The sequence below is a fragment of the Pseudorca crassidens genome, chromosome 7, assembly GCF_039906515.1.
Source record: "Pseudorca crassidens isolate mPseCra1 chromosome 7, mPseCra1.hap1, whole genome shotgun sequence".
Lineage (NCBI taxonomy): Eukaryota > Metazoa > Chordata > Mammalia > Artiodactyla > Delphinidae > Pseudorca > Pseudorca crassidens.
Genome location: NC_090302.1, coordinates 90,482,081 through 90,626,259, shown reverse-complemented (window position 1 = coordinate 90,626,259; position 144,179 = coordinate 90,482,081). Strand labels below are relative to the sequence as shown.

Sequence of the window (144,179 nt, the reverse complement as noted above, 5' to 3'; positions counted from 1 at the left end):
AGTGTTAACTAGCCTGTCAGGCACCACCTTTGAAAGTCTCTTTGCTAATGCAAAGGGGTGGAGGCTCAGCTCACCACTGCACCATACTGTAACAGCCCTGGTGGCGAATCAGAGCGCTGCCTCTTCTGGAGGGCAGGAGTGGGGTGGTGTGGAAGATCAAATCCTAGCTTGGCCCAACTGAAACCACAGGACATAGGGGATGGGTGCAATATTCCACTGGCACTTGGCTCGAGTAGTGTGTATATTATTGCCCAAACGTTTTTCTGTCTTTGGCAACCCCTCTCCTCACACCTTGGCTAGGGGGAATGGGGGTTTTGTGTTTTCTTTTTTGAAGCTTTTTCGTCTGTTGTTCTGTTGGTGGTTATTGATTGGGGGTTCCTGTAATACCCTCTCCAGGATGTATGGGAAGCAACAGGAAACACAGGGGACTCATCACCATGTTATTCCTCAAGTCCCAAAGTCCCTACTTAAGTCTGCCTTCTCATTTCCACCTTTCAGTGTCTTCCTATGTTTGTCTGTTGTTATGTTCAGGGTTTTAGTTTTAAGTGGAAGAACCTGGGAGAAATGGGCTACTTCATCTTCTTGGAAGCAGAGGTCTGGAGGCCTATGGATGTTACAAAGTACTGCTGACTGTAAATTAAAATTTGATGATATACACCATGCCCTTTAAGAATTATTCTCCTAGATGATCTGGCTTCCCAAGGTAGCTACAATTTGATTTTCATACTTCTAAAAGTCAAGTGTTTTGCCGGAGTTGAAATTTAAAGATAAGCAAGAGATGAGGCTAAGATGATCTATGTGGTAACAGATTAAAGTTGGAAACATCAATATACATTCATGTTTAGCTTAATATTGCTTCATATTACCTTAATACACATGGTTATGTAGAGAGATACTTATAGACGTGTGCATATACATGGGTAATGTACACACATGTTATCTCTTTGCTCTGTCAGCTGAGAAGATCTAGAAGCAATGACATCCGGGCAGCAATCAGCACACCCCACACCCAGATCCTGCTGTCTAATACTGTGCTCCACTAAAAAGACCTAGTTATCCTTGAAGAAATAGCTGATTCTAGGACTGGGGCAGTAAATATACAAGGTTTATATACAAGACCATCTTATAGTGTCAGAAAGTAAGGAAGTTCCAAAAAAATATATAGGATGGGGATACCTCAGAGTGGCACACGAGCCACTGAACTGAAAAGAGTTCACAAGGGTCAGGACTAGAGCAATTTGAGGAACAAAGTAACTAACGTAGAATTAGATTATAACCCAAAGTATAAAATAAAAATCCATGAGTTCTTCTGATATAAATAAATGATTGGATACGTAAATAAATGCGGGAGAATGGATAAATCTCCAGTGCAAAAGAATTCCAAATAGTTTATGTAGTACTCCATCTTAAGCATAACTCTCCATTCCTTAGTTGTGGGCTGAGCATATTGACTTCCTTCCAAAAAGTACAATATGGAGAAGGGAAAACAGTAATTTTACAATGGAGAAACCTGAAAAACACTACCTCAGCCTGGTGATCAAGGTCGACCTCAGCATTCATAATGCATATTGATACTTTGTACACTTGATGTGATCTGACAAAATAACCCTTCTACTCTTGTGCTCTTCCTCCCCAAAACACATAATCCCAATATTATCATGAAAAATGCATCAAACAAATTCTAGTAGTGGGCATCCTACGCAAACCTAACTACTCAAAATTGCCAAGGTCATGCAAGGAAAATCTGAGAAGCTATCAAACCCAAGAGGAGCCTAAGGAAACATGGCAACTAAATGTAATGTGATGTTTTGGATGAAATCCTGGAATAGAAAAAGGACATTAGGTAAAAACTAAGGAACTGGACTAATGTATGGACTATAGTAAACAATAATGTATCAATATTTGTTCACTGATTGTAACAATGGAACATACTAATATAAGTTGATCATCATAGAGGGAAATGGGTATAGTGTATATGGAAACACTTTATACTATCTTCTCAATTTTTCTGTAAAATTAAAACACTTCTAAAAAATAAAGTCTATAAAAACGTTGTGTCTTCTTGTTTTATGATTATGTGCCTGTATTTCCTAATAAATATGCAAATTTGCTTTGCCTTCCTTGATACTGATATTAAAGAAAATACTAAGTAACTCTGAAAGAATTTCTAACTCCAATTTAACAAGCAATAATTCTTGGTATTAACTTTTTAGGAGAACCCACTGAATAAATCAAAGCAAATTGTCTTTAAAGGCTGAATTTCTTTTCAGTGTTTCATCTTTTATATGATTAATGCATACCACAAGCATGGTTCTGTTTCAAAGGGCAGAAAACATTGATTGTAGGCCATGTCTAAACTACAGTGAAATATTAATGGATGATGCTATAACAACTTTAATGTATTTTATGTTTTCAAAATGATGAATTGTTATTTCAGTCAATAAAGTATTCACTTTTATATATTTCCTACCCACCTTTCCCCAGAACACCCACAAGGAAATGATACTATCATCTGATATTAGGTTCATCAATTTAAATGGGAGTTTTTGGTAGCTGTGGTTGCCAACGGTACTGGAACGTGTGATACTTTTACAAATCCTCTCCATGGCAAAATCTGATCTTCACAAGGTAAATCACAGTAGGTGCCTAAAGCCAAATGACAGAGAGTTTTGTAGCTAGATTACCAAGCATTTTACTTAGAGGCACAATAGAATGCAGAAAAGGCCATTTCTCCGTCTTTTTCTGCTCAAAGGTCACTCACCATCTCAGAAGTTTTCCATAAATTTAGACTATATAATGTCACTTAATGTGAATGTAGCTCAACATTCTGTTTTAGTACAGCTAATCTCACATTATTTTATTGGTCCTAAATCATCAGCAAATTTTTGTACTTAACTTTTTTTTTTTTGATGTGGATCACTTTTTAAAGTCTTTATTGAATTTGTTACAATACTGCTTCTGTTTTATGTTCTGGTTTTTTAGCTGCGAGGCATGTGGGACCATAGCTCCCCGACTAGGGATTGAACCCACACCCCCCTGCATTGGAACGCGAAGTCTTAACCACTGGACCGCCAGGGAAGTCCCTGTACTTAACTTCTAAAAATAATTAAAATAAGCTATTCAACACATTTTTCCTAAAAAAAAAAAAAAAAAAAGCAATTCTTCTTAGGCTGGCCCTGGGCACATACATGACTTTGCCATTTTTTCCATGGATTATTTTCTTATGTGTTCTACTGTGTCACATTTGTTCTACCTTCTCAAAAAGAAGCATTTAAAAATTCATCTACGCGTTCAAGCATTCATACATTTATTAAATAAATCTACTGAACACCTACATACGGCACAGAAAAAGAGGCAGAAAACTAATCTGGGTTGCACAGAAAGTAATGAACTCAGTTAAAATTTTTGGTGAAAACAGGTGTTACTCAATCTACTGGAAATTACATTTCATTATGGGGACTCACAGACTCAAGGAAAACCAAGACCGAAATAATAATAAAGTAATAAAAGCACTAGCCATTTACTGAGTGCCTGCTTTTACCTGACTCTGAAACTCTAAAATCATTACGGATGTTTTGAGGATTGTCTGATATAATTATAATTTCTATTTTACAGATGAAAACAACAAGGTTCAGAGACATTAGGTTACTTGCCTAAAGTGAAGTGGCCCAGAAACTACAGAACTGGAAATTGAATCTTAGATTTCATAATGCCATATCTGTGCTTTTAATCACCAAGTGTGTGTGTGTGTGTGTGTGTGTGTGTGTGTGTGTGTGTGAGAGAGAGAGAGAGAGAGACAGAGACAGAGAGACAGAGAGAGACAGAGAGAGACAGAGAGAGAATGTGTTTAATAGAGAACTTCCGAGAAATGGCAAGAAAACTGCCAGGTATCCATAAAAGAATAAATTAGGAGCTTCTTACTATACAAGTAATTGTTAATCATATGGCTGAACTAAGGATCTCTCACTTTTGAACTAAGAAATCAAAGCTTCCAGAAGTTGAGTCTAAATTTTACACTTACATAAGATACTTCATACAGAATGCTAAAGTATACTAACTAAAGAGCTCTGAAAATACTGGAAGCATTCATACTAGTATGATTTCATAATGTGGATAATAGAGGATTTAAGAAATTGGCAGATGCAACTGCAGACTCATTTGTTATCATTTCTGTGAAGGACAAGATAAATCAATAAAATGAGAAAAATGAAAAAAGAACGGCTAGCAATTTTAGGTAGTTTGCTTCATCTCCATACCAGGAAAGACTAAGCAAAAAAAAAAAAAAATTCTCGAAAATTTATTTTGAAAGCACCTACAAGTGTATATGGTCTTTTTATACCAAATAACTTGGAATTACGAACTGTCAAATAAGTCTAATCTTCTCTGATGATAAAATTGCTGACTTTATTTGAAACTATGAAATGAAAAATGAGGTAAGAGTCAGAAATTCTTAAGAAAAAGAGTAGACAAAACAAAATTATAAGAGGTATGTTAAAAAATATTTTGAAACAAACATAAAATCCCCATTACTGGTACAGAGCTTTTAAAACTTTATTTTGGTTTTAAGTTTTAATAAATATTGGTATGTTTACATAATTACTGTCACAAGGAAGACACAATTTTAGGTCAGCTTTCTTCATTCTTTCTTTATTAAGCATTATTTTATTTTGCTCCATCATCGTGTAATTATAATATAGTAACTGTGTCACTTTCTACTAAGTGGATATAATTTCCTAAACTGTTTTCCTATTGTTAACAATTAAAGGTGTTTCCAATTTTTTGTTATTACAAATGGCATGACAATGAGCATCTTTATATAATAATTTTCTGGATTATAAATTATTTATCGGCATAAGCTTCCAGAATTAGAGTTAACGTGTAAAAAGCTATTAACGTTTTTATCTTGCTAGACATTGCCAAATTACTTGTCAAAAGACGGAACCAAATTATATTGCAAAAATCTCTGCCAACAGAAAACATTATACACAATTTTTGATTTTGCTAAATTAATAAGTTGGAAACCTATGTTCCATTTCTTTGAATTCTTTGATAACAGAGTGCTGCTGGAGGCTGGGAGGGCAGCCATGTCCATGAAGGCTCCCCAGAGTTGGAGCGGGGAAGTGGAAAACGGTAAACAAAACTACTAATTGTATTTTCCCTCGATTGTTATCTCTCATTCTTTTCTGCCTCTGTGTAATTTATATCCAGGTAGCCGGAGAAAACTCATGTGGCAGGGCAAATTGGTATTCCAATAAATTAATAATCACCAACTCCAAATGGATTTTCGAGACTGGAAATATTGCTCTGACTTACAGTAAGTTCTTTCTAATTCTCCTTAAGGACTATTTTCTTAGAAGCTTTCCCTACCCTCCTCAAATTTTCCTCCATCCTCTCTACTTCCTTCACTCTGAGCTGGTGAGGCGCTTCCTAACTCATTAGGAACACAGAAGTCAGTAAATAGTCCACTGCCAAATCCGTTAATTCATTAGCATTTGCATTGATCTTTGTATTCCCTTTCACTACAGGAGTTCAAGTTCAAAGGCCACGTGCACTACAGACAGCATTTCATTTTCTCTCATCTTCTCAAGTACTTCACAGCACTGCATTTTCTACAACCCATTCTACTCCTTATGCATGATTCTTGCCAAAATTCAACCTCATTCTAGACTAGTAACTCCAACTTAAAATGTTGAAAACTGTACGTGTAACACGAAAGCCTCCCTCCTCCTCTAATCCCTGCATATCTTCTTTAGCCAATTCATGTCTGAACTTTTCAAAATTGTTATCATCATATATTGTTTCCATTTCCTCACGTCCCACTTACTCTATAATTTACATCCACCTGACTTCTCTCACCGTAATCTCTCTGCCCACTGTCCTGAAATTTTACTTATGAAGGTCACCAGCGATCTCCATGTCAGTATAGCCAATGAATAGTTTTTGTCCTATTTCTAGGCTCTTTCCTTCTTTAAAAAAGAAAAAGAAATACAAAAACCATTTTTCTCCTCCTCTATGTTTTCACACTCTCATCATCTTCTCTCCTGGTATATTTTACTGGCTTTCTGTGTTTAATCTGATTTCTAATATTCTATGAGTTTCCTTTATCTTCAGTGGAATAAACCACTATATGAAGGATTATTCTCAACAGTTAGTTCTCATAATAACAGTACTAGTAGCAGCAGTCAATACTTCTATAATGCTTATCATGTGCCAGACACTATTCTAAGACACTGTTTAAATACATATATATAGACACACACACACACACACACACACACACACACACATATATGTAAAGTTCTCCTCCTCATAGGCGTATGAAATAAGCCGATTATTATACCCATGTTACAAATGAGAAAACTGAGGCAATGAGAGGCCAAGGTCACATGGTCAGTACTTGGTGAAGCCCCGCCTGAGTTAACGCTGGAACTTTAGAGTAGACAAGTTAAATAATGTCTCACAGACTGGCCTTAAAAGTGAGCAACATTTAATCAATGACTTGTGAAAGTATCAGAAAAAAAGGGAACATTTTAAATTGAATGGGATCTACTAAGTCACGTATCAGTAACTAAGAATGACTCTTATTGAATGAAATTATTTTTCATTATTCTTTTGAAAGAAGAATATTCTTGTGTTAGTGTTTCACAGTTTTTTCTTATTCACGTATTTATTCTTTATTAGACACACATTTCCTACACACCTATGTGCCAGTGTGTGCTGCAAGCCTTGGAAGATTCAGTGGTGAGCAAAAAATTACAAAGTCCCTGCTCTTAAGCAAATGTCCAGTGGTGGAGGAAGACAGAGTAAACATGTAAATAAATGTTGTACGGTGACAGAAATACGACTGGACAAAGGGATGGAGAGGCACTGAGGAGGCAGGTCTCTTTGGTCAAGATAGCAGTGGTGGCGTTTGAACCGAGACCTTAACGATAAGAGGGAAATTGGTCTGGGTACATGGATTAGCCAATCTAAAGCTGGGAGAGCAAGAAGTAGAGCTTGTTGCATCTGAGGGACTGAAAAAGACAACTGTGCCTCGAACCCCATGAAGGTCAGGGAAAGATGTAGTAAGTGACCAGAGCACATGGTCTCTGTGAGCCTGGCTAAGTAGTTGAAAATTTAATCTCTTTACAATAGATAGCCTTTAGAGGTTAGAAGCAGTGCAATAATAGCGTCTGATTTGTGCTTTTTAAAAGACGACTTTGACTGTTGAGCGTCCTACAAAAGCAAAATACTTGTGTCTCTATGAAGCGCAGATAGTAAATTTTAAAAAGCCCAATGAGCTCATAAGCAGTTGGTTTACTAACTGTAATCATTTATCTTAACTAGACTTCATTAATATAAGCTTGGTGACCTTGGGGTCCTGGGACATATTAGATCTGGGCAACCCAACTATTTTCAAATAGTGTGATTTGAAAAATTCTTGAAATTGTTGGGGTTCAGGAAGATTATTTTATTGCTGGGGCTGGATGGGAAGTTTAGAATAAGAAAAGAAAGTATGATGGCTGGCTTCCATCTATTCTCCCTTTCTCTGGGAGAAATGATGGTGGGGTGACTACTTTGCTGTTGACCCAATGCTTAAATTTCAGAGCTGGTTCAATCCAGTAAATATGTGCTGAACAACTATTATATGTTAGGCACCTAGCTGGAACTGGGAATATAAAGAGAATAATTAATAATAAAAGCAGGTACTACTAACAAGAGACAGGCACTGTGCTAATGCTTAACACGCACCATCTCAAGTTACATTAATTTACACACTAACCATATGAGGTAGATGCATTTATTATACCATTTTCCGGGTGAGAAATCTAATCCCTTTAAGGGGCTTAAGTTACTTCTCCAAGGTTACACAGCTAGTTAGGGGCATAGGCAGTATTTGGACTCAGGTCTGGTATCAGCACCAATTCTCTTAGCCATTATGCTCTCTAAGGACCTTACTTGAGAAGTTCAGGATTATACATATAGGGGTACAACCAACCCTAAGACCATCTGGCAAAACTGGCTGCTTGAGAAGTCCTGGATTTATGTAAGATGCTCTTGGAATGCAGAAGATCGTGAAGGAGGGTCCCCAAAACACACTCTCTATACTAAGGGGCGACAGAAGAGAGAAAGAATTAGCCTACAGCAGCATGATATTGAGGACCAAGAAACAGTGTTTCTCTCTTTTGTGAACAGTTATTAAATTATTTCTACTTCAGAATATCAGAAAGGAATCACAGGACTATGGACAGTTTGCTGAGCCACCCTATCTATCTTAGCGTGAATCCTGGCAGGTGTAGAGCTCATAGTATGACCCTGGCACCTAAGTGTAGTTAAGTAAGCTTTCATTTTTCTTCAGCCTTAAAGCAAAGCAGCTTTCTGATAGGTATAATTTAGGAAAGTCTTCCAAGAAAATAGTTAAAGTCCACTTTAAATATCTCAGAGAAAAGCAATTTTGCAAAAGATCAATCAACAAAAGCAAGGCCAAACACACCAATTATTTCGTGAGACTTGTATTGTTATGTCATTGCTCATGTTGTTTCTTTATGCATTTAACTGGAAGAAGGCTTTTAATGTTCAACAATTCTCAAAGAGATAAAGACCCACACTGATGTGTCAGAAAGAGCTTTGCCCTGGAATTAGATCAGTTTAGGTTTGGCTGCTTACTAGAATTAGGTAACATTCTTAATCTTTCTGAGCCTGTTTCCTATCTGCAAATAGGGATAACACTATCTATTACAGAGGGATGTGGTTAAATTAAATGACACATGTCAGTGAAATATATCCTTCCAGACTGAGAACATACCTAGTAAATGTTAAGTGATCTGCAAATATTCTGCTTTCTTGAAATGGATGAAACCTGTTATCATGATTTTAACCAATGGTCTAAATATCAAGACAATATTTAGTTAAAAGTTATATTTGTTCTTTCACTGTCCATCTGCATTTTAACATATTCTAACATATTCTCCTTGATAAATTGTGTCAATATTAGTAACATTTGTCATTTCAGCTATTACTGTTCATATGTTTAAAATATTTCAATGTGATATAAGCCATTACGCAAAGGGATGCCTAGCTGGCTTTGTCAAAGATTTATTTTAAGTAAAAATGAAAGACTCATTTTCACCAAGTTTTATTGAACAGTGTATTCATTAACTGTATGAACTTTCTGGCCAACCCAATACAGGAGCCAAGACATGGAAACAACCTCAGTGTTCTTTTGTGGATGAATGGATGAAGAAAATGGGATGCATACAACCTACTATTATTCAGCCGTGATAAAGAAGGAAATCTGCCTATTTGTGACCACATGGGTGGATTTGGGGGGCATTATGCTAAATGAAATGTCAGACAGAGAAAGATAAATACTTTATGATCTCATATGTGAAATCTAAAATACTGAACTCATGATAGAATGGAATGACGGTTGCCAGAGCTGGGGGTTGGAGGTGAGGAAAATGAGGGAAGACGATCAAAAGGTAGAAACTTCTAGTTATAAGACAAGGGAGTAATGGTGATGTAATGTACAGCTCGGTCACTACAGTTAACAATACCGTATTTTATGTTTGAAAGTTGCTAAGAGAGTACCTCTTGAAAGTTCTCATCACAAAGATAACATTTGTAATTATGTGAATTAAGGTTAACTAAACTTATTGTGGTAATCATTTCACACACTATATATATACCAATCATCACATTGTACACCTTGGACAGATACAATATTATATATCAATTAAGTTAAATTTCCGTCTGGCCTGTCATTTTCCAAAGGCCACTCAAGGTCAGGGGACAGAACGCCTCCTCTCCAAGTGTCCTGCCAGCCCACCCACTCAAGATCAGAGGAACAAAATGCCTAACTAAAACAAAACAAAACAGAAACACAATAAAACTGGAGAGAGGGAGGAAAGGGTGCCCTGAAAAAAAAAAAAAAACTAAGCACGTTGACAGCGCTAAGAATAAACTACCAGGAAAAAGAAACCCTACATGTCAGATCCTAAAGTACAGAAGGGCAAGCCCGCCGACATTCCAGGCCCGGGGGGACCGGGGTCCCCAGCCCTGCAGAGCCAACCGCAGACCGGCTCGGGCGCCCCGCAGAAGCGCGGGGTCCCCGCGGCCGAGTCGACGCCCCCGGCCGGCGCCGGCTCCCCTCTGCCCACTCTGCGCGCGGGGGCTGGAAACTGCCGCGGAGAACCACGGCGGGGCGGGAAGGGGGGCTCCAAAGAGGGTCTGGCGACTCGAGTCGCTCCGTTTCTCGGTGGGCTCAGCGCGCGCCCGTGGGGGAAGAGGGGCGGGGGTCCGGGAGGAGGGGACGGGCGGCACTTACCTAGACCGGCAGCGGCCACGGGTAGACGGCGGGCTCGGTCCCCAAGAGCGACTCCAGCCTCAGCTCCAGCTTCTCCCCCATGTCTTCGCGCGCGGTCCCCGCACCGCGCTAGTCTGGCGCTTGGGGGAGGGGCGCGGCGCCGCCGGCGGGGGCGGGGCAGACGGGCAGGCGGGCGGCTGAAGGGACGGGGCCTGGCCTGGGCCTCAGCTGCCGCCGCCGCGCTCCCGTCCGGGCCCCGGCTCCCTCTTTGTGGTCACAGGCCCGGGGCCCCCAGCGCTGCTGCGAACTCGGGCCGGCGTGAAGCGAGCACAGTGAGCCGGGGGCCGCACTGAAACACTCACGGCCCGCGCGGCCCGCCTCCTGGACTCGCACGCTCCCACGCACGCACGCACGCACGCACGCACGCACGTACGCACGTCATCGGCTGCCCCTGGCCACACCCACCGGCCCGAAGTGGGGACCCGGCCAAACCTCTCAGGGCCAGTGGTGGCGGGTTCGACTCCTGACCTCGACATACCGTCACACACACACACACACACACACACACACACACACACACACACACACACACACACACACACACACACACACACACACACACACACACACACACACACACACACACACACACTAATAAGACTATAATTCCTATTAAATATGACAGCTGGAATCCCGGCTTCTGTTCACAAAAATGCCGTGTATTTAGCCTATGCTAGGCACCAGACCGCGGACGCTCAGTACTGGCAAAAAAGGAAATGCCCTGCCCTCATAGCGCTGCCATTTTAATTGGAATAGTAGTGACAATGGTCAAGGGAGAAAATAAAGTGTCATCATCGCCACGGGGATGGTTAATCTCATGTGCGCACTGCGTGGGGCCCCGGCAACCACAAACATTATTCCAGATGTGGCCAGGAAGGTATTCTTCAGAAGAGATTAACACTGAAATTGGTCCACTTTGCGTAAAGGAGATTGTCAATGCCGCGGCGTGGGTGGGCCTCGTCCATCAGTTGAAGGACTGGAGAGAAAAATGAGGTGCCCTAGAAAGAGGGAAGTGTTCCTCCAATGGACTTGGCACATCAGCTCTTCCCTGTGTCTCCAGCCCAGAGTCCTGCCCTGACTTGCCTGCCTCACGGTCACAAGAGTCAACTCCTTAAAACGAAACTATATATGTAAAAATATTGAATATATACAAGCCTATTAATTTGTATATGTGTGTATAGATATGATATATATATGTATACACATATGTTTATATGTGCATGCGTTTGTAGTCTATGTGTAAGTACTATATACAGTATACATACAAGCCTATATATTTGTGTGTATATATTGTATACATGTATGTATGTGTATATATACAGTATACATATTATGAAGGTGAACATGCTGTATATATACACACACCCATGTATTGATATATGGGTGTGTATGTGTACAGTATATGTACACTGTATGTATGTATGTATACAGTGTATATTGATATATAGGTGTGTATATATGTTGTATACCTGTATGTGTATAGGTATTATATGTATATATGTATGTACTCTCTCTATATACACACTTGCGTGTGTACTTATATGTGTATGTACATGCACATATTTACATATAGGTGTGTGTGTATACATTGTATATATGTATGTGTATGTATCCTATATATGATATGTGTATGTATATATACGACGAATTTATAGATGCAGTACATATATTTTTATTCTACATGCTTTTATATGTAGGTGTATATGTGTGTCTATATGTATGTACGTGTATGTATTGCATATATTATATGTGTATGTATGTATACTGTATATATACACACCTAAATATCTTTGTATGTGTGTATATATGTATGATATAGACGAACCTAGGTGTGTATATTGCATCTTATACGAATGTGTACATACTGTATATATATATACAAACTATGCATTTCATATGTGTGTATGTATAGTGTATGTGTCTATTGTATATATTATGTGTATATGTGTGTAGACATACTGTATATATACAAACTATGCATTATATATATGTGTGTATATATGTATTTGCGTATTGCATATACTATATGTGTATATGTCTGTATGCGTACTGCATATATACACAGCTGTATATTTTTGTATGCGTGTACATGTGTACGTGTGTGTGTATATACACACAGAGGCTATGGATTCTGTTTGTCTGGAGAACCCTCACTGATACGGACACTTATGACAATTGAGCACCTGCTCTTTGCCAGCCAGGGAGCCAAACGCTTGTCCTTTCTGTGTCTCCCTTAAGTGTCACAAGTCCCGGGAGGGAAGGTGATGCCGCTCCTACCAGTTGAGGTGCCTCAGGGTCAGAGAGGTGCACAGGGCGGGGGGCTGGAGCCTGGTGGAGCCCAGGTGGAGTTCTAGCAGCAGTACAGCCTAGCAGTCCCACTTCCCCGGGTGCCTCTCACAAAGACGCCGAGGGAGAGACGGGGTCTGAAGGAGGGGATGAGGAAGTTTCCGTGGGTCTGCAAGCCCAGACCAAGGCTGACTCGTCAAGGGTGTTAGAGGTCAGGACTCTGGTTACCTTGGGGATGGGGTTACACAGAGCCATTCCCATTCTGAAAAAGTATCCATTCTGCTCTTGTTTGTATGTTTACCCCCCTCCCCCAAATCTTTTAAAAACAGATTATCTTGGTTGCTGGGAGCACACAAGGGGAAGTTGTGTGTGAGGGGGTGTGATCCAGGGGACAGGGAGGATAAGCCCCCCACTCGTAGGGCCAGGAGTGGCTCAGCTTTGTGAGCTAAGGATGGCCCGCGAGGTCCCAGAGAGAAGGGTCCCTGCTCCGTCCCTGCTCCGTGCACCCCATTCCCAGCCTGAGAAGTCCGGAGCCCACCCCCCTCCACCCCCCCCCCCACACACACACCAGGGAGGAGAGCCAGTCACCCTGGCTCCCAGGCTCCGGCTCCAAGGCTCCCGGCACTAGGAGCTATTTTCAGCTTTCATGCCCTAGGACACGGCCAGAGCTAGTGTCTCCGGAAACTCTCTGTCTGTCTCTCGCCCGCCCGCCATCCCTCCCTCCCTCCTCCGCCTCTTCCCCTCCCGCTCCAGCTGTCCTGCCCTCCACCCTGCATTTCTACACAGGATGGCTCACAGACAGCTGCTCCCCGTGCCCACCCGCCACCATTCGATGGATGTCAAAGCAAGCCCTGGGGACTTCCCTGGAGGTCCAGCGATTAAGACTCTGAGCTTCCACTGCAAGGGGTGCGGGTTCGATCCCTGGTCAGGGAAATAAGATCCCACATGCCGCCCGGCACGGCCAAAGAAATAAATGAATAAAAAATAAAGTTATAGTGATGAAACAGCCCTAGTGGTGCAAGGATGGGACGTATACCTCTATGGTAGAGAATAAAGGTCCAGAAACAGATAGATGAGAACTTGATATGACAGAAAGTGGGGAAATTAAGGAGTTTTCAATAAATGGCATTAGGACAATTGCATATCCATGTGGGAAAATGTAAATTAGAAAAAAAGAAAAAAAGCAAGCCCTGGTCAGGTGTGACCTTGGGCCCAGGGCCATTGGCACACGTTGTCGTGTGGGATGTTCTTCCTTAGACTCCTCCCTCCCTCCTGTGTCACTGTCACTTCCTCCAGAACCTTCCTGGACTCCCCTACACAAGCTCGGGGTGTGCCCTCACCCGCCCACCCTGGATCACCGGAATTCCAATCCCGGCCCACCCTTCCCCGCCAGGTAAAGAACTGGGCCTGGTCAATAAGACCGTAGAGGTCCTCGGCCATTGCTATTGCAGTTGCAATTGTTACTGTGTTTACACAGGGTGACCAACACCCGCCCCCAGTTTGCCCAGGACCGCTCAGGTTTGAGCGCTGGAACTGTGGGGAAACCCTCATTTCCGGGGAACCCCAGAAGGCTGGTCAGCCTGTTTAGGATGGATCTTTCACTTGATATCCCAACCCCCGAGAGTCAGAAAGGGAATCTCCCCCCTCCTTCCATGGTAACCTTCATTCATTCATCCACTCATCCCTTTATTCAACTCCTTTATTCAGCAAGTATTTAGGAAGCATCTACTACATAGCAGACACTCTTCTAGGTGCTGGGGACAGTAAACTGAGAAGGTGTGATTTGTTACACGGGGATGATGTCTCGGAGACCACTGCAGGGCATGGGAGGTGGGAGAGGGAAGGGGCAGTTGTAAATGCAGGCTCTGACGGGACTGGGGCGGACCCTGCCCTAAGCCAGGCTGGTTGCTTCAACACAGCTGTCCTCACCCAGGGCCATCCTGCTTCCGCCTCACCCAGTTCTTCGGTGATGTCTGGGGAAAATCTGTGGTTGTCACAACTGGGGGGGAAGGGGCCCCTGGAATCAAATGGGTGGGGACAGGGATGCTGCTGAACCCCACACAGTGCCCAGGAGGGGCCCCCAGCAGAGAATGACCCGCCCCAAATAACCCCAGTGCCATGGGGGAGACCCTGCACTAATATTATTCAGACCCGCTGGTGCCCCTAGATTCCTGCACAGGCTGGGACTCTAACCGGGTCACCTCTGTATCCCGAGGTGACCTAGAGTGGGGCAGCCAGGAGGGCTGAGTATCAGGGATGAAATGACAAATCTCCGTGCCCACTCTCCCCGCCGCACCCCAGGGTCGATGGCCTCTATCTCCTCCCTGTGCAGGTAGCTTTTCCCTGAGCCATTTCTTCTTGTCAAGGTCCCTGTCGCAGGTTGTGTTCCCCGAAGATGACGTTGAGAGCAAGCAGTGGAGTGCAGGTGGTTGATGTGAGACGTGCAGAGAACAGATACAGCTGCCATAGGGTCCCGCAATTCCACTCCTGGGCATAGATCTGGAGAAAACTCTAATTCAAAAATATACATACACCCCTGGGATTTCCCTGGTGGTCTAGTGGTTAAGACTCTGTGCTTCCGGTGCAGGGAGCATGGGTTCCATCTCTGGCCAGGGAACTAAGATCCCACATACTGTGTGACAAAAAAATAAAGAAAGAGAGAAAGAAAGAAAAAGAAAGAAAGAAAAGAAAGAAAGAAAAGATACATGCACCCCAATGTTCATTGCATCACTATTTATAATAGGCAAGATGTGGAAGCTACCTAAATGTCCACTGATGGATGAATGGATAAAGAAGATGTGGTACATATATACAATGGAATATATTCAGCCATAAAAAGAATGAAATAATGCTATTTGCAGCAACGTCGTGGATGGACCTAGAGATCATCATACTAAGTGAAGTAAGTCAGCAGGGAAAGACACATATATGATCTCTCTTATATGTGAAATCCAAAATACGACACAAATGAACTTGTCTACGAAACAAAAACAGACTCACAGACATAGAGAACAGACTTGTGGTTGCCAAGGGGGAGAAAGAGGGAGGGAGGGTTGGATTGGGAGTTTGGGGTTAGCAGAGGCAAACTATTAAATATAGGATGGATAAGCTACAAGGTCCTACTGTCTAGCACAGGGAACTATATTCAATATCCTGTGATAAGCCATAATGGAAAAGAAAAAGAGTTTTATTTATAGGTTCCATCCCTAACTGAGCTGGCCCATCCCCTCCCATGGTTCTAAGTGCAGCCCGAGGCTGCAGACTTCCCACCGTGGTCTTCAGCTCCAGAGCAAGCCACCTGCAAACCAGCCGCATCTTCCCAGGGGCTGGCAACTCTCCTTTGCTACTGATTCCAAGACACATCCAGATAGCACAAATGTGACCATGAAAACAAACTCAGGCATGTTCAAATCAGGGAAATAACATTCTTATCTCTGTTTAGTAGTTGCTTAATTTTAGAATAGCTTAGAGTTACAAAAAAGTTGCAAAGATCTGTACAGAGTGTACAGAGTGCTGTGGACCCCCGACCCAGTACCCCTATTTCCAACACGTTAGTACTTTAGTACGTTAGTACGACATGCTTATCCAACTAAGGAACCGAGATGGATACGTTATTATTAACTAAAGTCCACACTTTACTAGAATTTCCCTAGCTTTCCCCTAACATCCTTTTTCTGTCCCAGTCTCCTCTGGGCTGTGACATTTCTCAGACATCCCTGGGTTTTAATACCTTGAAAGTTTTGAGGAGGACTGGTCAGGTATTTTGTCCCTCAATTTGTTTGTCTGTTGGTTTTCTGATGTTTTTCTTATGGTTGGGCTGGAGTTACGGGGTTTGGGGCTGAAGATCCAGACACAGATAAAAATGTCATTCTCCTCAGGTCACATCATCAAGGATACACACCATCAAGGATACACACATCAAGGATACACCCCATCAACGGGACTTGTGACAAACAATTTTACCCTTGATCACCTGGCCGGTATCGTCTTTTTTTTTTTTTTTTTTTGCTGCGTTGGGTCTTCATTGCTGCACACGGGCTTTCTCTAGTTGCGGCGAGCAGGGGCTCCTCTTTGTTGCGGGCACGTGCTTCTCATTACAGTGGCTTCTTTTGTTTCGGAGCACGGGCTCTAGCTGTGCGGGCTTCTGTAGTTGTGGCATGGGGGCTCAGTAGTTGTGGCTCCCAGGATCTAGAGCACAGGCTCAATAGTTGTGGCCCATGAGCTTAGTTGATCTGCGGCACAGGGGATCTTCCCGGACCGGGGCTCGGACCCGTGTCCCCTGCATTGGCAGGTGGATCCTTTTTTTGTTTTCTTTGTTCCTTTTGGAACCAAAACTTTAATCCCAAGGAGTCTCACAAAACATATTACGAATGACAGCATGAAAAAAAAAACTGCACAGTAACTCAAAGTTCAGCTCTACAATATACTCTTCATCTGGCAAGACATTGGTATCTTGATCATCTCAACTTCCAAAAAACATTACAAAGAGCTATGTATTCATGTACGGCAATCACAGAGGGGACTTATGACCTAACTCAAAGGGAAACTAACTTCCTTGAAACTTCTTAGATTCTAAACTCACTGGACAACCTCTTGTCCAGTGTGAAGACTAGTGGAATTCTTAAACCTCTAATCTAGGGTAAGGGTGCGGCTTTCATTTCTACCTGCTGGCTTGTGTTCACAGCACCTTTTAAAGACTGCTTGCTTAACTACAGCTGCATACCATATCCCAGCTACAGAAAGTCTCTTCAATGTTTGCCAGTGTTGTTTCCATAATAATAAACATCACACTTTAGGTGGGCAGGAGTTAGAGTTTTATTCTCAGTCTAGGCAAGACCAAAAATTCAAAGCAAATTCAATTTTGCTTAAGAGAACATTGTAAAGAAACAATTCTTCATATTACATGCCTCATATGACCCATTTCAAACCATAGAGAATGACACCTTTATGTGTCACTGTCCCAAGAGACAAACAAATGTGAACAGCTAAAACATTTAAAAAGTGCATCAAGCTTCGGAAGTCTCAAACGAAACTTGAATTTTCTGTACATACTCCTGTCAAATGAAGTTATTTCCTGTGCACCACTCCTCTTGCAAAGTGGTCTGCTATTTCCTTTCATTTGACCTGGATCGGCTAGGAGACCTAGAGAAAGATCGGGACGGCTTGCGATTTCTCTCCTGGGACAGTGATCTCTCTCTTCTCCTATATCTACTAAAGGGACCTGCTCTGGCTGCGGGAGAAGCTTCTCCGTCTTGGACATCTGTGGTGAGGGGGAGGACTCCTCCTCCGATAATCATCTCGAGGGCGACGACCCCAAGAAGGAGGCGGCCACGATCTCGACTTCTCCTTTCCCCATTGGACAGGTCCACTCTTACTCGGCAGCCACAGAGTGTTCTCCCGTCTAGTTCTCAGACAGCATCCGCTGCATCTCGGGGATCTTCATTTTCAACAAGAGCGAAGCCGGGAGGGTTTTTAGCAACCCACACACTTCGGAGTGGTCCATAATATCCTAAAGCTCGTTCGAATTCACTCGTTACCACTGTTTCCAAGATTCCTTACATAAACGTTACAGTCCAACGGACAGGAATGCCGATGCAAGACCCTCCTGGCTCCTGGGTTTCATGGGCCACAGGGTGATCCCGGGCCTCTAGAATCTCGCAGCTGAATCGGCTCGCACAAGCTGTCCTGTGGGGATGCTTTTCCCCCTATGTGTCCAGCCCGGGGCCCTGCTGTCTAGGCCCGACCTCCAGGGTGACAGGGTGAACCCCAGGTCCCTGGAGCAAACACTCAGAGCCCTGGTGACCAGACTCAGGGGGCTGGGGCGGCAGCTGGACATGTGTGGCCACCCTGGTGGTGTTTCGCCCCATCTGCAGTTCCAGTTCCAGCTGAGAAAGAGCCTCGCTGTGTTATTTTCTCCTGGTTGTGTAAGGATCCCCGGTGTCATTTGACAGAAATGTACATGGTGTGTACTTTCTCTCTTTTCTCCCTGCTTCCTCTCGTCCCTCTGCCCCTCCCTCTCTCCCTCTCCCTCTGTCCCCCCCCTTCCCTCTCCCTCTTTCCTCTGCGTCTCTCTCTTTCCCTCTCTCCCTCCCCCGCTTCCCCCCTCCCCATCCCTCTCCCCGTCCCTCTCCCAACTCCCTCTCCACCTCCATCTCCCCCTCGCTCTCCCACATCCCTCTCCCTCTCCCCTCCCCCTCCCTCTACCTCCTCCGTCTCCCCCGTCTCTCTCCCGCCTCCCCCCTCCCTCTTCCCGCCTCCCCCGTCCCTCTTCCCTGTCCCTCTCTCCCTTCCTCTCTCCCTGTCCCTGTTTCCCTGTTCCGCACGCCCTCCCTCTACCTCTTTCCCTCTCCCTGTCCCTCCACCTCCTTCCCTCTCTGGAGAGGGAAGGAGGTGGAGGGACAGGGAGAGAGAGCAGGAGGGGGGGAGAGAGAGAGAGAGGGAGGAGAGGGAGAGAGGGATAGAGGGAAGGAGCGAAAGACGTCTCTCCCTCCCTCTATCCCTCCCTCCCTTTATCCCTCTCTCCCTCCCTCCCTCTATCCCTCTCTCCCTCCCTCTCCGTCTCTCCCTCTCCCTCCCTCTATCCCTCTCCCTCCCTCCTTCTCCTCCCTCTCCCTCTCCCTCCAACTCTCCCGCTCCCTCCATCTCTCCATCTCCCTCACTCCCTCCCAGAGACGGAGAGATGGAAAGGCAGAGACAAGGGAGAGCGAGAGAGGGAGAGGGAGAGATGGAGGAAGAGGGAGGGAGAGGAAGAGAGGGAGAGAGATATGGAGAGGAGAGGGAGAGAGGGGGGGGAGAGGGAGAGGGAAAGAGGTCTCTTCCTTCCTCCCTCTCCCTCTGTCCTCCTTCTCTCCCTCTCCCTCCCTCTCTCCCTGTCCCTGTTTCCCTGTTCCGCTCTCCCTCTCCCTCTTTCCCTCTCCCTCTCCCTCCACCTCCTTCCCTCTCCAGAGACGGAAGAAGGTGGAGGGAGAGGGAAAGGGAAAGAGGGAGAGGGAGAGCACAAGAGGGAGGGAGGAGAGGGAGGGAGAGGGGGGAAAGGGAGAGAGGGATAGAGGGAGGGAGCGAAGATGTCTCTCCCTCTCTCCCTCCCTCTCTCCTTCTCCTCCCTCTCCCTCTTCCACCAACTCTCCCTCTCCCTCCATGTCTCCATCTCCCTCACTCCTTCCCACATAGGGAGAGATAGAGGGAGAGGCAGAGATAAGGGAGAGGGAGAGAGGGAGAGGGAGAGATGGAGGGAGAGGGAGAGAGGATGAGAGAGAGAGGGACGGGGGGGGGAGAGAGAGAGAGAGAGAGGGAGACCGGGAGAGGGAATATGGTCTCTTCTTCCCTCCCTCTCCCTCTCTCCTCCGACTCTCCCTCTCTCACCCTCCCTCCGTCTCCCCCTCTCCTTCCCTCGCCCTTTCCCTTCCTCTCTCCCTCTTCCTCCCTCTGTCACTCCCTCTCCCTCCATCTCTCCCTCACCCTCACTCCCTCTCAGAGAGGGAGAGATGGAGGGAGAGGCAGAGACAAGGGAGAGGGAGAGAGGGAGAGGGAGACCAGAACAGGGAAACAGGGACAGGGAGAGAGAGAGGGAGAGGGAGAGAGGGAGAGGAGGAGGAGAGAGGGAGAGGGAGGGAGGAAGAGACCTCTTTCTCTCTCCCTCTCTCCCTCTCCCTCTCCCTCCCTCTACCTCTTCCTCCCTCTCCCTCTCCCTCCATCTCTCCCTCTCCCTCTCTCCCTCTGCCTTATCTCTGCCTCTCTGGGAGGGAGTGAGGGAGATGGAGAGACGGAGGGAGAAGGAGAGTTGGAGCGAGAGGGAGAGGGAGGAGAAGGAGGGAGGGAGAGGGAGAGAGGGAGGGAGAGAGGGAGGGAGGGAGAGACATCTTTCGCTCCCTCCCTCTATCACTCTCTCCCTCTCCCCCCTCTCTCTCCCTCTCCCCCCTCCCTCTCCATGTCTCTCTCCCTCTCCCCCCTCCCTCTCCATGTCTCTCTCCCTCTCCCTCCACCTCCTTCCCTCTCCAGAGAGGGAAGGAGGTGGAGGGAGAGGGAGAGGGAAAGAGGTAGAGCCAGAGCGTGCGGAACAGGGAAACAGGGACAGGGAGAGAGGAAGGGAGAGAGGGAGAGGGGGAGAGGGAGAGGGAAAGGGGGAGAGGGAGAGGGGGAGGGAAAGAGGGAGAGAGAGGGACAGGGAAAGAGGGACAGGGAGAGAGGGAGGGAGAGAGGCAGGGGGAGAGATGGAGGGAGAGGGAGAGGCAGCGAGGTAGAGGGAGAGAGGGAGAAAGGGAGAGAGAGAGGGAGAGCGGTAGAAGTGCTGAGGAGGGGGGCTCCCTCCCCCTCCCACTCCCATCCTCTCCCTACTGCTTTCTCTTTTCTCTGCTTCAACAAACACCAGGCGCCTTTTAGATCAGCCCTGAAGTCAACGTTGATGCTTGGACAGCCTGACCTCCCCGCTGACTTCCAGCCCAGGACCACCGCTGGGAGATGAAGTCTGCGGGGCCCTGGGCGCAGGCTGCACAGGCACCTCCCCTGATGCCCAATCTCTCCCTGTTTACGAGGCAGCCGACACTCCCCTCCCTGACTCCCCAAGATTTGGGGCCTTTTTAGTATGTGTCGATAATGCCATTGAGCTACTATCTAACTCTTCCACGAGGACCCATCTCCCAAAATGCAGTGGTTTTCAGCCTTGGCTGCACTAGAGAACCCCCAGGGAAGGGAGAGACGTCTCTCCCTCCCTCTCTCTTTCTCTCCCTCTGTACTTCTGTCTACCTCTCTCCCTCTCCCTCTCCCTCTGGGGTGATGCCCGATGAGCTCAGAATCGTAGATGGCCCCCCCATCCCCTCTCTGTGGCTTGCATGGGGGATGCACCTTCTCACCGTGGCCCGGGCATGGCCTTGACATTCAGACATCGGGTCCTGCGTGGACACTTGTGTTTGTTCCATAGCGCAGGTGGCTGCAGTCTGTGCTTCTGTAGATGGGGGCTGTGCGTGAGCCCTTCATCTTCCCCGCAGACACCACTGGTGCTCGCTCGGCCTCGCGGGTGATGCGGGGGGCACGGGGGACAGTCTTGTGTCCCCACCTTCTTGGGCTACAGACAGGCCACGCTGGTCCCGTGGTGACTGGGGGCTCCCAGGAGAACCCCACTGCAGACCGGAGAGGTGGCCCCAGAGAAGGTGGCGTACGCCTGGGGCCGGGCCTCATCAGTGAGCCACGGGCCACCTGCAGCAACAGCTGTCTCACCGTCCAGGGGCTGGGTGTTCGGGCGCCGTGGGGTTGAGCCACTGTCTGCACGGCAGCCGTGTTTTGTCTTGTTGAGCCCGGGGAGGCCCCTTGGTGGCTCCTGGAAAGACTGGCCGCATTTCTTCCTGCCCTTGGCCTTAGAGCCCATCACGTTCATGCCGTTTCTGGTTCCAAAAGGACCTGTGTTAATAAAGACCACGTGTTAGGACAGCACCAAAGTGTCTAGAAATCCGGGCCAGGAGGAGGAGGGAGGGGGATTGGCTGTGCCCGCCAGTGGCCTGGGAGCCCTGCCCGCCTGCAGAGACCTGGCCCGGGGCCCGCGGGGAGGCCGTGGCCCTCGGTCCCCAGCGCCTTCCGTCTCTGGGTTCCAGGAGAACTGCGTGATCCTCAGGGAGCTGGTGAGGCTGCAGGCCCTGAAGTCCCGCCTGCTGGGGTTCCGCACGCATGCCGACTCCGTGCTGGAGATGAACATGGACAAGACCAGCCAGGTGGTGGCCACTGTCCTAGGTAACACCGCCTCCCCCTGAGTCCCAGTGGGGACGGGGTCAGGCGGACCTTGACCGGAGACCCCACTGTGTCAGCCCTTGGGGGTCACCTTCCCAGACCCTTCATTCTGCCTCGAGGGGCGCGGGGTCGGGGGTGGCTGGGGGGCCGCCCCAGGGACGTAGCCGCGCCTCTCCCCTCCTCCCGCAGGTGAGCTGGCCCAGAAGCTGAAGCCCCTCGGGGAGCAGGAGCGGCCGTGATCCTGGAGCTAAAGAAGGCCGAGTGCCAGAGGCGGGGCCTGCACTTTGACGGCCCCATCAACGCCTGGGACCTGCGCTACTACATGAACCAGGGGGAGGAGACGCGCTACCACGTGAACCAGTACCTGCTCAATGAGGCTTTCCCCATGCAGGCGCTCACACGCGGGCTGCTGGGCATCTCCCAGGAGCTGCTGGGGCTGACCTTCGACCTGGAGGAGGGCACCAGCATGTGTCACGAAGACGTGAGGCTCTAAACGGTCTGGGACGCGGCCTCGGGCAAGGTCATCCATCGGCAAGTTCTACCTGATCTCTATCCTCGGTGCGTGCGTGGGGGAACCTGTCGGCCGTGGGCCGGGGCTCCTCTGTGGAAGCGGGGCCCCATCCACGTCCCTCCGCAGGGTGGGGAAGTCCGGGCACGCGGCCTGCTTCGGCCTGCAGCCGGGCTGCCTACAGCACGATGGGAGCTGCCAGATCGCCATCGCGGCCATGGTGGCCAACTTCACCAAGCCTACGCCCAACCTGCCCTCCCTGCTGCAGCATGATGAGCGGGAGACCAACTTCCACGACGTCGGGCACGCGATGCACCAGCTCCGCTCCCAGGCGCAGGGCTGCAGGCAGGGGGCGGGGAGGGCCCGGGCGTGCGTGGTCCTCAGGCAGGCCCTCGCCATGGGATTCTTCCACTGACATCACCCCGCACGTGGTGACGCCCTCGGTGTCAGCTTCCATCATCAGACCCCAGGCACTGGGCGCGTAAATAACGGAAATGGATGTCCTCGAGGCTCTAGAGGCTGGAAGACCCAGATCAAGGAGTCAGGGCTGGTTCCCTGCATGTTAAATACATGCACTCAAGAGTTGCCTTGGAAAAAGACAAAAGAAAAGAAAGGAATGTTGCCTGCAAGTCTGCTGACAGCCGGTGATGAGAACCAGAGGGAAGGCTCTGGGGCCGGGGGCGCAGTGCCCTGTGAGCTCGGGGGCTGCTGCCAGTCTCCGTGGAGGCTCAGCAAGTCCCCGTGACTTCCCCACGTGGGGGGCGCCAGCTGAGCGTCTGGGCCCAGGACCCACTGCTCGTTCAGTCTTCCTGTGGTCAGCCCTTCATCCTGAGCGCGATGCTCTCACAGGCTGCACCGGGGCGTGTGGGGACAGTTTACTGAGCTGTACAGACGTCACTACTGCTTTGGACCATTTCCGTCACCCCGAAAATGTCCCTCACGCCCTTAGCTATCACTCCGTCCCCTCGCCAGCCCCTGACAACCAGGAACCCACTCGCTGACTCCGTGGATCTACCTGCTCTGGACGTTTCTCCTCAGTGGGGTCACGCCCTGTGTGTCCTTCTGTGTATGACTTCTCTCGCTGAGCATCGTGTTCTCAGGGTGTATCGACGCGGCAGCGAGCGTCAGGGCTTCACCGCGTTGCGTGGCTGAGGGACGTAAAGACGACAAGAGAAAAGAAAAGAACGTTGCATGCAAGTCTGGTGACAGCCGGTGACGAGAACCAGAGGGAAGGCTCTGGGGCCGGGGGCGCCGTGCCCTGGGAGGCCCTGGCGCTGCTGCCAGTCTTGGTGGGGCACGGGCAGCACCGTCCCTCAGGAGCTGCTGGACAAGCTCATCAAGTCCCGGGAGGCCAACCCAGATGCGGCCGGACCGAGGGAAGGGAAGGGGGCTTCCGGTCTGCCCGGCTGGAAAGCGCGGCCTGGACACGGTGCCAGCCCCCCGTCTCCTTCCTCCCGCCCCCCAGGCCTCTTCAACCTGGGCCAGATCGTCCTGGCCAAGGTGGTTCAGGCCCTGCACATGCAGACGCCCGCGGACCCGGCCCAGGAGAATGCCCGCCTCTGCCAGGAGATCCTGGGGTTCCCAGCCATGCCAGGTAGCCAAGCGCGCACCGGGCTCACCTCAGCGGTCGGTTGGCGGCTACTGCCCAGGTCAAGAGGATCGTCTGGTGGTGTGTGAATGGGGACCGACTGACGGGCTCCGGCCGAGGCCCGCTGACCTCTGGCCTCTTCCTGCCACGGTTCCTTGGCTGGTCCCTCCAGCTGTGGCCCGCGGAGTCCGAGGGTGGGGTGGGAGGCTCTGCACATGCTTTCTAGAGAGCCTGGAAGAGGCAGGAGAGGGCTTCATACCCCGAACAGAAGGCATCGACGAGGTCTGCCCGTGCGTGTCGGTGCGGACACGCGGTTCACTCCCTCGTGAGCGCTTTAACCAGCGATCTCCCCGTGGTGGAGGGCGAGCCCCGACTCATCTCTCGCAGCCTCGGCAGCTGACCTTGTAAGAGGCTTAGGAGTGAACCCTCGTGAGCTTCAGCAGAAAGTCGGCAAAGATTTATTTGTGTCCCTCCACTGAACTGCCAGCAAGGTCCCCGTTTTCTACAAGTGTTGGGCCAATACTCTCTCTAGTGGCAGGGGACTCAGACAAGGCTGCTTTGGGGCCCCCACCCCCGCTCTGGGGCAGGGGCACTGAGCGGCCAGGGAGCCGGGCAGGAGCCCCTCCGCGTGTGTCCCAGTGACCCACCTGCCTGCGACCTTCGGCCGCCTGGCAGGAAGCTACGACGCCCAGTCCTGTGGCCAGTCATTCCTGCAAGAAACACTGGAACCAGTTTCTGCCAACCCGCCAAAGAAAAACGACTTCAAAGGCAACGTGGTGTCACAGGAAGGGCTTGTTTCTGTGTTTCTTTGTTTTTAGTTCATTAGGCCTCACTTAAAATTCTGATTCCACAATGCACTTGCTTTGGGATCTTGAACAACACTCATAACCTCTGCAAGTTTCAGTAGAGTAAGTTTATGTGATTACCTTCATCTGTAATATCCCTGTGTTGCAATCTTAATTAATTCAGATTAATTCATCTTAATCTTAATCTCAAGTTCAGATCAAAGACTCGTTCCTCTGTGACTTCTCCTCTGAACTGATTCAAAAGCCTCCTCTCCCGTCCTCATTTGGCTTCTCTTCTCTTCTGGAATCTCATAAGAACTTCTATGACCTCTCTGGTTTTTTGTTGTTGCTGTTGTCTGTTGGTTTGGTTTTTAATTGAAATATAGTTGATTTTCAATGTCGTGTCCGTTTCAGGTGTACAGCACAGTGATTCCGTTTTCAGATTCTTTTCCCTTATAAGTTATTACAAAATATTGAGTACAGTTCCCTGTGCCATAGAGGAGATCCTTGTTGTATCAACTCTATGCCTTCTTTGAATGACCGTGGCACTTTGTTGTCTGTATCATTTTTATGTCTGTTGTGGCTTTGTGACTGAAAATGAAAATTTTCTATTTGTTCATGTCCTGGCCCTTCCTTAGAAATGTGTTCATTTACCTATTTCATATTTATTGACTACATCTTAGACACCGTGTTAGCTGCTTGTTCTAGATGTTAGTAAAACATAGACCTTCCTGCTCAAAGGGTCACAGTATTTGTGGGAAAACAAACAAACGAACAACTTACGTCTCAAATAGCTTTGTACTTCCCAAAGAGAGCACACCTCGTAGGTACAATAAATATATGTATTATACATAAATGTATAAATAGTTAATGGCATTAAAAACTTGAGATAACTGCTTTTCTATTCTGAGGTAAAGATGATAATATTTCACCAGGAGCTCAACACCACTCTGAGAATGAGGGCTTAATCCCCGACCTGGCTCACTGCATCGCTTTCTTATATGAAAACAGACAAGTCTGTACATGCTCTCTACAAAAAGGCTTATCTGGCATGAATTTCAGATAGCAAGAAGAAAAATTCAAGAGGTTCAGAGAAGCATCCAGAAGCTCAGGTGATTGTCTGGCACTAATACAACTTGCTTGACAGGAAAAGAGAGCTGTAAATCTCACAAAATTCGATGATCTTCTAAGAATTTCAAAACCGCCTGCTAGTAATTAGAAATCCTAGAAGAACCGCTTCTTTTAAAGCATACTGATAATATGCTTTACAGCTTAATATTCAGAAGCCTATGTTTTGGCTAAGTGAGCTTCAGGAATGAAGGAAACTTGTGGTTCAGTTCCATCTACTCTGGAACCTCTGGTCAAAACACCTACTTCTGTGCTCAGCCATCTTATCATCTGTAAAATGGAGGCAACTCTAAGAAAACATAGTTACAGAGATGTTGCACAGTTTCCTGTGTCACTGTCTTCATTTGTTTCAGAAAACCAATAACGTCTAAGCTACTACTGCAAAGAGTGCAGTGTTACTTGGGGTCATCTAGTGCAGCTCTGTCAAAGTAAAGAAAAGCAAAGGGGCCTAGAATAACTATAATTTTCCCAAGAGGACACTATTATTTTATGGCAAATCTGAGTCAGGAACCCTGATCTCTTTGATGCCATTCCATTGTTCTCTCGTTGGGTTCTCAGCAACCCAGAGAAAGAAAGAGAAATAAAACTCCTATGTGCTGTGTCACTGGTACAGGACGTGGCAAGATTGGAATTGGAGAACTACATATTAACAGGTATTTGGGAAATTCTTCAAACTAATTAAGATATATACCAGGTACATAAAAAACAGTTATGTTTTCCCAAGATGATTCTGTGGAATGAACAGAACTGGTAACTGAAGGTGCCTGTGTGCTGCAGTTCCAAACAGGACGGGTGAATGCTTGTTTTCTGGCACCTTTAAGACTCCACCCCAATATACACATTAAAATAAAATTAACATTTCAACTGGGTCATATTTAATTCTGCATGCTCTTGTAAGTCAGCAAAATAGTCCATATATCATTTAAGTTGTCACTCACTTTCTTTTCTTTTCTTTTCTTTTTTTTTTGCGGTACACGGGCCTCTCACTGCTGTGGCCTCTCCCGTTGCGGAGCACAGGCTCCGGACGCGCAGGCTCAGCGGCCATGGCTCACGGGCCTAGCCGCTCCGCGGCATGTGGGATCTTCCCGGACCGGGGCACGAACCCGTATCCCCTGCATCGGCAGGCGGACTCTCAACCACTGAGCCACCAGGGAAGCCCGTCACTCACTTTTTAACTTGAGTTTTAATTTCTGAAAGTCTTTCCAAACACAAAACAGAGGTGGGAAAATGGTATGTGGGAAGCTGCAGAGATGAAATAAGCTTACTGCATTCGGCATAAAGATGAATACCCAAACAACTTCTGCATAGCTGGAAGTGTCCAAATCTACTATCTTCGTTTTGTAGTCAAGGCTTCCGGAAAAATATGCTAACGGATTCCTAATTACCCAAATGCCCCATATCTGTTTCAGTAAGTATCATTATATATTATGGAAATTTTTCTCAGTGACAGAGAAAGACATCCTGGCCGAGCATCCCCCTGCCCATGACACACAGATGATGGGTCTCAAGCTACCTTGAAGGCGTTGGAGCCCACTTTATCCATTACTAATATTAATGGAGGACAAAACTTCATATTCTGTTTGCTCTGTGTTTGTTAAATCACTTCTTCCCTTCATTAAGATGGATGACACATAATTGAGTCTGTAGTGTGTGTATCACTGGAAACTGAACACATTTTTGTTGGTTTTATTAACGTCATAGGTTTCTAGGGGGGGTCTACTAAATAACTAAGTCTAGTTTCACAGTTACAAATAAATTACGATGTAATTTTGAATAACGTAAGCTCATCGTAAAGGAAGGATACTGAGAGTTGCTACTACCCCTTCCTTGAGGGGCTCTTGTAAAGCACTAAATCAAGTAACAGAGGTTTATATGCATGCATATATTTTCAATGATATTTGAACACACTTGAAAAGAACTCTACGGAATGCATTATAAAACCTCGATGCTGTGTGTCCCTAGTTCCCGGCTCTCTCGTTCAAACTATTTAAATGAACAAAATGTTATCTATTAGGATAGAGTACTCCAAATACTACTTCTTGCAGTACCCTGTCCCAACCATTTGCCTTCCTCTTCCCATTAGTCCTTAATTCAGAAACCCCAGAGATTTGTTCAGTAATTTATGAACATATTTCTTCATTCAGCCAAGAAAACTGATGGATCCCTTACCAAATTTCAGGCACCCTTCTTCAGGATGTTTTCTAGGCATGTTCAGGAAACACAGCAGTGATTAACACAGATGAATATAGCCTCTCTCGAGCTGAGGGGAGAGACAAAAGTAAAGAAGCAAATATAAAATCATAAGTGTAATACGTAAATAAAAATTGAATAAATGGGTAGAATAACTAGTATATCAGGTAAGTGCTGGAGAAAAACAGCAAGCAGGGAAGGCGGATGGAGATTGTTAGCTGGTAGGAGGAGGCTGCGATCGGAAACTAAGTGATCACTGAGGGCTTTCTGGGGAAGATAAAATTTACGAGGGAACCTAAGGTTGTGAGAGGGAGCAAGGTGCATATCTGGGAAGTGAATAGTACAAGCAGAGGGAACAGTCAGATGGAAAGGCAATGAGGCAAGAGTGGGCTTGGAGTATCCAAGGAGCAGAAAGGATGTCAGTGTGTGGAAAACAGAGGGAGCAAAGTGGAGAGGAGAAGGAAACAGTCAGAGAGGAAACAGAGGCCCAGATTTCTAGGGCTGTGGAGGCACTTTGAGGACTTTGCTTTTCCTGTGAAGAAGCCATTGAAGAGACTTGAGTGACATGATCTGACTTATGTTTTAACAGGATCTCTCTGGATGCCATGTTGATTAGAGACTGCAGGAGAATAAGGACAAGCCCCAGAAGACCAATAGTTGATTCAAATGTCAAGAAACATTTATGCCTTCACCCTTCAACTTCACAAATGATGCCATTTCCATTGAGCTATTGAAAAATATCATCTGGCTTTCAAAACAATAAACCAGAAGGCATTTTCTCACATAAGCAAGGTCACAAACAACTGTCGGCTAAAGGTGAAATAGCAACAAATCAAATAATAACAAAAACATTTTTTATAGATTTTAAAACCTTACAAAGCATTTTCTTGTCCATTATCTAAGTTAATCCTCAGATCAACGCCATGAGATAGTTATTATTTTCCCATTAGAAGTGACCGCATATTAAATCCTTAGTGATTGCTCAAGAAAAGCTGAAATCTTGAGTGTACATCTATTAATGCCAAGGTTGGGTTTTTTACCCATGGGAACATTGGATGCTAACATCCACAGGGATTTTCAGCTCAAGATGGCAGACTAGGAAATATATTTACTTTCTGGTCCTCCTGAAACCATGTTTAAATAAAACTGCAGAAATACCAAAATTAATCAACCAATAAAAGCCAAGACATTGTGGAAGTCATCAACCACAGAAAGATTTCAACACATTTCGAGAAGGCAAACAATGAAATGGAGGGGCCATGAATAAAATAATGAAGAAAAGACTACCCTAAGTAGGGTCTGCACAAAGCCAGGCAGCTTTTGCTGAGCCCTGGTTATAGTAAAGGACAGAGGAAAGAAGAGGGGCTGAAAACAAGGAGACAAAAGTCATTTTAGGAAAAAACGTTCACTTAATGAGCTCCAGGGAACACTCAGCCTGCTGCCATACTCACTCATGGATTACAGTGGATTGTTGGTAAGCAAGACAAGAAAACAGGGAACCAACAAACAAAAATCAAGACACGGTTTCTTACTGAGCTCTTCTCAAATGAGATCAAGAAATTATGGTTCAATGCCATAGCTGTAAATCATTTCTGCTCCTGGAGAGGTTAGAAAGGGCTTATCATAGTTACCCTTTTTCTTCAGACAGAATTTAGGTCTGAGCAAAAGCTTTTGTGTCCTCCAACCTCAAAGTTTATTGGGGATGGAAGTCCAAATTTGCTTTGACATACCATAAAAAGAATCTCATGAGCAGAGGGTCAAACTACTTTTGGAATATATGAATTATGCCCAGTGTGATTTTAAATAGATTTTAAACAAAAATATATAAATTTTCACTGATCTATATGATTCTGGGTTCTGAAACTTCTACATGTTACATGCCTGATATATAACACACAATGTCAGTCCCAGGAGAGAGAAGACACTCCAATGAAGCAAGCCAAAGAAACAAGATTCGAACAAGGTAAAGTGATGTGTAGACCAAGACCAGGATTTTTCAGTTCTTTCCTGTCATGCTGTAGCTTCCAGCTCCTGAATAACAACACATGTTTCCCTTGTCCTAGACACACAAGAGTATGTCTCCTCTATGGGGCCTAAGAAGCTCTAGAGTTACATATGTGTAGTAAAGAGTGGACCCAGCCGGCATACTCACAATGACCAAATTGTGTTGATCGTACTTTATTTTAAACCAATACATCGCTCCATGCTGAAGTTGCAATAAATGATATATTTGCTTTCTAGACATGAATGAGATGCCTTACTGGATATACTCCAGGAAGGCCAGAGAAACTGGCTTCTAATCCATACAGAATAATTCATTGATGAATTCCTTTCAGGAGAGCCCCTGATTTATCTAGAATATAAGCTTTACATACCTGGATCCTTCAAACTAGACCAAAGGGACAAATCTAGGCTGCAAGCCTCAATTAGAAATGTGGGATGGTGCTATGCTGACAACTGGTGGTCCCTGACCTATCTTCTGAGATTAGAACCCAGTGTGGTGGATGACCAATTCACGCGTTGAACAAAAGAACACCTCCTACAGGGCAGTGTATGTGTTCAATACTGGTATGGCACTTAGGGCTAAAAGTAACACATGAAGCATATATGATAAGGAGGCACCAGAGTCCAGAGCACGAGCTCTGGAATCACACAGGCTTGCTTCGAATCCCGGCTAAGCCACTACCATCTGTATACCCTGAAGAACAGTCGAAGGTTTAAATGTTCTTTTACCAAATTTCGAAAAACAAGTGAAGAAAGAACCTACCTGCCAGGAAGGGACATCGTGGGGTGCAGCATCCAGTCGCGTCAGGGCTCTGCATCCCCTGCTCAGAAACCTTCACCGCCTGGCTCATGGTGATGCTGGCAGCTCAGCAGCCCTGGAGAAGGCGCTCCTGTCTCCAGGGCTCGCGGACAAGCTGGGGAGGTCCACGGAGGTGGCGGGCCACAGTCTGGCAAACTCTGGGTGCCTCCTCCACTCAGCTCTGGGCAGGCTCTGGCCTCTGGGCCCCGTTGCGGGGAAGGGCTGGCCGATACATAGCCAGGGCTGAGGGGTCTGCAGAGCCGGTGCCCAGGCAGGGTGAGCTCTGGAGGAGAAGACTTCCACAGTCCCCAACAGTCTCCGCATGGTGGCCCATCCGGTGCCAAACACCTGCCACCCACAGCGACAAGTCCCAGCCGCTAGAAAGCCCACAAGGGGTCGGGCTCTTTGCCCTCGGGCCGGGTTTCTCCAGGGGCTGGGCTTGTGTGGGGCCCCCATACCACCCCCTGACCCGCCCTTGCTCTGTGACACGTACAGTGCAATGTCAACACCCAGGCTGAGCCGGCCAGTGTTCAGTGCGTGCTAGACCTTGAGAAGACTTAGCAGCTAGGGAGAAGCTCTCCCACTTTCACTCGCTTTTCTCAGATCAGGCAGGCAGCCCATCTCACCCCAAAGCTATGGACACCACACCTCCTTCCCAGGCTATCGTTTTCCGTTCTGCCCCTGTTGACCCTTTCCATTCTGCCCCCCTTTTCCCCAGCACCCCATTTACGGCTTCGGGTGTCATCGGTGCTGCAGCAGGCAGCACCTCTGACCCCGAAGCTATGGACACCACACCTCCTTCCCAGGCTATCGTGTTCCGTTCTGCCCCTGTTGTCCCTTTCCATTCTGCCCCCCTTTTCCCCAGCACCCCATTTACGGCTTCGGGTGTCATCGGTGCTGCAGCAGGCAGCACCTCTGACCCCGAAGCTATGGACACCACACCTCCTCCCCAGGCTATCGTTTTCCGTTCTGCCCCTGTTGTCCCTTTCCATTCTGCCCCCCTTTTCCCCAGCACCCCATTTACAGCTTCGGGTGTCATCGGTGCTGCAGCAGGCAGCACCTCTGACCCCGAACCTATGGACACCACACCTCCTCCCTAGGCTATCTTTCTCCGTTCTTCCCCTTTTTTCCCTTTCTATTCTGCCCCTGTTTTCCCCAGCCCCCCCCCCCCATTTACGGCTTAGGCCGGCATCGGTGCTTCAGCAGGCAGCAGCTCTGACACCAAACCTATGGACACCACACCTCCTTCCCAGCGCTGTCATTTTCCAGTCTGCCCTGTCTCCACGTAGAACCGCTACCTATTTCACACGGCTGTTCCTAGTTCTGGGAACACACCACTCACTGGTAGCAATGCCTCAGCCCATGCCTCGACTCATTTACCTGCAACGCTGGCCAACAGATAGACCAACACTTCAAAGTTATGACAGAAAGTTGAGTAAGTTATACGCTTGGAATTGCATTTATTATTATTAACAAGCACAACTGTAGTGCTTAGACTATAACAAGTAATCTTCTAAGTGCTTAGCAAATATTAACTCACTTAATCCTCATAATGGCAACCCTATAGGTAGGTAATGTTCATAATATTCACCTTTTTGGGGGGAAACTGAGGCCCAGAGGGGTTGAATAGCTTGTCTAATGCCACACAGTAAGTAGCGGGCAGAAACCCAGGATGAAAACCAGACCGTCCAGACTTTCATCACTTTGCTGTGTCACCTTAATAGATGTTGTGGTTAGGGAAGGGACTAAACTGACAAGACTCTGAAATTGAGAAGGGAGAAATTAGAAAGTGACTGATCCTAGAAACTAGAGAGGATTCTGGTGATGAGACCCGGAAGAACAAGAACATGGTTGGATTATTAACTTGGGGTAGTATCTGAATCCATTGAGAAATGGTTTTGTCTTGTTTTTTTTTTTTAACTTAGAAAGGCCAGTTGGATGAAGATTAATGAAAAAAAAAAGTAGAAAGGAAAAGAGGAAGGTGCCTGAAGTGAGACATAACCTCTTCCCTGTAAGTACTACGGGTGGGTGTCCTGTGGGAAAGGATGGAGCTCTCTCTACAGGTTTGTCACCAGGATGAACAAGGAGGAACATGGCAACCATTGTACTGGTTTTGATGATTCCTCAAAAACCAAGGCTTTAGTTTCCAAGAACTACCCACAGTAGCATACCTACCGTGTGTCAGACATGCCACCAAGTGTGTTTCCAGTCACACATTTTAATTGGAGAAATAGTTCCTATGAGGTACGCATTAGTTCCCTATGGCTGCTGTAACAAATTACTACCAATGAGCTTGCGTAAAACAAAACACACTCATTCTCTTATGGTTCTGGAAGACAGAGGTCCAAAACCAGTTTCCCTGGGCTGGAACCAGGAGTTGACAAGGCCGTCCATCCACCTTCTAGAGGCTCTAAGGGAGAATCTGTTTCCTTGACAGCATTCCTTGACTTCTGGCCACATCAATCCAACCCCAACTTCATCATCACATTCTCTTTGGAGTAAAAACTCCCTCTGCCTCTCTCTTACGAGAACACCAGTGGTTACATCTGGGTCCATCCAGGTAGGCCAGAAGAATCTCCCCATCTCAAAACCCTTACTTTCATCCCATTGGCAAAGTCCCTTCTGCCATTTAAGGTGACATTCACAGGTTCTGGGGATTAGAAGGTGGACATTTGGGGGCAATGGTACTATTCAGTCTACTACAAGGTAGATACTATTATCTTCCTCAGATGTAGGAAATGAAGTTTAGGGAAGTAATTTGTCTCAGGTCTACAATTTCCAGAGTAGAGATTTAAATTCTGCCAGTGAGACTTTAGGACACACTCTAAACAACTTTAACCTGTGTCCTTAATTACTGCATAATCCTTGGTTAAGAGTCACACTTAGGTATCAAGACCCAACTGAATATAACACAAGTACTGTCTCCTCTTTCACTATGTTTGCCTGGTGTATTTATGAATCTTGCCCAGAGCAGAAGAGTTCAGAAAATTGTTATGCACCTTTACTAGGAGAAAGCATTTACTGTTTGATGTGCACGGAGTAATGGAAGGCTATTTAAAGTAAAATAAAATAAAATAAAATAAAATAAAATATGCCACCAAATCGTCAAGTGTCACAACAGAGGTAACCCCGTGGGAGTCTTGAGGAGACTAAAATTATCTCCAATTGTGCAGGTGAGAAAAGTGTCACTAAAGGCAGTTGTAGTTCAGCCAAGCCCTACGGCACAGAAGTAGGAATTTGGATAGGTACGAATGGGAAAAAAGACATTTTAGGCATGGGAAACAGTTTAATGCTGAATGGATGAGAAATATACGTTAGACCTTTCTAAATCAACTGGCTTATTATTAACTCAGTAAATCAGATTTGGTCAGTCAAACTAGCTTTAGCTGATTACTTATCCAGGGCATAGCTGTTGAGAGTAATTTTTGTCATAGAACAGTAAATAAAATTGTTGAACTATAACTTTAGGCTTGCTAAGTGAAATAGATTGCTCTAGCTGATGTTCAAGTGACTTACTTGGGACTATTCACGAAATTGGGGGTTAACAACTGCTTAAGACAACATAGAGAATTGATCTTAAATAGTACTTGAAGTAGTTACTGTGTAAAGTATCTGTTCAGTAGCTCATGGTAAATGGATGTTTATAATCCCCACTGGACAACCAACTGCTTTTTTGCAAATGGTAATGTGAATTGCTGTCGCATAAACTATAGTAATGACCACCTATCTAATTTGTTGTCCAAACCAGAAATTTTCTAACAATACTGGTCTCCTAATAAAAGTAAGCATGAAGCTAACACACACTGGGTGTCTCCCGTGTGCCTGTGCATGCATCTATATCTCACTGAACCCCCATAACAGCCCCCAAGAGAGGGACTCTGAGTGTCCCCATGCTGCTGGTGGAGAAACAGGCACAGGAAGGTTCAATAGTCTATCTACCTAAGATAACACAGAGGGTGGGAGAGCCTGTTTTTAAACCATCTGCCTCCAATTCCAGGTGCCAGGAGCCAGATTCAGCCTACAGGCCTCTTCTGCTCATCTGGAGGCGAAACCATGTGTAAGGATTAGTCAAATCCTGTCTTCAATCCTCAAGGTAGCTTGAACACTTGCACGTCCTCCAAATAACATGTAGCATAAGCAATAAGATGTTTGCCCCGGGTATTGTCCAGGAACTTGGAATCAGCTGTGTCTAGTTAGGCTGAGCTGGTTGAGACTGGAGAGGACCACCGATCTTCCACCTGGGCCAGTGCCTTTTGACCTCCGGCCATCAGAGGGCCGAAAACTACAGCCTGAGAATGTGCTGAGCCCCGTAGCCTAGTTACGCCAGCTCAGAACAATGACGAGCACACCTTTTTCCAATCACCTTTCCTCATGCTCCCTATGCCTCATACTGCCCTGCTTCTTTATTCTTTATCCCATAGATACCCCAAGCCCCTTGCCTTTGGGGAGGCGGATTTGAGACCTATTGTCACGTCACTTCCTCGCTTGGCTGCCTTGTGAATAAACCTCCTCTTTGCTGCAAACCTCAGCGTGTCAGTGTTTTGGCTTGCTGCGCCTCAGACAAAATGGTAGGGAGCTGTGGTAAAGGTCCCTTGCCTGTGAGGGAAGCTGGTTACTAGTAGTCACATTGCGGATGTTTTCTCCTCCCGGGGTGGGGGGGGCAGACGTCCTGCTCTTCCAGAAAGAAGGGAGAAAGGCAGGAGCTGGACCCTTGCTCTCAGGGTCACCGTCACCTAGGAGCTCGTTAGAAGCACAGAATCCAGGCCCCACCCAGAACTACTGAATTACAGCCTGCATTTAACAAGATCCACAAGAGAGGCATACCCATAGTAAAGTTGGAGAGGCACCAAGCTGGAGTCCACGTAGCAGAGAAGCAGACAGGATTCTAGACCACGCAGAGTGTGAAAGGCCAACAGTTTGTTTTCTATTCTCAAAACAATGTTTTTGAGCCATGTTTATGAGCAATGTCCCAACTTGCTTTTAAGGTTTCTTGTGTGAAGAATGGATTGGAAGGAAACAAGATATATGGACACTGGTTAGGACCTCACTGCAACAGACAGGCAAGTTCGGTATTAGGATGTTGAGGAAGAGTTGACAGATTCAGAAGAAATTCAGGAGATAAACTGAAGCGGGCTTAATGGGGTATGAGATGGAGGAAAGGAAGGTCTTAGGGAATTAAAGGGTTTACTACACGTATGAGCAAAGCCTCAAAATTAATCCTTTGAACGTACAGAGGTAGAGCTCTCAAAGGACACCGGTTAGGAAGCAACTGTACGCCCTTTATAATTCCAAGAGACAACACAGATCAACTGTTGCGATGGAAAATTCGGCGGTACCGGTGCCTTTTTTCACTCAAACTCAGTTCCAGTGACTATTACTCACATTTTCTGTGCCTAAACAACACAGCTTGAGGAACTGAAGGGGATTCCATCCTGGTAATTAAGGAGGGTCCCCAACACTGACAGTCCCATCTTAAAAAGCAGTCCCCCTGCATTTTACCCGAGGAGCAATGGCCAGAGCCTCCCTTTTAAAACGATGGGGAGAAACCAGAACATCACACACTGTCCCTTTCAGCTACTGTGAACTGAGCCGCGAGACGACCAGTACCCCCTAGCACAGCGCGGACGGGCCAGCGCGCGGGGGCCACTGTGACAGGCGACAGCACAAGAGACGAAGCCCAGGCCCAGGGGCTCTGAGCTCCACCGGCAACGCCCAGGGGCCAAGGCGTATTACCTTTCCGGGATGTGCTTTCCGCCCTTCCTCGTGGCCGACGAACTGGCTCATGTCACCCCCAAGATACCGCCCACCCAACGCCAGGACTGCCAAAGTCGCCAACCCGGCGTCCCCGGTGCCAGCACAAGGCCACGAACCACAGGCGCCTAGGCACAAGCCCACGCAGCTCGCGGACCTCCTCCTACCGCGCATGCGCCACCGCGGGGCGTCTCGAGATGACTCTCAGCACGCAGGCGGATTAACGCGCTTGATTGGTAAAGAGGATTCTGATGCCTGCAATTTCCCTCCTTAGCCGGAGGCTGGGAGCACACGTCCATTAGTTCGTGTGTGTACCCTTCAGAATTCCAATCATACGGGACATGGAAAGTTGTCCGACTCTCCCAGTTCCTTGTGTGGTTCTTCCAGATATTTCCCAAGTGCTTACATTCACACTTGTATCTTGTATGTAAGTATTTGTACGTAACAGGTATCCTGTAGTTTATAGAAGAGCAGCACACTATACACATACTATATACATAGTCTACAATGTGTCTTGGATAGTGTCTTGGATAGTTATCTTTCTAAAATATAAACTTGGCTGGATTGCTCTGTCGCTTGAACATCTTCACTTAGCACAGAATACAGCCCAGGTTGTTAGCATAGCATTGAGAACTCTTTATAAACAAGTATCAGTCTGTCTCTCCAACTGAATTAGAAGTTCAAACTATGACTTCCAAGGACCTACATCATCCACCTCCCTCCTTTGCCCTGCCAGCCTCCCCTGATCTCATTCTCTACTGCCCTGCCCTCACTCACTTTCCCCTGTCCAGCCACACTGGCTTCCTTACTATTCCTCAAACATGCCAAGCACAGTCGTGCCTCAGGGACTTTGCACCTACTACTCCTTCTGCTTCAGAACACACCCTCCCACCCCATCTCCACTCTCCCAGAACACACCCTCCCACCCCATCTCCACTCTCCCAGAACACACCCTCCCACCCCATCTCCACTCTCCCAGATAGCCAATGGCTTGTTTCTCACTTCAAGGCTCTGCTCAATCGACATCTTAATAGAGGGGACTTCCCTGATCACCTACCACATTCCCTCACCTCTTCATCTTCTTTTGTTATTCTCCAAAGCATTTACCACCGCTTGACACTCCATATATTGACTTATTTATTCATCTCTCTCCCCCACTACAATGGAAAGTACGTAAGGGCAAGAACTTTGTTCTCTTCCTACTTCCTAGAACAGTGCCTTCAATTTAGAAGGTGTTATACAAATATTTGCTGAAAATCAATGTATGACTTCTTTGCCCTTTCACACTACCCTCTAGTCACACCAGAGGCTGCCCCTCCAGAGCACAAGTTCAAGCCCTGTGCCTTCTGTACCTGTCCCCAATACCTGGGCTGTCCTTTCCTCATTCCGGCAAAATCCTCTTCCCCCAAGCCCAGCTCAAACGCTGTCTCCTCAGTCAGGCCTTCCTCAATTTCTCCTCTATCTTCCTGTTGCACTTGATTCTTTTATCATAATTAACCCACTTATACTCACTACATGTTTCTCTTCCTAGATAACTGTAAGTTGCTACTGAACAAAGACTTCTACTCACCTCTGTATCCCGTGCCCTAACAACAAACCTATAAGGCTCTCGGTGTTTACTGAAACAATTTATTTTCTGAGTCTCTACCAATTCTAGGGAGTGCATAGTATAGTCTCCTCCTCATTATCAGTGAGCCTGGCACCTGTGGGAGGGCCTTACAGCAGAGGAGAGTCACCAATGGATCATAACTAAGGTCCTGAGACTGCAATGGCAGACAGCATGGTGAAGTCAGCCCACTGCATGCAGAAGACCAACAGAGGAGTCAGCATATGCAATGGACTACACTTGGTATAACATGTGAACAATCAAGGTTTACAAACGTGTTCTCATGCACTTGTAAGGATCTTCTAGCCCACGCGGAACAGACAGAACACACACAAAGGAGCCTGGAGGAAGTGAGTAGGCCGGCAGCTGCGCCCTAACATCTTAAGAGGGAACATTTCTGTGACTACAGTTTAAACAAATCAGATAATTTGCCTCCTTTCTAGACACCCTGGTTATCACAGGACAGGCCAAGCCTCTCAAGTTTTAAAGCTAAAGTACACGGAAGATCTGTGAATAGGGCTTAAGATATTTAAGAGTTAGTACCTGCATTAAGCAACCAGCTTATAGAATGAAAATTTATCTTGAAATTCCTGTCTCTCCCTCTCTCTCTCGCCTCCTATCCCCTATCTTCCCACCTCCATCTCTATTCCTTCTCCCCTACTCCCTGTTTTATGTATATACGTGCATCATTTTATATATGCACGGAAATATTTACTGTCTGTTACGTTTATTTAATAAAGTGCACACTCCTCAGGCTAAATTTAGAAAGAGGACAAAATGAACACTTTCACATGGGCGTCAGTGGTGTTCCAAAGACAAAAGATTCCTCAGTCTTAAAACATGGCAAACACCACGTTCCTTCTGATAGTTAGATGCTAGAAAAAGGCAAGTGGATCCTTAAAATTCACACGCTATTAAGACCTACTATCAACAGAGTAGATCTTAAAGCGGAAACAAGAAAACACCAGCCTTTTAAGTTCTTCCTGTCTGAAGATAAGAATAAGAGGTGGTAGTGTTCTTCCTCACTTGCACCGAAGTGTAAAAGCGACAAAAATATCTTCAACACATATATGATGAGGAAGCCGCTCTTCTGGTCCACTCTGTTTTGTTTTGCTTCTAGGGATCTGTCTCACTCGGAACCTTTGCTTTTTGTTTTCTCTTTTATGTACGCTAAGAACCCGAGAGTCTTAACCTTTTCTTCCACCTCTCAACCAATAAATAGGACACAAGAACATTTTTATGTTTTTATGTATTTTCCATTCAAATTCTTAAAAAAGAGATAAGTAAGCTAGCTCAGTTCATATTTCTCACAAAAATCACTTTCCAAACTAAACTAAATTGTTTGTGACCATAAACAGGAAAAACACCGTACTCTATTAGCACCATCTGACATTTCCACCTTAATGTTACCAAACACAACTTGACACTAATGTCAGAACTATTAAAAATGTTAAAAAACCCCAAGCCCACTCAAAATGCATACCAAAGTTCAGGTAAAGGAAAAACAAAAACAAAAACAAAAGCAACTCACCATCATCTTTATGTTCTTTCAGAAACCCATTAACAGCACACTGGAATTTAAAACTAGCGTCGTCATCTGACACCTGATGCCCAATTGTACAAATTTTTAAATAAGGAATAGTTTCTGGCAAGTCCTATAAGGCAAAACCATGAAAATATGTATTATTTCCTTTGTAGGGAAAGAATAAAAAATTAATTAGAGAAGGCAGACTATAAACCAGGAGAGTACATTAAACTTTGTATGTCAGTCATTCTGATGAGAGCCATTTTTTCCAAAGCTGTTTTAACCAGTAATTATCACTTGATTTTCATTAAAACTGCAGAACGGACAGTTACCAGGCATGCAAAAGGAAAAGCAAATCTATGTGAATGAATGCACATGTAACTCAAAATGATATAAAGCGTTCTACCTACACTTATGTTCTATCTTACATTTCAAGGGCCATAAAGCGGCTGTGATTTAAGGAGAGTAGTAGAACAGAGTCAGAAGAACTTGGATTCGAATTAGGAAATAGAGGCAATTTCAGGCATTGTTGAGAACTGGTATTCTTGAGGTGGGAGAAAGTAGACTATCAATAGAAGACAGAAAAGGATAAGTGAAAATTCTCTCGTTCTGAATTTAAATGGAAAGTAGCAGCAGGAACCTATGACATATTTTAAAAATATTAAAAACAAACATACATATTTCCTAGCTCTGACCACTGAAAAAGTCTAGAAACAACTGATGTCATGTCAAAAGGACTCAGGAGTCACCGAGAAGCTCCAACTGGCCAAAGACAGGGCCTCAGTTAGAATAATAACTGTAACGGAGTCCACGGTGATAGGAATAAATAAAATTTTACAAAACTGCTCACCACTGGAGGATATTTGTGAATCAACTCATTATTCTGAAAACTGTTAAATAAAAGAAGAGAATCATGCCTCTACAACTGGGCAACCAAACAGTTGATGAGGGGAATCTTCTCCTCGTACAAATATACCCAGCTAATAAGTGAAAAAAAGAACAACAGAATTCACCATTCTTTGAAGCCTCAACTGAATTAATGGATGTAGCTATGAATCATCAGTGACTGCTAATACCACAGAAAGACACAATTATATATGTCTCCATGGAAGAACACATCATCACCTATGAAACTGTCTCGCCAAAACAAAACATGCAAGCTTCATTCGGATCAACTACCAATTTACAGGAAATAAAAGGACTGAAGAATATGTTACCAACACATGGAATGTAATCATCGACATCTAGATGGGACAGATTACCTGGTTTCTTTAAAAACAAAATTCAAGGAGGAAAAAAAAAGTGAGAGAGACATGGAGGGAGAACCTATAGATTAAACAAGACTTCAGAGACCTAACAATCCACGGCAAAGTGTGGACCTTATTGGGATCTAATTCAAAATTCTTATAAACATTTTTTTATGACGTTTAGGAGACAACTGCAAATTTGAGCACTCCCTGGGTATTTAATATTAAAAAATGATATTAAGGAATAAAAGTCCTATATTTTAAATGCACGTACCAAAAACGTACAGGTGTAATTACATGCTGTCTCGGAGCTGCTTCAAGATAATATGGAATGGGGTGAAACAGGTGGGGGTACAGATAAAACATGACAGCCATCAGTTGGTAAATAAGAAAGCTGGATGAGTTCATGGGTATACAAGGAACACTCACAGTATTTCTATACTTTTGTATATGCTTAAAATTTGTGATAATTGTTTAAAAACAAGACGACACTGTAGAAAACAGTTTGGCACTTTCTCAAAGGTTAAGTGTAGAGCTACCGTATGATCCAACAACTCTGCTACTACCTACGCTGCACATCTAACAGAACTGAAAGCAGGGATTTGAACAAATATCTGTACACCAATGATCATAGCAGCATGATTCACAATACCTACAAGGTGGAAAACAACCAAGTGTCAATCAACCGTTGAATAACAAACTATGGTCTATATACACACAATGCGATTTTCTAAGCCAAAAAAGAAACGGCATTTCGTTACGTGCTATAACGTGGATAAACCTTGAAAACATGATGTCTAGTGCAATAAGCCAGACACAGAAGGACAAATACTGCAGATTCCACTTACACGAGGTACCTAGAATAGGCCAATTCACAGAGACAGAAAGTAGAATAGAGGTTACCAAGGGTTGGTGGGAGGAAAAATGGGGTTGTTACTGTTTGATGGTTACAGAGTTTTTGTCGAGGATGATGAAAAAGTTTTGGTTATAGACAGCGGTGATGGTTACACAACACTGTAACTGTACTTAATGCCACTGAACTGCATATTTATAAATGGTTAAAATAAATATGATTTCTCTATATTTTACCACAATAAAAAAAAGGAATAACAGAGCTGAAATTTCAATTCTTCCTTTTCCGAGAGTCAGTTTCATCGTCTGTAAAATTAGTAATTGTAGTTGTCTATCCTCTGAGCTTAGTGCAGGGTAAGCACTCAGTAGGAGATAGCACTACTACTTCCACTTCAAGAGCAAAGGATTGCTGTGAAGATTAACTAAGTCAATGGATATGAAAGAACTTTCTAAATGGCAAACTGCTCTATAAATACTGAAAGACATTAGGTGTTACTGTCTCCCAAGGCCATGGAACAGGTCAGAAGAAGGATAATTCTTTTGCACTGGAATGTCCTACGTGGGCCAAGAGAATCTATGGGTTTCTGTACTATATCAGAAGGCATTAGGAAAAGGAAGCATAAAACTTAGAGAACAACTGTCTTTTACAGTGATGCTTAAACACGCTCAGGCAACTGCTTAAAATAAGTGCTAAAGACATAATGGACATACCTTTCCTTTTAGGATACTACTGTAACTACTAAAAGTTTACTTCATTTTCAAAATATAGAACATGGAAGCTTATAGAATTTCTTAAGCATATCTAGAGCCTACTGCCAAATACTATAGTTCAATTCATATCTTTAATCTCATTTTGAAACAGCAATTACAAACGTGTATTTAAGGAAACCACTAGCTTCCCTTTTTGAACCCATGAGAGAAGGATTCACCTTAGCATAAGATGATAATTACTGAACTACTATGAATTATTACAGTATCAGAAAGAAGGTCATTTTCAATTACGGCTTCCATTTACCTCTGGCTTGTAATAGCGGCGAGTATTTGTTAAGTCAATCATCAGCCCAAGTTCTTCATTCTGTCCTTGGATTTTGTTAAGAGATCCAAGGGGGAGAAACGTTCTTCTGGAGCAAGATTCTTTTCAAAACTCTGTCAGAAAGAATAAAATAAGGAAGAACATATGTTTAAAATCCTGTACTACATTATCCATTTATTCAAACCCTGTGATGCTAACATATGAGATTCAAAGTAAAGTTTCCTCCTCTGGAGTTTACAAGCGATATTACAATCCTTTCTTCCAGAGAGATTAGACGGAAGAAAATAAGCTCACTTCTATATAGTTATTTCTGTGTTTGTTTATTTCATGTTGGTCTCCTAACCTGACTCTAAACTCCCAGAAGGCAGGGACCACATCCATTTTGCCTACCACTGTATTGCCAGCTCCAAGCAGAGTGCCTGAAAATAGACACAGAAATAAATACTTCTTGAATATCTATATATAGGAAGGATGGCTTTCACTGCTAAATATTCTTTCATGTATTTGGCTTATACATGTACCCTGTTCCATTGATCTCTTTGGTTATTCAAGTGTCAGCAACACACACTTTTTTTAAAATTAGTAGACTCGTTTTAGAGCAGTTTGAGATTCACAGCAAAACTGAGCAAAATGTACACAGTTCCCACTTACACCCTCTCTCCTTCACCCCACACAGCCTTCCCCATTATCAACATGCCATACCAGTGTGCTTCATTTGTTAGAATTCATGAACCAACACTGACACATCATTACCAATCAAAGTCCATAGTTTATTGCATTCATGGTACAAGTAACTGACTATTTCTTTATTTCTAGTATAGTCATCCCCAAACATTTACATACTGAGATACATATTACTTTCTTATAAATTACTTTATTCTTTATTTATAGTTAGGGCATTGCATTGTTTTTTTTGTTTTTTAATTAAGTACAAAAGTTGGTTGTATTTGTCTATGAATCCCATTTCTGGATAGTAAAAGAGGTATTAAAAAGTATTTGCTATAAAAAGGGAAAATGGAGTACGACAGGGTTGAGAGCCAGGGCTCTATATGGTGAATTCAGATTTCTGGAAGAATACGGTATTAACTTTTGCACACCTTTTTTAAAGGAACTTTGAAAGCAGTGAAACGAGTCCCAGGCATCTGCTGTTCAACTGGGAGATAGTCTTTCCACCTGTTGATATATTTTTTGTTAGGCAAATTTTATGTTAGGCTGTCTCCCTGCATAGGATGAATGCGCCTTGAAAATGGAAATCATATCCCTCTACATCGGCTCCCAGGTGGTCCCAGCGTCCCGACCCCGACCCCGGCCGCGACACACTTTCCACAAACTGACACACACGGAGCCCGCGCGAGGGCCGGGTCGCGCGGGCCTCCCCGCCGGGTCGCCTGGAGGCCGGTCCCCCGCAAGCCGAGCGCACGAAAGGGCGCCCCAAAGGCGCCGGCCCAAGGCGCCCGCTGCGCTTTCCCTCCGGAAGGTGGGCTGCGGGGCCCAAGCGTAAACCCTGACACAAGGAACACGCGCACCACGCCGCCACGGGGGACGAGAGGCCGGGCGCCCACCTAGCCCGACACGCTGCATTTCTGGAATCACCGGACGCCTGTGTACATTTCCGTCTGGCCTGTCATTTTCCAAAGGCCACTCAAGATCAGTGGACAGAACGCCTCCTCTCCAAGTGTCCTGCCAGCCCACCCACTCAAGATCAGAGGGACAAAATGCCTAACTAAAACAAAACAAAACAGAAACACAAAAAAACTGGAGAGAGGGAGGAAAGGGTGACCTGAAAAAAACAAACAAACAAAAAAAACTAAGCACGTTGACAGCGCTAAGAATAAACTACCAGGAAAAAGAAACCCTACATGTCAGATCCTAAAGTACAGAAGGGCAAGCCCGCCGACATTCCAGGCCCGGGGGGACCGGGGTCCCCAGCCCTGCAGAGCCAACCGCAGACCGGCTCGGGCGCCCCGCAGAAGCGCGGGGTCCCCGCGGCCGAGTCTGTGCCCCCCGGCCGGCGCCGGCTCCCCTCTGCCCACCCTGCGCGCGGGGGCTGGAAACTGCCGCGGAGAACCACGGCGGGGCGGGAAGGGGGGCTCCAAAGAGGGTCTGGCGACTCGAGTCGCTCCGTTTCTCAGTGGGCTCAGCGCGCGCCGTTGGGGAAGAGGAGCTGGGTTCCGGGAGGAGGGGACGGGCGGCACTTACGTAGACCGGCAGCGGCCACGGGCAGACGGCGGGCTCGGTCCCCAAGAGCGACTCCAGCCTCAGCTCCAGCTTCTCCCCCATGTCTTCGCGCGCGGCCCATATAGCAACTTTGAATTTTAATAATAAATACATATATGTATCAAACATTAATAAAAGAATAAAATGATCCAATATGAGTACATTTGCTCTTGTTTTGCAATTAGTTCCAGGATTCTATTTTAGATTACTACTTCATATCTGCGAGAGTTGGGTGTGTGTTTGTGTCTTTGGTTTTGTGGAAGCTGCATTGTGCTAAATTTTACATTTCTTTCTTGAATTAAATGGCTTTTGTTATCCCTTGGGAATACAGCAACAGCAGATTACTGAAGACAGCAACAGCAGATGACTACCTACCAGTGGAAAAGTGTAAATAGCAATTTTAGCCGCTAGTGATTCTGAAATTGCCTTAACTTTGTCCTTATAAAAATGCTCCAAGAATTACGTTTTGCAAATCCACAGATTTACTATCCATATTCAAGTCATTTATGTGGAGAAAGAAGGTAGCCAGCCTTATCAGTAACACAGGATGTTATAGACATCAAGCCATCAGCCACTGAAGCCACACCCAAAGCCGCACCCTGAGGGGATTCAGGATGGAGAAAACAGGATACTGGCCCTAGATAATTAAAGTGAACATCAAGGGACTGATTTCCAGGAGACCAGATTCTTGCATCTCACCATATATAGAAAAGTGCTACATTTATTAACTTAAGATGTCTAGTTTCTTTAATTAACAGTAATCTTTTGATGTTCCAACTACCTGGTTTTTTTTTTTTGCAAGAACCTCTAAATACCCTGTGCCCTCCCTTACCTCTTCAGAACAGTCCCTCAGAGCTATCTGAGAGGCTGTCTCCTGACTTCAGTCCTCACTATGTCCTCCACATAAAACATAATTCTCAATTTCTAGGTTGTGCATTGTTTTTCAGTCAACATTTAATTGTATGGCTCATGTAGGTACTATGCCTAAATGTAATGGGATGGGCTGTAAATTATGAAAACTAGATAAATTCTGTCAGCTCTACCACTAGCTGAGATCCAGGCTTTCACCTCTGGATACCTCTGGCAGATGTGGGGTCTGTGTTGGTCTTAAAATTATTCTTAGAATAGTGGGGACTCATTCATTCTTTCAACCAATTTTATTGCTTATATTCCGTGGGTCAGTTACAGTGCTGGGTCTTGAAATACAAAAGTCAACACACGAAAATACAAGGATAAAACACATTTTCTACCATATTAAATTTTTTCATGCATTAATTCATCCCTAAGTCATTCAACACGCATCCTCTTATTGAATACTGATGAGGGGTCAAATGCTATGCTAAACACTCAGTATATAACTGCAAACGAGATGGATAGGCCCTGATTTTGATGTCACTACTATCTTTTGTCCTGCCATGTAATGGGACAGCTTCATTATTCCCTTTACCCTAAGTTTTTGTCACAAATTGCTAATGAAAATAAAGCTGTTAGTGGAGTTTCAACATGCATAGGTCAATGAGAACACAGAACTCCCCTTTCGCATGCCCCATTCTCCTCCTTCTAACTCCCTATGTGAACTCACTTTGTGCCAAGACCAAGAAGCTGTGCCCCAATAAGAACCAAGCTGATTTCCTCACACTGACTGGGGCTATTGCTCACTTAGAAGACTTGATGCTTAATTTTGATAAGCAACTAGAAGACCATGGAGACAACCTATAAAAATGATTTGTCTTGGGAGAAAATACTAAAGAGGGTTAATGTGCTGTTCCACATGTCTAACCTCCTGGGATTCAACCACAGGCACCAAGATCACCAAGTGTACTTGGCAACAATGAGCTAAAAATTAAAAAAAAAAAGCATCATACTGTTATTGTATTCATTTTCCCCCAAGGCACTCTCTGATAAACACCACAACCTCTAAGGGAATTGAGAACACCTTCCTTGTGGGGTAGGTTATATAACATATATGCATCTTTTTCCAAGCAGTTAAATCATATCCAGCTATCAGCACACCTTACTTAAGGTGATCGTAATGTATGAGATTAAATGTTCCTACCTGATTGGAAACCTTCTTGTCCTCAATTCATTGGCTGTACCGGATTTGTTTTTCTTGGGTCAGACCTTCAGACTTCTACCAGAAATCGTTCCTTTGGGGAAACCAGGCCTTCCCAGAAACTCAGGAAACTGAAATGGAGACAGCAAGAGAGAAGGAAATTATTTGGACATATAGACCTCAATGGTTTGGTTTTAAGTAAACGTCCAAGCAAACATCTTCTAAATGGTATAATAACTTTAGGGAAATTCACGGTTTATAAGTTTGTGTACTCATGAACTGAACATATTATGATAAGAGTGCAGGTTGCATTTTGTGTCTTCAACTCAAGCAAAGGCTTCAAAAAAGGCCCAGTTATCCTTTGTTCATTAAGACACAAAGAGAGGGCAAAAAGGGCAAGTTTCAAAGTCTTTTTCTTTACAATTTACTTCCTTTCTTCAGTCTTCAACAAGATCTTCAGGAAATTAACTTTACTAAAGTTAATTATTCATAAAATAAACATAGGAACCTGCAGAAGACTATTTCACACAGACGTGTAATGTACAATATCCATTGCATACATGCACCATGAGCTTGTCTTTTCTAGCACTGGCATACACAAAACTCTGTGTGTGTGTGTGTGCGCGTGCGCGCACATGTGTGTCTTTTTTTGTGATGGAGCCATAGGGAGAAAATAAATCTATTGGCTGCAATTCAGTGATGTAGAAAGATTTAAGGGTAAAGGAGAAGGTTACATCAAGTGAAACAATAAAGTCATGAGGTTGTGGTTCCATAATAATAACAACAGCAGTCTTCTGTAACCAAGGGAGCAGGCTCCTCAAATTATAGTCACACCTGTTAGACCATCTGCCCATACATTTCACACCATCATTAATGGAAAACAAATGGCACTGTCTCTCCTTCCCTTTATCCATTGGCCGTCCTCATATAAACTCTTTTTCTCTTCAAGGTCATGCTCTTTCCTATCTGTTTAAAAATAATAGGATTTAGGAGGAGTGATACGTAATGTGCCGTGCCTTGGTACTTGTACCAGTGACGGCTGTGTAAGCAGCACTGGGTTGTTAGGAGGCTATCAATTGAATTCCCCTAGAAGCAGAACTTGAGGCAATAATTTGAGTGCAAACTGCTCATCTGGGAGGTGCTTCCAGAAAACTCAGAAGTGGAGTGGGAATTGAGAATGGAGGCATGGAAGGCAGCCAACAGAGGTGCATTACCGAATAAAAATTACTCCTGCAGGGAACTGCTGCCAGTACTTCAGGGGAGTTCTGTGAAACTCTACAGAACATGTCTCAGAGTTATCCCAAGAATCGGTGAGAAACTTGCAGCACTAATCTTCCAGTCCCCTCTGTCCTTGGTTGAAAGCTACACCCAGATACATTAACTCCTGTACACTTCTGGCCTGCCCTAAGGTGGATAATTGCAGGTGGCAGCATGATTCTATCAGCATATACTGGAAGGATGAGTGCTGGGGAGATATGAGTGGAGCATCGAAACCATCTAATACAGTCGGGGCAGGAGATATCAATTATTGGCTTGAAAGTCCAAATGGATAACCTTACATTCCTGGGTTTATGGTTTTACTTTGAGGTATTTAAGCATGATGTATTAGTAAAAATTTCCTCTGTTAAATCAAGTTTAAGGTCCTCAATCCCTAATCTTCTGGAAAACGGTGGTATCTTTTAACAGATTTTGGAAAGGTAACATGATTAAGATTTCAAATTGACCATTCATTCATTCACTCATTCAACACACATTTATTGAACACCTAAAGTATGTCACGGGTTAAACTAGGCAGCAGTGTTACTGCTACTAAAATCATTAGAGTGCCACCTAGAATTCAATGTACTGTGACACTCAAATAAGAAAATCCATAGTTACCGTAAAAGATATTACAGAGTGCTATAGGAAGACACGGTAAGACGTTAATCCATGCTGTGGACAGTAGTATATGGTTGATATCAGTAGGGCTTCCTGTAGAAGGCAATTGAAATGGATATGTAACATGAAGGAAGGGTGAAGTTTTGAGGAAAAGAGAAGATAAATTCATGGTTGCCAGAAAAATGAATGGTTAAGGATCAGTCCAGAAAGGAGTTCCATTCATAATCAGTATAAGAAATGCTCACTGGGGCTTCCCTGGTGGCGCAGTGGTTGAGAGTCCGCCTGCCGATGCAGGGGACACGCGTTCGTGTCCCGGTCCGGGAAGATCCCACATGCTGCGCAGCGGCTAGGCCCCGTGACCCATGGACACTGAGCCTGCGCGTCCGGAGCCCGTGCTCTGCAACGGGAGAGGCCACAACAGTGAGAGGCCCGCGTACCGCAAAAAAAAAAAGAGAGAAATGCTCACTGGAGTGTAGGAAAAGAAGACAATGGAGAGTGCGGTAGAAGCCAGATCATGCATGGTCCATGTATGTATAGTAAGTGCTATGGTCTAGTCTTTGTGTTCCCCTCCAAATTCATACATTGAAATCTTAATTTCCGTAGCTGATAGTATTAGTAGGTGGGGCCTTTGGGAAATGATTATGGTATTAGTGCTCTTATAAAAGAGACCCCACAGAGCTCCCTAAGCTCTTCTGCCATGTGAGGATACAATGAGAAGTCTGTGATTCAGAAGAGGGCCCTCATCTGACCATACTGGCACCCTATTCTTGAACTTGCAGCCTCCGGAACTGTGAGAAAAAAGAATTCCTGTTGTTTAGGAGCCACCCAACCTGCAGGATAACCTTACAGCAGCCCAAAAGGACAAAGAGAGTTTGGATGGGAGCTTTTACTCCAAGAAAGATGGGAATCCGTTGAAGGGTTTTACCTGGTAACTTAGAAGAGAGAAAAGTTTCATAACACAGTCAGGTATTTTTATAAGAAAAATTTGCTTCTTTTTCAGAAAGATCACTCTGGAAATACTGTGACTAGATTTTTGGAGAAGTGTGATGGCAGACCCGGATATAGAAAGATGAGTTAGTAGTCCATTAATATAAGTCAAACAAGAAAGTGGATATATAAAGTGTGAATTTGTGGCTGAGAGTTCTTTTCTTTTACTACTTGAAAAATGTTATGTCAATGCTTCTGACTCCATAATTTTAGACACGAAATATGCTGTCATTGGAATTGGTTTCTCAATAAGTGATGCATCGTTTCTGCCTGTCCACTTTCGAGATTTTTTTTGTCTCTACTTTTCAGAAGTTTAATTATGACGCGTCTTGACAAGGATACCTTTGTGTTTTTCCTCTCTGGATTTGCTCAGATTCTTGAATGTGTGCTTATGTCTTCTAAAAAATTGGGAACGTTTTAGTCATTATTTCTTTGAATACTTTGTCAGTCCTACGTGCTCTCTTTTTTCATTCTGGAACTTTGATGATATGAATGTTAGTGCTCTTGTCAACTGTTTACAAGTTCTAGAGATCCTGTTCTTTCTCCCATCTCTACCCCTCAGCCTATTTTTCTCTGTACATTTGGTACACTGTATTGATCTCTTCGAAGTTCATGATTCCATGCTTCGTAATCTCCAGTCTACTCTTGAGCACAGTTTTTTGATTGTTGTATTTTTCAGTTCTACTGTTCTCATTTGTTTTTATTCTTATAACTTCTAGTTCTTTGTTTACATTTTCTATTTTTCCCATTTCCGTCAAGGAACACATAATTGCTAACTGAAGCATTTATGTGACAGCTTATTTAAAATCCCTGTCTGATAATTTCAATAGATGTTTTAACTCAGTTCTGGTGTAGGTTTATTGTCTTTTCTCATTTATTCTGTGATTTCCTGGCTCTTGGTGCCATGAGTATTTTTCAATTGGATTCTAAACATTGTGAGTTATTACATGACTCTGTATCCCATTTAATTTTATTATTACTTTTTAGAAGGAAGTCATCCTATTGGAGGTGTAGTATGAGGACTGGGGGGTTACGTACAGATTTCCATTGGGCCCTACTGTCAATACCCCAGCAAAAGTGGGCACTTACATTCTCTCACTGCAGACAGATCAAGTAGAAGTTCAGCTATCCTATTGGCCCTCCTGACACCTTCCCCCCAAAAGTGGGAACATTAATATCATTGTGTTGCCTTTTAGTAGGAGTGGAAGTTCATCTCCCCAGTAGATTTCTTGACACCAGGGGAGGGGAGAAGTGAAGTGTTTGCTGTCCTTCCTCCCACTTCATTCCTTCTTGTTGATGCCGGGTGTGGGTAGAGGGTCAGCTACCTGCTGGCCCCACTGACACCAGGGTAAGAGGAAGAGAACTGCCAACTAGCCCTGCTTGTGCCATCTCATTCTGTCTTACTGCCTCAGGACGGTTATGGGGATTCAGCACCCCATTGGGTCTCACTGGCACCATGTGTTGGGGGTTAGTGGGGTGCCTACTCCCTCCAACCTGTAACATCCTATTCTTATTGATGTCAGGGAGAGACGGAGGCTAGGTCCCACCATTGGACCCCACGACTGTGTGAGGGCAGCCCAGTGTTAACTAGCCTGTCAGGCACCACCTTTGAAAGTCTCTTTGCTAATGCAAAGGGGTGGAGGCTCAGCTCACCACTGCACCATACTGTTAACAGCCCTGGTGGCGAATCAGAGCGCTGCCTCTTCTGGAGGGCAGGAGTGGGGTGGTGTGGAAGATCAAATCCTAGCTTGGCCCAACTGAAACCACAGGACATAGGGGATGGGTGCAATATTCCACTGGCACTTGGCTCGAGTAGTGTGTATATTATTGCCCAAACGTTTTTCTGTCTTTGGCAACCCCTCTCCTCACACCTTGGCTAGGGGGAATGGGGGTTTTGTGTTTTCTTTTTTGAAGCTTTTTCGTCTGTTGTTCTGTTGGTGGTTATTGATTGGGGGTTCCTGTAATACCCTCTCCAGGATGTATGGGAAGCAACAGGAAACACAGGGGACTCATCACCATGTTATTCCTCAAGTCCCAAAGTCCCTACTTAAGTCTGCCTTCTCATTTCCACCTTTCAGTGTCTTCCTATGTTTGTCTGTTGTTATGTTCAGGGTTTTAGTTTTAAGTGGAAGAACCTGGGAGAAATGGGCTACTTCATCTTCTTGGAAGCAGAGGTCTGGAGGCCTATGGATGTTACAAAGTACTGCTGACTGTAAATTAAAATTTGATGATATACACCATGCCCTTTAAGAATTATTCTCCTAGATGATCTGGCTTCCCAAGGTAGCTACAATTTGATTTTCATACTTCTAAAAGTCAAGTGTTTTGCCGGAGTTGAAATTTAAAGATAAGCAAGAGATGAGGCTAAGATGATCTATGTGGTAACAGATTAAAGTTGGAAACATCAATATACATTCATGTTTAGCTTAATATTGCTTCATATTACCTTAATACACATGGTTACGTAGAGAGATACTTATAGACGTGTGCATATACATGGGTAATGTACACACATGTTATCTCTTTGCTCTGTCAGCTGAGAAGATCTAGAAGCAATGACATCCGGGCAGCAATCAGCACACCCCACACCCAGATCCTGCTGTCTAATACTGTGCTCCACTAAAAAGACCTAGTTATCCTTGAAGAAATAGCTGATTCTAGGACTGGGGCAGTAAATATACAAGGTTTATATACAAGACCATCTTATAGTGTCAGAAAGTAAGGAAGTTCCAAAAAAATATATAGGATGGGGATACCTCAGAGTGGCACACGAGCCACTGAACTGAAAAGAGTTCACAAGGGTCAGGACTAGAGCAATTTGAGGAACAAAGTAACTAACGTAGAATTAGATTATAACCCAAAGTATAAAATAAAAATCCATGAGTTCTTCTGATATAAATAAATGATTGGATACGTAAATAAATGCGGGAGAATGGATAAATCTCCAGTGCAAAAGAATTCCAAATAGTTTATGTAGTACTCCATCTTAAGCATAACTCTCCATTCCTTAGTTGTGGGCTGAGCATATTGACTTCCTTCCAAAAAGTACAATATGGAGAAGGGAAAACAGTAATTTTACAATGGAGAAACCTGAAAAACACTACCTCAGCCTGGTGATCAAGGTCGACCTCAGCATTCATAATGCATATTGATACTTTGTACACTTGATGTGATCTGACAAAATAACCCTTCTACTCTTGTGCTCTTCCTCCCCAAAACACATAATCCCAATATTATCATGAAAAATGCATCAAACAAATTCTAGTAGTGGGCATCCTACGCAAACCTAACTACTCAAAATTGCCAAGGTCATGCAAGGAAAATCTGAGAAGCTATCAAACCCAAGAGGAGCCTAAGGAAACATGGCAACTAAATGTAATGTGATGTTTTGGATGAAATCCTGGAATAGAAAAAGGACATTAGGTAAAAACTAAGGAACTGGACTAATGTATGGACTATAGTAAACAATAATGTATCAATATTTGTTCACTGATTGTAACAATGGAACATACTAATATAAGTTGATCATCATAGAGGGAAATGGGTATAGTGTATATGGAAACACTTTATACTATCTTCTCAATTTTTCTGTAAAATTAAAACACTTCTAAAAAATAAAGTCTATAAAAACGTTGTGTCTTCTTGTTTTATGATTATGTGCCTGTATTTCCTAATAAATATGCAAATTTGCTTTGCCTTCCTTGATACTGATATTAAAGAAAATACTAAGTAACTCTGAAAGAATTTCTAACTCCAATTTAACAAGCAATAATTCTTGGTATTAACTTTTTAGGAGAACCCACTGAATAAATCAAAGCAAATTGTCTTTAAAGGCTGAATTTCTTTTCAGTGTTTCATCTTTTATATGATTAATGCATACCACAAGCATGGTTCTGTTTCAAAGGGCAGAAAACATTGATTGTAGGCCATGTCTAAACTACAGTGAAATATTAATGGATGATGCTATAACAACTTTAATGTATTTTATGTTTTCAAAATGATGAATTGTTATTTCAGTCAATAAAGTATTCACTTTTATATATTTCCTACCCACCTTTCCCCAGAACACCCACAAGGAAATGATACTATCATCTGATATTAGGTTCATCAATTTAAATGGGAGTTTTTGGTAGCTGTGGTTGCCAACGGTACTGGAACGTGTGATACTTTTACAAATCCTCTCCATGGCAAAATCTGATCTTCACAAGGTAAATCACAGTAGGTGCCTAAAGCCAAATGACAGAGAGTTTTGTAGCTAGATTACCAAGCATTTTACTTAGAGGCACAATAGAATGCAGAAAAGGCCATTTCTCCGTCTTTTTCTGCTCAAAGGTCACTCACCATCTCAGAAGTTTTCCATAAATTTAGACTATATAATGTCACTTAATGTGAATGTAGCTCAACATTCTGTTTTAGTACAGCTAATCTCACATTATTTTATTGGTCCTAAATATGTAAATCATCAGCAAATTTTTGTACTTAACTTTTTTTTTTTTGATGTGGACCACTTTTTAAAGTCTTTATTGAATTTGTTACAATACTGCTTCTGTTTTATGTTCTGGTTTTTTGGCTGCGAGGCATGTGGGACCATAGCTCCCCGACTAGGGATTGAACCCACACCCCCTGCATTGGAAGGCGAAGTCTTAACCACTGGACCGCCAGGGAAGTCCCTGTACTTAACTTCTAAAAATAATTAAAATAAGCTATTCAACACATTTTTCCTAAAAAAAAAAAAAAAAAAAAAAAAGCAATTCTTCTTAGGCTGGCCCTGGGCACATACATGACTTTGCCATTTTTTCCATGGATTATTTTCTTATGTGTTCTACTGTGTCACATTTGTTCTACCTTCTCAAAAAGAAGCATTTAAAAATTCATCTACGCGTTCAAGCATTCATACATTTATTAAATAAATCTACTGAACACCTACATACGGCACAGAAAAAGAGGCAGAAAACTAATCTGGGTTGCACAGAAAGTAATGAACTCAGTTAAAATTTTTGGTGAAAACAGGTGTTACTCAATCTACTGGAAATTACATTTCATTATGGGGACTCACAGACTCAAGGAAAACCAAGACCGAAATAATAATAAAGTAATAAAAGCACTAGCCATTTACTGAGTGCCTGCTTTTACCTGACTCTGAAACTCTAAAATCATTACGGATGTTTTGAGGATTGTCTGATATAATTATAATTTCTATTTTACAGATGAAAACAACAAGGTTCAGAGACATTAGGTTACTTGCCTAAAGTGAAGTGGCCCAGAAACTACAGAACTGGAAATTGAATCTTAGATTTCATAATGCCATATCTGTGCTTTTAATCACCAAGTGTGTGTGTGTGTGTGTGTGTGTGTGTGTGTGTGTGTGTGTGAGAGAGAGAGAGAGAGAGACAGAGACAGAGAGACAGAGAGAGACAGAGAGAGACAGAGAGAGAATGTGTTTAATAGAGAACTTCCGAGAAATGGCAAGAAAACTGCCAGGTATCCATAAAAGAATAAATTAGGAGCTTCTTACTATACAAGTAATTGTTAATCATATGGCTGAACTAAGGATCTCTCACTTTTGAACTAAGAAATCAAAGCTTCCAGAAGTTGAGTCTAAATTTTACACTTACATAAGATACTTCATACAGAATGCTAAAGTATACTAACTAAAGAGCTCTGAAAATACTGGAAGCATTCATACTAGTATGATTTCATAATGTGGATAATAGAGGATTTAAGAAATTGGCAGATGCAACTGCAGACTCATTTGTTATCATTTCTGTGAAGGACAAGATAAATCAATAAAATGAGAAAAATGAAAAAAGAACGGCTAGCAATTTTAGGTAGTTTGCTTCATCTCCATACCAGGAAAGACTAAGCAAAAAAAAAAAAAAATTCTCGAAAATTTATTTTGAAAGCACCTACAAGTGTATATGGTCTTTTTATACCAAATAACTTGGAATTACGAACTGTCAAATAAGTCTAATCTTCTCTGATGATAAAATTGCTGACTTTATTTGAAACTATGAAATGAAAAATGAGGTAAGAGTCAGAAATTCTTAAGAAAAGGAGTAGACAAAACAAAATTATAAGAGGTATGTTAAAAAATATTTTGAAACAAACATAAAATCCCCATTACTGGTACAGAGCTTTTAAAACTTTATTTTGGTTTTAAGTTTTAATAAATATTGGTATGTTTACATAATTACTGTCACAAGGAAGACACAATTTTAGGTCAGCTTTCTTCATTCTTTCTTTATTAAGCATTATTTTATTTTGCTCCATCATCGTGTAATTATAATATAGTAACTGTGTCACTTTCTACTAAGTGGATATAATTTCCTAAACTGTTTTCCTATTGTTAACAATTAAAGGTGTTTCCAATTTTTTGTTATTACAAATGACATGACAATGAGCATCTTTATATAATAATTTTCTGGATTATAAATTATTTATCGGCATAAGCTTCCAGAATTAGAGTTAACGTGTAAAAAGCTATTAACATTTTTATCTTGCTAGACATTGCCAAATTACTTGTCAAAAGACGGAACCAAATTATATTGCAAAAATCTCTGCCAACAGAAAACATTATACACAATTTTTGATTTTGCTAAATTAATAAGTTGGAAACCTATGTTCCATTTCTTTGAATTCTTTGATAACAGAGTGCTGCTGGAGGCTGGGAGGGCAGCCATGTCCATGAAGGCTCCCCAGAGTTGGAGCGGGGAAGTGGAAAACGGTAAACAAAACTACTAATTGTATTTTCCCTCGATTGTTATCTCTCATTCTTTTCTGCCTCTGTGTAATTTATATCCAGGTAGCCGGAGAAAACTCATGTGGCAGGGCAAATTGGTATTCCAATAAATTAATAATCACCAACTCCAAATGGATTTTCGAGACTGGAAATATTGCTCTGACTTACAGTAAGTTCTTTCTAATTCTCCTTAAGGACTATTTTCTTAGAAGCTTTCCCTACCCTCCTCAAATTTTCCTCCATCCTCTCTACTTCCTTCACTCTGAGCTGGTGAGGCGCTTCCTAACTCATTAGGAACACAGAAGTCAGTAAATAGTCCACTGCCAAATCCGTTAATTCATTAGCATTTGCATTGATCTTTGTATTCCCTTTCACTACAGGAGTTCAAGTTCAAAGGCCACGTGCACTACAGACAGCATTTCATTTTCTCTCATCTTCTCAAGTACTTCACAGCACTGCATTTTCTACAACCCATTCTACTCCTTATGCATGATTCTTGCCAAAATTCAACCTCATTCTAGACTAGTAACTCCAACTTAAAATGTTGAAAACTGTACGTGTAACACGAAAGCCTCCCTCCTCCTCTAATCCCTGCATATCTTCTTTAGCCAATTCATGTCTGAACTTTTCAAAATTGTTATCATCATATATTGTTTCCATTTCCTCACGTCCCACTTACTCTATAATTTACATCCACCTGACTTCTCTCACCGTAATCTCTCTGCCCACTGTCCTGAAATTTTACTTATGAAGGTCACCAGGGGTCTCCATGTCAGTATAGCCAATGAATAGTTTTTGTCCTATTTCTAGGCTCTTTCCTTCTTTAAAAAAGAAAAAGAAATACAAAAACCATTTTTCTCCTCCTCTATGTTTTCACACTCTCATCATCTTCTCTCCTGGTATATTTTACTGGCTTTCTGTGTTTAATCTGATTTCTAATATTCTATGAGTTTCCTTTATCTTCAGTGGAATAAACCACTATATGAAGGATTATTCTCAACAGTTAGTTCTCATAATAACAGTACTAGTAGCAGCAGTCAATACTTCTATAATGCTTATCATGTGCCAGACACTATTCTAAGACACTGTTTAAATACATATATATAGACACACACACACACACACACACACACACACACATATATGTAAAGTTCTCCTCCTCATAGGCGTATGAAATAAGCCGATTATTATACCCATGTTACAAATGAGAAAACTGAGGCAATGAGAGGCCAAGGTCACATGGTCAGTACTTGGTGAAGCCCCGCCTGAGTTAACGCTGGAACTTTAGAGTAGACAAGTTAAATAATGTCTCACAGACTGGCCTTAAAAGTGAGCAACATTTAATCAATGACTTGTGAAAGTATCAGAAAAAAAGGGAACATTTTAAATTGAATGGGATCTACTAAGTCACGTATCAGTAACTAAGAATGACTCTTATTGAATGAAATTATTTTTCATTATTCTTTTGAAAGAAGAATATTCTTGTGTTAGTGTTTCACAGTTTTTTCTTATTCACGTATTTATTCTTTATTAGACACACATTTCCTACACACCTATGTGCCAGTGTGTGCTGCAAGCCTTGGAAGATTCAGTGGTGAGCAAAAAATTACAAAGTCCCTGCTCTTAAGCAAATGTCCAGTGGTGGAGGAAGACAGAGTAAACATGTAAATAAATGTTGTACGGTGACAGAAATACGACTGGACAAAGGGATGGAGAGGCACTGAGGAGGCAGGTCTCTTTGGTCAAGATAGCAGTGGTGGCGTTTGAACCGAGACCTTAACGATAAGAGGGAAATTGGTCTGGGTACATGGATTAGCCAATCTAAAGCTGGGAGAGCAAGAAGTAGAGCTTGTTGCATCTGAGGGACTGAAAAAGACAACTGTGCCTCGAACCCCATGAAGGTCAGGGAAAGATGTAGTAAGTGACCAGAGCACATGGTCTCTGTGAGCCTGGCTAAGTAGTTGAAAATTTAATCTCTTTACAATAGATAGCCTTTAGAGGTTAGAAGCAGTGCAATAATAGCGTCTGATTTGTGCTTTTTAAAAGACGACTTTGACTGTTGAGCGTCCTACAAAAGCAAAATACTTGTGTCTCTATGAAGCGCAGATAGTAAATTTTAAAAAGCCCAATGAGCTCATAAGCAGTTGGTTTACTAACTGTAATCATTTATCTTAACTAGACTTCATTAATATAAGCTTGGTGACCTTGGGGTCCTGGGACATATTAGATCTGGGCAACCCAACTATTTTCAAATAGTGTGATTTGAAAAATTCTTGAAATTGTTGGGGTTCAGGAAGATTATTTTATTGCTGGGGCTGGATGGGAAGTTTAGAATAAGAAAAGAAAGTATGATGGCTGGCTTCCATCTATTCTCCCTTTCTCTGGGAGAAATGATGGTGGGGTGACTACTTTGCTGTTGACCCAATGCTTAAATTTCAGAGCTGGTTCAATCCAGTAAATATGTGCTGAACAACTATTATATGTTAGGCACCTAGCTGGAACTGGGAATATAAAGAGAATAATTAATAATAAAAGCAGGTACTACTAACAAGAGACAGGCACTGTGCTAATGCTTAACACGCACCATCTCAAGTTACATTAATTTACACACTAACCATATGAGGTAGATGCATTTATTATACCATTTTCCGGGTGAGAAATCTAATCCCTTTAAGGGGCTTAAGTTACTTCTCCAAGGTTACACAGCTAGTTAGGGGCATAGGCAGTATTTGGACTCAGGTCTGGTATCAGCACCAATTCTCTTAGCCATTATGCTCTCTAAGGACCTTACTTGAGAAGTTCAGGATTATACATATAGGGGTACAACCAACCCTAAGACCATCTGGCAAAACTGGCTGCTTGAGAAGTCCTGGATTTATGTAAGATGCTCTTGGAATGCAGAAGATCGTGAAGGAGGGTCCCCAAAACACACTCTCTATACTAAGGGGCGACAGAAGAGAGAAAGAATTAGCCTACAGCAGCATGATATTGAGGACCAAGAAACAGTGTTTCTCTCTTTTGTGAACAGTTATTAAATTATTTCTACTTCAGAATATCAGAAAGGAATCACAGGACTATGGACAGTTTGCTGAGCCACCCTATCTATCTTAGCGTGAATCCTGGCAGGTGTAGAGCTCATAGTATGACCCTGGCACCTAAGTGTAGTTAAGTAAGCTTTCATTTTTCTTCAGCCTTAAAGCAAAGCAGCTTTCTGATAGGTATAATTTAGGAAAGTCTTCCAAGAAAATAGTTAAAGTCCACTTTAAATATCTCAAGAGAAAAGCAATTTTGCAAAAGATCAATCAACAAAAGCAAGGCCAAACACACCAATTATTTCGTGAGACTTGTATTGTTATGTCATTGCTCATGTTGTTTCTTTATGCATTTAACTGGAAGAAGGCTTTTAATGTTCAACAATTCTCAAAGAGATAAAGACCCACACTGATGTGTCAGAAAGAGCTTTGCCCTGGAATTAGATCAGTTTAGGTTTGGCTGCTTACTAGAATTAGGTAACATTCTTAATCTTTCTGAGCCTGTTTCCTATCTGCAAATAGGGATAACACTATCTATTACAGAGGGATGTGGTTAAATTAAATGACACATGTCAGTGAAATATATCCTTCCAGACTGAGAACATACCTAGTAAATGTTAAGTGATCTGCAAATATTCTGCTTTCTTGAAATGGATGAAACCTGTTATCATGATTTTAACCAATGGTCTAAATATCAAGACAATATTTAGTTAAAAGTTATATTTGTTCTTTCACTGTCCATCTGCATTTTAACATATTCTAACATATTCTCCTTGATAAACTGTGTCAATATTAGTAACATTTGTCATTTCAGCTATTACTGTTCATATGTTTAAAATATTTCAATGTGATATAAGTCATTACGCAAAGGGATGCCTAGCTGGCTTTGTCAAAGATTTATTTTAAGTAAAAATGAAAGACTCATTTTCACCAAGTTTTATTGAACAGTGTATTCATTAACTGTATGAACTTTCTGGCCAACCCAATACAGGAGCCAAGACATGGAAACAACCTCAGTGTTTTTTTGTGGATGAATGGATGAAGAAAATGGGATGCATACAACCTACTATTATTCAGCCGTGATAAAGAAGGAAACCTGCCTATTTGTGACCACATGGGTGGATTTGGGGGGCATTATGCTAAATGAAATGTCAGACAGAGAAAGATAAATACTTTATGATCTCATACGTGAAATCTAAAATACTGAACTCATGATAGAATGGAATGACGGTTGCCAGAGCTGGGGGTTGGAGGTGAGGAAAATGAGGGAAGACGATCAAAAGGTAGAAACTTCTAGTTATAAGACAAGGGAGTAATGGTGATGTAATGTACAGCTCGGTCGCTACAGTTAACAATACCGTATTTTATGTTTGAAAGTTGCTAAGAGAGTACATCTTGAAAGTTCTCATCACAAAGATAACATTTGTAATTATGTGAATTAAGGTTAACTAAACTTATTGTGGTAATCATTTCACACACTATATATATACCAATCATCACATTGTACACCTTGGACAGATACAATATTATATATCAATTAAGTTAAATTTCCGTCTGGCCTGTCATTTTCCAAAGGCCACTCAAGGTCAGGGGACAGAACGCCTCCTCTCCAAGTGTCCTGCCAGCCCACCCACTCAAGATCAGAGGGACAAAATGCCTAACTAAAACAAAACAAAACAGAAACACAAAAAAACTGGAGAGAGGGAGGAAAGGGTGCCCTGAAAAAAAAAAAAAAAAACTAAGCACGTTGACAGCGCTAAGAATAAACTACCAGGAAAAAGAAACCCTACATGTCAGATCCTAAAGTACAGAAGGGCAAGCCCGCCGACATTCCAGGCCCCGGGGGACCGGGGTCCCCAGCCCTGCAGAGCCAACCGCAGACCGGCTCGGGGGCCCCACAGAAGCGCAGGGTCCCCGCGGCCGAGTCGACGCCCTCGGCCGGCGCCGGCTCCCCTCTGCCCACTCTGCGCGCGGGGGCTGGAAACTGCCGCGGAGAACCACGGCGGGGCGGGAAGAGGGGCTCCAAAGAGGGTCTGGCGACTCGAGTCGCTCCGTTTCTCGGTGGGCTCAGCGCGCGCCGTGGGGGAAGAGGGGCGGGGGTCCGGGAGGAGGGGACGGGCGGCACTTACCTAGACCGGCAGCGGCCACGGGTAGACGGCGGGCTCGGTCCCCAAGAGCGACTCCAGCCTCAGCTCCAGCTTCTCCCCCATGTCTTCGCGCGCGGTCCCCGCACCGCGCTAGTCTGGCGCTTGGGGGAGGGGCGCGGCGCCGCCGGCGGGGGCGGGGCAGACGGGCAGGCGGGCGGCTGAAGGGACGGGGCCTGGCCTGGGCCTCAGCTGCCGCCGCCGCGCTCCCGTCCGGGCCCCGGCTCCCTCTTTGTGGTCACAGGCCCGGGGCCCCCAGCGCTGTTGCGAGCTCGGGCCGGCGTGAGGCGAGCACAGTGAGCCGGGGGCCGCACTGAAACACTCACGGCCCGCGCGGCCCGCCTCCTGGACTCGCACGCTCCCACGCACGCACGCTCCCACGCACGCACGCTCCCACGCACGCACGCACGCACGTACGCACGTCATCGGCTGCCCCTGGCCACACCCACCGGCCCGAAGTGGGGACCCGGCCAAACCTCTCAGGGCCAGTGGTGGCGGGTTCGACTCCTGACCTCGACATACCGTGACACACACACACACACACACACACACACACACACACACACACACACACACACACACACACACACACACACACACACACACACACACACACACACACACACACACACACACACACCCCACACCCCACACACACACAGTAATAAGACTATAATTCCTATTAAATATGACAGCTGGAATCCCGGCTTCTGTTCACAAAAATGCCGTGTATTTAGCCTATGCTAGGCACCAGACCGCGGACGCTCAGTACTGGCAAAAAAGGAAATGCCCTGCCCTCATAGCACTGCCATTTTAATTGGAATAGTAGTGACAATGGTCAAGGGAGAAAATAAAGTGTCATCATCGCCACGGGGATGGTTAATCTCATGTGCGCACTGCGTGGGGCCCCGGCAACCACAAACATTATTCCAGATGTGGCCAGGAAGGTATTCTTCAGAAGAGATTAACACTGAAATTGGTCCACTTTGCGTAAAGGAGATTGTCAATGCCGCGGCGTGGGTGGGCCTCGTCCATCAGTTGAAGGACTGGAGAGAAAAATGAGGTGCCCTAGAAAGAGGGAAGTGTTCCTCCAATGGACTTGGCACATCAGCTCTTCCCTGTGTCTCCAGCCCAGAGTCCTGCCCTGACTTGCCTGCCTCACGGTCACAAGAGTCAACTCCTTAAAACGAAACTATATATGTAAAGATAGTGAATATATACAAGCCTATTAATTTGTATATGTGTGTATAGATATGATATATATATGTATACACATATGTTTATATGTGCATGCGTTTGTAGTCTATGTGTAAGTACTATATACAGTATACATACAAGCCTATATATTTGTGTGTATATATTGTATACATGTATGTATGTGTATATATACAGTATACATATTATGAAGGTGAACATGCTGTATATATACACACACCCATGTATTGATATATGGGTGTGTATGTGTACAGTATATGTACACTGTATGTATGTATGTATACAGTGTATATTGATATATAGGTGTGTATATATGTTGTATACCTGTATGTGTATAGGTATTATATGTATATATGTATGTACTCTCTCTATATACACACTTGCGTGTGTACTTATATGTGTATGTACATGCACATATTTACATATAGGTGTGTGTGTATACATTGTATATATGTATGTGTATGTATCCTATATATGATATGTGTATGTATATATACGACGAATTTATAGATGCAGTACATATATTTTTATTCTACATGCTTTTATATGTAGGTGTATATGTGTGTCTATATGTATGTACGTGTATGTATTGCATATATTATATGTGTATGTATGTATACTGTATATATACACACCTAAATATCTTTGTATGTGTGTATATATGTATGATATAGACGAACCTAGGTGTGTATATTGCATATCTTATACGAATGTGTACATACTGTATATATATATACAAACTATGCATTTCATATGTGTGTATGTATAGTGTATATGTAGGTGTCTATTGTATATATTATGTGTATATGTGTGTAGACATACTGTATATATACAAACTATGCATTATATATATGTGTGTATATATGTATTTGCGTATTGCATATACTATATGTGTATATGTCTGTATGCGTACTGCATATATACACAGCTGTATATTTTTGTATGCGTGTACATGTGTACGTGTGTGTGTATATACACACAGAGGCTATGGATTCTGTTTGTCTGGAGAACCCTCACTGATACGGACACTTATGACAATTGAGCACCTGCTCTTTGCCAGCCAGGGAGCCAAACGCTTGTCCTTTCTGTGTCTCCCTTAAGTGTCACAAGTCCCGGGAGGGAAGGTGATGCCGCTCCTACCAGTTGAGGTGCCTCAGGGTCAGAGAGGTGCACAGGGCGGGGGGCTGGAGCCTGGTGGAGCCCAGGTGGAGTTCTAGCAGCAGTACAGCCTAGCAGTCCCACTTCCCCGGGTGCCTCTCACAAAGACGCCGAGGGAGAGACGGGGTCTGAAGGAGGGGATGAGGAAGTTTCCGTGGGTCTGCAAGCCCAGACCAAGGCTGACTCGTCAAGGGTGTTAGAGGTCAGGACTCTGGTTACCTTGGGGATGGGGTTACACAGAGCCATTCCCATTCTGAAAAAGTATCCATTCTGCTCTTGTTTGTATGTTTACCCCCCTCCCCCAAATCTTTTAAAAACAGATTATCTTGGTTGCTGGGAGCACACAAGGGGAAGTTGTGTGTGAGGGGGTGTGATCCAGCGGACAGGGAGGATAAGCCCCCCACTCGTAGGGCCAGGAGTGGCTCAGCTTTGTGAGCTAAGGATGGCCCGCGAGGTCCCAGAGAGAAGGGTCCCTGCTCCGTCCCTGCTCCGTGCACCCCATTCCCAGCCTGAGAAGTCCGGAGCCCACCCCCCTCCCCCCCCCACACACACACACACCAGGGAGGAGAGCCAGTCACCCTGGCTCCCAGGCTCCGGCTCCAAGGCTCCCGGCACTAGGAGCTATTTTCAGCTTTCATGCCCTAGGACACGGCCAGAGCTAGTGTCTCCGGAAACTCTCTGTCTGTCTCTCGCCCGCCCGCCATCCCTCCCTCCCTCCTCCGCCTCTTCCCCTCCCGCTCCAGCTGTCCTGCCCTCCACCCTGCATTTCTACACAGGATGGCTCACAGACAGCTGCTCCCCGTGCCCACCCGCCACCATTCGATGGATGTCAAAGCAAGCCCTGGGGACTTCCCTGGAGGTCCAGCGATTAAGACTCTGAGCTTCCACTGCAAGGGGTGCGGGTTCGATCCCTGGTCAGGGAAATAAGATCCCACATGCCGCCCGGCACGGCCAAAGAAATAAATGAATAAAAAATAAAGTTATAGTGATGAAACAGCCCTAGTGGTGCAAGGATGGGACGTATACCTCTATGGTAGAGAATAAAGGTCCAGAAACAGATAGATGAGAACTTGATATGACAGAAAGTGGGGAAATTAAGGAGTTTTCAATAAATGGCATTAGGACAATTGCATATCCATGTGGGAAAATGTAAATTAGAAAAAAAGAAAAAAAGCAAGCCCTGGTCAGGTGTGACCTTGGGCCCAGGGCCATTGGCACACGTTATCGTGTGGGATGTTCTTCCTTAGACTCCTCCCTCCCTCCTGTGTCACTGTCACTTCCTCCAGAACCTTCCTGGACTCCCCTACACAAGCTCGGGGTGTGCCCTCACCCGCCCACCCTGGATCACCGGAATTCCAATCCCGGCCCACCCTTCCCCGCCAGGTAAAGAACTGGGCCTGGTCAATAAGACCGTAGAGGTCCTCGGCCATTGCTATTGCAGTTGCAATTGTTACTGTGTTTACACAGGGTGACCAACACCCGCCCCCAGTTTGCCCAGGACCGCTCAGGTTTGAGCGCTGGAACTGTGGGGAAACCCTCATTTCCGGGGAACCCCAGAAGGCTGGTCAGCCTGTTTAGGATGGATCTTTCACTTGATATCCCAACCCCCGAGAGTCAGAAAGGGAATCTCCCCCCTCCTTCCATGGTAACCTTCATTCATTCATCCACTCATCCCTTTATTCAACTCCTTTATTCAGCAAGTATTTAGGAAGCATCTACTACATAGCAGACACTCTTCTAGGTGCTGGGGACAGTAAACTGAGAAGGTGTGATTTGTTACACGGGGATGATGTCTCGGAGACCACTGCAGGGCATGGGAGGTGGAAGAGGGAAGGGGCAGTTGTAAATGCAGGCTCTGACGGGACTGGGGCGGACCCTGCCCTAAGCCAGGCTGGTTGCTTCAACACAGCTGTCCTCACCCAGGGCCATCCTGCTTCCGCCTCACCCAGTTCTTCGGTGATGTCTGGGGAAAATCTGTGGTTGTCACAACTGGGGGGGAAGGGGCCCCTGGAATCAAATGGGTGGGGACAGGGATGCTGCTGAACCCCACACAGTGCCCAGGAGGGGCCCCCAGCAGAGAATGACCCGCCCCAAATAACCCCAGTGCCATGGGGGAGACCCTGCACTAATATTATTCAGACCCGCTGGTGCCCCTAGATTCCTGCACAGGCTGGGACTCTAACCGGGTCATCTCTGTATCCCGAGGTGACCTAGAGTGGGGCAGCCAGGAGGGCTATCAGGGATGAAATGACAAATCTCCGTGCCCACTCTCCCCGCCGCACCCCAGGGTCGATGGCCTCTATCTCCTCCCTGTGCAGGTAGCTTTTCCCTGAGCCATTTCTTCTTGTCAAGGTCCCTGTCGCAGGTTGTGTTCCCCGAAGATGACGTTGAGAGCAAGCAGTGGAGTGCAGGTGGTTGATGTGAGACGTGCAGAGAACAGATACAGCTGCCATAGGGTCCCGCAATTCCACTCCTGGGCATAGATCTGGAGAAAACTCTAATTCAAAAATATACATACACCCCTGGGATTTCCCTGGTGGTCTAGTGGTTAAGACTCTGTGCTTCCGGTGCAGGGAGCATGGGTTCCATCTCTGGCCAGGGAACTAAGATCCCACATACTGTGTGACAAAAAAATAAAGAAAGAGAGAAAGAAAGAAAAAGAAAGAAAGAAAAGAAAGAAAGAAAAGATACATGCACCCCAATGTTCATTGCATCACTATTTATAATAGGCAAGATGTGGAAGCTACCTAAATGTCCACTGATGGATGAATGGATAAAGAAGATGTGGTACATATATACAATGGAATATATTCAGCCATAAAAAGAATGAAATAATGCTATTTGCAGCAACGTCGTGGATGGACCTAGAGATCATCATACTAAGTGAAGTAAGTCAGCAGGGAAAGACACATATATGATCTCTCTTATATGTGAAATCCAAAATACGACACAAATGAACTTGTCTACGAAACAAAAACAGACTCACAGACATAGAGAACAGACTTGTGGTTGCCAAGGGGGAGAAAGAGGGAGGGAGGGTTGGATTGGGAGTTTGGGGTTAGCAGAGGCAAACTATTAAATATAGGATGGATAAGCTACAAGGTCCTACTGTCTAGCACAGGGAACTATATTCAATATCCTGTGATAAGCCATAATGGAAAAGAAAAAGAGTTTTATTTATAGGTTCCATCCCTAACTGAGCTGGCCCATCCCCTCCCATGGTTCTAAGTGCAGCCCGAGGCTGCAGACTTCCCACCGTGGTCTTCAGCTCCAGAGCAAGCCACCTGCAAACCAGCCGCATCTTCCCAGGGGCTGGCAACTCTCCTTTGCTACTGATTCCAAGACACATCCAGATAGCACAAATGTGACCATGAAAACAAACTCAGGCATGTTCAAATCAGGGAAATAACATTCTTATCTCTGTTTAGTAGTTGCTTAATTTTAGAATAGCTTAGAGTTACAAAAAAGTTGCAAAGATCTGTACAGAGTGTACAGAGTGCTGTGGACCCCCGACCCAGTACCCCTATTTCCAACACGTTAGTACTTTAGTACGTTAGTACGACATGCTTATCCAACTAAGGAACCGAGATGGATACGTTATTATTAACTAAAGTCCACACTTTACTAGAATTTCCCTAGCTTTCCCCTAACATCCTTTTTCTGTCCCAGTCTCCTCTGGGCTGTGACATTTCTCAGACATCCCTGGGTTTTAATACCTTGAAAGTTTTGAGGAGGACTGGTCAGGTATTTTGTCCCTCAATTTGTTTGTCTGTTGGTTTTCTGATGTTTTTCTTATGGTTGGGCTGGAGTTACGGGGTTTGGGGCAGAAGATCCAGACACAGATAAAAATGTCATTCTCCTCAGGTCACATCATCAAGGATACACACCATCAAGGATACACACATCAAGGATACACCCCATCAACGGGACTTGTGACAAACAATTTTACCCTTGATCACCTGGCCGGTATCGTCTTTTTTTTTTTTTTTTTTTGCTGCGTTGGGTCTTCATTGCTGCACACGGGCTTTCTCTAGTTGCGGCGAGCAGGGGCTCCTCTTTGTTGCGGGCACGTGCTTCTCATTACAGTGGCTTCTTTTGTTTCGGAGCACGGGCTCTAGCTGTGCGGGCTTCTGTAGTTGTGGCATGGGGGCTCAGTAGTTGTGGCTCCCAGGATCTAGAGCACAGGCTCAATAGTTGTGGCCCATGAGCTTAGTTGATCTGCGGCACAGGGGATCTTCCCGGACCAGGGCTCGGACCCGTGTCCCCTGCATTGGCAGGTGGATCCTTTTTTTTTTCTTTGTTCCTTTTGGAACCAAAACTTTAATCCCAAGGAGTCTCACAAAACATATTACGAATGACAGCATGAAAAAAAATTGCACAGTAACTCAAAGTTCAGCTCTACAATATACTCTTCATCTGGCAAGACATTGGTATCTTGATCATCTCAACTTCCAAAAAACATTACAAAGAGCTATGTATTCATGTACGGCAATCACAGAGGGGACTTATGACCTAACTCAAAGGGAAACTAACTTCCTTGAAACTTCTTAGATTCTAAACTCACTGGACAACCTCTTGTCCAGTGTGAAGACTAGTGGAATTCTTAAACCTCTAATCTAGGGTAAGGGTGCGGCTTTCATTCCTACCTGCTGGCTTGTGTTCACAGCACCTTTTAAAGACTGCTTGCTTAACTACAGCTGCATACCATATCCCAGCTACAGAAAGTCTCTTCAATGTTTGCCAGTGTTGCTTCCATAATAATAAACATCACACTTTAGGTGGGCAGGAGTTAGAGTTTTATTCTCAGTCTAGGCAAGACCAAAAATTCAAAGCAAATTCAATTTTGCTTAAGAGAACATTGTAAAGAAACAATTCTTCATATTACATGCCTCATATGACCCATTTCAAACCATAGAGAATGACACCTTTATGTGTCACTGTCCCAAGAGACAAACAAATGTGAACAGCTAAAACATTTAAAAAGTGCATCAAGCTTCGGAAGTCTCAAACGAAACTTGAATTTTCTGTACATACTCCTGTCAAATGAAGTTATTTCCTGTGCACCACTCCTCTTGCAAAGTGGTCTGCTATTTCCTTTCATTTGACCTGGATCGGCTAGGAGACCTAGAGAAAGATCGGGACGGCTTGCGATTTCTCTCCTGGGACAGTGATCTCTCTCTTCTCCTATATCTACTAAAGGGACCTGCTCTGGCTGCGGGAGAAGCTTCTCCGTCTTGGACATCTGTGGTGAGGGGGAGGACTCCTCCTCCGATAATCATCTCGAGGGCGACGACCCCAAGAAGGAGGCGGCCACGATCTCGACTTCTCCTTTCCCCATTGGACAGGTCCACTCTTACTCGGCAGCCACAGAGTGTTCTCCCGTCTAGTTCTCAGACAGCATCCGCTGCATCTCGGGGATCTTCATTTTCAACAAGAGCGAAGCCGGGAGGGTTTTTAGCAACCCACACACTTCGGAGTGGTCCATAATATCCTAAAGCTCGTTCGAATTCACTCGTTACCACTGTTTCCAAGATTCCTTACATAAACGTTACAGTCCAACGGACAGGAATGCCGATGCAAGACCCTCCTGGCTCCTGGGTTTCATGGGCCACAGGGTGATCCCGGGCCTCTAGAATCTCGCAGCTGAATCGGCTCGCACAAGCTGTCCTGTGGGGATGCTTTTCCCCCTATGTGTCCAGCCCGGGGCCCTGCTGTCTAGGCCCGACCTCCAGGGTGACAGGGTGAACCCCAGGTCCCTGGAGCAAACACTCAGAGCCCTGGTGACCAGACTCAGGGGGCTGGGGCGGCAGCTGGACATGTGTGGCCACCCTGGTGGTGTTTCGCCCCATCTGCAGTTCCAGTTCCAGCTGAGAAAGAGCCTCGCTGTGTTATTTTCTCCTGGTTGTGTAAGGATCCCCGGTGTCATTTGACAGAAATGTACATGGTGTGTACTTTCTCTCTTTTCTCCCTGCTTCCTCTCGTCCCTCTGCCCCTCCCTCTCTCCCTCTCCCTCTGTCCCCCCCCTTCCCTCTCCCTCTTTCCTCTGCGTCTCTCTCTTTCCCTCTCTCCCTCCCCCGCTTCCCCCCTCCCCATCCCTCTCCCCATCCCTCTCCCAACTCCCTCTCCACCTCCATCTCCCCCTCGCTCTCCCACATCCCTCTCCCTCTCCCCTCCCCCTCCCTCTACCTCCTCCGTCTCCCCCGTCTCTCTCCCGCCTCCCCCCTCCCTCTTCCCGCCTCCCCCGTCCCTCTTCCCTGTCCCTCTCTCCCTTCCTCTCTCCCTGTCCCTGTTTCCCTGTTCCGCACGCCCTCCCTCTACCTCTTTCCCTCTCCCTGTCCCTCCACCTCCTTCCCTCTCTGGAGAGGGAAGGAGGTGGAGGGACAGGGAGAGAGAGCAGGAGGGGGGGAGAGAGAGAGAGAGGGAGGAGAGGGAGAGAGGGATAGAGGGAAGGAGCGAAAGACGTCTCTCCCTCCCTCTATCCCTCCCTCCCTTTATCCCTCTCTCCCTCCCTCCCTCTATCCCTCTCTCCCTCCCTCTCCGTCTCTCCCTCTCCCTCCCTCTATCCCTCTCCCTCCCTCCTTCTCCTCCCTCTCCCTCTCCCTCCAACTCTCCCGCTCCCTCCATCTCTCCATCTCCCTCACTCCCTCCCAGAGACGGAGAGATGGAAAGGCAGAGACAAGGGAGAGCGAGAGAGGGAGAGGGAGAGATGGAGGAAGAGGGAGGGAGAGGAAGAGAGGGAGAGAGATATGGAGAGGAGAGGGAGAGAGGGGGGGGAGAGGGAGAGGGAAAGAGGTCTCTTCCTTCCTCCCTCTCCCTCTGTCCTCCTTCTCTCCCTCTCCCTCCCTCTCTCCCTGTCCCTGTTTCCCTGTTCCGCTCTCCCTCTCCCTCTTTCCCTCTCCCTCTCCCTCCACCTCCTTCCCTCTCCAGAGACGGAAGAAGGTGGAGGGAGAGGGAAAGGGAAAGAGGGAGAGGGAGAGCACAAGAGGGAGGGAGGAGAGGGAGGGAGAGGGGGGAAAGGGAGAGAGGGATAGAGGGAGGGAGCGAAGATGTCTCTCCCTCTCTCCCTCCCTCTCTCCTTCTCCTCCCTCTCCCTCTTCCACCAACTCTCCCTCTCCCTCCATGTCTCCATCTCCCTCACTCCTTCCCACATAGGGAGAGATAGAGGGAGAGGCAGAGATAAGGGAGAGGGAGAGAGGGAGAGGGAGAGATGGAGGGAGAGGGAGAGAGGATGAGAGAGAGAGGGACGGGGGGGGGAGAGAGAGAGAGAGAGAGGGAGACCGGGAGAGGGAATATGGTCTCTTCTTCCCTCCCTCTCCCTCTCTCCTCCGACTCTCCCTCTCTCACCCTCCCTCCGTCTCCCCCTCTCCTTCCCTCGCCCTTTCCCTTCCTCTCTCCCTCTTCCTCCCTCTGTCACTCCCTCTCCCTCCATCTCTCCCTCACCCTCACTCCCTCTCAGAGAGGGAGAGATGGAGGGAGAGGCAGAGACAAGGGAGAGGGAGAGAGGGAGAGGGAGACCAGAACAGGGAAACAGGGACAGGGAGAGAGAGAGGGAGAGGGAGAGAGGGAGAGGAGGAGGAGAGAGGGAGAGGGAGGGAGGAAGAGACCTCTTTCTCTCTCCCTCTCTCCCTCTCCCTCTCCCTCCCTCTACCTCTTCCTCCCTCTCCCTCTCCCTCCATCTCTCCCTCTCCCTCTCTCCCTCTGCCTTATCTCTGCCTCTCTGGGAGGGAGTGAGGGAGATGGAGAGACGGAGGGAGAAGGAGAGTTGGAGCGAGAGGGAGAGGGAGGAGAAGGAGGGAGGGAGAGGGAGAGAGGGAGGGAGAGAGGGAGGGAGGGAGAGACATCTTTCGCTCCCTCCCTCTATCACTCTCTCCCTCTCCCCCCTCTCTCTCCCTCTCCCCCCTCCCTCTCCATCTCTCTCTCCCTCTCCCCCCTCCCTCTCCATGTCTCTCTCCCTCTCCCTCCACCTCCTTCCCTCTCCAGAGAGGGAAGGAGGTGGAGGGAGAGGGAGAGGGAAAGAGGTAGAGCCAGAGCGTGCGGAACAGGGAAACAGGGACAGGGAGAGAGGAAGGGAGAGAGGGAGAGGGGGAGAGGGAGAGGGAAAGGGGGAGAGGGAGAGGGGGAGGGAAAGAGGGAGAGAGAGGGACAGGGAAAGAGGGACAGGGAGAGAGGGAGGGAGAGAGGCAGGGGGAGAGATGGAGGGAGAGGGAGAGGCAGCGAGGTAGAGGGAGAGAGGGAGAAAGGGAGAGAGAGAGGGAGAGCGGTAGAAGTGCTGAGGAGGGGGGCTCCCTCCCCCTCCCACTCCCATCCTCTCCCTACTGCTTTCTCTTTTCTCTGCTTCAACAAACACCAGGCGCCTTTTAGATCAGCCCTGAAGTCAACGTTGATGCTTGGACAGCCTGACCTCCCCGCTGACTTCCAGCCCAGGACCACCGCTGGGAGATGAAGTCTGCGGGGCCCTGGGCGCAGGCTGCACAGGCACCTCCCCTGATGCCCAATCTCTCCCTGTTTACGAGGCAGCCGACACTCCCCTCCCTGACTCCCCAAGATTTGGGGCCTTTTTAGTATGTGTCGATAATGCCATTGAGCTACTATCTAACTCTTCCACGAGGACCCATCTCCCAAAATGCAGTGGTTTTCAGCCTTGGCTGCACTAGAGAACCCCCAGGGAAGGGAGAGACGTCTCTCCCTCCCTCTCTCTTTCTCTCCCTCTGTACTTCTGTCTACCTCTCTCCCTCTCCCTCTCCCTCTGGGGTGATGCCCGATGAGCTCAGAATCGTAGATGGCCCCCCCATCCCCTCTCTGTGGCTTGCATGGGGGATGCACCTTCTCACCGTGGCCCGGGCATGGCCTTGACATTCAGACATCGGGTCCTGCGTGGACACTTGTGTTTGTTCCATAGCGCAGGTGGCTGCAGTCTGTGCTTCTGTAGATGGGGGCTGTGCGTGAGCCCTTCATCTTCCCCGCAGACACCACTGGTGCTCGCTCGGCCTCGCGGGTGATGCGGGGGGCACGGGGGACAGTCTTGTGTCCCCACCTTCTTGGGCTACAGACAGGCCACGCTGGTCCCGTGGTGACTGGGGGCTCCCAGGAGAACCCCACTGCAGACCGGAGAGGTGGCCCCAGAGAAGGTGGCGTACGCCTGGGGCCGGGCCTCATCAGTGAGCCACGGGCCACCTGCAGCAACAGCTGTCTCACCGTCCAGGGGCTGGGTGTTCGGGCGCCGTGGGGTTGAGCCACTGTCTGCACGGCAGCCGTGTTTTGTCTTGTTGAGCCCGGGGAGGCCCCTTGGTGGCTCCTGGAAAGACTGGCCGCATTTCTTCCTGCCCTTGGCCTTAGAGCCCATCACGTTCATGCCGTTTCTGGTTCCAAAAGGACCTGTGTTAATAAAGACCACGTGTTAGGACAGCACCAAAGTGTCTAGAAATCCGGGCCAGGAGGAGGAGGGAGGGGGATTGGCTGTGCCCGCCAGTGGCCTGGGAGCCCTGCCCGCCTGCAGAGACCTGGCCCGGGGCCCGCGGGGAGGCCGTGGCCCTCGGTCCCCAGCGCCTTCCGTCTCTGGGTTCCAGGAGAACTGCGTGATCCTCAGGGAGCTGGTGAGGCTGCAGGCCCTGAAGTCCCGCCTGCTGGGGTTCCGCACGCATGCCGACTCCGTGCTGGAGATGAACATGGACAAGACCAGCCAGGTGGTGGCCACTGTCCTAGGTAACACCGCCTCCCCCTGAGTCCCAGTGGGGACGGGGTCAGGCGGACCTTGACCGGAGACCCCACTGTGTCAGCCCTTGGGGGTCACCTTCCCAGACCCTTCATTCTGCCTCGAGGGGCGCGGGGTCGGGGGTGGCTGGGGGGCCGCCCCAGGGACGTAGCCGCGCCTCTCCCCTCCTCCCGCAGGTGAGCTGGCCCAGAAGCTGAAGCCCCTCGGGGAGCAGGAGCGGCCGTGATCCTGGAGCTAAAGAAGGCCGAGTGCCAGAGGCGGGGCCTGCACTTTGACGGCCCCATCAACGCCTGGGACCTGCGCTACTACATGAACCAGGGGGAGGAGACGCGCTACCACGTGAACCAGTACCTGCTCAATGAGGCTTTCCCCATGCAGGCGCTCACACGCGGGCTGCTGGGCATCTCCCAGGAGCTGCTGGGGCTGACCTTCGACCTGGAGGAGGGCACCAGCATGTGTCACGAAGACGTGAGGCTCTAAACGGTCTGGGACGCGGCCTCGGGCAAGGTCATCCATCGGCAAGTTCTACCTGATCTCTATCCTCGGTGCGTGCGTGGGGGAACCTGTCGGCCGTGGGCCGGGGCTCCTCTGTGGAAGCGGGGCCCCATCCACGTCCCTCCGCAGGGTGGGGAAGTCCGGGCACGCGGCCTGCTTCGGCCTGCAGCCGGGCTGCCTACAGCACGATGGGAGCTGCCAGATCGCCATCGCGGCCATGGTGGCCAACTTCACCAAGCCTACGCCCAACCTGCCCTCCCTGCTGCAGCATGATGAGCGGGAGACCAACTTCCACGACGTCGGGCACGCGATGCACCAGCTCCGCTCCCAGGCGCAGGGCTGCAGGCAGGGGGCGGGGAGGGCCCGGGCGTGCGTGGTCCTCAGGCAGGCCCTCGCCATGGGATTCTTCCACTGACATCACCCCGCACGTGGTGACGCCCTCGGTGTCAGCTTCCATCATCAGACCCCAGGCACTGGGCGCGTAAATAACGGAAATGGATGTCCTCGAGGCTCTAGAGGCTGGAAGACCCAGATCAAGGAGCCAGGGCTGGTTCCCTGCATGTTAAATACATGCACTCAAGAGTTGCCTTGGAAAAAGACAAAAGAAAAGAAAGGAATGTTGCCTGCAAGTCTGCTGACAGCCGGTGATGAGAACCAGAGGGAAGGCTCTGGGGCCGGGGGCGCAGTGCCCTGTGAGCTCGGGGGCTGCTGCCAGTCTCCGTGGAGGCTCAGCAAGTCCCCGTGACTTCCCCACGTGGGGGGCGCCAGCTGAGCGTCTGGGCCCAGGACCCACTGCTCGTTCAGTCTTCCTGTGGTCAGCCCTTCATCCTGAGCGCGATGCTCTCACAGGCTGCACCGGGGCGTGTGGGGACAGTTTACTGAGCTGTACAGACGTCACTACTGCTTTGGACCATTTCCGTCACCCCGAAAATGTCCCTCACGCCCTTAGCTATCACTCCGTCCCCTCGCCAGCCCCTGACAACCAGGAACCCACTCGCTGACTCCGTGGATCTACCTGCTCTGGACGTTTCTCCTCAGTGGGGTCACGCCCTGTGTGTCCTTCTGTGTATGACTTCTCTCGCTGAGCATCGTGTTCTCAGGGTGTATCGACGCGGCAGCGAGCGTCAGGGCTTCACCGCGTTGCGTGGCTGAGGGACGTAAAGACGACAAGAGAAAAGAAAAGAACGTTGCATGCAAGTCTGGTGACAGCCGGTGACGAGAACCAGAGGGAAGGCTCTGGGGCCGGGGGCGCCGTGCCCTGGGAGGCCCTGGCGCTGCTGCCAGTCTTGGTGGGGCACGGGCAGCACCGTCCCTCAGGAGCTGCTGGACAAGCTCATCAAGTCCCGGGAGGCCAACCCAGATGCGGCCGGACCGAGGGAAGGGAAGGGGGCTTCCGGTCTGCCCGGCTGGAAAGCGCGGCCTGGACACGGTGCCAGCCCCCCGTCTCCTTCCTCCCGCCCCCCAGGCCTCTTCAACCTGGGCCAGATCGTCCTGGCCAAGGTGGTTCAGGCCCTGCACATGCAGACGCCCGCGGACCCGGCCCAGGAGAATGCCCGCCTCTGCCAGGAGATCCTGGGGTTCCCAGCCATGCCAGGTAGCCAAGCGCGCACCGGGCTCACCTCAGCGGTCGGTTGGCGGCTACTGCCCAGGTCAAGAGGATCGTCTGGTGGTGTGTGAATGGGGACCGACTGACGGGCTCCGGCCGAGGCCCGCTGACCTCTGGCCTCTTCCTGCCACGGTTCCTTGGCTGGTCCCTCCAGCTGTGGCCCGCGGAGTCCGAGGGTGGGGTGGGAGGCTCTGCACATGCTTTCTAGAGAGCCTGGAAGAGGCAGGAGAGGGCTTCATACCCCGAACAGAAGGCATCGACGAGGTCTGCCCGTGCGTGTCGGTGCGGACACGCGGTTCACTCCCTCGTGAGCGCTTTAACCAGCGATCTCCCCGTGGTGGAGGGCGAGCCCCGACTCATCTCTCGCAGCCTCGGCAGCTGACCTTGTAAGAGGCTTAGGAGTGAACCCTCGTGAGCTTCAGCAGAAAGTCGGCAAAGATTTATTTGTGTCCCTCCACTGAACTGCCAGCAAGGTCCCCGTTTTCTACAAGTGTTGGGCCAATACTCTCTCTAGTGGCAGGGGACTCAGACAAGGCTGCTTTGGGGCCCCCACCCCCGCTCTGGGGCAGGGGCACTGAGCGGCCAGGGAGCCGGGCAGGAGCCCCTCCGCGTGTGTCCCAGTGACCCACCTGCCTGCGACCTTCGGCCGCCTGGCAGGAAGCTACGACGCCCAGTCCTGTGGCCAGTCATTCCTGCAAGAAACACTGGAACCAGTTTCTGCCAACCCGCCAAAGAAAAACGACTTCAAAGGCAACGTGGTGTCACAGGAAGGGCTTGTTTCTGTGTTTCTTTGTTTTTAGTTCATTAGGCCTCACTTAAAATTCTGATTCCACAATGCACTTGCTTTGGGATCTTGAACAACACTCATAACCTCTGCAAGTTTCAGTAGAGTAAGTTTATGTGATTACCTTCATCTGTAATATCCCTGTGTTGCAATCTTAATTAATTCAGATTAATTCATCTTAATCTTAATCTCAAGTTCAGATCAAAGACTCGTTCCTCTGTGACTTCTCCTCTGAACTGATTCAAAAGCCTCCTCTCCCGTCCTCATTTGGCTTCTCTTCTCTTCTGGAATCTCATAAGAACTTCTATGACCTCTCTGGTTTTTTGTTGTTGCTGTTGTCTGTTGGTTTGGTTTTTAATTGAAATATAGTTGATTTTCAATGTCGTGTCCGTTTCAGGTGTACAGCACAGTGATTCCGTTTTCAGATTCTTTTCCCTTATAAGTTATTACAAAATATTGAGTACAGTTCCCTGTGCCATAGAGGAGATCCTTGTTGTATCAACTCTATGCCTTCTTTGAATGACCGTGGCACTTTGTTGTCTGTATCATTTTTATGTCTGTTGTGGCTTTGTGACTGAAAATGAAAATTTTCTATTTGTTCATGTCCTGGCCCTTCCTTAGAAATGTGTTCATTTACCTATTTCATATTTATTGACTACATCTTAGACACCGTGTTAGCTGCTTGTTCTAGATGTTAGTAAAACATAGACCTTCCTGCTCAAAGGGTCACAGTATTTGTGGGAAAACAAACAAACGAACAACTTACGTCTCAAATAGCTTTGTACTTCCCAAAGAGAGCACACCTCGTAGGTACAATAAATATATGTATTATACATAAATGTATAAATAGTTAATGGCATTAAAAACTTGAGATAACTGCTTTTCTATTCTGAGGTAAAGATGATAATATTTCACCAGGAGCTCAACACCACTCTGAGAATGAGGGCTTAATCCCCGACCTGGCTCACTGCATCGCTTTCTTATATGAAAACAGACAAGTCTGTACATGCTCTCTACAAAAAGGCTTATCTGGCATGAATTTCAGATAGCAAGAAGAAAAATTCAAGAGGTTCAGAGAAGCATCCAGAAGCTCAGGTGATTGTCTGGCACTAATACAACTTGCTTGACAGGAAAAGAGAGCTGTAAATCTCACAAAATTCGATGATCTTCTAAGAATTTCAAAACCGCCTGCTAGTAATTAGAAATCCTAGAAGAACCGCTTCTTTTAAAGCATACTGATAATATGCTTTACAGCTTAATATTCAGAAGCCTATGTTTTGGCTAAGTGAGCTTCAGGAATGAAGGAAACTTGTGGTTCAGTTCCATCTACTCTGGAACCTCTGGTCAAAACACCTACTTCTGTGCTCAGCCATCTTATCATCTGTAAAATGGAGGCAACTCTAAGAAAACATAGTTACAGAGATGTTGCACAGTTTCCTGTGTCACTGTCTTCATTTGTTTCAGAAAACCAATAACGTCTAAGCTACTACTGCAAAGAGTGCAGTGTTACTTGGGGTCATCTAGTGCAGCTCTGTCAAAGTAAAGAAAAGCAAAGGGGCCTAGAATAACTATAATTTTCCCAAGAGGACACTATTATTTTATGGCAAATCTGAGTCAGGAACCCTGATCTCTTTGATGCCATTCCATTGTTCTCTCGTTGGGTTCTCAGCAACCCAGAGAAAGAAAGAGAAATAAAACTCCTATGTGCTGTGTCACTGGTACAGGACGTGGCAAGATTGGAATTGGAGAACTACATATTAACAGGTATTTGGGAAATTCTTCAAACTAATTAAGATATATACCAGGTACATAAAAAACAGTTATGTTTTCCCAGGATGATTCTGTGGAATGAACAGAACTGGTAACTGAAGGTGCCTGTGTGCTGCAGTTCCAAACAGGACGGGTGAATGCTTGTTTTCTGGCACCTTTAAGACTCCACCCCAATATACACATTAAAATAAAATTAACATTTCAACTGGGTCATATTTAATTCTGCATGCTCTTGTAAGTCAGCAAAATAGTCCATATATCATTTAAGTTGTCACTCACTTTCTTTTCTTTTCTTTTCTTTTTTTTTTGCGGTACACGGGCCTCTCACTGCTGTGGCCTCTCCCGTTGCGGAGCACAGGCTCCGGACGCGCAGGCTCAGCGGCCATGGCTCACGGGCCTAGCCGCTCCGCGGCATGTGGGATCTTCCCGGACCGGGGCACGAACCCGTATCCCCTGCATCGGCAGGCGGACTCTCAACCACTGAGCCACCAGGGAAGCCCGTCACTCACTTTTTAACTTGAGTTTTAATTTCTGAAAGTCTTTCCAAACACAAAACAGAGGTGGGAAAATGGTATGTGGGAAGCTGCAGAGATGAAATAAGCTTACTGCATTCGGCATAAAGATGAATACCCAAACAACTTCTGCATAGCTGGAAGTGTCCAAATCTACTATCTTCGTTTTGTAGTCAAGGCTTCCGGAAAAATATGCTAACGGATTCCTAATTACCCAAATGCCCCATATCTGTTTCAGTAAGTATCATTATATATTATGGAAATTTTTCTCAGTGACAGAGAAAGACATCCTGGCCGAGCATCCCCCTGCCCATGACACACAGATGATGGGTCTCAAGCTACCTTGAAGGCGTTGGAGCCCACTTTATCCATTACTAATATTAATGGAGGACAAAACTTCATATTCTGTTTGCTCTGTGTTTGTTAAATCACTTCTTCCCTTCATTAAGATGGATGACACATAATTGAGTCTGTAGTGTGTGTATCACTGGAAACTGAACACATTTTTGTTGGTTTTATTAACGTCATAGGTTTCTAGGGGGGGTCTACTAAATAACTAAGTCTAGTTTCACAGTTACAAATAAATTACGATGTAATTTTGAATAACGTAAGCTCATCGTAAAGGAAGGATACTGAGAGTTGCTACTACCCCTTCCTTGAGGGGCTCTTGTAAAGCACTAAATCAAGTAACAGAGGTTTATATGCATGCATATATTTTCAATGATATTTGAACACACTTGAAAAGAACTCTACGGAATGCATTATAAAACCTCGATGCTGTGTGTCCCTAGTTCCCGGCTCTCTCGTTCAAACTATTTAAATGAACAAAATGTTATCTATTAGGATAGAGTACTCCAAATACTACTTCTTGCAGTACCCTGTCCCAACCATTTGCCTTCCTCTTCCCATTAGTCCTTAATTCAGAAACCCCAGAGATTTGTTCAGTAATTTATGAACATATTTCTTCATTCAGCCAAGAAAACTGATGGATCCCTTACCAAATTTCAGGCACCCTTCTTCAGGATGTTTTCTAGGCATGTTCAGGAAACACAGCAGTGATTAACACAGATGAATATAGCCTCTCTCGAGCTGAGGGGAGAGACAAAAGTAAAGAAGCAAATATAAAATCATAAGTGTAATACGTAAATAAAAATTGAATAAATGGGTAGAATAACTAGTATATCAGGTAAGTGCTGGAGAAAAACAGCAAGCAGGGAAGGCGGATGGAGATTGTTAGCTGGTAGGAGGAGGCTGCGATCGGAAACTAAGTGATCACTGAGGGCTTTCTGGGGAAGATAAAATTTACGAGGGAACCTAAGGTTGTGAGAGGGAGCAAGGTGCATATCTGGGAAGTGAATAGTACAAGCAGAGGGAACAGTCAGATGGAAAGGCAATGAGGCAAGAGTGGGCTTGGAGTATCCAAGGAGCAGAAAGGATGTCAGTGTGTGGAAAACAGAGGGAGCAAAGTGGAGAGGAGAAGGAAACAGTCAGAGAGGAAACAGAGGCCCAGATTTCTAGGGCTGTGGAGGCACTTTGAGGACTTTGCTTTTCCTGTGAAGAAGCCATTGAAGAGACTTGAGTGACATGATCTGACTTATGTTTTAACAGGATCTCTCTGGATGCCATGTTGATTAGAGACTGCAGGAGAATAAGGACAAGCCCCAGAAGACCAATAGTTGATTCAAATGTCAAGAAACATTTATGCCTTCACCCTTCAACTTCACAAATGATGCCATTTCCATTGAGCTATTGAAAAATATCATCTGGCTTTCAAAACAATAAACCAGAAGGCATTTTCTCACATAAGCAAGGTCACAAACAACTGTCGGCTAAAGGTGAAATAGCAACAAATCAAATAATAACAAAAACATTTTTTATAGATTTTAAAACCTTACAAAGCATTTTCTTGTCCATTATCTAAGTTAATCCTCAGATCAACGCCATGAGATAGTTATTATTTTCCCATTAGAAGTGACCGCATATTAAATCCTTAGTGATTGCTCAAGAAAAGCTGAAATCTTGAGTGTACATCTATTAATGCCAAGGTTGGGTTTTTTACCCATGGGAACATTGGATGCTAACATCCACAGGGATTTTCAGCTCAAGATGGCAGACTAGGAAATATATTTACTTTCTGGTCCTCCTGAAACCATGTTTAAATAAAACTGCAGAAATACCAAAATTAATCAACCAATAAAAGCCAAGACATTGTGGAAGTCATCAACCACAGAAAGATTTCAACACATTTCGAGAAGGCAAACAATGAAATGGAGGGGCCATGAATAAAATAATGAAGAAAAGACTACCCTAAGTAGGGTCTGCACAAAGCCAGGCAGCTTTTGCTGAGCCCTGGTTATAGTAAAGGACAGAGGAAAGAAGAGGGGCTGAAAACAAGGAGACAAAAGTCATTTTAGGAAAAAACGTTCACTTAATGAGCTCCAGGGAACACTCAGCCTGCTGCCATACTCACTCATGGATTACAGTGGATTGTTGGTAAGCAAGACAAGAAAACAGGGAACCAACAAACAAAAATCAAGACACGGTTTCTTACTGAGCTCTTCTCAAATGAGATCAAGAAATTATGGTTCAATGCCATAGCTGTAAATCATTTCTGCTCCTGGAGAGGTTAGAAAGGGCTTATCATAGTTACCCTTTTTCTTCAGACAGAATTTAGGTCTGAGCAAAAGCTTTTGTGTCCTCCAACCTCAAAGTTTATTGGGGATGGAAGTCCAAATTTGCTTTGACATACCATAAAAAGAATCTCATGAGCAGAGGGTCAAACTACTTTTGGAATATATGAATTATGCCCAGTGTGATTTTAAACAAAAATATATAAATTTTCACTGATCTATATGATTCTGGGTTCTGAAACTTCTACATGTTACATGCCTGATATATAACACACAATGTCAGTCCCAGGAGAGAGAAGACACTCCAATGAAGCAAGCCAAAGAAACAAGATTCGAACAAGGTAAAGTGATGTGTAGACCAAGACCAGGATTTTTCAGTTCTTTCCTGTCATGCTGTAGCTTCCAGCTCCTGAATAACAACACATGTTTCCCTTGTCCTAGACACACAAGAGTATGTCTCCTCTATGGGGCCTAAGAAGCTCTAGAGTTACATATGTGTAGTAAAGAGTGGACCCAGCCGGCATACTCACAATGACCAAATTGTGTTGATCGTACTTTATTTTAAACCAATACATCGCTCCATGCTGAAGTTGCAATAAATGATATATTTGCTTTCTAGACATGAATGAGATGCCTTACTGGATATACTCCAGGAAGGCCAGAGAAACTGGCTTCTAATCCATACAGAATAATTCATTGATGAATTCCTTTCAGGAGAGCCCCTGATTTATCTAGAATATAAGCTTTACATACCTGGATCCTTCAAACTAGACCAAAGGGACAAATCTAGGCTGCAAGCCTCAATTAGAAATGTGGGATGGTGCTATGCTGACAACTGGTGGTCCCTGACCTATCTTCTGAGATTAGAACCCAGTGTGGTGGATGACCAATTCACGCGTTGAACAAAAGAACACCTCCTACAGGGCAGTGTATGTGTTCAATACTGGTATGGCACTTAGGGCTAAAAGTAACACATGAAGCATATATGATAAGGAGGCACCAGAGTCCAGAGCACGAGCTCTGGAATCACACAGGCTTGCTTCGAATCCCGGCTAAGCCACTACCATCTGTATACCCTGAAGAACAGTCGAAGGTTTAAATGTTCTTTTACCAAATTTCGAAAAACAAGTGAAGAAAGAACCTACCTGCCAGGAAGGGACATCGTGGGGTGCAGCATCCAGTCGCGTCAGGGCTCTGCATCCCCTGCTCAGAAACCTTCACCGCCTGGCTCATGGTGATGCTGGCAGCTCAGCAGCCCTGGAGAAGGCGCTCCTGTCTCCAGGGCTCGCGGACAAGCTGGGGAGGTCCACGGAGGTGGCGGGCCACAGTCTGGCAAACTCTGGGTGCCTCCTCCACTCAGCTCTGGGCAGGCTCTGGCCTCTGGGCCCCGTTGCGGGGAAGGGCTGGCCGATACATAGCCAGGGCTGAGGGGTCTGCAGAGCCGGTGCCCAGGCAGGGTGAGCTCTGGAGGAGAAGACTTCCACAGTCCCCAACAGTCTCCGCATGGTGGCCCATCCGGTGCCAAACACCTGCCACCCACAGCGACAAGTCCCAGCCGCTAGAAAGCCCACAAGGGGTCGGGCTCTTTGCCCTCGGGCCGGGTTTCTCCAGGGGCTGGGCTTGTGTGGGGCCCCCATACCACCCCCTGACCCGCCCTTGCTCTGTGACACGTACAGTGCAATGTCAACACCCAGGCTGAGCCGGCCAGTGTTCAGTGCGTGCTAGACCTTGAGAAGACTTAGCAGCTAGGGAGAAGCTCTCCCACTTTCACTCGCTTTTCTCAGATCAGGCAGGCAGCCCATCTCACCCCAAAGCTATGGACACCACACCTCCTTCCCAGGCTATCGTTTTCCGTTCTGCCCCTGTTGTCCCTTTCCATTCTGCCCCCCTTTTCCCCAGCACCCCATTTACGGCTTCGGGTGTCATCGGTGCTGCAGCAGGCAGCACCTCTGACCCCGAAGCTATGGACACCACACCTCCTTCCCAGGCTATCGTTTTCCGTTCTGCCCCTGTTGTCCCTTTCCATTCTGCCCCCCTTTTCCCCAGCACCCCATTTACGGCTTCGGGTGTCATCGGTGCTGCAGCAGGCAGCACCTCTGACCCCGAAGCTATGGACACCACACCTTCCCAGGCTATCGTTTTCCGTTCTGCCCCTGTTGTCCCTTTCCATTCTGCCCCCCTTTTCCCCAGCACCCCATTTACGGCTTCGGGTGTCATCGGTGCTGCAGCAGGCAGCACCTCTGACCCCGAAGCTATGGACACCACACCTCCTTCCCAGGCTATCGTTTTCCGTTCTGCCCCTGTTGTCCCTTTCCATTCTGCCCCTCATTTCCCCAGCACCCTATTTACGGCTTCGGGTGTCATCGGTGCTGCAGCAGGCAGCACCTCTGAACCCGAAGCTATGGACACCACACCTCCTTCCCAGGCTATCGTTTTCCGCTCTGCGCCTGTTGTCCCTTTCCATTCTGCCCCCCTTTTCCCCAGCACCCCATTTACGGCTTCGGGTGTCATCGGTGCTGCACCAGGCAGCACCTCTGACCCCGAAGCTATGGACACCACACCTCCTTCCCAGGCTATCGTTTTCCGTTCTGCCCCTGTTGTCCCTTTTCATTCTGCCCCCCTTTTCCCCAGCACCCCATTTACGGCTTCGGGTGTCATCGGTGCTGCAGCAGGCAGCACCTCTGACCCCGAAGCTATGGACAGCACACCTTCTTCCCAGGCTATCGTTTTCCGTTCTGCCCCTGTTGTCCCTTTCCATTCTGCCCCCCTTTTCCCCAGCACCCCATTTACGGCTTCGGGTGTCATCGGTGCTGCAGCAGGCAGCACCTCTGACCCCGAAGCTATGGACACCACACCTCCTTCCCAGGCTATCGTTTTCCGTTCTGCGCCTGTTGTCCCTTTCCATTCTGCCCCCCTTTTCCCCAGCACCCCATTTACGGCTTCGGGTGTCATCGGTGCTGCAGCAGGCAGCACCTCTGACCCCGAAGCTATGGACACCACACCTCCTCCCTAGGCTATCTTTCTCCGTTCTTCCCCTCTTTTCCCTTTCTATTCTGCCCCCGTTTTCCCCAGCCCCCTCCCCCCATTTACGGCTTAGGCCGGCATCGGTGCTTCAGCAGGCAGCAGCTCTGACACCAAACCTATGGACACCACACCTCCTTCCCAGCGCTGTCATTTTCCAGTCTGCCCTGTCTCCACGTAGAACCGCTACCTATTTCACACGGCTGTTCCTAGTTCTGGGAACACACCACTCACTGGTAGCAATGCCTCAGCCCATGCCTCGACTCATTTACCTGCAACGCTGGCCAACAGATAGACCAACACTTCAAAGTTATGACAGAAAGTTGAGTAAGTTATACGCTTGGAATTGCATTTATTATTATTAACAAGCACAACTGTAGTGCTTAGACTATAACAAGTAATCTTCTAAGTGCTTAGCAAATATTAACTCACTTAATCCTCTTAATGGCAACCCTATAGGTAGGTAATGTTCATAATATTCACCTTTTTGGGGGGAAACTGAGGCCCAGAGGGGTTGAATAGCTTGTCTAATGCCACACAGTAAGTAGCGGGCAGAAACCCAGGATGAAAACCAGACCGTCCAGACTTTCATCACTTTGCTGTGTCACCTTAATAGATGTTGTGGTTAGGGAAGGGACTAAACTGACAAGACTCTGAACTTGAGAAGGGAGAAATTAGAAAGTGACTGATCCTAGAAACTAGAGAGGATTTCAGCTCAGAAATTTCTGGTGATGAGACCCGGAAGAACAAGAACATGGTTGGATTATTAACTTGGGGTAGTATCTGAATCCATTGAGAAATGGTTTTGTCTTGTTTTTTTTTTTTAACTTAGAAAGGCCAGTTGGATGAAGATTAATGAAAAAAAAAAGTAGAAAGGAAAAGAGGAAGGTGCCTGAAGTGAGACATAACCTCTTCCCTGTAAGTACTACGGGTGGGTGTCCTGTGGGAAAGGATGGAGCTCTCTCTACAGGTTTGTCACCAGGATGAACAAGGAGGAACATGGCAACCATTGTACTGGTTTTGATGATTCCTCAAAAACCAAGGCTTTAGTTTCCAAGAACTACCCACAGTAGCATACCTACCGGGTGTCAGACATACCACCAAGTGTGTTTCCAGTCACACATTTTAATTGGAGAAATAGTTCCTATGAGGTACGCATTAGTTCCCTATGGCTGCTGTAACAAATTACTACCAATGAGCTTGCGTAAAACAAAACACACTCATTCTCTTATGGTTCTGGAAGACAGAGGTCCAAAACCAGTTTCCCTGGGCTGGAACCAGGAGTTGACAAGGCCGTCCATCCACCTTCTAGAGGCTCTAAGGGAGAATCTGTTTCCTTGACAGCATTCCTTGACTTCTGGCCACATCAATCCAACCCCAACTTCATCATCACATTCTCTTTGGAGTAAAAACTCCCTCTGCCTCTCTCTTACGAGAACACCAGTGGTTACATCTGGGTCCATCCAGGTAGGCCAGAAGAATCTCCCCATCTCAAAACCCTTACTTTCATCCCATTGGCAAAGTCCCTTCTGCCATTTAAGGTGACATTCACAGGTTCTGGGGATTAGAAGGTGGACATTTGGGGGCAATGGTACTATTCAGTCTACTACAAGGTAGATACTATTATCTTCCTCAGATGTAGGAAATGAAGTTTAGGGAAGTAATTTGTCTCAGGTCTACAATTTCCAGAGTAGAGATTTAAATTCTGCCAGTGAGACTTTAGGACACACTCTAAACAACTTTAACCTGTGTCCTTAATTACTGCATAATCCTTGGTTAAGAGTCACACTTAGGTATCAAGACCCAACTGAATATAACACAAGTACTGTCTCCTCTTTCACTATGTTTGCCTGGTGTATTTATGAATCTTGCCCAGAGCAGAAGAGTTCAGAAAATTGTTATGCACCTTTACTAGGAGAAAGCATTTACTGTTTGATGTGCACGGAGTAATGGAAGGCTATTTAAAGTAAAATAAAATAAAATAAAATAAAATAAAATAAAATATGCCACCAAATCGTCAAGTGTCACAACAGAGGTAACCCCGTGGGAGTCTTGAGGAGACTAAAATTATCTCCAATTGTGCAGGTGAGAAAAGTGTCACTAAAGGCAGTTGTAGTTCAGCCAAGCCCTACGGCACAGAAGTAGGAATTTGGATAGGTACGAATGGGAAAAAAGACATTTTAGGCATGGGAAACAGTTTAATGCTGAATGGATGAGAAATATACGTTAGACCTTTCTAAATCAACTGGCTTATTATTAACTCAGTAAATCAGATTTGGTCAGTCAAACTAGCTTTAGCTGATTACTTATCCAGGGCATAGCTGTTGAGAGTAATTTTTGTCATAGAACAGTAAATAAAATTGTTGAACTATAACTTTAGGCTTGCTAAGTGAAATAGATTGCTCTAGCTGATGTTCAAGTGACTTACTTGGGACTATTCACGAAATTGGGGGTTAACAACTGCTTAAGACAACATAGAGAATTGATCTTAAATAGTACTTGAAGTAGTTACTGTGTAAAGTATCTGTTCAGTAGCTCATGGTAAATGGATGTTTATAATCCCCACTGGACAACCAACTGCTTTTTTGCAAATGGTAATGTGAATTGCTGTCGCATAAACTATAGTAATGACCACCTATCTAATTTGCTGTCCAAACCAGAAATCTTCTAACAATACTGGTCTCCTAATAAAAGTAAGCATGAAGCTAACACACACTGGGTGTCTCCCGTGTGCCTGTGCATGCATCTATATCTCACTGAACCCCCATAACAGCCCCCAAGAGAGGGACTCTGAGTGTCCCCATGCTGCTGGTGGAGAAACAGGCACAGGAAGGTTCAATAGTCTATCTACCTAAGATAACACAGAGGGTGGGAGAGCCTGTTTTTAAACCATCTGCCTCCAATTCCAGGTGCCAGGAGCCAGATTCAGCCTACAGGCCTCTTCTGCTCATCTGGAGGCGAAACCATGTGTAAGGATTAGTCAAATCCTGTCTTCAATCCTCAAGGTAGCTTGAACACTTGCACGTCCTCCAAATAACATGTAGCATAAGCAATAAGATGTTTGCCCCGGGTATTGTCCAGGAACTTGGAATCAGCTGTGTCTAGTTAGGCTGAGCTGGTTGAGACTGGAGAGGACCACCGATCTTCCACCTGGGCCAGTGCCTTTTGACCTCCGGCCATCAGAGGGCCGAAAACTACAGCCTGAGAATGTGCTGAGCCCCGTAGCCTAGTTACGCCAGCTCAGAACAATGACGAGCACACCTTTTTCCAATCACCTTTCCTCATGCTCCCTATGCCTCATACTGCCCTGCTTCTTTATTCTTTATCCCATAGATACCCCAAGCCCCTTGCCTTTGGGGAGGCGGATTTGAGACCTATTGTCACGTCACTTCCTCGCTTGGCTGCCTTGTGAATAAACCTCCTCTTTGCTGCAAACCTCAGCGTGTCAGTGTTTTGGCTTGCTGCGCCTCAGACAAAATGGTAGGGAGCTGTGGTAAAGGTCCCTTGCCTGTGAGGGAAGCTGGTTACTAGTAGTCACATTGCGGATGTTTTCTCCTCCCGGGGTGGGGGGGGCAGACGTCCTGCTCTTCCAGAAAGAAGGGAGAAAGGCAGGAGCTGGACCCTTGCTCTCAGGGTCACCGTCACCTAGGAGCTCGTTAGAAGCACAGAATCCAGGCCCCACCCAGAACTACTGAATTACAGCCTGCATTTAACAAGATCCACAAGAGAGGCATACCCATAGTAAAGTTGGAGAGGCACCAAGCTGGAGTCCACGTAGCAGAGAAGCAGACAGGATTCTAGACCACGCAGAGTGTGAAAGGCCAACAGTTTGTTTTCTATTCTCAAAACAATGTTTTTGAGCCATGTTTATGAGCAATGTCCCAACTTGCTTTTAAGGTTTCTTGTGTGAAGAATGGATTGGAAGGAAACAAGATATATGGACACTGGTTAGGACCTCACTGCAACAGACAGGCAAGTTCGGTATTAGGATGTTGAGGAAGAGTTGACAGATTCAGAAGAAATTCAGGAGATAAACTGAAGCGGGCTTAATGGGGTATGAGATGGAGGAAAGGAAGGTCTTAGGGAATTAAAGGGTTTACTACACGTATGAGCAAAGCCTCAAAATTAATCCTTTGAACGTACAGAGGTAGAGCTCTCAAAGGACACCGGTTAGGAAGCAACTGTACGCCCTTTATAATTCCAAGAGACAACACAGATCAACTGTTGCGATGGAAAATTCGGCGGTACCGGTGCCTTTTTTCACTCAAACTTAGTTCCAGTGACTATTACTCACATTTTCTGTGCCTAAACAACACAGCTTGAGGAACTGAAGGGGATTCCATCCTGGTAATTAAGGAGGGTCCCCAACACTGACAGTCCCATCTTAAAAAGCAGTCCCCCTGCATTTTACCCGAGGAGCAATGGCCAGAGCCTCCCTTTTAAAACGATGGGGAGAAACCAGAACATCACACACTGTCCCTTTCAGCTACTGTGAACTGAGCCGCGAGACGACCAGTACCCCCTAGCACAGCGCGGACGGGCCAGCGCGCGGGGGCCACTGTGACAGGCGACAGCACAAGAGACGAAGCCCAGGCCCAGGGGCTCTGAGCTCCACCGGCAACGCCCAGGGGCCAAGGCGTATTACCTTTCCGGGATGTGCTTTCCGCCCTTCCTCGTGGCCGACGAACTGGCTCATGTCACCCCCAAGATACCGCCCACCCAACGCCAGGACTGCCAAAGTCGCCAACCCGGCGTCCCCGGTGCCAGCACAAGGCCACGAACCACAGGCGCCTAGGCACAAGCCCACGCAGCTCGCGGACCTCCTCCTACCGCGCATGCGCCACCGCGGGGCGTCTCGAGATGACTCTCAGCACGCAGGCGGATTAACGCGCTTGATTGGTAAAGAGGATTCTGATGCCTGCAATTTCCCTCCTTAGCCGGAGGCTGGGAGCACACGTCCATTAGTTCGTGTGTGTACCCTTCAGAATTCCAATCATACGGGACATGGAAAGTTGTCCGACTCTCCCAGTTCCTTGTGTGGTTCTTCCAGATATTTCCCAAGTGCTTACATTCACACTTGTATCTTGTATGTAAGTATTTGTATGTAACAGGTATCCTGTAGTTTATAGAAGAGCAGCACACTATACACATACTATATACATAGTCTACAATGTGTCTTGGATAGTGTCTTGGATAGTTATCTTTCTAAAATATAAACTTGGCTGGATTGCTCTGTTGCTTGAACATCTTCACTTAGCACAGAATACAGCCCAGGTTGTTAGCATAGCATTGAGAACTCTTTATAAACAAGTATCAGTCTGTCTCTCCAACTGAATTAGAAGTTCAAACTATGACTTCCAAGGACCTACATCATCCACCTCCCTCCTTTGCCCTGCCAGCCTCCCCTGATCTCATTCTCTACTGCCCTGCCCTCACTCACTTTCCCCTGTCCAGCCACACTGGCTTCCTTACTATTCCTCAAACATGCCAAGCACAGTCGTGCCTCAGGGACTTTGCACCTACTATTCCTTCTGCTTCAGAACACACCCTCCCACCCCATCTCCACTCTCCCAGAACACACCCTCCCACCCCATCTCCACTCTCCCAGAACACACCCTCCCACCCCATCTCCACTCTCCCAGATAGCCAATGGCTTGTTTCTCACTTCAAGGCTCTGCTCAATCGACATCTTAATAGAGGGGACTTCCCTGATCACCTACCACATTCCCTCACCTCTTCATCTTCTTTTGTTATTCTCCAAAGCACTTACCACCGCTTGACACTCCATATATTGACTTATTTATTCATCTCTCTCCCCCACTAGAATGGAAAGTACATAAGGGCAAGAACTTTGTTCTCTTCCTACTTCCTAGAACAGTGCCTTCAATTTAGAAGGTGTTATACAACTATTTGCTGAAAATCAATGTATGACTTCTTTGCCCTTTCACACTACCCTCTAGTCACACCAGAGGCTGCCCCTCCAGAGCACAAGTTCAAGCCCTGTGCCTTCTGTACCTGTCCCCAATACCTGGGCTGTCCTTTCCTCATTCCGGCAAAATCCTCTTCCCCCAAGCCCAGCTCAAACGCTGTCTCCTCAGTCAGGCCTTCCTCACTTTCTCCTCTATGTTCCTGCTGCACTTGATTCTTTTATCATAATTAACCCACTTATACTCACTACATGTTTCTCTTCCTAGATAACTGTAAGTTGCTACTGAACAAAGACTTCTACTCACCTCTGTATCCCCGTGCCCTAACAACAAACCTATAAGGCTCTCGGTGTTTACTGAAACAATTTATTTTCTGAGTCTCTACCAATCCTAGGGAGTGCATAGTATAGTCTCCTCCTCATTATCAGTGAGCCTGGCACCTGTGGGAGGGCCTTACAGCAGAGGAGAGTCACCAATGGATCATAACTAAGGTCCTGAGACTGCAATGGCAGACAGCATGGTGAAGTTAGCCCACTGCATGCAGAAGACCCACAGAGGAGTCAGCATATGCAATGGACTACACTTGGTATAACATGTGAACAATCAAGGTTTACAAATGTGTTCTCATGCACTTGTAAGGATCTTCTAGCCCACGCGGAACAGACAGAACACACACAAAGGAGCCTGGAGGAAGTGAGTAGGCCGGCAGCTGCGCCCTAACATCTTAAGAGGGAACATTTCTGTGACTACAGTTTAAACAAATCAGATAATTTGCCTCCTTTCTAGACACCCTGGTTATCACAGGACAGGCCAAGCCTCTCAAGTTTTAAAGCTAAAGTACACGGAAGATCTGTGAAGAGGGCTTAAGATATTTAAGAGCTAGTACCTGCATTAAGCAACCAGGTTATAGAATGAAAATTTATCTTGAAATTCCCGTCTCTCCCTCTCTCTCTCGCCTCCTATCCCCTATCTTCCCACCTCCATTCTATTCCTTCTCCCCTACTCCCTGTTTTATGTATATACGTGCATCATTTTATATATACACGGAATATTTACTGTCTGTTACGTTTATTTAATAAAGTGCACACTCCTCAGGCTAAATTTAGAAAGAGGACAAAATGAACACTTTCGCATGGGCGTCAGTGGTGTTCCAAAGACAAAAGATTCCTCAGCCTTAAAACATGGCAAACACCACGTTCCTTCTGATAGTTAGATGCTAGAAAAAGGCAAGTGGATCCTTAAAATTCACACGCTATTAAGACCTACTATCAACAGAGTAGATCTTAAAGCGGAAACAAGAAAACACCAGCCTTTTAAGTTCTTCCTGTCTGAAGATAAGAATAAGAGGTGGTAGTGTTCTTCCTCACTTGCACCGAAGTGTAAAAGCGGCAAAAATATCTTCAACACATATATGATGAGGAAGCCGCTCTTCTGGTCCACTCTGTTTTGTTTTGCTTCTAGGGATCTGTCTCACTCGGAACCTTTGCTTTTTGTTTTCTCTTTTATGTACGCTAAGAACCCGAGAGTCTTAACCTTTTCTTCCACCTCTCAACCAATAAATAGGACACAAGAACATTTTTATGTTTTTATGTATTTTCCATTCAAATTTTTAAAAAAGAGATAAGTAAGCTAGTTCAGTTCATATTTCTCACAAAAATCACTTTCCAAACTAAACTAAATTGTTTGTGACCATAAACAGGAAAAAACACCGTACTCTATTAGCACCATCTGACATTTCCACCTTAATGTTACCAAACACAACTTGACACTAATGTCAGAACTATTAAAAATGTTAAAAACCCCCAAGCCCACTCAAAATGCATACCAAAGTTCAGGTAAAGGAAAAACAAAAACAAAAACAAAAGCAACTCACCGTTATCTTTATGTTCTTTCAGAAACCCATTAACAACACACTGGAATTTAAAACTAGCGTCCTCATCTGACACCTGATGCCCAATTGTACAACTTTTTAAATAAGGAATAGTTTCTGGTAAGTCCTATAAGGCAAAACCATGAAAATATGTATTATTTCCTTTGTAGGGAAAGAATAAAAAATTAATTAGAGAAGGCAGACTATAAACCAGGAGAGTACATTAAACTTTGTATGTCAGTCATTCTGATGAGAGCCATTTTTTCCAAAGCTGCTTTAACCAGTAATTATCACTTGATTTTCATTAAAACTGCAGAACGGACAGTTACCAGGCATGCAAAAAGGAAAAGCAAATCTATGTGAATGAATGCACATGTAACTCAAAATGATATAAAGAGTTCTACCTACACTTATGTTCTATCTTACATTTCAAGGGCCATAAAGCGGCTGTGATTTAAGGAGAGTAGTAGAACAGAGTCAGAAGAACTTGGATTCGAATTAGGAAATAGAGGCAATTTCAGGCATTGTTGAGAACTGGTATTCTTGAGGTGGGAGAAAGTAGACTATCAATAGAAGACAGAAAAGGATAAGTGAAAATTCTCTCGTTCTGAATTTAAATGGAAAGTAGCAGCAGGAACCTATGACATATTTTAAAAATATTAAAAACAAACATACATATTTCCTAGCTCTGACCACTGAAGAAGTCTAGAAACAACTGATGTCATGTCAAAAGGACTCAGGAGTCACCGAGAAGCTCCAACTGGCCAAAGACAGGGCCTCAGTTAGAATAATAACTGTAACGGAGTCCACGGTGATAGGAATAAATAAAATTTTACAAAACTGCTCACCACTGGAGGATATTTGTGAATCAACTCATTATTCTGAAAACTGTTAAATAAAAGAAGAGAATCATGCCTCTACAACTGGGCAACCAAACAGTTGATGAGGGGAATCTTCTCCTCGTACAAATATACCCAGCTAATAAGTGAAAAAAAGAACAACAGAATTCACCATTCTTTGAAGCCTCAACTGAATTAATGGATGTAGCTATGAATCATCAGTGACTGCTAATACCACAGAAAGACACAATTATATATGTCTCCATGGAAGAACACATCATCACCTATGAAACTGTCTCGCCAAAACAAAACATGCAAGCTTCATTCGGATCAACTACCAATTTACAGGAAATAAAAGGACTGAAGAATATGTTACCAACACATGGAATGTAATCATCGACATCTAGATGGGAAAGATTACCTGGTTTCTTTAAAAACAAAATTCAAGGAGGAAAAAAAAGTGAGAGAGACATGGAGGGAGAACCTATAGATTAAACAAGACTTCAGAGACCTAACAATCCACGGCAAAGTGTGGACCTTATTGGGATCTAATTCAAAATTCTTATAAACAATTTTTTATGACGTTTAGGAGACAACTGCAAATTTGAGCACTCCCTGGGTATTTAATATTAAAAAATGATATTAAGGAATAAAAGTCCTATATTTTAAATGCACGTACCAAAAACGTACAGGTGTAATTACATGCTGTCTCGGAGCTGCTTCAAGATAATATGGAATGGGGTGAAACAGGTGGGGGTACAGATAAAACATGACAGCCATCAGTTGGTAAATAAGAAAGCTGGATGAGTTCATGGGTATACAAGGAACACTCACAGTATTTTTATACTTTTGTATATGCTTAAAATTTGTGATAATTGTTTAAAAACAAGACGACACTGTAGAAAACAGTTTGGCACTTTCTCAAAGGTTAAGTGTAGAGCTACCGTATGATCCAACAACTCTGCTACTACCTACGCTGCACATCTAACAGAACTGAAAGCAGGGATTTGAACAAATATCTGTACACCAATGATCATAGCAGCATGATTCACAATACCTACAAGGTGGAAAACAACCAAGTGTCAATCAACCGTTGAATAACAAACTATGGTCTATATAACACACAATGCGATTTTCTAAGCCAAAAAAGAAACGGCATTTCGTTACGTGCTATAACATGGATAAACCTTGAAAACATGATGTTTAGTGCAATAAGCCAGACACAGAAGGACAAATACTGCAGATTCCACTTACACGAGGTACCTAGAATAGGCCAATTCACAGAGACAGAAAATAGAATAGAGGTTACCAAGGGTTGGTGGGAGGGAAAATGGGGTTGTTACTGTTTGATGGTTACAGAGTTTTTGTCGAGGATGATGAAAAAGTTTTGGTTATAGACAGCGGTGATGGTTACACAACACTGTAACTGTACTTAATGCCACTGAACTGCATATTTATAAATGGTTAAAATAAATATGATTTCTCTATATTTTACCACAATAAAAAAAAGGAATAACAGAGCTGAAATTTCAATTCTTCCTTTTCCGAGAGTCAGTTTCATCGTCTGTAAAATTAGTAATTGTAGTTGTCTATCCTCTGAGCTTAGTGCAGGGTAAGCACTCAGTAGGAGATAGCACTACTACTTCCACTTCAAGAGCAAAGGATTGCTGTGAAGATTAACTAAGTCAATGGATATGAAAGAACTTTCTAAATGGCAAACTGCTCTACAAATATTAAAAGACATTAGGTGTTACTGTCTCCCAAGGCCATGGAACAGGTCAGAAGAAGGATAATTCTTTTGCACTGGAATGTCCTACATGGGCCAAGAGAATCTATGGGTTTCTGTACTATATCAGAAGGCATTAGGAAAAGGAAGCATAAAACTTAGAGAACAACTGTCTTTTACAGTGATGCTTAAACACGCTCAAGCAACTGCTTAAAGTAAGTGCTAAAGACATAATGGACATACCTTTCCTTTTAGGATACTACTGTAACTACTAAAAGTTTACTTCATTTTCAAAATATAGAACATGGAAGCTTATAGAATTTCTTAAGCATATCTAGAGCCTACTGCCAAATACTATAGTTCAATTCATATCTTTAATCTCATTTTGAAACAGCAATTACAAATGTGTATTTAAGGAAACCACTAGCTTCCCTTTTTGAACCCACGAGAGAAGGCCAGGATTCACCTTAGCATAAGATGATAATTACTGAACTACCATGAATTATTACAGTATCAGAAAGAAGGTCATTTTCAATTACGGCTTCCATTTACCTCTGGCTTGTAATAGCGGCGAGTATTTGTTAAGTCAATCATCAGCCCAAGTTCTTCATTCTGTCCTTGGATTTTGTTAAGAGATCCAAGGGGGAGAAACGTTCTTCTGGAGCAAGATTCTTTTCAAAACTCTGTCAGAAAGAATAAAATAAGGAAGAACATATGTTTAAAATCCTGTACTACATTATCCATTTATTCAAACCCTGTGATGCTAACATATGAGATTCAAAGTAAAGTTTCCTCCTCTGGAGTTTACAAGCGATATTACAATCCTTTCTTCCAGAGAGATTAGACGGAAGAAAATAAGCTCACTTCTATATAGTTATTTCTGTGTTTGTTTATTTCATGTTGGTCTCCTGACCTGACTCTAAACTCCCAGAAGGCAGGGACCACATCCATTTTGCCTACCACTGTATTGCCAGCTCCAAGCAGAGTGCCTGAAAATAAGACACAGAAATAAATACTTCTTGAATATCTACATATAGGAAGGATGGCTTTCACTGCTAAATATTCTTTCATGTATTTGGCTTATACATGTACCCTGTTCCATTGATCTCTTTGGTTATTCAAGTGTCAGCAACACACACTTTTTTTAAAATTAGTAGACTCGTTTTAGAGCAGTTTGAGATTCACAGCAAAACTGTGAGCAAAATGTACACAGTTCCCACTTACACCCTCTCTCCTTCACCCCACACAGCCTTCCCCATTATCAACATGCCATACCAGTGTGCTTCATTTGTTAGAATTCATGAACCAACACTGACACATCATTACCAATCAAAGTCCATAGTTTATTGCATTCATGGTACAAGTAACTGACTATTTCTTTATTTCTAGTATAGTCATCCCCAAACATTTACATACTGAGATACATATTACTTTCTTATAAATTACTTTATTCTTTATTTATAGTTAGGGCATTGCATTGTTTTTTTTGTTTTTTAATTAAGTACAAAAGTTGGTTGTATTTGTCTATGAATCCCATTTCTGGATAGTCAAAGAGGTATTAAAAAGTATTTGCTATAAAAAGGGAAAATGGAGTACGACGGGGTTGAGAGCCAGGGCTCTATATGGTGAATTCAGATTTCTGGAAGAATACGGTATTAACTTTTGCTCACCTTTTTTAAAGGAACTTTGAAAGCAGTGAAACGAGTCCCAGGCATCCGCTGTTCAACTGGGAGATAGTCTTTCCACCTGTTAATATATTTTTTGTTAGGCAAATTTTATGTTAGGCTGTTTCCCTGCATAGGATGAATGCGCCTTGAAAATGGAAATCATATCCCTCTACATCGGCTCCCAGGTGGTCCCAGCGTCCCGACCCCGACCCCGGCCGCGACACACTTTCCACAAACTGACACACACGGAGCCCGCGCGAGGGCCGGGTCGCGCGGGCCTCCCCGCCGGGTCGCCTGGAGGCCGGTCCCCCGCAAGCCGAGCGCACGAAAGGGCGCCCCAAAGGCGCCGGCCCAAGGCGCCCGCTGCGCTTTCCCTTCGGAAGGTGGGCTGCGGGGCCCAAGCGTAAACCCTGACACAAGGAACACGCGCACCACACCGCCACGGGGGACGAGAGGCCGGGCGCCCACCTAGCCGGACACGCTGCATTTCTGGAATCACCGGACGCCTGTGTACATTTCCGTCTGGCCTGTCATTTTCCAAAGGCCACTCAAGATCAGGGGACAGAACGCCTCCTCTCCAAGTGTCCTGCCAGCCCACCCACTCAAGATCAGAGGAACAAAATGCCTAACTAAAACAAAACAAAACAGAAACACAATAAAACTGGAGAGAGGGAGGAAAGGGTGACCTGAAAAAAAAAAACAACAAAAAAAAACTAAGCACGTTGACAGCGCTAAGAATAAACTACCAGGAAAAAGAAACCCTACATGTCAGATCCTAAAGTACAGAAGGGCAAGCCCGCCGACATTCCAGGCCCGGGGGGACCGGGGTCCCCAGCCCTGCAGAGCCAACCGCAGACCGGCTCGGGCGCCCCGCAGAAGCGCGGGGTCCCCGCGGCCGAGTCTGTGCCCCCCGGCCGGCGCCGGCTCCCCTCTGCCCACCCTGCGCGCGGGGGCTGGAAACTGCCGCGGAGAACCACGGCGGGGCGGGAAGGGGGGCTCCAAAGAGGGTCTGGCGACTCGAGTCGCTCCGTTTCTCAGTGGGCTCAGCGCGCGCCGTTGGGGAAGAGGAGCTGGGTTCCGGGAGGAGGGGACGGGCGGCACTTACGTAGACCGGCAGCGGCCACGGGCAGACGGCGGGCTCGGTCCCCAAGAGCGACTCCAGCCTCAGCTCCAGCTTCTCCCCCATGTCTTCGCGCGCGGCCCATATAGCAACTTTGAATTTTAATAATAAATACATATATGTATCAAACATTAATAAAAGAATAAAATGATCCAATATGAGTACATTTGCTCTTGTTTTGCAATTAGTTCCAGGATTCTATTTTAGATTACTACTTCATATCTGCGAGAGTTGGGTGTGTGTTTGTGTCTTTGGTTTTGTGGAAGCTGCATTGTGCTAAATTTTACATTTCTTTCTTGAATTAAATGGCTTTTGTTATCCCTTGGGAATACAGCAACAGCAGATTACTGAAGACAGCGACAGCAGATGACTACCTACCAGTGGAAAAGTGTAAATAGCAATTTTAGCCGCTAGTGATTCTGAAATTGCCTTAACTTTGTCCTTATAAAAGTGCTCCAAGAATTACACAAATCCACAGATTTGCTATCCATATTCAAGTCATTTATGTAGACAAAGAATGTAGCCAGCCTTATCGGTAACACAGGATGTTATAGACATCAAGCCATCAGCCACTGAAGCCACACCCAAAGCCGCACCCTGAGGGGATTCAGGATGGAGAAAACAGGATACTGGCCCTAGATAATTAAAGTGAACATCAAGGGACTGATTTCCAGGAGACCAGATTCTTGCATCTCACCATATATAGAAAAGTGCTACATTTATTAACTTAAGATGTCTAGTTTCTTTAATTAACAGTAATCTTTTGATGTTCCAACTACCTGGTTTGTTTTTTTGGAAGAAACTCTAAATACCCTGCGCCCTCCCTTACCTCTTCACAGCTATCTGAGAGGCTGTCTCCTGATTTCAGTTCTCAGTATGTCCTCCACATAAAACATAATTCTCAATTTCTAGGTTGTGCATTGAAGTCAACACACGAAAATACAAGGATAAAACACATTTTCTACCATATTAAATTTTTTCGTTCATTAATTCATCCCTAAGTCATTCAACACGCATCTTCTTATTGAATACTGATGAGGGGTCAAATGCTATGCTAAACACTCAGTATATAACTGCAAACGAGATGGATAGGCCCTGATTTTGATGTCACTACTATCTTTTGTCCTGCCATATAATGGGACAGCTTCATTATTCCCTTTACCCCAAGTTTTTATCACAAATTGCTAATGAAAATAAAGCTGTTAGTGGAGTTTCAACATGCATAGGTCAATGAGAACACAGAACTCCCCTTTCGCATGCCCCATTCTCCTCCTTCTAACTCCCTATGTGAACTCACTTTGTGCCAAGACCAAGAAGCTGTGCCCCAATAAGAACCAAGCTGATTTCCTCACACTGACTGGGGCTATTGCTCACTTAGAAGACTTGATGCTTAATTTTGATAAGCAACTAGAAGACCATGGAGACAACCTATAAAAATGATTTGTCTTGGGAGAAAATACTAAAGTGGGTTAATGTGCTGTTCCACATGTCTAACCTCCTGGGATTCAACCACAGGCACCAAGATCACCAAGTGTACTTGGCAACAATGAGCTAAAAATTAAAAAAAAAAAAGCATCATACTGTTATTGTATTCATTTTCCCCCAAGGCACTCTCTGATAAACACCACAACCTCTAAGGGAATTGAGAACACCTTCCTTGTGGGGTAGGTTATATAACATATATGCATCTTTTTCCAAGCAGTTAAATCATATCCAGCTATCAGCACACCTTACTTAAGGTGATCGTAATGTATGAGATTAAATGTTCCTACCTGATTGGAAACCTTCTTGTCCTCAATTCATTGGCTGTACCGGATTTGTTTTTCTTGGGTCAGACCTTCAGACTTCTACCAGAAATCGTTCCTTTGGGGAAACCAGGCCTTCCCAGAAACTCAGGAAACTGAAATGGAGACAGCAAGAGAGAAGGAAATTATTTGGACATATAGACCTCAATGGTTTGGTTTTAAGTAAACGTCCAAGCAAACATCTTCTAAATGGTATAATAACTTTAGGGAAATTCACGGTTTATAAGTTTGTGTACTCATGAACTGAACATATTATGATAAGAGTGCAGGTTGCATTTTGTGTCTTCAACTCAAGCAAAGGCTTCAAAAAAGGCCCAGTTATCCTTTGTTCATTAAGACACAAAGAGAGGGCAAAAAGGGCAAGTTTCAAAGTCTTTTTCTTTACAATTTACTTCCTTTCTTCAGTCTTCAACAAGATCTTCAGGAAATTAACTTTACTAAAGTTAATTATTCATAAAATAAACATAGGAACCTGCAGAAGACTATTTCACAGAGACCTGTAATGTACAAAATCCATTGCATACATGCACCATGAGCTTGTCTTTTCTAGCACTGGCATACACAAAACTCTGTGTGTGTGTGTGTGTGTGTGTGTGTGTGTGTGTGTGTACACGTGTGTGTCTTTTTTTGTGATGGAGCCATAGGGAGAAAATAAATCTACTGGCTGCAATTCAGTGATGTAGAAAGATTTAAGGGTAAAGGAGAAGGTTACATCAAGAGAAACAATAAAGTCATGAGGTTGTGGTTCCATAATAATAACAATAGCAGTCTTCTGTAACCAAGGGAGCAGGCTCCTCAAATTATAGTCACACCTGTTAAGACCATCTGCCCATACATTTCACACTATCATTAATGGAAAACAAATGGCACTGTCTCTCCTTCCCTTTATCCATTGGCCGTCCTCATATAAACTCTTTTTCTCTTCAAGGTCATGCTCTTTCCTATCTGTTTAAAAATAATAGGATTTAGGAGGAGTGATACGTAATGTGCCGTGCCTTGGTACTTGTACCAGTGACGGCTCTGTAAGCAGCACTGGGTTGTTAGGAGGCTATCAATTGAATTCCCCTAGAAGCAGAACTTGAGGCAATAATTTGAGTGCAAACTGCTCATCTGGGAGGTGCTTTCAGAAAACTCAGAAGTGGAGTGGGAATTGAGAATGGAGGCATGGAAGGCAGCCAACAGAGGTGCATTACCGAATAAAAATTACTCCTGCAGGGAACTGCTGCCAGTACTTCAGGGGAGTTCTGTGAAACTCTACAGAACATGTCTCAGAGTTATCCCAAGAATCGGTGAGAAACTTGAAGTACTAATCTTCCAGTCCCCTCTGTCCTTGGTTGAAAGCTACACCCAGATACATTAACTCCTGTACACTTCTGGCCTGCCCTAAGGTGGATAATTGCAGGTGGCAGCATGATTCTATCAGCATATACTGGAAGGATGAGTGCTGGGGAGATATGAGTGGAGCATCGAAACCATCTAATACAGTCGGGGCAGGAGATATCAATTATTGGCTTGAAAGTCCAAATGGATAACCTTACATTCCTGGGTTTATGGTTTTACTTTGAGGTATTTAAGCATGATGTATTAGTAAAAATTTCCTCTGTTAAATCAAGTTTAAGGTCCTAAATCCCTAATCTTCTGGAAAACGGTGGTATCTTTTAACAGATTTTGGAAAGGTAACATGATTAAGATTTCAAATTGACCATTCATTCATTCACTCATTCAACAAACACTTTTTGAACACCTAAAGTATGTCACGGGTTAAACTAGGCACCAGTGTTACTGCTACTAAAATCATTAGAGTGCCACCTAGAATTCAATGTACTGTGACACTCAAATAAGAAAATCCATAGTTACCGTAAAAGATATTACAGAGTGCTATAGGAAGACACGGTAAGACGTTAATCCATGCTGTGGACAGTAGTATATGGTTGATATCAGTAGGGCTTCCTGTAGAAGGCAATTGAAATGGATATGTAACATGAAGGAAGGGTGAAGTTTTGAGGAAAAGAGAAGATAAATTCATGGTTGCCAGAAAATGAATGGTTAAGGATCAGTCCAGAAAGGAGTTCCATTCATAATCAGTATAAGAAATGCTCACTGGGGCTTCCCTGGTGGCGCAGTGGTTGAGAGTCCGCCTGCCGAGGCAGGGGACACGCGTTCGTGTCCCGGTCCGGGAAGATCCCACATGCTGCGCAGCGGCTAGGCCCCGTGACCCATGGACACTGAGCCTGCGCGTCCGGAGCCCGTGCTCTGCAACGGGAGAGGCCACAACAGTGAGAGGCCCGCGTACCGCAAAAAAAAAAAAAGAGAAATGCTCACTGGAGTGTAGGAAAAGAAGACAATGGAGAGTGTGGTAGAAGCCAGATCATGCATGGTCCATGTATGTATAGTAAGTGCTATGGTCTAGTCTTTGTGTTCCCCTCCAAATTCATACATTGAAATCTTAATTTCCGTAGCTGATAGTATTAGTAGGTGGGGCCTTTGGGAAATGATTATGGTATTAGTGCTCTTATAAAAGAGACCCCACAGAGCTCCCTAAGCTCTTCTGCCATGTGAGGATACAATGAGAAGTCTGTGATTCAGAAGAGGGCCCTCATCTGACCATACTGGCACCCTATTCTTGAACTTGCAGCCTCCGGAACTGTGAGAAAAAAAAATTCCTGTTGTTTAGGAGCCACCCAACCTGCAGGATAACCTTACAGCAGCCCAAAAGGACAAAGAGAGTTTGGATGGGAGCTTTTACTCCAAGAAAGATGGGAATCCGTTGAAGGGTTTTACCTGGTAACTTAGAAGAGAGAAAAGTTTCATAACACAGTCAGGTATTTTTATAAGAAAAATTTGCTTCTTTTTCAGAAAGATCACTCTGGAAATACTGTGACTAGATTTTTGGAGAAGTGTGATGGCAGACCTGGATATAGAAAGATGAGTTAGTAGTCCATTAATATAAGTCAAACAAGAAAGTGGATATAAAAAGTGTGAATTTGTGGCTGAGAGTTCTTTTCTTTTACTACTTGAAAAATGTTATGTCAATGCTTCTGACTCCATAATTTTAGACACGAAATATGCTGTCATTGGAATTGGTTTCTCAATAAGTGATGCATCGTTTCTGCCTGTCCACTTTCGAGATTTGTTTTGTCTCTACTTTTCAGAAGTTTAATTATGACGCGTCTTGACAAGGATACCTTTGTGTTTTTCCTCTCTGGATTTGCTCAGATTCTTGAATGTGTGCTTATGTCTTCTAAAAAATTGGGAACGTTTTAGTCATTATTTCTTTGAATACTTTGTCAGTCCTACGTGCTCTCTTTTTTCATTCTGGAACTTTGATGATATGAATGTTAGTGCTCTTGTCAACTGTTTACAAGTTCTAGAGATCCTGTTCTTTCTCCCATCTCTACCCCTCAGCCTATTTTTCTCTGTACATTTGGTACACTGTATTGATCTCTTCGAAGTTCATGATTCCATGCTTCGTAATCTCCAGTCTACTCTTGAGCACAGTTTTTTGATTGTTGTATTTTTCAGTTCTACTGTTCTCATTTGTTTTTATTCTTATAACTTCTAGTTCTTTGTTTACATTTTCTATTTTTCCCATTTCCGTCAAGGAACACATAATTGCTAACTGAAGCATTTATGTGACAGCTTATTTAAAATCCCTGTCTGATAATTTCAATAGATGTTTTAACTCAGTTCTGGTGTAGGTTTATTGTCTTTTCTCATTTATTCTGTGATTTCCTGGCTCTTGGTGCCATGAGTATTTTTCAATTGGATTCTAAACATTGTGAGTTATTACATGACTCTGTATCCCATTTAATTTTATTATTACTTTTTAGAAGGAAGTCATCCTATTGGAGGTGTAGTATGAGGACTGGGGGGTTACGTACAGATTTCCATTGGGCCCTACTGTCAATACCCCAGCAAAAGTGGGCACTTACATTCTCTCACTGCAGACAGATCAAGTAGAAGTTCAGCTATCCTATTGGCCCTCCTGACACCTTCCCCCCAAAAGTGGGAACATTAATATCATTGTGTTGCCTTTTAGTAGGAGTGGAAGTTCATCTCCCCAGTAGATTTCTTGACACCAGGGGAGGGGAGAAGTGAAGTGTTTGCTGTCCTTCCTCCCACTTCATTCCTTCTTGTTGATGCCGGGTGTGGGTAGAGGGTCAGCTACCTACTGGCCCCACTGACACCAGGGTAAGAGGAAGAGAACTGCCAACTAGCCCTGCTTGTGCCATCTCATTCTGTCTTACTGCCTCAGGACGGTTATGGGGATTCAGCACCCCATTGGGTCTCACTGGCACCATGTGTTGGGGGTTAGTGGGGTGCCTACTCCCTCCAACCTGTAACATCCTATTCTTATCGATGTCAGGGAGAGACGGAGGCTAGGTCCCACCATTGGACCCCACGACTGTGTGAGGGCAGCCCAGTGTTAACTAGCCTGTCAGGCACCACCTTTGAAAGTCTCTTTGCTAATGCAAAGGGGTGGAGGCTCAGCTCACCACTGCACCATACTGTAACAGCCCTGGTGGCGAATCAGAGCGCTGCGTCTTCTGGAGGGCAGGAGTGGGGTGGTGTGGAAGATCAAATCCTAGCTTGGCCCAACTGAAACCACAGGACATAGGGGATGGGTGCAATATTCCACTGGCACTTGGCTCGAGTAGTGTGTATATTATTGCCCAAACGTTTTTCTGTCTTTGGCAACCCCTCTCCTCACACCTTGGCTAGGGGGAATGGGGGTTTTGTGTTTTCTTTTTTGAAGCTTTTTCGTCTGTTGTTCTGTTGGTGGTTATTGATTGGGGGTTCCTGTAATACCCTCTCCAGGATGTATGGGAAGCAACAGGAAACACAGGGGACTCATCACCATGTTATTCCTCAAGTCCCAAAGTCCCTAGTTAAGTCTGCCTTCTCATTTCCACCTTTCAGTGTCTTCCTATGTTTGTCTGTTGTTATGTTCAGGGTTTTAGTTTTAAGTGGAAGAACCTGGGAGAAATGGGCTACTTCATCTTCTTGGAAGCAGAGGTCTGGAGGCCTATGGATGTTACAAAGTGCTGCTGACTGTAAATTAAAATTTGATGATATACACCTTGCCCTTTCAGAATTATTCTGCTAGATGATGTGGCTTCCCAAAGTAGCTACAATTTGATTTCCATACTTCTAAAAGTCAAGTGTTTTGCTGGAGTTGAAATTTAAAGATAAGCAAGAGATGAGGCTAAGATGGTCTATGTGGTAACAGATTAAAGTTGGAAACATCAATATACATTCATGTTTAGCTTAATATTGCTTCATATTACCTTAATACACATGGTTATGTAGAGAGATACTTATAGACGTGTGCATATACATGGGTAATGTACACACATGTTATCTCTTTGCTCTGTCAGCTGAGAAGATCTAGAAACAATGACATCCGGGCAGCAATCAGCACACCCCACACCCAGATCCTGCTGTCTAATACTGTGCTCCACTAAAAAGACCTGGTTATCCTTGAAGAAGTAGCTGATTCTAGGACTGGGGCAGTAAATATACAAGATTTATATACAAGACCATCTTATAGTGTCAGAAAGTAAGGAAGTTCCAAAAAAATATATAGGATGGGGATACCTCAGAGTGGCACACGAGCCACTGAACTGAAAAGAGTTCACAAGGGTCAGGACTAGAGCAATTTGAGGAACAAAGTAACTAACGTAGAATTAGATTATAACCCAAAGTATAAAATAAAAATCCATGAGTTCTTCTGATATAAATAAATGATTGGATACGTAAATAAATGCGGGAGAATAGATAAATCTCCAGTGCAAAAGAATTCCAAATAGTTTATGTAGTACTCCATCTTAAGCATAACTCTCCATTCCTTAGTTGTGGGCTGAGCATATTGACTTCCTTCCAAAAAGTACAATATGGAGAAGGGAAAACAGTAATTTTACAATGGAGAAACCTGAAAAACACTACCTCAGCCTGGTGATCAAGGTCGACCTCAGCATTCATAATGCATATTGATACTTTGTACACTTGATGTGATCTGACAAAATAACCCTTCTACTCTTGTGCTCTTCCTCCCCAAAACACATAATCCCAATATTATCATGAAAAATGCATCAAACAAATTCTAGTAGTGGGCATCCTACGCAAACCTAACTACTCAAAATTGCCAAGGTCATGCAAGGAAAATCTGAGAAGCTATCAAACCCAAGAGGAGCCTAAGGAAACATGGCAACTAAATGTAATGTGATGTTTTGGATGAAATCCTGGAATAGAAAAAGGACATTAGGTAAAAACTAAGGAACTGGACTAATGTATGGACTATAGTAAACAATAATGTATCAATATTTGTTCACTGATTGTAACAATGGAACATACTAATATAAGTTGATCATCATAGAGGGAAATGGGTATAGTGTATATGGAAACACTTTATACTATCTTCTCAATTTTTCTGTAAAATTAAAACACTTCTAAAAAATAAAGTCTATAAAAACGTTGTGTCTTCTTGTTTTATGATTATGTGCCTGTATTTCCTAATAAATATGCAAATTTGCTTTGCCTTCCTTGATACTGATATTAAAGAAAATACTAAGTAACTCTGAAAGAATTTCTAACTCCAATTTAACAAGCAATAATTCTTGGTATTAACTTTTTAGGAGAACCCACTGAATAAATCAAAGCAAATTGTCTTTAAAGGCTGAATTTCTTTTCAGTGTTTCATCTTTTATATGATTAATGCATACCACAAGCATGGTTCTGTTTCAAAGGGCAGAAAACATTGATTGTAGGCCATGTCTAAACTACAGTGAAATATTAATGGATGATGCTATAACAACTTTAATGTATTTTATGTTTTCAAAATGATGAATTGTTATTTCAGTCAATAAAGTATTCACTTTTATATATTTCCTACCCACCTTTCCCCAGAACACCCACAAGGAAATGATACTATCATCTGATATTAGGTTCATCAATTTAAATGGGAGTTTTTGGTAGCTGTGGTTGCCAACGGTACTGGAACGTGTGATACTTTTACAAATCCTCTCCATGGCAAAATCTGATCTTCACAAGGTAAATCACAGTAGGTGCCTAAAGCCAAATGACAGAGAGTTTTGTAGCTAGATTACCAAGCATTTTACTTAGAGGCACAATAGAATGCAGAAAAGGCCATTTCTCCGTCTTTTTCTGCTCAAAGGTCACTCACCATCTCAGAAGTTTTCCATAAATTTAGACTATATAATGTCACTTAATGTGAATGTAGCTCAACATTCTGTTTTAGTACAGCTAATCTCACATTATTTTATTGGTCCTAAATCATCAGCAAATTTTTGTACTTAACTTTTTTTTTTTTGATGTGGATCACTTTTTAAAGTCTTTATTGAATTTGTTACAATACTGCTTCTGTTTTATGTTCTGGTTTTTTAGCTGCGAGGCATGTGGGACCATAGCTCCCCGACTAGGGATTGAACCCACACCCCCCTGCATTGGAACGCGAAGTCTTAACCACTGGACCGCCAGGGAAGTCCCTGTACTTAACTTCTAAAAATAATTAAAATAAGCTATTCAACACATTTTTCCTAAAAAAAAAAAAAAAAAAGCAATTCTTCTTAGGCTGGCCCTGGGCACATACATGACTTTGCCATTTTTTCCATGGATTATTTTCTTATGTGTTCTACTGTGTCACATTTGTTCTACCTTCTCAAAAAGAAGCATTTAAAAATTCATCTACGCGTTCAAGCATTCATACATTTATTAAATAAATCTACTGAACACCTACATACGGCACAGAAAAAGAGGCAGAAAACTAATCTGGGTTGCACAGAAAGTAATGAACTCAGTTAAAATTTTTGGTGAAAACAGGTGTTACTCAATCTACTGGAAATTACATTTCATTATGGGGACTCACAGACTCAAGGAAAACCAAGACCGAAATAATAATAAAGTAATAAAAGCACTAGCCATTTACTGAGTGCCTGCTTTTACCTGACTCTGAAACTCTAAAATCATTACGGATGTTTTGAGGATTGTCTGATATAATTATAATTTCTATTTTACAGATGAAAACAACAAGGTTCAGAGACATTAGGTTACTTGCCTAAAGTGAAGTGGCCCAGAAACTACAGAACTGGAAATTGAATCTTAGATTTCATAATGCCATATCTGTGCTTTTAATCACCAAGTGTGTGTGTGTGTGTGTGTGTGTGTGTGTGTGTGTGTGAGAGAGAGAGAGAGAGAGACAGAGACAGAGAGACAGAGAGAGACAGAGAGAGACAGAGAGAGAATGTGTTTAATAGAGAACTTCCGAGAAATGGCAAGAAAACTGCCAGGTATCCATAAAAGAATAAATTAGGAGCTTCTTACTATACAAGTAATTGTTAATCATATGGCTGAACTAAGGATCTCTCACTTTTGAACTAAGAAATCAAAGCTTCCAGAAGTTGAGTCTAAATTTTACACTTACATAAGATACTTCATACAGAATGCTAAAGTATACTAACTAAAGAGCTCTGAAAATACTGGAAGCATTCATACTAGTATGATTTCATAATGTGGATAATAGAGGATTTAAGAAATTGGCAGATGCAACTGCAGACTCATTTGTTATCATTTCTGTGAAGGACAAGATAAATCAATAAAATGAGAAAAATGAAAAAAGAACGGCTAGCAATTTTAGGTAGTTTGCTTCATCTCCATACCAGGAAAGACTAAGCAAAAAAAAAAAAAAATTCTCGAAAATTTATTTTGAAAGCACCTACAAGTGTATATGGTCTTTTTATACCAAATAACTTGGAATTACGAACTGTCAAATAAGTCTAATCTTCTCTGATGATAAAATTGCTGACTTTATTTGAAACTATGAAATGAAAAATGAGGTAAGAGTCAGAAATTCTTAAGAAAAAGAGTAGACAAAACAAAATTATAAGAGGTATGTTAAAAAATATTTTGAAACAAACATAAAATCCCCATTACTGGTACAGAGCTTTTAAAACTTTATTTTGGTTTTAAGTTTTAATAAATATTGGTATGTTTACATAATTACTGTCACAAGGAAGACACAATTTTAGGTCAGCTTTCTTCATTCTTTCTTTATTAAGCATTATTTTATTTTGCTCCATCATCGTGTAATTATAATATAGTAACTGTGTCACTTTCTACTAAGTGGATATAATTTCCTAAACTGTTTTCCTATTGTTAACAATTAAAGGTGTTTCCAATTTTTTGTTATTACAAATGACATGACAATGAGCATCTTTATATAATAATTTTCTGGATTATAAATTATTTATCGGCATAAGCTTCCAGAATTAGAGTTAACGTGTAAAAAGCTATTAACATTTTTATCTTGCTAGACATTGCCAAATTACTTGTCAAAAGACGGAACCAAATTATATTGCAAAAATCTCTGCCAACAGAAAACATTATACACAATTTTTGATTTTGCTAAATTAATAAGTTGGAAACCTATGTTCCATTTCTTTGAATTCTTTGATAACAGAGTGCTGCTGGAGGCTGGGAGGGCAGCCATGTCCATGAAGGCTCCCCAGAGTTGGAGCGGGGAAGTGGAAAACGGTAAACAAAACTACTAATTGTATTTTCCCTCGATTGTTATCTCTCATTCTTTTCTGCCTCTGTGTAATTTATATCCAGGTAGCCGGAGAAAACTCATGTGGCAGGGCAAATTGGTATTCCAATAAATTAATAATCACCAACTCCAAATGGATTTTCGAGACTGGAAATATTGCTCTGACTTACAGTAAGTTCTTTCTAATTCTCCTTAAGGACTATTTTCTTAGAAGCTTTCCCTACCCTCCTCAAATTTTCCTCCATCCTCTCTACTTCCTTCACTCTGAGCTGGTGAGGCGCTTCCTAACTCATTAGGAACACAGAAGTCAGTAAATAGTCCACTGCCAAATCCGTTAATTCATTAGCATTTGCATTGATCTTTGTATTCCCTTTCACTACAGGAGTTCAAGTTCAAAGGCCACGTGCACTACAGACAGCATTTCATTTTCTCTCATCTTCTCAAGTACTTCACAGCACTGCATTTTCTACAACCCATTCTACTCCTTATGCATGATTCTTGCCAAAATTCAACCTCATTCTAGACTAGTAACTCCAACTTAAAATGTTGAAAACTGTACGTGTAACACGAAAGCCTCCCTCCTCCTCTAATCCCTGCATATCTTCTTTAGCCAATTCATGTCTGAACTTTTCAAAATTGTTATCATCATATATTGTTTCCATTTCCTCACGTCCCACTTACTCTATAATTTACATCCACCTGACTTCTCTCACCGTAATCTCTCTGCCCACTGTCCTGAAATTTTACTTATGAAGGTCACCAGCGATCTCCATGTCAGTATAGCCAATGAATAGTTTTTGTCCTATTTCTAGGCTCTTTCCTTCTTTAAAAAAGAAAAAGAAATACAAAAACCATTTTTCTCCTCCTCTATGTTTTCACACTCTCATCATCTTCTCTCCTGGTATATTTTACTGGCTTTCTGTGTTTAATCTGATTTCTAATATTCTATGAGTTTCCTTTATCTTCAGTGGAATAAACCACTATATGAAGGATTATTCTCAACAGTTAGTTCTCATAATAACAGTACTAGTAGCAGCAGTCAATACTTCTATAATGCTTATCATGTGCCAGACACTATTCTAAGACACTGTTTAAATACATATATATAGACACACACACACACACACACACACACACACACATATATGTAAAGTTCTCCTCCTCATAGGCGTATGAAATAAGCTGATTATTATACCCATGTTACAAATGAGAAAACTGAGGCAATGAGAGGCCAAGGTCACATGGTCAGTACTTGGTGAAGCCCCGCCTGAGTTAACGCTGGAACTTTAGAGTAGACAAGTTAAATAATGTCTCACAGACTGGCCTTAAAAGTGAGCAACATTTAATCAATGACTTGTGAAAGTATCAGAAAAAAAGGGAACATTTTAAATTGAATGGGATCTACTAAGTCACGTATCAGTAACTAAGAATGACTCTTATTGAATGAAATTATTTTTCATTATTCTTTTGAAAGAAGAATATTCTTGTGTTAGTGTTTCACAGTTTTTTCTTATTCACGTATTTATTCTTTATTAGACACACATTTCCTACACACCTATGTGCCAGTGTGTGCTGCAAGCCTTGGAAGATTCAGTGGTGAGCAAAAAATTACAAAGTCCCTGCTCTTAAGCAAATGTCCAGTGGTGGAGGAAGACAGAGTAAACACGTAAATAAATGTTGTACGGTGACAGAAATACGACTGGACAAAGGGATGGAGAGGCACTGAGGAGGCAGGTCTCTTTGGTCAAGATAGCAGTGGTGGCGTTTGAACCGAGACCTTAACGATAAGAGGGAAATTGGTCTGGGTACATGGATTAGCCAATCTAAAGCTGGGAGAGCAAGAAGTAGAGCTTGTTGCATCTGAGGGACTGAAAAAGACAACTGTGCCTCGAACCCCATGAAGGTCAGGGAAAGATGTAGTAAGTGACCAGAGCACATGGTCTCTGTGAGCCTGGCTAAGTAGTTGAAAATTTAATCTCTTTACAATAGATAGCCTTTAGAGGTTAGAAGCAGTGCAATAATAGCGTCTGATTTGTGCTTTTTAAAAGACGACTTTGACTGTTGAGCGTCCTACAAAAGCAAAATACTTGTGTCTCTATGAAGCGCAGATAGTAAATTTTAAAAAGCCCAATGAGCTCATAAGCAGTTGGTTTACTAACTGTAATCATTTATCTTAACTAGACTTCATTAATATAAGCTTGGTGACCTTGGGGTCCTGGGACATATTAGATCTGGGCAACCCAACTATTTTCAAATAGTGTGATTTGAAAAATTCTTGAAATTGTTGGGGTTCAGGAAGATTATTTTATTGCTGGGGCTGGATGGGAAGTTTAGAATAAGAAAAGAAAGTATGATGGCTGGCTTCCATCTATTCTCCCTTTCTCTGGGAGAAATGATGGTGGGGTGACTACTTTGCTGTTGACCCAATGCTTAAATTTCAGAGCTGGTTCAATCCAGTAAATATGTGCTGAACAACTATTATATGTTAGGCACCTAGCTGGAACTGGGAATATAAAGAGAATAATTAATAATAAAAGCAGGTACTACTAACAAGAGACAGGCACTGTGCTAATGCTTAACACGCACCATCTCAAGTTACATTAATTTACACACTAACCATATGAGGTAGATGCATTTATTATACCATTTTCCGGGTGAGAAATCTAATCCCTTTAAGGGGCTTAAGTTACTTCTCCAAGGTTACACAGCTAGTTAGGGGCATAGGCAGTATTTGGACTCAGGTCTGGTATCAGCACCAATTCTCTTAGCCATTATGCTCTCTAAGGACCTTACTTGAGAAGTTCAGGATTATACATATAGGGGTACAACCAACCCTAAGACCATCTGGCAAAACTGGCTGCTTGAGAAGTCCTGGATTTATGTAAGATGCTCTTGGAATGCAGAAGATCGTGAAGGAGGGTCCCCAAAACACACTCTCTATACTAAGGGGCGACAGAAGAGAGAAAGAATTAGCCTACAGCAGCATGATATTGAGGACCAAGAAACAGTGTTTCTCTCTTTTGTGAACAGTTATTAAATTATTTCTACTTCAGAATATCAGAAAGGAATCACAGGACTATGGACAGTTTGCTGAGCCACCCTATCTATCTTAGCGTGAATCCTGGCAGGTGTAGAGCTCATAGTATGACCCTGGCACCTAAGTGTAGTTAAGTAAGCTTTCATTTTTCTTCAGCCTTAAAGCAAAGCAGCTTTCTGATAGGTATAATTTAGGAAAGTCTTCCAAGAAAATAGTTAAAGTCCACTTTAAATATCTCAAGAGAAAAGCAATTTTGCAAAAGATCAATCAACAAAAGCAAGGCCAAACACACCAATTATTTCGTGAGACTTGTATTGTTATGTCATTGCTCATGTTGTTTCTTTATGCATTTAACTGGAAGAAGGCTTTTAATGTTCAACAATTCTCAAAGAGATAAAGACCCACACTGATGTGTCAGAAAGAGCTTTGCCCTGGAATTAGATCAGTTTAGGTTTGGCTGCTTACTAGAATTAGGTAACATTCTTAATCTTTCTGAGCCTGTTTCCTATCTGCAAATAGGGATAACACTATCTATTACAGAGGGATGTGGTTAAATTAAATGACACATGTCAGTGAAATATATCCTTCCAGACTGAGAACATACCTAGTAAATGTTAAGTGATCTGCAAATATTCTGCTTTCTTGAAATGGATGAAACCTGTTATCATGATTTTAACCAATGGTCTAAATATCAAGACAATATTTAGTTAAAAGTTATATTTGTTCTTTCACTGTCCATCTGCATTTTAACATATTCTAACATATTCTCCTTGATAAACTGTGTCAATATTAGTAACATTTGTCATTTCAGCTATTACTGTTCATATGTTTAAAATATTTCAATGTGATATAAGTCATTACGCAAAGGGATGCCTAGCTGGCTTTGTCAAAGATTTATTTTAAGTAAAAATGAAAGACTCATTTTCACCAAGTTTTATTGAACAGTGTATTCATTAACTGTATGAACTTTCTGGCCAACCCAATACAGGAGCCAAGACATGGAAACAACCTCAGTGTTTTTTTGTGGATGAATGGATGAAGAAAATGGGATGCATACAACCTACTATTATTCAGCCGTGATAAAGAAGGAAATCTGCCTATTTGTGACCACATGGGTGGATTTGGGGGCATTATGCTAAATGAAATGTCAGACAGAGAAAGATAAATACTTTATGATCTCATACGTGAAATCTAAAATACTGAACTCATGATAGAATGGAATGACGGTTGCCAGAGCTGGGGGTTGGAGGTGAGGAAAATGAGGGAAGACGATCAAAAGGTAGAAACTTCTAGTTATAAGACAAGGGAGTAATGGTGATGTAATGTACAGCTCGGTCGCTACAGTTAACAATACCGTATTTTATGTTTGAAAGTTGCTAAGAGAGTACATCTTGAAAGTTCTCATCACAAAGATAACATTTGTAATTATGTGAATTAAGGTTAACTAAACTTATTGTGGTAATCATTTCACACACTATATATATACCAATCATCACATTGTACACCTTGGACAGATACAATATTATATATCAATTAAGTTAAATTTCCGTCTGGCCTGTCATTTTCCAAAGGCCACTCAAGGTCAGGGGACAGAACGCCTCCTCTCCAAGTGTCCTGCCAGCCCACCCACTCAAGATCAGAGGGACAAAATGCCTAACTAAAACAAAACAAAACAGAAACACAAAAAAACTGGAGAGAGGGAGGAAAGGGTGCCCTGAAAAAAAAAAAAAAAAACTAAGCACGTTGACAGCGCTAAGAATAAACTACCAGGAAAAAGAAACCCTACATGTCAGATCCTAAAGTACAGAAGGGCAAGCCCGCCGACATTCCAGGCCCCGGGGGACCGGGGTCCCCAGCCCTGCAGAGCCAACCGCAGACCGGCTCGGGGGCCCCACAGAAGCGCAGGGTCCCCGCGGCCGAGTCGACGCCCTCGGCCGGCGCCGGCTCCCCTCTGCCCACTCTGCGCGCGGGGGCTGGAAACTGCCGCGGAGAACCACGGCGGGGCGGGAAGAGGGGCTCCAAAGAGGGTCTGGCGACTCGAGTCGCTCCGTTTCTCGGTGGGCTCAGCGCGCGCCGTGGGGGAAGAGGGGCGGGGGTCCGGGAGGAGGGGACGGGCGGCACTTACCTAGACCGGCAGCGGCCACGGGTAGACGGCGGGCTCGGTCCCCAAGAGCGACTCCAGCCTCAGCTCCAGCTTCTCCCCCATGTCTTCGCGCGCGGTCCCCGCACCGCGCTAGTCTGGCGCTTGGGGGAGGGGCGCGGCGCCGCCGGCGGGGGCGGGGCAGACGGGCAGGCGGGCGGCTGAAGGGACGGGGCCTGGCCTGGGCCTCAGCTGCCGCCGCCGCGCTCCCGTCCGGGCCCCGGCTCCCTCTTTGTGGTCACAGGCCCGGGGCCCCCAGCGCTGCTGCGAGCTCGGGCCGGCGTGAGGCGAGCACAGTGAGCCGGGGGCCGCACTGAAACACTCACGGCCCGCGCGGCCCGCCTCCTGGACTCGCACGCTCCCACGCACGCACGCTCCCACGCACGCACGCTCCCACGCACGCACGCACGCACGTACGCACGTCATCGGCTGCCCCTGGCCACACCCACCGGCCCGAAGTGGGGACCCGGCCAAACCTCTCAGGGCCAGTGGTGGCGGGTTCGACTCCTGACCTCGACATACCGTGACACACACACACACACACACACACACACACACACACACACACACACACACACACACACACACACACACACACACACACACACACACACACACACACACACACACACACACACACACCCCACACCCCACACACACACAGTAATAAGACTATAATTCCTATTAAATATGACAGCTGGAATCCCGGCTTCTGTTCACAAAAATGCCGTGTATTTAGCCTATGCTAGGCACCAGACCGCGGACGCTCAGTACTGGCAAAAAAGGAAATGCCCTGCCCTCATAGCACTGCCATTTTAATTGGAATAGTAGTGACAATGGTCAAGGGAGAAAATAAAGTGTCATCATCGCCACGGGGATGGTTAATCTCATGTGCGCACTGCGTGGGGCCCCGGCAACCACAAACATTATTCCAGATGTGGCCAGGAAGGTATTCTTCAGAAGAGATTAACACTGAAATTGGTCCACTTTGCGTAAAGGAGATTGTCAATGCCGCGGCGTGGGTGGGCCTCGTCCATCAGTTGAAGGACTGGAGAGAAAAATGAGGTGCCCTAGAAAGAGGGAAGTGTTCCTCCAATGGACTTGGCACATCAGCTCTTCCCTGTGTCTCCAGCCCAGAGTCCTGCCCTGACTTGCCTGCCTCACGGTCACAAGAGTCAACTCCTTAAAACGAAACTATATATGTAAAAATATTGAATATATACAAGCCTATTAATTTGTATATGTGTGTATAGATATGATATATATATGTATACACATATGTTTATATGTGCATGCGTTTGTAGTCTATGTGTAAGTACTATATACAGTATACATACAAGCCTATATATTTGTGTGTATATATTGTATACATGTATGTATGTGTATATATACAGTATACATATTATGAAGGTGAACATGCTGTATATATACACACACCCATGTATTGATATATGGGTGTGTATGTGTACAGTATATGTACACTGTATGTATGTATGTATACAGTGTATATTGATATATAGGTGTGTATATATGTTGTATACCTGTATGTGTATAGGTATTATATGTATATATGTATGTACTCTCTCTATATACACACTTGCGTGTGTACTTATATGTGTATGTACATGCACATATTTACATATAGGTGTGTGTGTATACATTGTATATATGTATGTGTATGTATCCTATATATGATATGTGTATGTATATATACGACGAATTTATAGATGCAGTACATATATTTTTATTCTACATGCTTTTATATGTAGGTGTATATGTGTGTCTATATGTATGTACGTGTATGTATTGCATATATTATATGTGTATGTATGTATACTGTATATATACACACCTAAATATCTTTGTATGTGTGTATATATGTATGATATAGACGAACCTAGGTGTGTATATTGCATCTTATACGAATGTGTACATACTGTATATATATATACAAACTATGCATTTCATATGTGTGTATGTATAGTGTATGTGTCTATTGTATATATTATGTGTATATGTGTGTAGACATACTGTATATATACAAACTATGCATTATATATATGTGTGTATATATGTATTTGCGTATTGCATATACTATATGTGTATATGTCTGTATGCGTACTGCATATATACACAGCTGTATATTTTTGTATGCGTGTACATGTGTACGTGTGTGTGTATATACACACAGAGGCTATGGATTCTGTTTGTCTGGAGAACCCTCACTGATACGGACACTTATGACAATTGAGCACCTGCTCTTTGCCAGCCAGGGAGCCAAACGCTTGTCCTTTCTGTGTCTCCCTTAAGTGTCACAAGTCCCGGGAGGGAAGGTGATGCCGCTCCTACCAGTTGAGGTGCCTCAGGGTCAGAGAGGTGCACAGGGCGGGGGGCTGGAGCCTGGTGGAGCCCAGGTGGAGTTCTAGCAGCAGTACAGCCTAGCAGTCCCACTTCCCCGGGTGCCTCTCACAAAGACGCCGAGGGAGAGACGGGGTCTGAAGGAGGGGATGAGGAAGTTTCCGTGGGTCTGCAAGCCCAGACCAAGGCTGACTCGTCAAGGGTGTTAGAGGTCAGGACTCTGGTTACCTTGGGGATGGGGTTACACAGAGCCATTCCCATTCTGAAAAAGTATCCATTCTGCTCTTGTTTGTATGTTTACCCCCCTCCCCCAAATCTTTTAAAAACAGATTATCTTGGTTGCTGGGAGCACACAAGGGGAAGTTGTGTGTGAGGGGGTGTGATCCAGGGGACAGGGAGGATAAGCCCCCCACTCGTAGGGCCAGGAGTGGCTCAGCTTTGTGAGCTAAGGATGGCCCGCGAGGTCCCAGAGAGAAGGGTCCCTGCTCCGTCCCTGCTCCGTGCACCCCATTCCCAGCCTGAGAAGTCCGGAGCCCACCCCCCTCCACCCCCCCCCCCCACACACACACCAGGGAGGAGAGCCAGTCACCCTGGCTCCCAGGCTCCGGCTCCAAGGCTCCCGGCACTAGGAGCTATTTTCAGCTTTCATGCCCTAGGACACGGCCAGAGCTAGTGTCTCCGGAAACTCTCTGTCTGTCTCTCGCCCGCCCGCCATCCCTCCCTCCCTCCTCCGCCTCTTCCCCTCCCGCTCCAGCTGTCCTGCCCTCCACCCTGCATTTCTACACAGGATGGCTCACAGACAGCTGCTCCCCGTGCCCACCCGCCACCATTCGATGGATGTCAAAGCAAGCCCTGGGGACTTCCCTGGAGGTCCAGCGATTAAGACTCTGAGCTTCCACTGCAAGGGGTGCGGGTTCGATCCCTGGTCAGGGAAATAAGATCCCACATGCCGCCCGGCACGGCCAAAGAAATAAATGAATAAAAAATAAAGTTATAGTGATGAAACAGCCCTAGTGGTGCAAGGATGGGACGTATACCTCTATGGTAGAGAATAAAGGTCCAGAAACAGATAGATGAGAACTTGATATGACAGAAAGTGGGGAAATTAAGGAGTTTTCAATAAATGGCATTAGGACAATTGCATATCCATGTGGGAAAATGTAAATTAGAAAAAAAGAAAAAAAGCAAGCCCTGGTCAGGTGTGACCTTGGGCCCAGGGCCATTGGCACACGTTGTCGTGTGGGATGTTCTTCCTTAGACTCCTCCCTCCCTCCTGTGTCACTGTCACTTCCTCCAGAACCTTCCTGGACTCCCCTACACAAGCTCGGGGTGTGCCCTCACCCGCCCACCCTGGATCACCGGAATTCCAATCCCGGCCCACCCTTCCCCGCCAGGTAAAGAACTGGGCCTGGTCAATAAGACCGTAGAGGTCCTCGGCCATTGCTATTGCAGTTGCAATTGTTACTGTGTTTACACAGGGTGACCAACACCCGCCCCCAGTTTGCCCAGGACCGCTCAGGTTTGAGCGCTGGAACTGTGGGGAAACCCTCATTTCCGGGGAACCCCAGAAGGCTGGTCAGCCTGTTTAGGATGGATCTTTCACTTGATATCCCAACCCCCGAGAGTCAGAAAGGGAATCTCCCCCCTCCTTCCATGGTAACCTTCATTCATTCATCCACTCATCCCTTTATTCAACTCCTTTATTCAGCAAGTATTTAGGAAGCATCTACTACATAGCAGACACTCTTCTAGGTGCTGGGGACAGTAAACTGAGAAGGTGTGATTTGTTACACGGGGATGATGTCTCGGAGACCACTGCAGGGCATGGGAGGTGGGAGAGGGAAGGGGCAGTTGTAAATGCAGGCTCTGACGGGACTGGGGCGGACCCTGCCCTAAGCCAGGCTGGTTGCTTCAACACAGCTGTCCTCACCCAGGGCCATCCTGCTTCCGCCTCACCCAGTTCTTCGGTGATGTCTGGGGAAAATCTGTGGTTGTCACAACTGGGGGGGAAGGGGCCCCTGGAATCAAATGGGTGGGGACAGGGATGCTGCTGAACCCCACACAGTGCCCAGGAGGGGCCCCCAGCAGAGAATGACCCGCCCCAAATAACCCCAGTGCCATGGGGGAGACCCTGCACTAATATTATTCAGACCCGCTGGTGCCCCTAGATTCCTGCACAGGCTGGGACTCTAACCGGGTCACCTCTGTATCCCGAGGTGACCTAGAGTGGGGCAGCCAGGAGGGCTGAGTATCAGGGATGAAATGACAAATCTCCGTGCCCACTCTCCCCGCCGCACCCCAGGGTCGATGGCCTCTATCTCCTCCCTGTGCAGGTAGCTTTTCCCTGAGCCATTTCTTCTTGTCAAGGTCCCTGTCGCAGGTTGTGTTCCCCGAAGATGACGTTGAGAGCAAGCAGTGGAGTGCAGGTGGTTGATGTGAGACGTGCAGAGAACAGATACAGCTGCCATAGGGTCCCGCAATTCCACTCCTGGGCATAGATCTGGAGAAAACTCTAATTCAAAAATATACATACACCCCTGGGATTTCCCTGGTGGTCTAGTGGTTAAGACTCTGTGCTTCCGGTGCAGGGAGCATGGGTTCCATCTCTGGCCAGGGAACTAAGATCCCACATACTGTGTGACAAAAAAATAAAGAAAGAGAGAAAGAAAGAAAAAGAAAGAAAGAAAAGAAAGAAAGAAAAGATACATGCACCCCAATGTTCATTGCATCACTATTTATAATAGGCAAGATGTGGAAGCTACCTAAATGTCCACTGATGGATGAATGGATAAAGAAGATGTGGTACATATATACAATGGAATATATTCAGCCATAAAAAGAATGAAATAATGCTATTTGCAGCAACGTCGTGGATGGACCTAGAGATCATCATACTAAGTGAAGTAAGTCAGCAGGGAAAGACACATATATGATCTCTCTTATATGTGAAATCCAAAATACGACACAAATGAACTTGTCTACGAAACAAAAACAGACTCACAGACATAGAGAACAGACTTGTGGTTGCCAAGGGGGAGAAAGAGGGAGGGAGGGTTGGATTGGGAGTTTGGGGTTAGCAGAGGCAAACTATTAAATATAGGATGGATAAGCTACAAGGTCCTACTGTCTAGCACAGGGAACTATATTCAATATCCTGTGATAAGCCATAATGGAAAAGAAAAAGAGTTTTATTTATAGGTTCCATCCCTAACTGAGCTGGCCCATCCCCTCCCATGGTTCTAAGTGCAGCCCGAGGCTGCAGACTTCCCACCGTGGTCTTCAGCTCCAGAGCAAGCCACCTGCAAACCAGCCGCATCTTCCCAGGGGCTGGCAACTCTCCTCTGCTACTGATTCCAAGACACATCCAGATAGCACAAATGTGACCATGAAAACAAACTCAGGCATGTTCAAATCAGGGAAATAACATTCTTATCTCTGTTTAGTAGTTGCTTAATTTTAGAATAGCTTAGAGTTACAAAAAAGTTGCAAAGATCTGTACAGAGTGTACAGAGTGCTGTGGACCCCCGACCCAGTACCCCTATTTCCAACACGTTAGTACTTTAGTACGTTAGTACGACATGCTTATCCAACTAAGGAACCGAGATGGATACGTTATTATTAACTAAAGTCCACACTTTACTAGAATTTCCCTAGCTTTCCCCTAACATCCTTTTTCTGTCCCAGTCTCCTCTGGGCTGTGACATTTCTCAGACATCCCTGGGTTTTAATACCTTGAAAGTTTTGAGGAGGACTGGTCAGGTATTTTGTCCCTCAATTTGTTTGTCTGTTGGTTTTCTGATGTTTTTCTTATGGTTGGGCTGGAGTTACGGGGTTTGGGGCAGAAGATCCAGACACAGATAAAAATGTCATTCTCCTCAGGTCACATCATCAAGGATACACACCATCAAGGATACACACATCAAGGATACACCCCATCAACGGGACTTGTGACAAACAATTTTACCCTTGATCACCTGGCCGGTATCGTCTTTTTTTTTTTTTTTTTTGCTGCGTTGGGTCTTCATTGCTGCACACGGGCTTTCTCTAGTTGCGGCGAGCAGGGGCTCCTCTTTGTTGCGGGCACGTGCTTCTCATTACAGTGGCTTCTTTTGTTTCGGAGCACGGGCTCTAGCTGTGCGGGCTTCTGTAGTTGTGGCATGGGGGCTCAGTAGTTGTGGCTCCCAGGATCTAGAGCACAGGCTCAATAGTTGTGGCCCATGAGCTTAGTTGATCTGCGGCACAGGGGATCTTCCCGGACCAGGGCTCGGACCCGTGTCCCCTGCATTGGCAGGTGGATCCTTTTTTTTTTCTTTGTTCCTTTTGGAACCAAAACTTTAATCCCAAGGAGTCTCACAAAACATATTACGAATGACAGCATGAAAAAAAATTGCACAGTAACTCAAAGTTCAGCTCTACAATATACTCTTCATCTGGCAAGACATTGGTATCTTGATCATCTCAACTTCCAAAAAACATTACAAAGAGCTATGTATTCATGTACGGCAATCACAGAGGGGACTTATGACCTAACTCAAAGGGAAACTAACTTCCTTGAAACTTCTTAGATTCTAAACTCACTGGACAACCTCTTGTCCAGTGTGAAGACTAGTGGAATTCTTAAACCTCTAATCTAGGGTAAGGGTGCGGCTTTCATTCCTACCTGCTGGCTTGTGTTCACAGCACCTTTTAAAGACTGCTTGCTTAACTACAGCTGCATACCATATCCCAGCTACAGAAAGTCTCTTCAATGTTTGCCAGTGTTGCTTCCATAATAATAAACATCACACTTTAGGTGGGCAGGAGTTAGAGTTTTATTCTCAGTCTAGGCAAGACCAAAAATTCAAAGCAAATTCAATTTTGCTTAAGAGAACATTGTAAAGAAACAATTCTTCATATTACATGCCTCATATGACCCATTTCAAACCATAGAGAATGACACCTTTATGTGTCACTGTCCCAAGAGACAAAGAAATGTGAACAGCTAAAACATTTAAAAAGTGCATCAAGCTTCGGAAGTCTCAAACGAAACTTGAATTTTCTGTACATACTCCTGTCAAATGAAGTTATTTCCTGTGCACCACTCCTCTTGCAAAGTGGTCTGCTATTTCCTTTCATTTGACCTGGATCGGCTAGGAGACCTAGAGAAAGATCGGGACGGCTTGCGATTTCTCTCCTGGGACAGTGATCTCTCTCTTCTCCTATATCTACTAAAGGGACCTGCTCTGGCTGCGGGAGAAGCTTCTCCGTCTTGGACATCTGTGGTGAGGGGGAGGACTCCTCCTCCGATAATCATCTCGAGGGCGACGACCCCAAGAAGGAGGCGGCCACGATCTCGACTTCTCCTTTCCCCATTGGACAGGTCCACTCTTACTCGGCAGCCACAGAGTGTTCTCCCGTCTAGTTCTCAGACAGCATCCGCTGCATCTCGGGGATCTTCATTTTCAACAAGAGCGAAGCCGGGAGGGTTTTTAGCAACCCACACACTTCGGAGTGGTCCATAATATCCTAAAGCTCGTTCGAATTCACTCTTGTTACCATTGTTTCCAAGATTCCTTACACAAACGTTACAGTCCAACGGACAGGAATCCCGATGCAAGACCCTCCTGGCTCCTGGGTTTCATGGGCCACAGGGTGATCCCGGGCCTCTAGAATCTCGCAGCTGAATCGGCTCGCACAAGCTGTCCTGTGGGGATGCTTTTCCCCCTATGTGTCCAGCCCGGGGCCCTGCTGTCTAGGCCCGACCTCCAGGGTGACAGGGTGAACCCCAGGTCCCTGGAGCAAACACTCAGAGCCCTGGTGACCAGACTCAGGGGGCTGGGGCGGCAGCTGGACATGTGTGGCCACCCTGGTGGTGTTTCGCCCCATCTGCAGTTCCAGTTCCAGCTGAGAAAGAGCCTCGCTGTGTTATTTTCTCCTGGTTGTGTAAGGATCCCCGGTGTCATTTGACAGAAATGTACATGGTGTGTTCTTTCTCTCTTTTCTCCCTGCTTCCTCTCGTCCCTCTGCCCCTCCCTCTCTCCCTCTCCCTCTGTCCCCCCCCTTCCCTCTCCCTCTTTCCTCTGCGTCTCTCTCTTTCCCTCTCTCCCTCCCCCGCTTCCCCCCTCCCCATCCCTCTCCCCGTCCCTCTCCCAACTCCCTCTCCACCTCCATCTCCCCCTCGCTCTCCCACATCCCTCTCCCTCTCCCCTCCCCCTCCCTCTACCTCCTCCGTCTCCCCCGTCTCTCTCCCGCCTCCCCCCTCCCTCTTCCCGCCTCCCCCGTCCCTCTTCCCTGTCCCTCTCTCCCTTCCTCTCTCCCTGTCCCTGTTTCCCTGTTCCGCACGCCCTCCCTCTACCTCTTTCCCTCTCCCTGTCCCTCCACCTCCTTCCCTCTCTGGAGAGGGAAGGAGGTGGAGGGACAGGGAGAGAGAGCAGGAGGGGGGGAGAGAGAGAGAGAGGGAGGAGAGGGAGAGAGGGATAGAGGGAAGGAGCGAAAGACGTCTCTCCCTCCCTCTATCCCTCCCTCCCTTTATCCCTCTCTCCCTCCCTCCCTCTATCCCTCTCTCCCTCCCTCTCCCTCTCTCCCTCTCCCTCCCTCTATCCCTCTCCCTCCCTCCTTCTCCTCCCTCTCCCTCTCCCTCCAACTCTCCCGCTCCCTCCATCTCTCCATCTCCCTCACTCCCTCCCAGAGACGGAGAGATGGAAAGGCAGAGACAAGGGAGAGGGAGAGAGGGAGAGGGAGAGATGGAGGGAGAGGGAGGGAGAGGAAGAGAGGGAGAGAGATATGGAGAGGAGAGGGAGAGAGGGGGGGGAGAGGGAGAGGGAAAGAGGTCTCTTCCTTCCTCCCTCTCCCTCTGTCCTCCTTCTCTCCCTCTCCCTCCCTCTCTCCCTGTCCCTGTTTCCCTGTTCCGCTCTCCCTCTCCCTCTTTCCCTCTCCCTCTCCCTCCACCTCCTTCCCTCTCCAGAGACGGAAGAAGGTGGAGGGAGAGGGAAAGGGAAAGAGGGAGAGGGAGAGCACAAGAGGGAGGGAGGAGAGGGAGGGAGAGGGGGGAAAGGGAGAGAGGGATAGAGGGAGGGAGCGAAGATGTCTCTCCCTCTCTCCCTCCCTCTCTCCTTCTCCTCCCTCTCCCTCTTCCACCAACTCTCCCTCTCCCTCCATGTCTCCATCTCCCTCACTCCTTCCCACATAGGGAGAGATAGAGGGAGAGGCAGAGATAAGGGAGAGGGAGAGAGGGAGAGGGAGAGATGGAGGGAGAGGGAGAGAGGATGAGAGAGAGAGGGACGGGGGGGGGGTAGAGAGAGAGAGAGAGAGGGAGACCGGGAGAGGGAATATGGTCTCTTCTTCCCTCCCTCTCCCTCTCTCCTCCGACTCTCCCTCTCTCACCCTCCCTCCGTCTCCCCCTCTCCTTCCCTCGCCCTTTCCCTTCCTCTCTCCCTCTTCCTCCCTCTGTCACTCCCTCTCCCTCCATCTCTCCCTCACCCTCACTCCCTCTCAGAGAGGGAGAGATGGAGGGAGAGGCAGAGACAAGGGAGAGGGAGAGAGGGAGAGGGAGACCAGAACAGGGAAACAGGGACAGGGAGAGAGAGAGGGAGAGGGAGAGAGGGAGAGGAGGAGGAGAGAGGGAGAGGGAGGGAGGAAGAGACCTCTTTCTCTCTCCCTCTCTCCCTCTCCCTCTCCCTCCCTCTACCTCTTCCTCCCTCTCCCTCTCCCTCCATCTCTCCCTCTCCCTCTCTCCCTCTGCCTTATCTCTGCCTCTCTGGGAGGGAGTGAGGGAGATGGAGAGACGGAGGGAGAAGGAGAGTTGGAGCGAGAGGGAGAGGGAGGAGAAGGAGGGAGGGAGAGGGAGAGAGGGAGGGAGAGAGGGAGGGAGGGAGAGACATCTTTCGCTCCCTCCCTCTATCACTCTCTCCCTCTCCCCCCTCTCTCTCCCTCTCCCCCCTCCCTCTCCATCTCTCTCTCCCTCTCCCCCCTCCCTCTCCATGTCTCTCTCCCTCTCCCTCCACCTCCTTCCCTCTCCAGAGAGGGAAGGAGGTGGAGGGAGAGGGAGAGGGAAAGAGGTAGAGCCAGAGCGTGCGGAACAGGGAAACAGGGACAGGGAGAGAGGAAGGGAGAGAGGGAGAGGGGGAGAGGGAGAGGGAAAGGGGGAGAGGGGGAGGGAAAGAGGGAGAGAGAGGGACAGGGAAAGAGGGACAGGGAGAGAGGGAGGGAGAGAGGCAGGGGGAGAGATGGAGGGAGAGGGAGAGGCAGCGAGGTAGAGGGAGAGAGGGAGAAAGGGAGAGAGAGAGGGAGAGCGGTAGAAGTGCTGAGGAGGGGGGCTCCCTCCCCCTCCCACTCCCATCCTCTCCCTACTGCTTTCTCTTTTCTCTGCTTCAACAAACACCAGGCGCCTTTTAGATCAGCCCTGAAGTCAACGTTGATGCTTGGACAGCCTGACCTCCCCGCTGACTTCCAGCCCAGGACCACCGCTGGGAGATGAAGTCTGCGGGGCCCTGGGCGCAGGCTGCACAGGCACCTCCCCTGATGCCCAATCTCTCCCCGTTTACGAGGCAGCCGACACTCCCCTCCCTGACTCCCCAAGATTTGGGGCCTTTTTAGTATGTGTCGATAATGCCATTGAGCTACTATCTAACTCTTCCACGAGGACCCATCTCCCAAAATGCAGTGGTTTTCAGCCTTGGCTGCACTAGAGAACCCCCAGGGAAGGGAGAGACGTCTCTCCCTCCCTCTCTCTTTCTCTCCCTCTGTACTTCTGTCTACCTCTCTCCCTCTCCCTCTCCCTCTGGGGTGATGCCCGATGAGCTCAGAATCGTAGATGGCCCCCCCATCCCCTCTCTGTGGCTTGCATGGGGGATGCACCTTCTCACCGTGGCCCGGGCATGGCCTTGACATTCAGACATCGGGTCCTGCGTGGACACTTGTGTTTGTTCCATAGCGCAGGTGGCTGCAGTCTGTGCTTCTGTAGATGGGGGCTGTGCGTGAGCCCTTCATCTTCCCCGCAGACACCACTGGTGCTCGCTCGGCCTCGCGGGTGATGCGGGGGGCACGGGGGACAGTCTTGTGTCCCCACCTTCTTGGGCTACAGACAGGCCACGCTGGTCCCGTGGTGACTGGGGGCTCCCAGGAGAACCCCACTGCAGACCGGAGAGGTGGCCCCAGAGAAGGTGGCGTACGCCTGGGGCCGGGCCTCATCAGTGAGCCACGGGCCACCTGCAGCAACAGCTGTCTCACCGTCCAGGGGCTGGGTGTTCGGGCGCCGTGGGGTTGAGCCACTGTCTGCACGGCAGCCGTGTTTGTCTTGTTGAGCCCGGGGAGGCCCCTTGGTGGCTCCTGGAAAGACTGGCCGCATTTCTTCCTGCCCTTGGCCTTAGAGCCCATCACGTTCATGCCGTTTCTGGTTCCAAAAGGACCTGTGTTAATAAAGACCACGTGTTAGGACAGCACCAAAGTGTCTAGAAATCCGGGCCAGGAGGAGGAGGGAGGGGGATTGGCTGTGCCCGCCAGTGGCCTGGGAGCCCTGCCCGCCTGCAGAGACCTGGCCCGGGGCCCGCGGGGAGGCCATGGCCCTCGGTCCCCAGCGCCTTCCGTCTCTGGGTTCCAGGAGAACTGCGTGATCCTCAGGGAGCTGGTGAGGCTGCAGGCCCTGAAGTCCCGCCTGCTGGGGTTCCGCACGCATGCCGACTCCGTGCTGGAGATGAACATGGACAAGACCAGCCAGGTGGTGGCCACTGTCCTAGGTAACACCGCCTCCCCCTGAGTCCCAGTGGGGACGGGGTCAGGCGGACCTTGACCGGAGACCCCACTGTGTCAGCCCTTGGGGGTCACCTTCCCAGACCCTTCATTCTGCCTCGAGGGGCGCGGGGTCGGGGGTGGCTGGGGGGCCGCCCCAGGGACGTAGCCGCGCCTCTCCCCTCCGCCCGCAGGTGAGCTGGCCCAGAAGCTGAAGCCCCTCGGGGAGCAGGAGCGGCCGTGATCCTGGAGCTAAAGAAGGCCGAGTGCCAGAGGCGGGGCCTGCACTTTGACGGCCCCATCAACGCCTGGGACCTGCGCTACTACATGAACCGGGGGAGGAGACGCGCTACCACGTGAACCAGTACCTGCTCAATGAGGCTTTCCCCATGCAGGCGCTCACACGCGGGCTGCTGGGCATCTCCCAGGAGCTGCTGGGGCTGACCTTCGACCTGGAGGAGGGCACCAGCATGTGTCACGAAGACGTGAGGCTCTAAACGGTCTGGGACGCGGCCTCGGGCAAGGTCATCCATCGGCAAGTTCTACCTGATCTCTATCCTCGGTGCGTGCGTGGGGGAACCTGTCGGCCGTGGGCCGGGGCTCCTCTGTGGAAGCGGGGCCCCATCCACGTCCCTCCGCAGGGTGGGGAAGTCCGGGCACGCGGCCTGCTTCGGCCTGCAGCCGGGCTGCCTACAGCATGATGGGAGCTGCCAGATCGCCATCGCGGCCATGGTGGCCAACTTCACCAAGCCTACGCCCAACCTGCCCTCCCTGCTGCAGCATGATGAGCGGGAGACCAACTTCCACGACGTCGGGCACGCGATGCACCAGCTCCGCTCCCAGGCGCAGGGCTGCAGGCAGGGGGCGGGGAGGGCCCGGGCGTGCGTGGTCCTCAGGCAGGCCCTCGCCATGGGATTCTTCCACTGACATCACCCCGCACGTGGTGACGCCCTCGGTGTCAGCTTCCATCATCAGACCCCAGGCACTGGGCGCGTAAATAACGGAAATGGATGTCCTCGAGGCTCTAGAGGCTGGAAGACCCAGATCAAGGAGTCAGGGCTGGTTCCCTGCATGTTAAATACATGCACTCAAGAGTTGCCTTGGAAAAAGACAAAAGAAAAGAAAGGAATGTTGCCTGCAAGTCTGCTGACAGCCGGTGATGAGAACCAGAGGGAAGGCTCTGGGGCCGGGGGCGCAGTGCCCTGTGAGCTCGGGGGCTGCTGCCAGTCTCCGTGGAGGCTCAGCAAGTCCCCGTGACTTCCCCACGTGGGGGGCGCCAGCTGAGCGTCTGGGCCCAGGACCCACTGCTCGTTCAGTCTTCCTGTGGTCAGCCCTTCATCCTGAGAGCGATGCTCTCACAGGCTGCACCGGGGCGTGTGGGGACAGTTTACTGAGCTGTACAGACGTCACTACTGCTTTGGACCATTTCCGTCACCCCGAAAATGTCCCTCACGCCCTTAGCTATCACTCCGTCCCCTCGCCAGCCCCTGACAACCAGGAACCCACTCGCTGACTCCGTGGATCTACCTGCTCTGGACGTTTCTCCTCAGTGGGGTCACGCCCTGTGTGTCCTTCTGTGTATGACTTCTCTCGCTGAGCATCGTGTTCTCAGGGTGTATCGACGCGGCAGCGAGCGTCAGGGCTTCACCGCGTTGCGTGGCTGAGGGACGTAAAGACGACAAGAGAAAAGAAAAGAACGTTGCATGCAAGTCTGGTGACAGCCGGTGACGAGAACCAGAGGGAAGGCTCTGGGGCCGGGGGCGCCGTGCCCTGGGAGGCCCTGGCGCTGCTGCCAGTCTTGGTGGGGCACGGGCAGCACCGTCCCTCAGGAGCTGCTGGACAAGCTCATCAAGTCCCGGGAGGCCAACCCAGATGCGGCCGGACCGAGGGAAGGGAAGGGGGCTTCCGGTCTGCCCGGCTGGAAAGCGCGGCCTGGACACGGTGCCAGCCCCCCGTCTCCTTCCTCCCGCCCCCCAGGCCTCTTCAACCTGTGCCAGATCGTCCTGGCCAAGGTGGTTCAGGCCCTGCACACGCAGACGCCCGCGGACCCGGCCCAGGAGAATGCCCGCCTCTGCCAGGAGATCCTGGGGTTCCCAGCCATGCCAGGTAGCCAAGCGCGCACCGGGCTCACCTCAGCGGTCGGTTGGCGGCTACTGCCCAGGTCAAGAGGATCGTCTGGTGGTGTGTGAATGGGGACCGACTGACGGGCTCCGGCCGAGGCCCGCTGACCTCTGGCCTCTTCCTGCCACGGTTCCTTGGCTCTTCCCTCCAGCTGTGGCCCGCGGAGTCCGAGGGTGGGGTGGGAGGCTCTGCACATGCTTTCTAGAGAGCCTGGAAGAGGCAGGAGAGGGCTTCATACCCCGAACAGAAGGCATCGACGAGGTCTGCCCGTGCGTGTCGGTGCGGACACGCGGTTCACTCCCTCGTGAGCGCTTTAACCAGCGATCTCCCCGTGGTGGAGGGCGAGCCCCGACTCATCTCTCGCAGCCTCGGCAGCTGACCTTGTAAGAGGCTTAGGAGTGAACCCTCGTGAGCTTCAGCAGAAAGTCGGCAAAGATTTATTTGTGTCCCTCCACTGAACTGCCAGCAAGGTCCCCGTTTTCTACAAGTGTTGGGCCAATACTCTCTCTAGTGGCAGGGGACTCAGACAAGGCTGCTTTGGGGCCCCCACCCCCGCTCTGGGGCAGGGGCACTGAGCGGCCAGGGAGCCGGGCAGGAGCCCCTCCGCGTGTGTCCCAGTGACCCACCTGCCTGCGACCTTCGGCCGCCTGGCAGGAAGCTACGACGCCCAGTCCTGTGGCCAGTCATTCCTGCAAGAAACACTGGAACCAGTTTCTGCCAACCCGCCAAAGAAAAACGACTTCAAAGGCAACGTGGTGTCACAGGAAGGGCTTGTTTCTGTGTTTCTTTGTTTTTAGTTCATTAGGCCTCACTTAAAATTCTGATTCCACAATGCACTTGCTTTGGGATCTTGAACAACACTCATAACCTCTGCAAGTTTCAGTAGAGTAAGTTTATGTGATTACCTTCATCTGTAATATCCCTGTGTTGCAATCTTAATTAATTCAGATTAATTCATCTTAATCTTAATCTCAAGTTCAGATCAAAGACTCGTTCCTCTGTGACTTCTCTGAACTGATTCAAAAGCCTCCTCTCCCGTCCTCATCTGGCTTCTCTTCTCTTCTGGAATCTCATAAGAACTTCTATGACCTCTCTGGTTTTTTGTTGTTGCTGTTGTCTGTTGGTTTGGTTTTTAATTGAAATATAGTTGATTTTCAATGTCGTGTCCGTTTCAGGTGTACAGCACAGTGATTCCGTTTTCAGATTCTTTTCCCTTATAAGTTATTACAAAATATTGAGTACAGTTCCCTGTGCCATAGAGGAGATCCTTGTTGTATCAACTCTATGCCTTCTTTGAATGACCGTGGCACTTTGTTGTCTGTATCATTTTTATGTCTGTTGTGGCTTTGTGACTGAAAATGAAAATTTTCTATTTGTTCATGTCCTGGCCCTTCCTTAGAAATGTGTTCATTTACCTATTTCATATTTATTGACTACATCTTAGACACCGTGTTAGCTGCTTGTTCTAGATGTTAGTAAAACATAGACCTTCCTGCTCAAAGGGTCACAGTATTTGTGGGAAAACAAACAAACGAACAACTTACGTCTCAAATAGCTTTGTACTTCCCAAAGAGAGCACACCTCGTAGGTACAATAAATATATGTATTATACATAAATGTATAAATAGTTAATGGCATTAAAAACTTGAGATAACTGCTTTTCTATTCTGAGGTAAAGATGATAATATTTCACCAGGAGCTCAACACCACTCTGAGAATGAGGGCTTAATCCCCGACCTGGCTCACTGCATCGCTTTCTTATATGAAAACAGACAAGTCTGTACATGCTCTCTACAAAAAGGCTTATCTGGCATGAATTTCAGATAGCAAGAAGAAAAATTCAAGAGGTTCAGAGAAGCATCCAGAAGCTCAGGTGATTGTCTGGCACTAATACAACTTGCTTGACAGGAAAAGAGAGCTGTAAATCTCACAAAATTCGATGATCTTCTAAGAATTTCAAAACCGCCTGCTAGTAATTAGAAATCCTAGAAGAACCGCTTCTTTTAAAGCATACTGATAATATGCTTTACAGCTTAATATTCAGAAGCCTATGTTTTGGCTAAGTGAGCTTCAGGAATGAAGGAAACTTGTGGTTCAGTTCCATCTACTCTGGAACCTCTGGTCAAAACACCTACTTCTGTGCTCAGCCATCTTATCATCTGTAAAATGGAGGCAACTCTAAGAAAACATAGTTACAGAGATGTTGCACAGTTTCCTGTGTCACTGTCTTCATTTGTTTCAGAAAACCAATAACGTCTAAGCTACTACTGCAAAGAGTGCAGTGTTACTTGGGGTCATCTAGTGCAGCTCTGTCAAAGTAAAGAAAAGCAAAGGGGCCTAGAATAACTATAATTTTCCCAAGAGGACACTATTATTTTATGGCAAATCTGAGTCAGGAACCCTGATCTCTTTGATGCCATTCCATTGTTCTCTCGTTGGGTTCTCAGCAACCCAGAGAAAGAAAGAGAAATAAAACTCCTATGTGCTGTGTCACTGGTACAGGACGTGGCAAGATTGGAATTGGAGAACTACATATTAACAGGTATTTGGGAAATTCTTCAAACTAATTAAGATATATACCAGGTACATAAAAAACAGTTATGTTTTCCCAAGATGATTCTGTGGAATGAACAGAACTGGTAACTGAAGGTGCCTGTGTGCTGCAGTTCCAAACAGGACGGGTGAATGCTTGTTTTCTGGCACCTTTAAGACTCCACCCCAATATACACATTAAAATAAAATTAACATTTCAACTGGGTCATATTTAATTCTGCATGCTCTTGTAAGTCAGCAAAATAGTCCATATATCATTTAAGTTGTCACTCACTTTCTTTTCTTTTCTTTTCTTTTTTTTTTGCGGTACACGGGCCTCTCACTGCTGTGGCCTCTCCCGTTGCGGAGCACAGGCTCCGGACGCGCAGGCTCAGCGGCCATGGCTCACGGGCCTAGCCGCTCCGCGGCATGTGGGATCTTCCCGGACCGGGGCACGAACCCGTATCCCCTGCATCGGCAGGCGGACTCTCAACCACTGAGCCACCAGGGAAGCCCGTCACTCACTTTTTAACTTGAGTTTTAATTTCTGAAAGTCTTTCCAAACACAAAACAGAGGTGGGAAAATGGTATGTGGGAAGCTGCAGAGATGAAATAAGCTTACTGCATTCGGCATAAAGATGAATACCCAAACAACTTCTGCATAGCTGGAAGTGTCCAAATCTACTATCTTCGTTTTGTAGTCAAGGCTTCCGGAAAAATATGCTAACGGATTCCTAATTACCCAAATGCCCCATATCTGTTTCAGTAAGTATCATTATATATTATGGAAATTTTTCTCAGTGACAGAGAAAGACATCCTGGCCGAGCATCCCCCTGCCCATGACACACAGATGATGGGTCTCAAGCTACCTTGAAGGCGTTGGAGCCCACTTTATCCATTACTAATATTAATGGAGGACAAAACTTCATATTCTGTTTGCTCTGTGTTTGTTAAATCACTTCTTCCCTTCATTAAGATGGATGACACATAATTGAGTCTGTAGTGTGTGTATCACTGGAAACTGAACACATTTTTGTTGGTTTTATTAACGTCATAGGTTTCTAGGGGGGGTCTACTAAATAACTAAGTCTAGTTTCACAGTTACAAATAAATTACGATGTAATTTTGAATAACGTAAGCTCATCGTAAAGGAAGGATACTGAGAGTTGCTACTACCCCTTCCTTGAGGGGCTCTTGTAAAGCACTAAATCAAGTAACAGAGGTTTATATGCATGCATATATTTTCAATGATATTTGAACACACTTGAAAAGAACTCTACGGAATGCATTATAAAACCTCGATGCTGTGTGTCCCTAGTTCCCGGCTCTCTCGTTCAAACTATTTAAATGAACAAAATGTTATCTATTAGGATAGCTATCAGAGTACTCCAAATACTACTTCTTGCAGTACCCTGTCCCAACCATTTGCCTTCCTCTTCCCATTAGTCCTTAATTCAGAAACCCCAGAGATTTGTTCAGTAATTTATGAACATATTTCTTCATTCAGCCAAGAAAACTGATGGATCCCTTACCAAATTTCAGGCACCCTTCTTCAGGATGTTTTCTAGGCATGTTCAGGAAACACAGCAGTGATTAACACAGATGAATATAGCCTCTCTCGAGCTGAGGGGAGAGACAAAAGTAAAGAAGCAAATATAAAATCGTAAGTGTAAATACGTAAATAAAAATTGAATAAATGGGTAGAATAACTAGTATATCAGGTAAGTGCTGGAGAAAAACAGCAAGCAGGGAAGGCGGATGGAGATTGTTAGCTGGTAGGAGGAGGCTGCGATCGGAAACTAAGTGATCACTGAGGGCTTTCTGGGGAAGATAAAATTTACGAGGGAACCTAAGGTTGTGAGAGGGAGCAAGGTGCATATCTGGGAAGTGAATAGCACAAGCAGAGGGAACAGTCAGATGGAAAGGCAATGAGGCAAGAGTGGGCTTGGAGTATCCAAGGAGCAGAAAGGATGTCAGTGTGTGGAAAACAGAGGGAGCAAAGTGGAGAGGAGAAGGAAACAGTCAGAGAGGAAACAGAGGCCCAGATTTCTAGGGCTGTGGAGGCACTTTGAGGACTTTGCTTTTCCTGTGAAGAAGCCATTGAAGAGACTTGAGTGACATGATCTGACTTATGTTTTAACAGGATCTCTCTGGATGCCACGTTGATTAGAGACTGCAGGAGAATAAGGACAAGCCCCAGAAGACCAATAGTTGATTCAAATGTCAAGAAACATTTATGCCTTCACCCTTCAACTTCACAAATGATGCCATTTCCATTGAGCTATTGAAAAATATCATCTGGCTTTCAAAACAATAAACCAGAAGGCATTTTCTCACATAAGCAAGGTCACAAACAACTGTCGGCTAAAGGTGAAATAGCAACAAATCAAATAATAACAAAAACATTTTTTATAGATTTTAAAACCTTACAAAGCATTTTCTTGTCCATTATCTAAGTTAATCCTCAGATCAACGCCATGAGATAGTTATTATTTTCCCATTAGAAGTGACCGCATATTAAATCCTTAGTGATTGCTCAAGAAAAGCTGAAATCTTGAGTGTACATCTATTAATGCCAAGGTTGGGTTTTTTACCCATGGGAACATTGGATGCTAACATCCACAGGGATTTTCAGCTCAAGATGGCAGACTAGGAAATATATTTACTTTCTGGTCCTCCTGAAACCATGTTTAAATAAAACTGCAGAAATACCAAAATTAATCAACCAATAAAAGCCAAGACATTGTGGAAGTCATCAACCACAGAAAGATTTCAACACATTTCGAGAAGGCAAACAATGAAATGGAGGGGCCATGAATAAAATAATGAAGAAAAGACTACCCTAAGTAGGGTCTGCACAAAGCCAGGCAGCTTTTGCTGAGCCCTGGTTATAGTAAAGGACAGAGGAAAGAAGAGGGGCTGAAAACAAGGAGACAAAAGTCATTTTAGGAAAAAACGTTCACTTAATGAGCTCCAGGGAACACTCAGCCTGCTGCCATACTCACTCATGGATTACAGTGGATTGTTGGTAAGCAAGACAAGAAAACAGGGAACCAACAAACAAAAATCAAGACACGGTTTCTTACTGAGCTCTTCTCAAATGAGATCAAGAAATTATGGTTCAATGCCATAGCTGTAAATCATTTCTGCTCCTGGAGAGGTTAGAAAGGGCTTATCATAGTTACCCTTTTTCTTCAGACAGAATTTAGGTCTGAGCAAAAGCTTTTGTGTCCTCCAACCTCAAAGTTTATTGGGGATGGAAGTCCAAATTTGCTTTGACATACCATAAAAAGAATCTCATGAGCAGAGGGTCAAACTACTTTTGGAATATATGAATTATGCCCAGTGTGATTTTAAATAGATTTTAAACAAAAATATATAAATTTTCACTGATCTATATGATTCTGGGTTCTGAAACTTCTACATGTTACATGCCTGATATATAACACACAATGTCAGTCCCAGGAGAGAGAAGACACTCCAATGAAGCAAGCCAAAGAAACAAGATTCGAACAAGGTAAAGTGATGTGTAGACCAAGACCAGGATTTTTCAGTTCTTTCCTGTCATGCTGTAGCTTCCAGCTCCTGAATAACAACACATGTTTCCCTTGTCCTAGACACACAAGAGTATGTCTCCTCTATGGGGCCTAAGAAGCTCTAGAGTTACATATGTGTAGTAAAGAGTGGACCCAGCCGGCATACTCACAATGACCAAATTGTGTTGATCGTACTTTATTTTAAACCAATACATCGCTCCATGCTGAAGTTGCAATAAATGATATATTTGCTTTCTAGACATGAATGAGATGCCTTACTGGATATACTCCAGGAAGGCCAGAGAAACTGGCTTCTAATCCATACAGAATAATTCATTGATGAATTCCTTTCAGGAGAGCCCCTGATTTATCTAGAATATAAGCTTTACATACCTGGATCCTTCAAACTAGACCAAAGGGACAAATCTAGGCTGCAAGCCTCAATTAGAAATGTGGGATGGTGCTATGCTGACAACTGGTGGTCCCTGACCTATCTTCTGAGATTAGAACCCAGTGTGGTGGATGACCAATTCACGCGTTGAACAAAAGAACACCTCCTACAGGGCAGTGTATGTGTTCAATACTGGTATGGCACTTAGGGCTAAAAGTAACACATGAAGCATATATGATAAGGAGGCACCAGAGTCCAGAGCACGAGCTCTGGAATCACACAGGCTTGCTTCGAATCCCGGCTAAGCCACTACCATCTGTATACCCTGAAGAACAGTCGAAGGTTTAAATGTTCTTTTACCAAATTTCGAAAAACAAGTGAAGAAAGAACCTACTTGCCAGGAAGGGACATCGTGGGGTGCAGCATCCAGTCGCGTCAGGGCTCTGCATCCCCTGCTCAGAAACCTTCACCGCCTGGCTCATGGTGATGCTGGCAGCTCAGCAGCCCTGGAGAAGGCGCTCCTGTCTCCAGGGCTCGCGGACAAGCTGGGGAGGTCCACGGAGGTGGCGGGCCACAGCCTGGCAAACTCTGGGTGCCTCCTCCACTCAGCTCTGGGCAGGCTCTGGCCTCTGGGCCCCGTTGCGGGGAAGGGCTGGCCGATACATAGCCAGGGCTGAGGGGTCTGCAGAGCCGGTGCCCAGGCAGGGTGAGCTCTGGAGGAGAAGACTTCCACAGTCCCCAACAGTCTCCGCATGGTAGCCCATCCGGTGCCAAACACCTGCCACCCACAGCGACAAGTCCCAGCCGCTAGAAAGCCCACAAGGGGTCGGGCTCTTTGCCCTCGGGCCGGGTTTCTCCAGGGGCTGGGCTTGTGTGGGGCCCCCATACCACCCCCTGACCCGCCCTTGCTCTGTGACACGTACAGTGCAATGTCAACACCCAGGCTGAGCCGGCCAGTGTTCAGTGCGTGCTAGACCTTGAGAAGACTTAGCAGCTAGGGAGAAGCTCTCCCGCTTTCACTCGCTTTTCTCAGATCAGGCAGGCAGCCCATCTCACCCCAAAGCTATGGACACCACACCTCCTTCCCAGGCTATCGTTTTCCGTTCTGCCCCTGTTGTCCCTTTCCATTCTGCCCCCCTTTTCCCCAGCACCCCATTTACGGCTTCGGGTGTCATCGGTGCTGCAGCAGGCAGCACCTCTGACCCCGAAGCTATGGACACCACACCTCCTTCCCAGGCTATCGTTTTCCGTTCTGCCCCTGTTGTCCCTTTCCATTCTGCCCCCCTTTTCCCCAGCACCCCATTTACGGCTTCGGGTGTCATCGGTGCTGCAGCAGGCAGCACCTGTGACCCCGAAGCTATGGACACCACACCTCCTCCCCAGGCTATCGTTTTCCGTTCTGCCCCTGTTGTCCCTTTCCATTCTGCCCCCCTTTTCCCCAGCACCCCATTTACGGCTTCGGGTGTCATCGGTGCTGCAGCAGGCAGCACCTCTGACCCCGAAGCTATGGACACCACACCTTCCCAGGCTATCGTTTTCCGTTCTGCCCCTGTTGTCCCTTTCCATTCTGCCCCCCTTTTCCCCAGCACCCCATTTACGGCTTCGGGTGTCATCGGTGCTGCAGCAGGCAGCACCTCTGACCCCGAAGCTATGGACACCACACCTCCTTCCCAGGCTATCGTTTTCCGTTCTGCCCCTGTTGTCCCTTTCCATTCTGCCCCTCATTTCCCCAGCACCCTATTTACGGCTTCGGGTGTCATCGGTGCTGCAGCAGGCAGCACCTCTGAACCCGAAGCTATGGACACCACACCTCCTTCCCAGGCTATCGTTTTCCGCTCTGCGCCTGTTGTCCCTTTCCATTCTGCCCCCCTTTTCCCCAGCACCCCATTTACGGCTTCGGGTGTCATCGGTGCTGCACCTGGCAGCACCTCTGACCCCGAAGCTATGGACACCACACCTCCTTCCCAGGCTATCGTTTTCCGTTCTGCCCCTGTTGTCCCTTTTCATTCTGCCCCCCTTTTCCCCAGCACCCCATTTACGGCTTCGGGTGTCATCGGTGCTGCACCTGGCAGCACCTCTGACCCCGAAGCTATGGACACCACACCTTCTTCCCAGGCTATCGTTTTCCGTTCTGCCCCTGTTGTCCCTTTCCATTCTGCCCCCCTTTTCCCCAGCACCCCATTTACGGCTTCGGGTGTCATCGGTGCTGCAGCAGGCAGCACCTCTGACCCCGAAGCTATGGACACCACACCTCCTTCCCAGGCTATCGTTTTCCGTTCTGCGCCTGTTGTCCCTTTCCATTCTGCCCCCCTTTTCCCCAGCACCCCATTTACGGCTTCGGGTGTCATCGGTGCTGCAGCAGGCAGCACCTCTGACCCCGAAGCTATGGACACCACACCTCCTCCCTAGGCTATCTTTCTCCGTTCTTCCCCTCTTTTCCCTTTCTATTCTGCCCCTGTTTTCCCCAGCCCCCTCCCCCCATTTACGGCTTAGGCCGGCATCGGTGCTTCAGCAGGCAGCAGCTCTGACACCAAACCTATGGACACCACACCTCCTTCCCAGCGCTGTCATTTTCCAGTCTGCCCTGTCTCCACGTAGAACCGCTACCTATTTCACACGGCTGTTCCTAGTTCTGGGAACACACCACTCACTGGTAGCAATGCCTCAGCCCATGCCTCGACTCATTTACCTGCAACGCTGGCCAACAGATAGACCAACACTTCAAAGTTATGACAGAAAGTTGAGTAAGTTATACGCTTGGAATTGCATTTATTATTATTAACAAGCACAACTGTAGTGCTTAGACTATAACAAGTAATCTTCTAAGTGCTTAGCAAATATTAACTCACTTAATCCTCATAATGGCAACCCTATAGGTAGGTAATGTTCATAATATTCACCTTTTTTGGGGGAAACTGAGGCCCAGAGGGGTTGAATAGCTTGTCTAATGCCACACAGTAAGTAGCGGGCAGAAACCCAGGATGAAAACCAGACCGTCCAGACTTTCATCACTTTGCTGTGTCACCTTAATAGATGTTGTGGTTAGGGAAGGGACTAAACTGACAAGACTCTGAAATTGAGAAGGGAGAAATTAGAAAGTGACTGATCCTAGAAACTAGAGAGGATTTCAGCTCAGAAATTTCTGGTGATGAGACCCGGAAGAACAAGAACATGGTTGGATTATTAACTTGGGGTAGTATCTGAATCCATTGAGAAATGGTTTTGTCTTGTTTTTTTTTTTAACTTAGAAAGGCCAGTTGGATGAAGATTAATGAAAAAAAAAAGTAGAAAGGAAAAGAGGAAGGTGCCTGAAGTGAGACATAACCTCTTCCCTGTAAGTACTACGGGTGGGTGTCCTGTGGGAAAGGATGGAGCTCTCTCTACAGGTTTGTCACCAGGATGAACAAGGAGGAACATGGCAACCATTGTACTGGTTTTGATGATTCCTCAAAAACCAAGGCTTTAGTTTCCAAGAACTACCCACAGTAGCATACCTACCGGGTGTCAGACATGCCACCAAGTGTGTTTCCAGTCACACATTTTAATTGGAGAAATAGTTCCTATGAGGTACGCATTAGTTCCCTATGGCTGCTGTAACAAATTACTACCAATGAGCTTGCGTAAAACAAAACACACTCATTCTCTTATGGTTCTGGAAGACAGAGGTCCAAAACCAGTTTCCCTGGGCTGGAACCAGGAGTTGACAAGGCCGTCCATCCACCTTCTAGAGGCTCTAAGGGAGAATCTGTTTCCTTGACAGCATTCCTTGACTTCTGGCCACATCAATCCAACCCCAACTTCATCATCACATTCTCTTTGGAGTAAAAACTCCCTCTGCCTCTCTCTTACGAGAACACCAGTGGTTACATCTGGGTCCATCCAGGTAGGCCAGAAGAATCTCCCCATCTCAAAACCCTTACTTTCATCCCATTGGCAAAGTCCCTTCTGCCATTTAAGGTGACATTCACAGGTTCTGGGGATTAGAAGGTGGACATTTGGGGGCAATGGTACTATTCAGTCTACTACAAGGTAGATACTATTATCTTCCTCAGATGTAGGAAATGAAGTTTAGGGAAGTAATTTGTCTCAGGTCTACAATTTCCAGAGTAGAGATTTAAATTCTGCCAGTGAGACTTTAGGACACACTCTAAACAACTTTAACCTGTGTCCTTAATTACTGCATAATCCTTGGTTAAGAGTCACACTTAGGTATCAAGACCCAACTGAATATAACACAAGTACTGTCTCCTCTTTCACTATGTTTGCCTGGTGTATTTATGAATCTTGCCCAGAGCAGAAGAGTTCAGAAAATTGTTATGCACCTTTACTAGGAGAAAGCATTTACTGTTTGATGTGCACGGAGTAATGGAAGGCTATTTAAAGTAAAATAAAATAAAATAAAATAAAATAAAATATGCCACCAAATCGTCAAGTGTCACAACAGAGGTAACCCCGTGGGAGTCTTGAGGAGACTAAAATTATCTCCAATTGTGCAGGTGAGAAAAGTGTCACTAAAGGCAGTTGTAGTTCAGCCAAGCCCTACGGCACAGAAGTAGGAATTTGGATAGGTACGAATGGGAAAAAAGACATTTTAGGCATGGGAAACAGTTTAATGCTGAATGGATGAGAAATATACGTTAGACCTTTCTAAATCAACTGGCTTATTATTAACTCAGTAAATCAGATTTGGTCAGTCAAACTAGCTTTAGCTGATTACTTATCCAGGGCATAGCTGTTGAGAGTAATTTTTGTCATAGAACAGTAAATAAAATTGTTGAACTATAACTTTAGGCTTGCTAAGTGAAACAGATTGCTCTAGCTGATGTTCAAGTGACTTACTTGGGACTATTCACGAAATTGGGGGTTAACAACTGCTTAAGACAACATAGAGAATTGATCTTAAATAGTACTTGAAGTAGTTACTGTGTAAAGTATCTGTTCAGTAGCTCATGGTAAATGGATGTTTATAATCCCCACTGGACAACCAACTGCTTTTTTGCAAATGGTAATGTGAATTGCTGTCGCATAAACTATAGTAATGACCACCTATCTAATTTGCTGTCCAAACCAGAAATCTTCTAACAATACTGGTCTCCTAATAAAAGTAAGCATGAAGCTAACACACACTGGGTGTCTCCCGTGTGCCTCTGCATGCATCTATATCTCACTGAACCCCCATAACAGCCCCCAAGAGAGGGACTCTGAGTGTCCCCATGCTGCTGGTGGAGAAACAGGCACAGGAAGGTTCAATAGTCTATCTACCTAAGATAACACAGAGGGTGGGAGAGCCTGTTTTTAAACCATCTGCCTCCAATTCCAGGTGCCAGGAGCCAGATTCAGCCTACAGGCCTCTTCTGCTCATCTGGAGGCGAAACCATGTGTAAGGATTAGTCAAATCCTGTCTTCAATCCTCAAGGTAGCTTGAACACTTGCACGTCCTCCAAATAACATGTAGCATAAGCAATAAGATGTTTGCCCCGGGTATTGTCCAGGAACTTGGAATCAGCTGTGTCTAGTTAGGCTGAGCTGGTTGAGACTGGAGAGGACCACCGATCTTCCACCTGGGCCAGTGCCTTTTGACCTCCTGCCATCAGAGGGCCGAAAACTACAGCCTGAGAATGTGCTGAGCCCCGTAGCCTAGTTACGCCAGCTCAGAACAATGACGAGCACACCTTTTTCCAATCACCTTTCCTCATGCTCCCTATGCCTCATACTGCCCTGCTTCTTTATTCTTTATCCCATAGATACCCCAAGCCCCTTGCCTTTGGGGAGGCGGATTTGAGACCTATTGTCACGTCACTTCCTCGCTTGGCTGCCTTGTGAATAAACCTCCTCTTTGCTGCAAACCTCAGCGTGTCAGTGTTTTGGCTTGCTGCGCCTCAGACAAAATGGTAGGGAGCTGTGGTAAAGGTCCCTTGCCTGTGAGGGAAGCTGGTTACTAGTAGTCACATTGCGGATGTTTTCTCCTCCCGGGGTGGGGGGGGCAGACGTCCTGCTCTTCCAGAAAGAAGGGAGAAAGGCAGGAGCTGGACCCTTGCTCTCAGGGTCACCGTCACCTAGGAGCTCGTTAGAAGCACAGAATCCAGGCCCCACCCAGAACTACTGAATTACAGCCTGCATTTAACAAGATCCACAAGAGAGGCATACCCATAGTAAAGTTGGAGAGGCACCAAGCTGGAGTCCACGTAGCAGAGAAGCAGACAGGATTCTAGACCACGCAGAGTGTGAAAGGCCAACAGTTTGTTTTCTATTCTCAAAACAATGTTTTTGAGCCATGTTTATGAGCAATGTCCCAACTTGCTTTTAAGGTTTCTTGTGTGAAGAATGGATTGGAAGGAAACAAGATATATGGACACTGGTTAGGACCTCACTGCAACAGACAGGCAAGTTCGGTATTAGGATGTTGAGGAAGAGTTGACAGATTCAGAAGAAATTCAGGAGATAAACTGAAGCGGGCTTAATGGGGTATGAGATGGAGGAAAGGAAGGTCTTAGGGAATTAAAGGGTTTACTACACGTATGAGCAAAGCCTCAAAATTAATCCTTTGAACGTACAGAGGTAGAGCTCTCAAAGGACACCGGTTAGGAAGCAACTGTACGCCCTTTATAATTCCAAGAGACAACACAGATCAACTGTTGCGATGGAAAATTCGGCGGTACCGGTGCCTTTTTTCACTCAAACTTAGTTCCAGTGACTATTACTCACATTTTCTGTGCCTAAACAACACAGCTTGAGGAACTGAAGGGGATTCCATCCTGGTAATTAAGGAGGGTCCCCAACACTGACAGTCCCATCTTAAAAAGCAGTCCCCCTGCATTTTACCCGAGGAGCAATGGCCAGAGCCTCCCTTTTAAAACGATGGGGAGAAACCAGAACATCACACACTGTCCCTTTCAGCTACTGTGAACTGAGCCGCGAGACGACCAGTACCCCCTAGCACAGCGCGGACGGGCCAGCGCGCGGGGGCCACTGTGACAGGCGACAGCACAAGAGACGAAGCCCAGGCCCAGGGGCTCTGAGCTCCACCGGCAACGCCCAGGGGCCAAGGCGTATTACCTTTCCGGGATGTGCTTTCCGCCCTTCCTCGTGGCCGACGAACTGGCTCATGTCACCCCCAAGATACCGCCCACCCAACGCCAGGACTGCCAAAGTCGCCAACCCGGCGTCCCCGGTGCCAGCACAAGGCCACGAACCACAGGCGCCTAGGCACAAGCCCACGCAGCTCGCGGACCTCCTCCTACCGCGCATGCGCCACCGCGGGGCGTCTCGAGATGACTCTCAGCACGCAGGCGGATTAACGCGCTTGATTGGTAAAGAGGATTCTGATGCCTGCAATTTCCCTCCTTAGCCGGAGGCTGGGAGCACACGTCCATTAGTTCGTGTGTGTACCCTTCAGAATTCCAATCATACGGGACATGGAAAGTTGTCCGACTCTCCCAGTTCCTTGTGTGGTTCTTCCAGATATTTCCCAAGTGCTTACATTCACACTTGTATCTTGTATGTAAGTATTTGTACGTAACAGGTATCCTGTAGTTTATAGAAGAGCAGCACACTATACACATACTATATACATAGTCTACAATGTGTCTTGGATAGTGTCTTGGATAGTTATCTTTCTAAAATATAAACTTGGCTGGATTGCTCTGTCGCTTGAACATCTTCACTTAGCACAGAATACAGCCCAGGTTGTTAGCATAGCATTGAGAACTCTTTATAAACAAGTATCAGTCTGTCTCTCCAACTGAATTAGAAGTTCAAACTATGACTTCCAAGGACCTACATCATCCACCTCCCTCCTTTGCCCTGCCAGCCTCCCCTGATCTCATTCTCTACTGCCCTGCCCTCACTCACTTTCCCCTGTCCAGCCACACTGGCTTCCTTACTATTCCTCAAACATGCCAAGCACAGTCGTGCCTCAGGGACTTTGCACCTACTACTCCTTCTGCTTCAGAACACACCCTCCCACCCCATCTCCACTCTCCCAGAACACACCCTCCCACCCCATCTCCACTCTCCCAGAACACACCCTCCCACCCCATCTCCACTCTCCCAGATAGCCAATGGCTTGTTTCTCACTTCAAGGCTCTGCTCAATCGACATCTTAATAGAGGGGACTTCCCTGATCACCTACCACATTCCCTCACCTCTTCATCTTCTTTTGTTATTCTCCAAAGCACTTACCACCGCTTGACACTCCATATATTGACTTATTTATTCATCTCTCTCCCCCACTAGAATGGAAAGTACATAAGGGCAAGAACTTTGTTCTCTTCCTACTTCCTAGAACAGTGCCTTCAATTTAGAAGGTGTTATACAACTATTTGCTGAAAATCAATGTATGACTTCTTTGCCCTTTCACACTACCCTCTAGTCACACCAGAGGCTGCCCCTCCAGAGCACAAGTTCAAGCCCTGTGCCTTCTGTACCTGTCCCCAATACCTGGGCTGTCCTTTCCTCATTCCGGCAAAATCCTCTTCCCCCAAGCCCAGCTCAAACGCTGTCTCCTCAGTCAGGCCTTCCTCACT

The 144,179-nt window shown here is 45.8% G+C and overlaps 1 protein-coding gene and 4 pseudogenes across 1 annotated transcript; 2 read left to right on the top strand and 3 right to left on the bottom strand.

Moving 5' to 3' along the window:
- Positions 1–17,428: 17,428 nt before the first annotated feature.
- LOC137228386 (serine/arginine-rich splicing factor 3 pseudogene) lies at positions 17,429–22,001 on the bottom strand (annotated as a pseudogene).
- Positions 22,002–69,566: 47,565 nt separating this feature from the next.
- Positions 69,567–74,139, bottom strand: LOC137228385 (serine/arginine-rich splicing factor 3 pseudogene; annotated as a pseudogene).
- On the top strand, positions 74,138–90,254 carry LOC137228384 (thimet oligopeptidase-like). Its single transcript, XM_067745488.1, is given in 9 exon segments — positions 74,138–74,149; positions 74,354–74,489; positions 74,676–74,717; positions 74,720–75,044; positions 75,124–75,335; positions 76,460–76,588; positions 77,258–77,372; positions 88,227–88,286; positions 90,026–90,254. Coding segments are annotated over 9 exon segments (1,260 nt in total).
- Positions 90,255–122,161: 31,907 nt separating this feature from the next.
- On the bottom strand, positions 122,162–122,982 carry LOC137228061 (serine/arginine-rich splicing factor 3 pseudogene; annotated as a pseudogene).
- A 3,327-nt stretch (positions 122,983–126,309) lies between these two features.
- On the top strand, positions 126,310–127,774 carry LOC137228383 (thimet oligopeptidase-like; annotated as a pseudogene).
- Positions 127,775–144,179: the final 16,405 nt, after the last annotated feature.